The 144,179-nt window shown below is 35.5% G+C and overlaps 10 protein-coding genes across 11 annotated transcripts; 5 read left to right on the forward strand and 5 right to left on the reverse strand.

Annotated features, from left to right (window-relative positions):
• Positions 1 to 1,574: 1,574 nt before the first annotated feature.
• LOC136806989 (importin-9-like) lies at positions 1,575 to 31,665 on the reverse strand. 2 transcript variants are annotated; one of them, XM_067063566.1, is made up of 29 exons: positions 31,499 to 31,665; positions 25,510 to 25,571; positions 24,934 to 25,023; positions 24,046 to 24,117; positions 23,776 to 23,905; positions 23,537 to 23,625; positions 23,318 to 23,404; positions 23,029 to 23,148; positions 22,482 to 22,641; positions 22,067 to 22,218; positions 21,519 to 21,617; positions 21,010 to 21,113; positions 20,685 to 20,906; positions 20,270 to 20,350; positions 19,068 to 19,215; positions 18,725 to 18,809; positions 18,239 to 18,306; positions 17,977 to 18,057; positions 17,567 to 17,695; positions 6,818 to 6,876; positions 6,435 to 6,561; positions 6,015 to 6,104; positions 5,233 to 5,399; positions 4,895 to 4,995; positions 4,700 to 4,729; positions 4,249 to 4,364; positions 3,878 to 3,983; positions 3,166 to 3,239; positions 1,575 to 1,790 (listed from the first exon to the last, which is right to left on the reverse strand). In XM_067063566.1, the coding sequence occupies exons 1-29, from the start codon at positions 31,626 to 31,628 to the stop codon at positions 1,671 to 1,673; spliced, it is 3,099 nt and encodes a 1,032-aa protein (XP_066919667.1). In that variant the 5' UTR covers positions 31,629 to 31,665; the 3' UTR covers positions 1,575 to 1,670. The 2 variants fall into 2 exon arrangements, with proteins under 2 accessions (XP_066919667.1, XP_066919668.1); XM_067063567.1 differs by having other exon boundaries at positions 31,461 to 31,664.
• An 8,484-nt stretch (positions 31,666 to 40,149) lies between these two features.
• LOC136807015 (uncharacterized) lies at positions 40,150 to 50,910 on the forward strand. The gene is made up of 13 exons (XM_067063590.1): positions 40,150 to 40,419; positions 40,940 to 41,206; positions 41,544 to 41,807; positions 43,598 to 43,825; positions 43,996 to 44,226; positions 44,557 to 44,698; positions 44,846 to 45,274; positions 45,434 to 45,819; positions 48,090 to 48,356; positions 48,971 to 49,264; positions 49,991 to 50,221; positions 50,353 to 50,595; positions 50,824 to 50,910. The coding sequence occupies exons 1-13, from the start codon at positions 40,156 to 40,158 to the stop codon at positions 50,887 to 50,889; spliced, it is 3,312 nt and encodes a 1,103-aa protein (XP_066919691.1). The 5' UTR covers positions 40,150 to 40,155; the 3' UTR covers positions 50,890 to 50,910.
• Positions 50,911 to 50,930: 20 nt separating this feature from the next.
• Positions 50,931 to 56,691, forward strand: LOC136806991 (uncharacterized). Its single transcript, XM_067063568.1, has 4 exons — positions 50,931 to 51,044; positions 53,359 to 53,506; positions 53,743 to 54,129; positions 54,468 to 56,691. Exons 1-4 carry the CDS (start codon positions 50,931 to 50,933, stop codon positions 55,256 to 55,258), a joined length of 1,440 nt encoding a protein of 479 aa, XP_066919669.1. The 3' UTR covers positions 55,259 to 56,691.
• Positions 55,357 to 63,132, forward strand: LOC136807016 (TPR and ankyrin repeat-containing protein 1-like). Its single transcript, XM_067063591.1, has 5 exons — positions 55,357 to 57,030; positions 57,075 to 57,611; positions 58,158 to 58,811; positions 58,946 to 61,922; positions 62,202 to 63,132. The coding sequence occupies exons 1-5, from the start codon at positions 55,357 to 55,359 to the stop codon at positions 62,309 to 62,311; spliced, it is 5,952 nt and encodes a 1,983-aa protein (XP_066919692.1). The 3' UTR covers positions 62,312 to 63,132.
• An 8,172-nt stretch (positions 63,133 to 71,304) lies between these two features.
• LOC136806992 (solute carrier family 22 member 15-like) lies at positions 71,305 to 77,253 on the forward strand. The gene is made up of 7 exons (XM_067063569.1): positions 71,305 to 71,918; positions 72,441 to 72,868; positions 73,186 to 73,395; positions 74,653 to 74,787; positions 74,958 to 75,055; positions 75,460 to 75,559; positions 76,899 to 77,253. The coding sequence occupies exons 1-7, from the start codon at positions 71,463 to 71,465 to the stop codon at positions 77,104 to 77,106; spliced, it is 1,635 nt and encodes a 544-aa protein (XP_066919670.1). The 5' UTR covers positions 71,305 to 71,462; the 3' UTR covers positions 77,107 to 77,253.
• Positions 77,254 to 90,318: 13,065 nt separating this feature from the next.
• LOC136806993 (probable inactive 1-aminocyclopropane-1-carboxylate synthase-like protein 2) lies at positions 90,319 to 92,006 on the forward strand. The gene has a single exon (XM_067063570.1). It carries the CDS (start codon positions 90,352 to 90,354, stop codon positions 91,783 to 91,785), a length of 1,434 nt encoding a protein of 477 aa, XP_066919671.1. The 5' UTR covers positions 90,319 to 90,351; the 3' UTR covers positions 91,786 to 92,006.
• Positions 92,007 to 99,578: 7,572 nt separating this feature from the next.
• LOC136806994 (probable inactive 1-aminocyclopropane-1-carboxylate synthase-like protein 2) lies at positions 99,579 to 101,148 on the reverse strand. The gene has a single exon (XM_067063572.1). It carries the CDS (start codon positions 101,057 to 101,059, stop codon positions 99,644 to 99,646), a length of 1,416 nt encoding a protein of 471 aa, XP_066919673.1. The 5' UTR covers positions 101,060 to 101,148; the 3' UTR covers positions 99,579 to 99,643.
• A 6,463-nt stretch (positions 101,149 to 107,611) lies between these two features.
• LOC136806995 (uncharacterized) lies at positions 107,612 to 111,542 on the reverse strand. The gene is made up of 5 exons (XM_067063573.1): positions 111,313 to 111,542; positions 110,820 to 111,011; positions 110,217 to 110,356; positions 108,556 to 108,661; positions 107,612 to 108,133 (listed from the first exon to the last, which is right to left on the reverse strand). The coding sequence occupies exons 1-5, from the start codon at positions 111,401 to 111,403 to the stop codon at positions 107,859 to 107,861; spliced, it is 804 nt and encodes a 267-aa protein (XP_066919674.1). The 5' UTR covers positions 111,404 to 111,542; the 3' UTR covers positions 107,612 to 107,858.
• A 12,050-nt stretch (positions 111,543 to 123,592) lies between these two features.
• LOC136807017 (uncharacterized) lies at positions 123,593 to 129,598 on the reverse strand. The gene is made up of 5 exons (XM_067063592.1): positions 129,546 to 129,598; positions 129,053 to 129,103; positions 128,465 to 128,541; positions 126,209 to 127,835; positions 123,593 to 124,888 (listed from the first exon to the last, which is right to left on the reverse strand). The coding sequence occupies exons 1-5, from the start codon at positions 129,596 to 129,598 to the stop codon at positions 123,781 to 123,783; spliced, it is 2,916 nt and encodes a 971-aa protein (XP_066919693.1). The 3' UTR covers positions 123,593 to 123,780.
• A 3,322-nt stretch (positions 129,599 to 132,920) lies between these two features.
• Positions 132,921 to 134,021, reverse strand: LOC136807018 (calcium-dependent protein kinase 4-like). Its single transcript, XM_067063594.1, has one exon. It carries the CDS (start codon positions 134,019 to 134,021, stop codon positions 132,921 to 132,923), a length of 1,101 nt encoding a protein of 366 aa, XP_066919695.1.
• Between the last annotated feature and the right edge of the window lie 10,158 nt (positions 134,022 to 144,179).

The following is a 144,179-nucleotide window of genomic DNA, read 5'->3' on the forward strand; positions in this document are numbered from 1 at the left end:
AATAAAGACAATTTTTAGCAGGAATATGGTTAAATTTTGTTTTGCATCGGATATTGCTTAATATAAAGGCTTTTAAATAAATCTAAGTTACTAAGTTGGGGCTTTAGGATAATCTGTGGGGTTCGACTGCGACTACAATCTATGCTCTGAGCTATTGGAGGAAATATTTAACCACATCTTTGTGGCTCTTGTTTGGAAATCAAACGATGCTAAGTTTTGGGCATCATCATAAAGAACATTTTTCTGTAAAGAAACAATTAAATAAGTTGAAAAAATGTGACGGAAATGTGAAAAAACGACGATTTCCGGCACATTAACGGTTTTCGACACCTTTTCGGCAGTACTAATGTGCATCTATGTGCAAAAAATCGCAAAAAACTAATGATAAAATCTCGAGAAAATCTCAAAAAACTGCTTTTTTCGGGACATTTCCGGTTCTACCGGCCGGAAAATTTTTTTTTTCGAAAATCGGGCTCCGTCACATTCGAGGGTTTATAGTAATGCACCTTTGTGCAAAAAATCAGAAAAATTGAATGAGCCAATCTCGAGAAAAGTTGGTAACTAACGTACTAACGAACTAACTAACGAACACGGGTTAATTTATAGGACACTACCTTAAGGTAGGTCCAAAAATGTTATTTTCTCATTCTCAGCCTCGGTATGTTTCTTAGTTTTTAGGCATTCTATTTAGAAAGTCCATTTTCGAAGCTACTATTGACAAAAGCTGATTGTATCATCTGATAGAGCTCGGGTTGGTCTAGGAAAAAAGGTAGAAAATTTTTTCCTAGGTTTTATCAGGGATATGTTATAGCGGAGCTGGATGAAGGACGAGAATTCCTTAGCGGATTGCTCCTTTGTCTTTTCTATTGTAAACTGTTCATAATAGAAATCCATCTCTGTCCCCTTGAGTGTTCTGTTTTTATAAGAAAAATGAAGCAGACAAAGTATTCATGCAGTACGTTTGCATATATTTTGCTACGATGTTCCCGCTTTTCATCAAAATAATATTTGCAAAAGATACCCAAAAAGCTTCTTTGTAAATGAAATCTAATTTTATCAGCGTGTGTTATGAATTTGAGAAGCTTTCATGATTTCTATTTAAAAATTTCGGATGTAAATATTTTGACAAATATTGTTTCAATTGACTTGAAATTTTTTCCATAATCAGACATACCGACTTGCTATCTGAAAATATCAGTTAGAAAGTGAGGCACCCTGCGGTGTAGCGCGGTATTTCAAATGAAAAAGAGCTATTTATAATCTTATAGAAGAAATTTCTTATAACTTTACTAATGTTTTTAAATTGTCATTCACCAATGTTTTACAGACCCTCTTGAAAATTAAAAGTTTTTAATCGTGAACAATAAATGCAGCAGCAGAATCATTGGCTTAAAAGAAACCCAAATTTCACGAATTTGTAATTAAAAAAGTTAAATTTCATATCAAATTTTAATGTCAGGGACAGAGATAGAACAAGGCTTTTTCAAATGTGCGTCATCCAGCTCCGCTATAACATATCCCTGGTTTTATTAAGCGGGTTAAGGGTTAAGAAATGATTTAAAAAGACTTGACGATTGCAATAGATAGAAAATTGATTCATATAATAAAGAAGTTAATATACATCATAGAAATTAAATAAAAAATCTTTGTCTAAATAATTGAATTTTGTTTCATGAAACGACGACTTGAAGTTGAATTAGGCATTGGCGTTCATTCTCGTTCAAAGTTTGCACGAAATTCGAAAAACAAGGTTGTTGCGAGAAACTTCGAATGAACTCGTTCAACCAATCCTAAAACGAAAATCAAAGTTATCCTTACTTCACTTAACGTTTAAATATAATTTTAACAATTTGGAATAGCTTTAGGGTGTTTTCTCACTGGGTGCTTGAAAATTTGGGAACAAGGAAAGCACGGATTTTTCTATTATCTAAATTCTGCACGATCGCTTGAGTATTCCAAGCTAACATCAAGCGACAACAGTTTTATGGAAGAGAGTAATTAACTTCGCTTTTTAAACTTTTCTTTACGAGAACAATCAGTCATAAGGATAAAACTCGAAAACTGCAGGCTCGGCGGAACAACCATAAAAGTGGAAGAGCTAAAGGACCTAAATGAGATAGAATTCGCCACGAATTGGAAAAAAAAGTCTATTTTGCTCAAAAGTGGGTCTCCCCAGTCTCCCTGCTTCCACCGGGCCTGAACTGATTCTTATAATGCGATAGTCAAAGAAAATCAAGCTGTTGTTTTGATTTAAAGTTATCAACTATTGTACTAGCCTGGATATCCAGGCTGTAAACTATTTCACAGTCTAGTTTTTTATATTTTATGTTCTGGTTTACAGCCTGGTCTCCCTAGAGCGTTTTGCATTCTCATGCGAGAATGTAGTCTGCTATGTGACCTCGCATCCTATTGCTTTTGTTAAACACAAAAATAGCAAAGTTGATTTCGAGCAAATTTACAATCGAATGTTTTGATTACAAGATAGAAAACGTTCTATTTATTATAAACATAAAAACATTCGAAAGAGTATCAGTAAAAATCCCTTTGTTTAAGGAATGTTTTTTTTTTATTTAATGTATTTTAATTTTTTCAAAACCTTTTTCTAATCTTGTTGCACTTGATTTTACTATAACAGCATCATCAGACCTTTCAATCAAAACAAAACCTTTAAAAGCGCTTCAAACAAAGGCAATTAAGAAAAAGTAAAAATTTTCTTCTTTTTCATACTTTAATTATTTCATTGACAAAACATTTTTATGACAAAAAAAACGTCAAACGCACGAGCTTGGTTTTTCAGTGTGATTACACCCTTAGTTGCGTAGTTGCTACAAGGCTTCGATTTGAAAAAAATAACGTTAAGTGTCTTAAGTCTCAAAGAAAAGGGGATGCGATCGACTAGAAGCTACTTCCAACACCTTTTTTTCTTCACCTAAAATCGTAAGGAGAGACATACAGATTTCTGTATGTCTGACCCCTGCGGGATTGCATTTATTTTTCTTTCTGTTTATTACGTTTTTAGAAAAGCTCATTTATTTATATGTTCCAATGTTACTATGAAATATCATTTAGTCAAAAAAGTTGGATGGATTTTCAATCTGTATTTAAAAGGAGAAAATTAAGTGTAAGGGAGAAAATTAAGTGTAAGGGAGAAAATGTTTTGCATACTTTGAGTTTGACTTGATTGATTGGATCATCCAACGTATCTGGATCATCTTCATCTTCTTCGTCATCGCCAAAACCTGAAACCCAGGGCCAATGAAAGATGGTAGCCAGTTTATGTATTTGCACTTTTGAGGGTGGTAGAGTGACAAAAGCGATTTGGAATTACTCCGAAGTTTTGATCCGCAAAATAAGGATTTAAAAGTGGTGAATTACCTTAGTCCTCAGTTAATAAGGATCTAGCCAAATCAGAAGCTAACCGTCGAAAAACACGTGTACATAAACTTGCGTTTCGTTCACAAGTTACTCTAACGATTGCAAAAAAAACTCGAAGCAGTGCAGAGAAACTCCAACAATTTTAATGGTACTCTTTTAAAATGAAAAAAACTGAATAGTAACATCAACTGAACATCAGGTGGAAATGGGCTCTTCGTACACGGAGGGAGGAGGATATAAAGTCCGGGGGGTAGTGAAAAATCTAAAAAAATTTCCTCATGTCCAGAGGGTAAACTTGATCTATTCGAGGGTAATTTTGCTCTGTTTGAGGGCAATTTTGAATATCAATGGGGGTCAACTGATGCTTGTTCGGTAGTTAGAGCAGCTGTCCGGTGGGTCAAAGTCACAAAGTCCGGGTGATAAATTTCCAAAAAATGTTTAATACTCGACCCCCCACCCATATTCGATTTTTTCTGAAAAAGCCCAATTTAAGAGTGAGTACCTGCGAAATCACCGGCCGGCGAGAAGATGGCTTCGATAGCTTGTTGGATGGTCATATCTTTCGGTGGACGCCCATCCTCATCAACATCTTCCCAATCATCTCCATCCTAAGCATGTGATGGAAAAAACAACACAATGAGTCTACACAATGATGCTCTTATTTGTGTATGTTTATGGAAAAAGGATATCCACAATCGACCGGAAAGCTCTGATTAGCTTTGTATTACTACTAAGAAGTTTCAAAGGTAAACTTTGCACGCGCGTCGTGGATACAAATTGTTAAGAATAAAACTTTTTAATGACTTTCATTGATTGGTTCATTCAGCCAAATGACGTCATTTCAAACCAATAGAATTCTTTCATTTTACTGACCTCGTCTTCACTATCATCCGCATCATTTTCTACTTGTTCCATTTGAAGCATCATCTCATTCACAACAAGTTTGAATAATTTGATGCCCACTGGGATAAACGTCGTCTGTGTTTTCGCTGAAATGAAAATCAATCAAACTTTTTATCACGCCCTGGTTGTCAGTCAGTCAGTCAGTCAGTCAGTCAGTCAGTCAGTCAGTCAGTCAGTCAGTCAGTCAGTCAGTCAGTCAGTCAGTCAGTCAGTCAGTCAGTCAGTCAGTCAGTCAGTCAGTCAGTCAGTCAGTCAGTCAGTCAGTCAGTCAGTCAGTCAGTCAGTCAGTCAGTCAGTCAGTCAGTCAGTCAGTCAGTCAGTCAACAAGGTTCTAAAGAAATAATGTAGCGATAGTGAGTTATTCCAAATAGAAGTGTTATGTATTTTCTCAAGATCACAAAGAAATTGAATTCCCACAAACCTTGTTTGGCTTTTGATCGTGTCATGATTTCTAAACAGAAGCAAAACAAGATATTTCGTCAAGAAATGTATTGTACAGTAGAAAAAAACCTAACTACCTGAATAAAGTTCCATAGAATTTTCGCTCAGTTTTGTCTTCTAGAAAATCTGAACAGAATTAAAGAAAGAATGGATGGACAAAGATAAAGGTGCAAACCTTGCGTGTCGTTCATCTGTTGGTCAGGGACAACGATTTCTTCAAAACGACTATCACCAGTTGTTACAGCGTGTAAAAGCAGTTTGCATAAAGCATCATAGCTGAAAAAATCAAACATATACCAGCTCAATGGTCTGCTGGGGAGTCCACCGATTTTCTTCATTAGTTTTGAGGTTTTAAGTACTATAATGGTTCGTCTACATACAAACTTTGTGCCGACAGGTGCCGATCACTTAATAAAGCTGATGATACCTAACTTTAAACCCCAAGAATTGTCAAGAATGCGGAAAAAATGAGATAGTAGAAATAATGTCAGTATACTATAGTCGAGATCTAACCTGACTTTGGTTTCGTAATTTCCGAAGAAAGAATCTTGTTTGGAGCACCATTCTGTGAGAACATAATCCAACGCTGACTTTCCAGTTGGTCCTGGAACGGTACTCAAGAATTCCAAAGTGGCTTCGATTTGATAACGTATTAATTGAATAAAGACCATCAACAAAGACTGAAATGGAAAATTTAATATTTTTCTTATTGTGACTGTACCGGGATATCCTATCGAGATATGGAAATTTTGAAATTTTGTTTTGTTAAGTTACGTAATTTCAGCCATTATGGATTGGAAGCAAACGTTAGATTTGCGTGAGGGATCACCTCTACAGATTCGAACGTTTCTCTATGATGGAGTAAGTTACGTAACTTAACAGAAAATTAAAAGCCTCTATTGACATTTTGTAAAATTTCAGAACAAAAGCACAAGAAAAGCTTTATACATTATGGAAAATGGCTCTTTTATGGCTGTGAGTATAAAAGGGGAAAACGTGTGTGTAAAAACATGATATTCGAATTGGAGGTTTATCATGAGTTGGATCACAGATTTACGTTTGGCTACGTTTCGAGAGATTCTTCTCCCATCATCGGGCAATGTGGAGGATGTTTTCTTCATATCACTATTTGTACTAAGACCTGATTACCCATAATTATTAAGTGTAATTTCTTTACAAGGTGTGAATCCCCATGGTTATCAAAGGTGTAAGGTAAATTATCTCTTAAATTTATAAATTCAAACTTATTTAGATACTTACGAACTTGAGAAGTCTTTTTTTTGTTTCTTACTTACCTGTATAACAGAGAAAGTTTTTGCTTGTTGTAATTTACTCAACACTGATCGCAAAATGATTTCTAAGTTGTCTCCCAAAACATTGCCTCCCTGAAAGTAAAAGCAAAAAAATATAATAACAACGCTTATTGTAGAAGGAGATTCGCCAAAAAGATTGGTCAGACAGTTCCGAATTAAAATGAACTCTCAAAGGAATTTAATAATTGAAAATCGGCAGGAGGGGCAAAGTTTTTATAAGCAAGTAACTTTCTTTCGAGTCCCATTATGCTTATGTTATGCTTATTATGCAATGCATGTTTTTTGTAATTTGGGAGGTTATATGTTTTTGAAATTACATGAATTGAGGCTTTAGGATAACCTGGACAATCTAGTTTTCAAGCGTCATGCTTTAGATCAAATAATTTAGAAATTTTACCATACCTTGATTACCAACGTATTAATCAATTTTCCGATGAACATAGCACTGCTTTCGGATGCTTTTGGATCAAGCAGTTTACAGGTAACTTGAACGATGTAATACAACCCGTTATGTCCCGAACCATCCTGCCTTTAAAGAAAAGGATTTAAAGTTCTGATACATTGTTTTCTGATACAAGTTTTTCGATAAAAACATACATTTTTTTGAAGATTTCGGATGTTCTCATTTTCACCAATTTGAGTTGTTTTTTCCTTCAAGAAATTGAATGTTATAGAATCCACGAAGCCTAAAATAGTTCTTAACTTGTTCTTAACAACTTGGTAATCGAAGCCATGTTCTTAAATAGTATGTTCTTAAAATTAAGCTTAAGTACTTCTCTACTCACCATGAGAAAACTTCTTCAGCAGAGCAAGCGATGAAAGCTCGAATGCATTCTCCACAATTCTATAATAAGTGAACAAGTTTCAGAAAGTGAAGTGGCGCACGTTTTTTCTTGAATTTATTATATACGTTTAAGGCGATGTTGCGATAATTTTCCTATCGGAATCATTCGATATTTGACCTCTCTTTTTACCCGTAAATTGCCAAATATACTTTCACGAAACACAATGTTTTTGCCTGAGATGTGTATTACATGTTAAATGTTTTGGATCCTAACCGAGGAATACTGTTTAGAATATTTTAGCACGAGTTTTATCAAAAAGGTTAATAATTCAGGCAAATAATTCATGACCATGAAATGAAAAATACCATTCTTATAAAACAAGCGTTTATACCTACATCAAGGTAAAATGGTAAAAGTCATGTGTTTGTTTCAAACTGGGAAACTACCTTTCATGTAAGCAAAGAGAAATTTTATCATTCAGCTATTTATGTGTAATCGCTGCTGTGTTGTGATCAAATAACATAATTGATGACGTCACCGTTTATTGTGTCAACAAATCAAACTTTGCTGTTATCATCAGTTTTGATTTACATAAAATACAGACTTGTTTAAGAAACATGTTATAAGTAGGCGAGTAAAAATGATCATAGTCAGTTGTTTATGTTTGTGTCTGTTTGATTACATAGAAAGCATCGTATTTTAGCGAGGTTGTATGGCGAAATGAATGATGGGTATAAAAAACTATGCAAGGTTTCTCATAAAGTTATATTATATAAAATTTTTTCTAGGTTCCAAAGAAAATGATAAATCAAATTGTAGTAGAATTTGGAGATAATTTAACATCGACTTTTTATTGGCACGATGTGGAGGGTTCACTTCAGAAGCTGAAGAAGAACATCGAAAAACGATTCACCATTCACCCTGATCACCAGATTATTAGAAGCCGTCACGAAGTTTTGGATGAAGAATCTTTTCAAGAATTGTACGGAAGCCGATTTGCTGGATATAACATTCTGAGCGTCCAAATCATTGAAGAAGATCTTTACTCAGGAATCATCCGTAAACGCAGAGATGATATTTGTAAACATATACCAATAATCGAAGTTGAGATTCCAGCTCATCGGACACACAGACTTAGGAAAATGTTGAGTTTCAAGACGAAGCCCTACTTGTCGATAGCTGACTTAAAAACGAATATTAACAAGAAAAACAAACTAGGAGTTGACACTATGTTACTAGGAGTTAAGACCAACCAGAAATTGATTCTTGCTGACGATCAATTGATCAGTGACTTACTTCTCAGTTTGGATAAAGGTGAATCGCTTGGGTTAAATTTGACTATGCGACAAACAGAAGCAACAGAGCACACTTATAATCTTTTACGTCCTGTAAAGATTTTAATACCATTCATAGAAAGCGATTTAGAAGTAGATTACCCATTATTAGAGAACGGATATCTTGGCATTTCTGTCTTAAAGTCATGGGTTGAAGCAGCATTTGAAATACCTTATGCAGAACAGGAGGTCACTTATCGAGACAAAATCATCGAGCAAAATGAAATGTTCCCTAAACACGTGGCCGATCATGTGTTGGGCCCATTGAAAGTCAGAATAGCTGTGTATTCAACAAGTGACGAAGATCTAAACTCTCTTTATCGTAAGTTGGAGATAAAGACAATGTTTCCAGTTAATGTATCCAGCTTTGGAGCGTTTAACGTTTTACAATATCATTATCGAAGGGGAGATGAGAATCAATTGGATGTATTCATCGAGAACTCGTTACAAATTCCTAAAAATAAACAGCGACTTTTTGTGGATGGCCGTAGAATTTCGAGTAACGATATCGAAAATATCGTAAATAAGGGTAGGACGGCGAATCTGACAGGGACAGGGCAGATTCGAGACGAACAAAATCTGACTAACAATCAAACATCGCTTTCAATAAAGCTTGCAGTCCAGGTTGATGATACAGAAACAGAATTATTAGAAAGGGTGAAACAGTTAGGTCTCAGTCGAATGCGATCAATTATCATAAAGCACCCAGACCCAGATGACTCGACTATTTTCCATGAAATTCCATTGTCTCAGTTAAATGGCCAGGAATCAAATTTTCAAGTTTATAAAATATTGAAAAACCTCATGATTGAAAAATACAAAGGTATTTCCCTGCAATTCTTTGATCTTCTACATGATCAAAAACACATAAATTGGCTTGGAGGCAACATAAACGATTTTTTCGTAGAGGAGGACACTCTCCGCGAGAAGCTGGTCTTAACACTAATAATCAAAGCAAACCGTGATAAGAATATGCAAAAGTTTTGCGAACAACATCACTTGACCTTTTTAAAAGAGTTAAACATTAAGTTTTTGACCGGACAATTTTCATTCGATGTTTTGTCTGGCAAGGTGAACACTATTCGCGATATTAAGAATGAGATCTTCAAAACAAAAGGTATTGCGCCGCATTTACAACAGCTCTACCACGAAAGCATCGAACTGACAGAAGATGGCAACAAATCAACTTTCATGAACAGAGCAATGATGTCTCAAGAATCAGTCACTTTGAATCTTCTCATTAAACCAGCTCAAGAAGTCAAGCTTTATGTCAATGCGAATTTTCTAAAGGGGCGAATAGAGATCGAGATATTGGAAAGTGCTACCGTTTTAGACCTCAAAGAAGCCATCAGTGCTCAATCAGGGATTCCACCATCTTTGATAGCCGTTGGTGGTTTTATTGACCAGCCAGATTCTGAACCAATATGGAGATGTTCTTTCACAAACAATGTTGTTCAAGTCCATAAAAGAGTGGTTGTTTATGTTGACAATAACGGAGTTGTTTTGAGAAGGGATCACTTCATAAGAGATTTGGATACAGAGACTGTGGATACATTACATAAAGATATTGCAGACACTTATATTAGTTATGGCCAAAGAAATGTGATCATAAAAAATACTGGATTAAAATCGAAGACTTTGTTGAAAGATGTAGGAGAACAGGAAATAAGATTTGAGGTGAACACTTCCAAGGGATGTAGTGTTATGTGAAATCATAGAATTATTATCAGATAGAACGAATTCATGCTTTTTTGAAGCGTGTCTGTAAGGGGTCCCTTAGTTGCAATGAGAATTCAATTGCACGTGTGCAATGATAATGTCATTTCTTTGTTCTTATCGTATTTTAATTGCATATTTTCTCATGCTTGATTGGATTCTTTTGAATTCTCAAAAATCTGATTCTAAAGTTTCAACTGGAAATTTCGGGCACTTCGGTCCCCTCAATGCAAATAAGAATTACTTATTTGAAATCATCTCATTTTATAGATTCACCAGTGTTCAAAACTATTTGAAAACGCACTTCTAAGAAAAGAAATTTGGGTGTAAAGTTTTCACCTAAATTAGTTATTCTTTCCGTATTGACTAAATTTGATTTTTTAATTTTAGGAGTTAAAATCGACGGAATCACTAAATTTCAGCTCCTAAAATTCCAGATTGTAAGCTAAAATAGATTGGTAAATATCAATCGTTTTTCAAAACTAAAAATTTCGTAACTGAGAAAAAATACCATGCAAACATACCCTTATAAAGAGATTTCTATCCACGCATCAGATTTTGAGAAACTGTTTTTACGACCAATAATCACTTTTAACAGGGAATCTGAATATATGATGAAGTAGCCAAAGTGAGATATTATTCTATCTGATAACAGTTCACTGGTGATATTCTAGATAAATTTCTAGTTACTGTATTTGTAATGATATAGATCGTAATAAAAAACGTAAAAACACTAATCTTTTTTTCTCATTATAATCATTTTGCAGTACAGGGTGTCCCTAATTAAAGTACCACTATCAAATCTTTAAACAACAATGAAGAGAGAGAAAAAGATTTCAGCTCCGTCAGCTATTTATGATTTATGTGTTGTTATCAATAATATCCTGATGGTGTAATCTTTTGAAAGAGATAAGTATACTTAAAAGCTATTGGTTGATTTTTTATGCTTTGATAATCAATTCTAATTAATTTCATTTCTAATCGATTCCATTTTTAATTTTTTTTTTGAAAATAGACATCTCAAGAAAACATCATTATGATAGAAATATATCATTTAGTACAAATGACTAGTGTGAAAACACGAAACTCAGAGTAATTTACATTACTTAGTTTTTTTTAATGGAAGAAAACTTTTTAAAAATATTGATACATGGCTCTGGTTTTTTGAACTGATCGAGCGCTCTATGACATTAATTTGCCACATTTGTTTTAGAAATATATCAGGATAGACTATTGGTAGATTTTTTATGCTTTGATGATTTAGGAATTGGGGACTCGTTATAAAAGCTGCACATACGACTAGTTCGTAAAAATGGTAGTCTAAATCACTTTAGAACAAGCTTAATGAACTTGAATTTGTCGATGAAGATTTAAGCTTTAAAGGGGAGCTTTTTTAAAAGCAAATAGGCTTACTCGAATACCGTATCATAAACTTTATCTAATCTTTTCACTAGGTTGAAGGAGAAAAATGAAAAACAGAATTGTAGTGGAATTTGGAGATAATTTAATAACATCCATCTTTTATTGGCACGATGTGGAGGGTTCGCTTCAGAAGCTAAAGGAAAACATCGAAAAACGATTCACCATTCACCCTGATCACCAGATCATTAGAAGCCGTCACGAAGTTTTGAATGAAGAAACTTTGTATATGTATGGTGGATTTGTTGACTATTACAAATTGAATGTCGACATTACTGAGCCAAACTCATATCCCAATATCGTCAGCCAGCGGAGAGAGGGTATTTGTAAGCAGATAGAAATATTTCAAATTGAAATCCCTCAAATTGAAATCCTCCACAATGATGAACACAAACCGAAAAAAACGATGGAATTTAAAATGAAACCGGACTTGACGATGAAAGATTTGAAGAAAAAAATCGGCAAGAGCAATAAACTCGATGGTGACTTTATTGTGTTAAGCTCAAAGAAAAGTCCAGGCGTACTTCTGGATGATGAGCAGTTGTTAGCTGATTTACTCCTCGACTTAGATGAGGGTGAGTCACTCGAGTTGAATTTAAACATGATGGAACAAAAACCATTTCGTAACCCCCATTCTCATCATATGTTGCAACTTGTAAGGCTAGAGCTTCCTTATTCAGATTCAAATAGGTATTCTAAGGTAGATTACCCATATTTGGAAATCGGGCTTCTTGGTATTTCTGCTTTAAAGTCATGGGTCGAAGCAAATTACGAAATACCTTGCGCAGAGCAGTTACCGACCTTAAAAGACCTTTTAAAAAAATGTGAAATCATTGAAAGTGAGACGTTCCCTGAACATCTGTGCAATAAAATAAGACTGGGCTGTATACAAGTAAAGCTTTTTGTGTATTCAACCAGTGACAAAAATCTGACGTCTCTTTATCAGAAATTGGGAGTACAGACAATATTACCAGTCAATGTATCCGGCTTTGGGACGTCTAACATTTTGCAATATCATTATCGAAAGGGAAAAGAGAAACTGGATGTATTCATCGAGAACTCGTTACAAATTCCGAAGCTCAAACAGCGACTTTTTGTAGATGGTTGTAGAGTAACGGCTAACGATATTGAGAAATTCTTTTTGTCGGAAAGAGCCTCACGAAAGTTTGGAATAGTGCAAAATAATTCCATGATTGAGGGAGAGGGGAATCTGACTGAGAATGCGAAAGTATTGCCTGTCAAACTCGTAGTTCAGGTCGATGACCCAAAAACAGAGTTATCAGAAAGAGCTAAGCAAATAGGTCTCAGTTGTATTCGTTCGGTCGTTATAAAACACCCAGATCCTGAAAATCCAACCATTTTTTACGATTGTCCGTTATCTAAATTGGAAGGTTTGTTGGAAACGAATGAGAAAGAATTGAAACGGCTATTGGCTGAGCAACACCAAGATATTTCACCTGAAGACGTTTGTCTTTTACACAATCGTGATTCAATAACGTCCACGAAGAACATCGAGGGTCTTTTCATAGAGGGAGATAGTATCCAAGAAACTTTGGAATTAACGTTAGAAATCAAACCAAATGAAGACGAGGGGATGCAAAGATTTTGTCGAAAGTATGATTTATCTCCTTATAAACAGGTTATTATCAAATTTCTTACTGGAGAATTCTCTTTTGATATTTTGTCAGGGGCCAATACAACTATTGGTCAGATCAAAGACGAAATTTACAAAGCAAAAAGTATCCCAATACATCTGCAACAACTCTACCACGAAAATATTGAAGTGCCAAATGACGCCCAGAATTCGACCTTCATAGCCCAAATGATGATGATATCTGGAAAACCAATCACTTTAAACCTCATTGTGAAACCGGCTCAAACATTCAAAATTTATGTCAAAAAAGACTACTACTTAAACGAGCAATTGGAGATCGAGATTTTGGAGACTGCTACCATTTTAGATTTCAAGGAAGAAATAAGCGTTCGTTCGGGGGTTCCTTCGAAATTGATAAAGATTTTTCGTGATCGCTGCTTCGATGATGATTCCCAACCGTTATGGAATTGTTACTTTCATAAAACCAACTATAAAATTTGGGTTTACAAAATAGTGATCGTTCTCATCGACAACGAAGGAGTCGTCAAGAGAGAACATTATATCATTAAGAACAAAACAGAAACTCTGGGCAATTTACATGAAAAATATTCTCGACGTTTTTTTTGTAACGTCAGCTTAAAGAGCAAAGGATTAAAATCGAATACTTTGCTGAACGATTTAGGAGAAACTGAAATAACGTTTGTCGTTACGAACAGAAGATGTAGCATTATGTAAATAATATCTCATCTTCTTCATTATAACAATTCTTCGCCACGACATGACGTCAGAACTGGGGTACAACAGAACACTTACTAAAGATGTGTTTTCAGTAAACATAATCTTTTAGTGAGTTAAACCATAGTGTTTGTTTTATCCTCGAAATTATTAAATCTTATTGGTTGAAAAAGTCACATGACTTTCCGTGGCAAAGAATACAGTTTTATTAAAATTGTATATGTTTCCTATTGTTGTTACATGAGGTAATCTTCTATATAATTATTTGATCGACTAAAGGGAGGAAATTTTGATGGAAAGATATTTTGGAGAAATTAGCCAATTCCTTATTTGTTTTCAAAGTCTAAAAATGTTTTTAAAATGTCCTAATTTTCACCAATTTGAGTTGTTTTTTCCTAAGAAATATAATATTAAAGAATCCACAAAGCCTGAAATAGTTCTTAACTTGTTCTTAACAACTTGGTCATCGAAGCCATGTTCTTAAATAGTATGTTCTTAAAATTAAGCTTAAGTATTTCTCTACTCACCATGAGAAAACTTCTTCAGCAGAGCAAGCGATGAAAGCTCGAATGCATTCTCCACAATTCTATAAGAAGTGAACAAGTTTCAAAAAGTGAAGTGGGGGACGTTTTCTCTTGAATTTATTATATACGCGTAAGGCGATGTTGCAATAATTTTCCTATCGGAATCATTCGTCACTTGACCTTTTTTAAAGAGTTAAATATTAAGTTTTTGACCGTAAAATTTTCATTCGATGTTTTGTCTGGCAAGGTGAACACTCTTGGCGATATTAAAAATGAGATCTTCAAAACAAAAGTTATTGCGCCACATTTACAACAGCTCTACCACGAAAGCATTGAACTGACAGAAGATGGTGATGGTGACAAAGCGACTTTCATGAACAGAGCAATGATGTCTCAAGAATCAGTCACTTTGAATCTTCTCATTAAACCAGCTCAAAAAGTCAAGCTTTACGTCAATGCGAATTTTCTAAAGGGGCAAATAGAGATTGAGATATTGGAAAGTGCTACCGTTTTAGACCTCAAAGAAGTCATCAGTGCTCAATCAGGGATTCCACCATCTTAGATAGTCGTTGGTGGTTTTATTGACCAGCCGGATTCTGAACTAACATGGAGATGTTCTTTCACAAACAATGTTGTTCATGTCCATAAAAGAGTGGTTGTTTACGTTCACAATAAAGGAGCTGTTTTGAGAAGGGACCACTTCATAAGAGATTTGGATACAGAGACTGTGGATATATTACATAAAGATATTACAGACACTTATGTTAGATTTGGCCGTGGAAATGTGATCATAAAAAATACTGGATTAAAATCGAAGACTTTGTTGAAAGATGTAGGAGAACAGGAAATAAGATTCGAGGTGAACACTTCCAAGGGATGTGTTAGTGTTATGTGAAATTCTAGATAAATTTCTAGTTACTGTATTTGTAATGATATATTATGATGTAATAAAAAACGTAAAAACACTAATCTTTTTTTCTCATTATAATCATTTTGCAGTACAGGGTGTCCCTAATTAAAGTATCGAGTTTGAACATGCGATTGAGTAGAAAAGTTTGTGTGTGTTATCGCTAAAATATAAGAACGTTCTCCATCACACAGGCTCATTACAAAAGCTAGTTACAACGTATAAATTAATCGTAAAAAAAAGGGAGAGGGAGAGCTTAAAATACAATTTTGTGAACACGCACATAAAAATTTCGTAATGTCGTAGAGAGAGAACATTATATCATTAAGAACGAAACAGAAACTCCGGGCAATTTACATGAAGAATATTCTCGACGTTATTTTTGTAACGTCAGCTTAAAGAGCAAAGGATTAAAATCGAATACTTTGCTGAACGATTTGGGAGAAACTGAAATAACGTTTGTCGTTACGGACAGGATATGTAGCGTTATGTAAATACTATATCATCTTCTTTATTATTACAATATAGTTTTATTAAAATTATCTCTTTAGCTTTTTTCAAAGTTTTGTGTAGTTTAGTATAAAATTGTATATGTTTCCTATTGTTGTTACATGAGGTAATCTTCTACATAATTATTTGATCGACTAAAGGGAGGAAATTTTGACGGAAAGATATATTTTTGGAGAAATAAGCCAATTCCTTATTTGCTACATATTTTAGCTAAATCAAGACATTCTTATGTATATCGAGTTTATCGTCCAACATCTGCAATTTGAAAAAAACTCATTCGGCGTCAATCAACACTTCAATTATCAGCCAGATTGAGAGAGAGAGAGAGAGAGAGAGAGAGATATGAGTGAAAGTAAAGAGTATTTTTCTAACACCCTGCCGTGAAGTGCTTGGGGTTCGATTAAAGACCATTGCGGTACAAGTATGAGAGCAATAAACTCAGTATACATTCAATCACAATCTCGATAAGGCTATCACTGTGTCTCACTAATATTCTGTCGATTGGTAGTATGAAGGTTTCGATCAAAGACTTGCACCGCAATGAACTGTGTTCGAATCCAAAGCATTTCCAGGCAGGGTATCGCCATTTTGCATCAGTGTGCAAAATTTCATGAAAAAATATAAAGAAATATAATAAAAAATATAATAAAAATATATACATCTCAAGAAATTCAAGAAAAACTGTTTTTTCGACGATTCTCTGCTGTTTCGGCGAACTTTAGAAAGAAAAATCAGTTTTATTGACAATTGAATCATGCTTGACGGTGGGCAATGTTATCAATAAAACTTTTGTGTGAAAAAAAAAAACAAAAAAATATTTGGAAAAGGTCCAATGAAGATCTGCAAAAACGGCGATTTTCGGCATATTTGCCGTATTTTCAGCCGGAATAAAATTTTTCTTAAAATTCGGACTCGGTCATGCTTTAGGCATTGCTAAAGCCCATCTTTGTGCAAAAAGTCAGAAAAAACTAATGATAAAATCTCAAGAAAATGCCAAAGCACCTGTTTTTCCGGCATATTTCAGGCATTTTCGGCCGGAAAAAAATGTTTTTCGAAAATTAGGCTCTGTCACATTTTAGGTATTGTCATTTTGCATCAGTGTGCAAAATTTCATAAAAAAATATAAAGTATAGCTCGAGAAATTCAAGAAATACTGTCTTTCCGGCGAAAATAGGTTGTTCCGGCGATTTTTAAATAGTTCCGGCTTCAAAAATCAATTTTATTGAAAATTGAAACATGCTTGATGGTGGGCTTTGCTATTAATAATGTTTTTGAATGAAAAAACAACCAATTACAAGGAAAAAGTCCAATGAAAATCTAGAAAAACGGCGATTTCCGGCATATTTCCGGCATTTTCGGCCAGGAAAACATTTTTCTCACAAATCGGACTCGGCCATGTTTTGGGCATTGTTAATACTTCTTTGAGCAAAAATCAGAAAAGACTAATGATAAAATCTCGAGAAAAACTGGTAACAGACGAACGGACGGACGAACGAACGAACGGACAACGGTTAATTCATAGGACCTCCAGGTAGGTCCAATAATAATATAACTACAAGAGCATTGAACTATGCTTATTAGCGATTCTTATAGATAAAGATTCGTTTTTTGAGCCGAAAATTTTTGTTTGTGAAAATCTGCTTCAGCCACCTTTAACAATGATGTTACCCTACTTTCATGTAAAAACATCAGAAAAAATTAAAGATCCAATTTTTCACAAAGTCCTAAAATCCCTTTTTTTTGCTGAAATTTGCCCAAATTTTTTTTTACTCGAAAATCGGGCTCCGTCACATTTTGGCCACCACCATTTTGCACCTTTGTACCAAAAATCAAAAGATTCCTATGATTCAATCCTGAGAAAAGATGGTAACAGACGAACGGGCGGACGAACACTCACAACTTTACTCTACTGGGTAGGAGTTTTATGCTTTAAACGAAGGAAGATATGACGTAGCCTAGATATTCTAGCTTTGGTAACTTAAAATATTCCTAACTGAAACAAAAGAATACCTGAATGATTCCTTCATCATCACTTTGTAAAGCTTTCTTTGAGACCAAGGGGAAGGTGTTAAGGATGAAAGATTGTTGGATAGGTTTAGGTCCTTTTCTTATCAGTACCGTCAACACATCAATCGTTGGCTGTGAAAAGAGAAAAAAGGGGAAGATGCTTTTATCAAGAAAATTGAAGAAGTCCTTTCCATAGTTTAAGAAAGATTCCGTGGTTTTTTACGTTCTTATCACGTTCGATAAATCTTGATCGGAAAACACAATTTACCATATAGTGGCGTAAGTGATATCGTGGCTTGTTTTCATATCGGATACCTCCGTCCTATTCGATATGCTCGCTTGTTGCTCAGTAAAAAAACTCTTTCCAGTCAATGATAAGGCTCTTCTTAATGTTTTTATCAAATAATACTCACGGCGACCATAACAGGCGGGACTTTATCTTCTGGTGCTTCTAAGATACTCAACAATGTTGGTACGATCTTCTCCATAATGACCTTATGGAAGAAAAATCAATTGACCATGAAAATCTCGTCAAACTATCGTTTGATCGACTAATGAGCCAATCCCAAGTAACCTTGTAAGAGGCGGAAAGACAATCGACCGAACAAAAACTGCAAAAAATCGACCAGTTTAGGGTGGGGGTGAGTTTTTCGAGTTATTTCGAGAACTACTCACTGCATAACAAGTAGGAATTTCTGCCAAATCACCAAGCAAGTCTTCAATAATAGGTTCTAAGTGATGATCTAAAAACAAAAACAACATCACAATTCAGATGCGAGAAGGGGATTGTTTCTTTATTGTAATACAGAAAGCTTGATCAGTCTCCACACCAGTCAAATGCCTCGCTTCAAACACTAGAAGAGAAGGTTAAAGGTTTTGTTTTTACATAAGTGTTTCCGTTTCATATCAGACACATATTTCATATCAGGACAGTGTCTTGCTATTGTTATATTATGCTTATATAAGCCAAAAAATGTTTTTCTTTTCCTCTTTCTGACCAATCTTGCTTCACATCCGCGTCAATTCAATGTGAAAAAGCTTATAAATTAAAATTGACGAGTAAGCAAAATTTATCACTCTTATTTAAAAACAAAACCTTTAAATGCCAGGTATCCTAAAAATTATAAAAAATAATTCAAAGAGTTTAACAAGTCATTTTACCTGTAGCATATTTCAAGTACAAAGCATTGATTAGAGGTATTAATTGAGAGTTTTGCACTAATGTTGAGGTGAATTCTAAATTGACCTAAAAATTACAAACAATTATTTTATGAAATGGTCTTAAAGGATTACTAGTAATGATTTATATCGCAAGAGCCAATTCAAATTACTACTCAAGCTCAAGAATTACAAAGCATTTGAATATTCCCAATTTAATAATCTAATTTAGTTCAAAAAAAAAAAAAAAAATGACAAACAGCAAACGACGACCGGGCTTGCCAAGGAAAATTTTACCAGTTACATTTTAATAGTAAAAAAGCTAATAGAAAAAATAGTAGCTCACTTTAATAACAATCATAAGGGTTTCCAAGGTTAAAGCCAAAACACTTTCAGAAAATTGTGTTGCCATGGAAAGGATTCCTGCAGCGATTTGTTCCAGGAAGGGATGAAGAAGATTCGTTTTGTTTGAGTCTCTCAAATAATCACAGAACCTATAAAAATCCAAATTTCTTTGAGAGTCGCTGCTTTCCAAGGAGATACCCTATTATTAGAAATGGTAAATAACAGCAGGGCTGCAAATAAGTATCTTAAGTCACTCGATATTGAGTCCGACTAAAATCAAATCCAGTCGGTCAAACTCAAAATCCTCTCAGAAATTGGCTTTTTTTTCTAAAATTATCATAGTTTTTCTGGTTATGCATTTAACACATATATAATTGATATCTACGTGAGCGTGACCATTAAACAATATCATTCAGAACACAAATAGTGACGATCTATCAAAATTAGTCGTTTGTTTCTTATAAAAAAACGTTTAGAAACCAAAATTTCATGCTCTTGAAATATTCTTTCATATTCAAGACTTTGTGAGCAAAAAAAAACATCAATCTCATCAAAAAATTGAGAATTTTGGCTAAGAACATTGATGTATGCTTATTAATAGTGATTCTTATAAACATGCGTTTTTTGAGCCAACAAAATTTTTTTTGAAAAAATCTGCTTGAGCCATCTTTTACCTATGATGGCACCCTACTTTCACGCAAAAAATCAGAAAAAGTTAATGATCCAATTTTTCACAAAGACCAAAAAACCCGTTTTTTAACCGTTTTTTAACCGTTTTTTAACCGTTTTTTGGCCCAAATTTGCCCCAAAATTTTTTTTTCGAAAGTCGGGCTCCGTCACATTCGAGGGTTTAAAGTTACACATCTTTGTGCAAAAAATCAGAAAAAACTAATGAGCCAATCACGAGGAAAGCTAATAACGAACGAACGAACGAACGGACAAAGGTTAATTTTATAAGACCTACATCCCACCGGGGTAGGTCCAAAAAGAATGAGTAAGATGTAGGGATGTATAGAGGATTTGTTATTAAATCAAGCAATGGTTTTATTCATCTTTTCATTCGGACAAATGGCTTTTTCAGACGGACATTGACCGAAAACCGTCGACGCTTATTTGCAGCCCTGGTTAATAACATGTAATCATATTTGTACATAAACTTTGATGGACACAAAACTTTATAAGTACGAGTTATTCACCACTTACCCATACAGAGATTTCACAGCAAATACGCGTAAAACAGTGTTTTGTCCTTCCCCTAAGGCACCCACTGTTGCTTGCAGAAAACTGAAAGAGAAAGCGTTTAAAAAAAAAAAAGAATTAATAGACAAACAATGACAAAATAAACAAAAAAAACTTGTGCTCAAGCCCCAAAAATAAAAGTTTTTGAAACATGAAAAAACACCCCCAGATATTCACTAATGCAACAAGTGTACTAAATTTCAGCCAAAAATCTTCAGGCTGTTCCAAAGTTTTGGGACATACCACTGGACAGACAGACATTTTCAGATTAACCGAGGTCGAGAATAAATTACAATGTTTATAGTTGAAGAAATCCTTCTGTGAAAGAGAAATAATTAAGGAAAAGAGGAAGACTTTTTCCTGACTGTAAACTACTTACTGTGAGATAGATTGGTCGTCCAAGATGGCAGCTAATTTAGAGCTCGTCCAAAAAGATTGACCAACCAAGAAAGCAGATCCCGCTTCAGTAGAGCAAGCAGTTACAAGCATCTCTTTGACAGAATTCTTAAAGTCGTCTTTGAGTTCACCAGTTTCAACTTTCTCAAGTATGCTTTGTTGGACATAACCAAGACACAGAAGAATTACTTCATAATATTTCCACCTATAAGAACATTAGAAGAAAAAAACTCAATATAAATTGCCTCATGAAACAAATTACTAATCGGTGCTTCAAGAGAGAAAACTAGAAACAGTAAGTTACTAACCAATGCTCGTCTCCCTGAGTTCTCAGTTCGTCTCCTTTTAACTTTAGTCTTCCAACAGCATTGAAAAGCTTTTGTGGTGCTTCTTTGAACCTCTGACAAAGTGTCTGAAAAAAATGTGATGCAAAAACTGACCTTTATAAACCCTGGACTAAAGCTTTATCCGCTATCAGAGTTTTATTTTAAAAGTGGTACCACAGAAAGATATATATACATATCACAGTGTTAGAATTGACATTAAATAGTGCTACATCATCACAAATATTCAATGAAACGTAAATCTAGCGCTCTTGATGCATTTACACCACTAATGAGTAGTCCTACCATTAGGGTACCACTTTGAAAAAAAACTCTGATCAAAGATTTTGGTTGGTTGGTTGGTTGATACTCCCCTCAAAAATCCAGCCCCTTTGAAATTCAGTTTTTTCGTAGACCTACTGTAGATTATTAAAGCCCATGTCGAATTTTTTGTATTTACATTGAGGATATCCATTGATTTCATGGTTACTTACTAGTATAAGGAATTGAGCAGATATGCGAACAGAATAAGACAGAGTTTCCTCATCTTCATCTTCAACAAATTGATTTGGATCGTTCGACCATAGATCAACCTAAGAAATAAAATAAGCCATTTAAAGGTGCAGTTAAAAATGGAAATCTATCAAAGAACTCATTTTAGCCTTTCAACAAAGTACTAAATACCTCTTTTTTACGTGTTTTTTACACTTTTCGAAAAGTGAATTTTGACTTTAAAAGCTCATAATAAGTAGAGAAGAAGTCGGTCAAATTTAAAAAGTGATGGCTCAAATTTTAAGTTAGGATATCTACTTTCTAAATATCAAAACTCCAAGCACTTTGGGACATTTGTTCGGCCTCGAGACGTCGGGAAACGTCTGAACTTTTTCGTGGGTCACCCGGTATTTAAAACAAATATTCCATTTTTAGAGCTTGCTCAAGTAAAATTAAACCGTTCAATGGAACCAAATTGGTAACTATTGTTTCATTGGGATACGTAAGCATTCTATTATTCTCATTATTTAGTAAGAGAATGACAAGCTACCTGCTCATCAGTGATTTGCATGTAAACCATTGTGAAAAATAAAATCTCTTCCAAATATTGCTGAACAGTCTTCTTGAATTTTGATGATTCGACCAGAGCCACAATAAATTCGAAAGTACTGTATACAAGATTCTCAAAACTCAAAATCTCACCTGAAATTATAAAGTGACAATTACAAGTAAGTCTGCGACTGTAGTCAGAGGCAACTAGAGGGTTCCTCTTAACAAACTAACTAGTTAGGGGAGCTATTTTCTCTCTGGATTGCTCCACTCACCCTTGATCCTTCTCTCAATCGCTGAGCATGAAGCAGCAAGGCGTTAAATACCATTTTTGTATTAATTAAAAAGTGGTATGGCTGTGGTTAATTTCCTTAAAACTAGAGGCAATATACTGGATCAGAATTTATATAGCATACCGTCTTCATCTACGACATCATCAGTGGAATCAATGCAATTGATTGTTGTTTTGATGTAATGGTCAACGCTTTGTGTAAATATTGCCCACACTGGTGGTAATATACTTGTGATGTGTTGAAGCATATATTTTGGAAAGTGTTTGACAAGAACTTCCAATGCCTGAGAAAATCATAAAGATAAGTAAGTAAATCTGCGACAGCGGTCAAAGGCGACCTGAAGGCTCCTCTTTCGATAGCTGTCTACCCAAAGGTAGGGGAGGGCGTCAATCTTTCTCCCTGGATTACTCCACTTACCCTTGATCCTTCTCTTAATTGCTGAGCATCAAGCAGAGAAGCATCAAGTACCATTTTGGGAATCCTATGACCGGGCTGGGGGTTGAACCCACAACCTTGCACACCGGAGCCTGATCAGATGCACTACGGTCGCTCAAAGATATTACATAACGACATACAGTAAATAGCTAGCAAGTAATCAACCCAAAGATGCTAACCCTCGATTGATTTAAAGTTCTTATCAGACAACTATCAAAAACGTTTTGTTACTTACTTTCAGTATTTCCATTTTTATACCACAATCAGAGCTTGGACCATCTGGCAGAGCTAATTGTTGACTACATGTTGAGAGGAACTCAGGAAGGTACGGATATAAATGTTCTTTTTCAATACCCTGAAATGTGAGAATAATTTCAACAGTAATTATTTCAAAAAACATTAAACTCATTATTGAACATCAAAGTTATTTCACAATCTTAAAAAGATCAAACAGAAAAAAACTTCTGGGTAGTAGGAAGCAAAAGCTCATAAAAGATTGTACAAAAACTTCAAGTCAAACATACCTTATAGAAATCTCTCATTAAGCCAATCAAACCTGCTATTGTTGAAAAGATATTTACTGAGCGAGAGCTTGTCCTTACTCCATATACCTGTTAAATGAAAGAATAGTGACTTTAAAAGGGATAAAAAGAAAGTTTAATACTATTATATTACAGATAGTTTTTACTATAACCTTTCCTGAGCAACATAATATGAGTAATTAAAGAAATGACAAAACATACCTGAGTATTTTTGAATATTTTCAACATCTCCGGAAGTAATGTTGGGGCAATTTGAGGAACTTGCAGATCACTTATTTCACCAGCAAATTCTAAAAAATAATTTGGAAATGTATTGTAAAAAATTAAAAGATAAAAAGAAAGCCCTGTGAATTTTTTTTTTTTCTCTTTTACCATAAAATCTACAAATTTATAGAAAAAAAGAGTTTTACAAAAATTCAAACATAATAATGCATATTTACCTGTAAATACACGCATAGCTCCATGAATTATATTACCATCCATACTGTGTAAAGCTTGGATTAGAATGGTGAACAAATCAGGCCATGAATCTGGCCAATCAAATGAAGCTATCCTTGACATTGCATGTGCCTAGTAATACAATAAATGAGTCCTTTTTTAAACAATACATTAAAGGAAGAAATTTTCTTCCCGCCAAGATTTTTTCCTTTAATGTACTTATAAAAAAAAAGATTTTATTAAAATCAAATAAAACAAGTAATGCTACTTACAACACTGGAGCGGATTTTACTACTCTCATCACGCAAACCATTTGGAAGATTTTGTCTGATGATATTTTTGGCCTGAAAAGAATACCAAAATAGCAGATTAATTATTCAATCCTTTTGACGATTTTATCAGAAATTTATAGTCACAAACTAGTATTACTAGAGTACTGCTAAAGTAGTTTTCAGTTCTGATAAGATTTGTTTCTCTGGTGTACCTACTCAGATATTTTAAAACAAATAACAAAGTTGGAAGAACAGAGCTATGGTTGACAGTTTGCATAGTGTCGTAGTTTTTTTAGAAAATGAGAAGGGGGGGGCAAATCGATTTCAAAAATCTAGGGGGGGGGATAGCCCCAAAATGTCTAGGGGGGGGGGAGATCTAAGCTCCCTGTTTGAACTATTAGAAAAAGACACCAGCTAGTTTGTATTTTTCTGGTGTCATATTGCTTTGTAAACAAATTGATTAAGGTTATCTTTCACATTAACTGTTCATTTCTAGGGGGGAATTTCTTTTTCAAATCTCAAGAGGGGGGTTAATAGGATAGGGATTTTTTCCATTTTCAAGGGAGGGGGGCAACCTACTAGGACACTATGGTTAGCTGTGAATGGATGGTTATTGTATGTTCCAAGCCTAGGTCGTCTCAAACCTAGATATAAGGATGGAGTTGTTTTAAAGATGGATTAGAATGTTTCAAATTGGCAAAAAAGCTAATGACAGATTTAAATATAATTCACTGTGACAATTCCGAATGTAAATGATCCATGAGGGTTTTCTCTTTTATATACACCCAGTTGCTGTCAATCTTTTCTAATGTTGCTTGATGCTGATTGCAAAGATAAGATTATCTGTATTATCTGAAAATAGCACTCTTTACCAAAATGGAATTTTACCTGAACCCCAACTTCTGGTGGACGAAACTTTTCTTCTGATAAAGATGACCAATGTCCCTCAACATACTGCTTCAAAATGATTGAGGCAAGCTGAAATAACGAAAAAATGGACTTGGTATTTTCATTTTCAATCAGTTTCTATTCATTCCTCAATAGCAATGTTTCAAATGTCTCACTTACTGTAAGGATGTTTGAAAAAGTATTAACCATAATAAAGTAAAGTAATGTGAGCTCAATTAATATTATTTTCAAATAACCCTGTTCAAAAAGTCTAGATGAAGATTGAGCAGTTTTAAGGAAAGTTAAGTAGAAGGTTAAAGAGTTTTAAAATTCATTCATACAAACATGATCTATATATTTATGATAGGGAGTGAACAGAATAATTGACTGAGACTTATTTGACAAATGAATAAATTTGGTCAACAAAGCAAAGTTTGTTTTAATTAAGCGAATTTTAGCAAAAAAGCAAATAGGTTCCCATAACAAAGCAAATTTCGTTTTTTCATTTGATGCTTTCAGTTCACAAAATAATGTTGTCAAGAATAGTGTAATTCTTTGAAATAAAAAACTTTGTACCTGTCTTATCTCTAAAGAAATTGATCCATCCAATACAATATCTGTCAACACAACACCAAAATCTAAAACAAAAATATGCATGATATTTGAGAAAAAGTATAATCATATGGTTACTTGTACTTAAATGATTTGCTAGGGGAAACTGCGCAAACTTTTTCTATAATCTTAATTGGTTTAGCAGGGCTGCAAATAAATATTTTTAGTCAATCGGACATCCTGTCTGACTGAAGAAAGTTGCAAAGAAAGTAATTTGATAAAAGTCTAATCAATAAAAGTGATCTTAGAAACAACTCTTGAAAGTTACAGAGAAAACCCTGGAAAACCAGTCAATAAAAAGTTATAATAAAAACAACTGTTAATAAAATTACAAAGAACCTGAAAGAACGCAGTCAATTAAAGTAAACTTTAGAAACACTCTTGAAAGCTAAAAAGAATAGGCTAAATAAGGCGACAGGGGTTTAAGAGATTTATTTTCAACTCAAGTTAATGGTTTATTCCTCTTTTCATTTAAGCATCATGATTGATACAAATGGTTTTCAGTCGGTCAAAAGGCTTTTCAGTTGGACATGGACCAACGCTTATTTGCAGCCCTGGTTTAGTTAATGTGATTTTTGAATTCCTCACCCTTTTTCTGATAAACGAACAAAGTTTCAGTCTTCAACTATGTTTCAGCCTTCAACTATGTTTTCCTCAATTTCCCTAAACATTCATTCAACAACAGTCTTTTCGAAAAATGAAACATTTGGTTTGATGTCAACAAAATTTGTGTGACTTCTGGAGTTGCTAACAGTGTAGGCTAAACACAAATGAAAACTATTGCAGTATACCACAATCGAGGGGATTCCCTGACTGCTAAAGGTTTAAAGTAAAAATGAACCCATCGTCAGCTATTCATAAAACTAGGTTTGACATTTTGCAAATAATATGAGTTGAAATTTTCGACTGACCTATGACATGGTCTCCCTCTCATTATTATATCAAACCCCTTGAAAATTCTAGAAAATTTTTAAAACACAATTGAAAATCATGGCTCAGACTTCCCTGGGGAAACAAGGGAGGTCATGCAGTTACTCCTCATTTACTGGATGCTTCAAAGAAACATCCAGAGAAAAAAATTACCTTGAGTTAGGCTTTGAAAGCCTGGCAGACAGGCGGTTAATTAGAAAACTCGTATTTTTTATAAAAGAACTAGCTGGTACCCAGCGTCGCATGCCGGTTAAGCTTTAGCTGAACGCACTAAAAGTCCTTTGGATCTTGAAGCTGGCTTAAAAAAAGGATCAAATGAAAAAAAATATCTTCGGAGATCTTTTTCTTGCTTCGCTCGTATTAAATACGCCGTCCAGTTCTCGATAATTTGAAAAAAGTGTATGTCATGGTAGAGAGGAGTAAAATGTAGTAATGACAATTCTTCAGGGAAAAGTTGGGATGCCACAAAGAATAGTGCAACTCTTTGTTTTTATCAGATTTCAAAAAATAAATAAGTCAATTCTAAATTGCTTTTTTTTAAACCCTTGTCATAACTTTTCGAATTTAAACATGTAAAATGACGTACTACACAATTTTAACCAGTATCACTTGAATGTTATTATATGAAGAAAGAGGTGGACTAATTTTTTCTCCTGCTTTTTATCGCCATTTGTTTGAATGCTGTTGTTGTTCGACAAACTTTTTGATTTGTATGTTTTGATTTACATCAGAGGAATGTAAAGAGATGGAAAAACAGCTTCTTCAGAGCAATAGACGTCATATACCAGGTCCTTTGCCCTTATGGGAGTTTGTTTCGAGCTAATGGATTTCTTTTGTTGTTGCTTTAAAAAAGTTGTATAATTAGCGTGGTATGACGAAATTCTTTTGTTTCAGGTCAAATTATGCGTAAACTTTAGGGGCTTATATTTTGGCGAGACCTCTTTTATACCAAAAGATACCTATATTTTCTTGCTCAGAATTTTCTAGCAATTTTAATGATTTAACGGCAGCATGACCGCATAATTAGACTAAAAGCTATAAAGTGCACGAAAATAATGTGGGGTTGTTTTATGACGCGAACGGAAGATAATATTAATATACCCCTTATTAGATGCTGTTTTAGAGCTTTAGACCAGACGGTACTAATCGGCTTAGGCGCTGTGGTATAGCTGTCATTGACCTTGGTTGCTGCACAGGCGATTGAGGTTCGATTCCCACATTCCCACGATTCGCAGCAGTTCACTTGGCAAGTGAATGAACCTTTGCCCGGGTCAACCCATGCCATGTGAGGGGAATAGGGTAGTAAGTTCAAGGTGCTGACGGGCGCTAATTGAAAGCGTCTATAGTTGCGAAAATGGGCCTCTAAGCCTCCTGCGACTCAACCAAATAGAAATAGAAATAGAGTGACGTCAACGCTCCATTGTTTTGCCACTAATTTGGTCTTCTTCGTTCTGGACATTCACGTGTGTTCCACTACAGATTTTTTTCATATTTCGATTTAAAAGCCTACTCGGCGCGAAAGAGAAATTGCATATTTTTTAACGTTTAATACGCCGTTCATTAACTCAAATCAAATGACTTTGGAGGTTTGGTGAAATGGTGGCCGAATTGCCGTCCCATGTTTTGTCAGATAGTCCCAAGTTAGAGCAGTTGACGGTATTCAATATGATTAGGGTGGGGCGTCAAATGTCAAAGTCAGAAAATTCAAGATGTAGTGTTTTTTTAAGAAAATTTAACCTATTGTGAGGCATTCTGCGCAATTTTTAAGGTCAGAAGTCCAAAATTGGCCGAACCCCCCTGGGGGTACTGATTCGCACTACAGGCAAAAATTGGAAAAAATGGCATTTTCTGGCCTTTTCAGGCCTGTAAATATGTCAAAACTATTGCAAATCTTATTTTTTTCATTTGCTAATATGATCGAAGGTAATCGAAAAGTAATCAAAATGATTGACCAAATGCAGATGTGAGTCTGCTTCAAGAAGATCTAGACATTGTCTATGACTGGACATCCATCAACAATATGGAGCTCAATGGAAAAAAGTTTGAACACATTGCATACGGAAAAGATGAACAACTGAAAGTACACTCAGTCTACAAATCAGATGTACAGCAGCCAATCGAAATAAAAAGTGCAGTGAAAGACCTGGGTATCCTACTCTCAAACAACCTGTCATATGAAATGCACGTTCAAACGATCACTGACAGAGTCAAGGGTATAAGTGCCTGGATATACAGAACCTTCAAGTCTAGAGATAAATCAGTAATGATCACTCTTTGGAAGACATTGGTACTTCAGCATCTGGAATACTGCTCCCAGCTATGGTCTCCTACAAAGCGATCCCTGATGCAAGAACTGGAGTATCTGCAAAAATCCTTTATAAAAGGGATCCAACTTCCACCCAATTATTGGGATTAATTATATTATTGGGAGAAGCTCAAACACCTCAATATGTACAGTCTTGAGAGAAGTCGCGAAAGATACCAAATTATATATACATGGTGTATAATCGAACAACTGGTGCCAAGTTTTAACTATGGTGAAGGGGAAGGTGGTATTTATTCATATACAAACCAACGCCTGGGAAGAAAATGCCACCTCAAACCAAAAACTAAAATAAAAACAAACCTTTCGCTGTGACGCAATGAAGATACCAAAGTGTCAACTAAACTGAGAGATTTGATACACTGAACCAATTGAACCAAATAACAATAATTGCTTCTCATACAAAACATAATTTCTTATTACAAAATTGTTAACGTTTTAAACACGAATAACAGATTCAGAATAATTAGAGGTAATTATTTTTACAACTCACACTTTTTTGATCACATTAATTGACATCTTAGCATTATAGTAATGTTGTTAAGTGTTTTATTTCAAGAGCTCTTGCAATAGTTTATTGTTCAACTTGGAGAGCGAATGTTTGTAAACGTATAATTTTTTTTCATAGCAGTTATTTGGGGGGTCGGATTTAGGCAGGGCTGTCGGATTTAGGACCACTCACGGTACCGTAGGATCGTCTAATATCGACATGCGTCTTCTAATTTCGACATAGCTGTAGGCTGGTCTTCGAAATAAAAAATCAAACATAAACAAATACATATCAAAGTTATCAATCAATCACTAAATTGTACTCTCCCTATCACGTCACAGATTGTTAATATAATATGAGAAATGTGAAGTGTTATTACTTATATTTGAAAAGAAAACTTTAACGATTTAGCATGCTTTCAACGAAAAGATGCCCAAATCACAACAACATTTTGCACGCAAGGAATTTTTTAGTAGACCTTTTTACCGTGAACCGAAAATAATTAAGGGACCGGGTGTGCTAGGTGCGGCGCCTAGAAGTTTAACGCGGCCTCTTAGCGCCTAGGGGAGCCGTCCATATTCATTTGACAATGCAAAACGTCAAATTGACGTTATGAGGGGGTGGGGGGTTTTCAAAAGTTAGGTTTGACGTTATAAGAAATCAAAGGTATACCTTTTTGTGAAAATCGCGGAGATTTGTAACCACCAACCACACTATACTTTATAAGCTTTCGAAAACATATTCGTGTATGAAGTACATGAAAATTTGCTGCTCGCATAATCCCATTGGTTTGCGCTATGATATCATTACATCATATTTTCATTGTTTGCGCGATCGAGCAAACCACATCGCACAAGTGGGCAAAGAAGGTGGTACGCCTAAAGCACGTCACCGACCTAGCGCCAAGTGGAGCTTTTAATTTCTTTTTAAATAAAAGTCATTAATTAAAAGAACACATACACGCACGGGTACAACCAAGTACGGACTTTGCGACGGAACGGGGAAACTTTGGTGAAAAATGGCTACAACTTTTGGTATACATCAGTACATCGCTTGACATTATCTGTGGGGGGTGGGGGGGTTCAGAGGATAACGTCAATTTGACGTTTTGCGTTGTCAAATGAATATGGACGGGCCCCCCTAGACGACCCTGCCTATGCCCCGGACAGTCCGGGGCAAATGTCTGGGGTCTGAAAAAAATAACTTTTCCCCCGGACCTATGTCCGGGGCTCCAATATATGCGCCATAAATTTACCCCGGACGTATTTCAATGAATTAGAAAAAAGCCCGCGCGGTCAGCGATTCTATAAAAAGCGACCGCGCGGGCTGTCTGGGGCGTCCGGGGTAGTCTCTCAAAAACAAATAATACGGACCCCGGGCACGCATCAAAAAAACCCCGGACTGTCCGGGGCATAGGCAGGGTCGTCCCCCTAGAAGTTTAACGCGGCCTCTTAGCGCCTAGAGCGGGTGCTTGCAATAAACAATAAGGACGGGGAAACCAGGTCGACTAAGCGTGCAAATTATTTTTATCACGTGACTTGAAGCGTAATAAAGTTGTAAAATTTTAATGATGGACACGAGAAAGTTACGAGGAAGTTTGCATGTGTTTCGTGTGTTGTGTGAAACTGCTTATAATTTGGCTGTTTTTTTATTGAAAGGATTGCAATGTTTACTGAACTTCTAATTTGATGGATGAACTTGTTCGATAAGAATGATACCAAGAATTTCATTCAAGGTTTGTTTTGATTATTTCACAGATATCTCCGGTGTCGAAATTAGAAGACGCATGTCAATATTAGACGATCCTACGGTATAGACCTTTTTTCAAAGAGGCCACCCTGTTGAATAATTATGTAGTCCAGCAGAAAAGCAATGATAAAACCATGCATAATTATTACAATATGCATGATACAGTAATTATGCATGGCTCTATCTTTGTTTTTATGGCTGGACTACATAATTATTCAACAGGACGTTCTCTTTGAAAAAAGGTCTATTTACCAAGCTGTATGTAAGAATTTTATTGTTGGAATAGGTAAGTCTAGCCTAGCCTAATTATCAGCTGTCAGGGGACGTAAAAAGAATGTGAGAGCTACTTATTTGTATCAAAAAACAAAACACACATTATTTTCCCACAAGCTGCGCCTTGGCAAGGGGGAGTCTTCTCCTGACGTCTCGTGACTTCTATTCTTCCAAAAAAGATTTCTTACTTTCGGTAGTCTCTAAAATTTTGATTTTGTCCTCAGCATTCCTTCTTTCATCTTGGTTGATTGAGAGACCTGATTCAAAAGTTGATAAAATAGTTTGTTTCAGATCCACATGCTCCATGTCCGACGCCATATTGAATGTAAACTTTTTTTTGTATGATGGAATTACAGACTGATATTTCGCCAGATTCGATTTAAAAGCGTGAACTCCATTGGCTCAAATAGATTAAGAAGGGTCTGCGATTTTAACGTGTATGTGAATGCGCGGGAAATATACCAAGAATAGTTTTAGGGGGCTCATTAGCTATTTTTCTTTTGTTTTACAACATATAAAATATTTAATAATTTGACTGTAAATTTAAATAATTTCTCAGATTTAACATACAAATTTTGAAAATAGAGAATCCAATGATTGTTGTGATTATATCAACCAACAATAGTACGTAACTAAGAATTAATCAAACCCCCGTCTAAATGTTCCAATTCTCGGAAAAGCATGAAAATATTTTTCACAAACATGAACCCGTCTTGACCCAACCAGACAGGTACATGCAAGCCAGAGACCATCAACGATGCTTCTTCTGGTATTGGTGTGATGACTATTTTTCAATCCTTTCATGTTCACTATAGATCTGAATTTTGAAAAGGAAAGGAAACTTTCTAGGTACGTAAGATATTTTTATTCATTTCTCATGTACTGTAGCCAGCTTTAGTTAAAGTTTTATAGTCACACTTTACTTTCACAATAGTAGGACAATAGATTCAGTCAGGGAAAGGTACTAGCGTACTCTTGCCTAATTCCGGACGGTTTTCAATGTTTTCAATCAAATCTCAAGAATAAGTTATCAAACAGGCTATCTCTAAAGCTCTAAAACAGCATCTAATAACACATGAAAACCAGAATATGATTCTTCAATCAGTTAGTCGCACTATACCCCAGGCGTACCCAATCGATAACATCGATTGTCGATTTAATCGATGCCAATCGATAAAAGTCGTTCGTAATCGATGATCGATCGATTACTAATCGATGGCCAATCGATAGGAACGTAAAATTTTATTATCGATTGGTATCGATTTTCATCGATTAAATTCGATTATTATCGATTAGCCATCGATTGAATTCGATTGTTATCGATTAAGATCGATTGTGATCAATTTTGCTAATTTTCTGTATTTATGATCGCTACTCTTTTCGCGGGAAGAACTTTTCACGGAATTTAATTTCGCGGTTTTTCGGCAAATCGGGTGAATTGCCTTCGCACCAAATTTCTGAGCAATCCGAACAACAAAACCAACGGCGCAAGTTTTTTTGTCCTTGCGGTACCGTGGTTTTTCTAATTTAACGCGTAGTCTAATTTAACGCGTACCCTGCTTTTGGTGAAAAATCGTAATTAATCTTACCATAGGACGGGGTGAATCGGATAGAATTGGAAGGTTTTGGGCAAATTGCCTCTTCCCGACGAGACCTACCACCTAATTATACCGCAGAACTTGACGAGTGGGGTCTAATTCGCGAGTTTAGAAAATTTCATTTTCAAAAGTCAAAAGTTTCTTCTACGAGGAACAATCTTCAATCTAATACAAGAAAATCGAGTCACTCGTTTCGGGGTGAAGTGGATATAATTTGACGGGGCGCCATTCGGAACATAAACAAACACTCTCTATATTTTGTGGTGGAGCAATACCACTTTTCAAAAATTACGTTTTGCCGAAGTTATAATTTGAATTCGTGCAATTCTCACAAAGTAATTAGTCATTAGATGGAGCGTCATAAAAATGTAATACCTAAGGGAGATATATTTGGGTAGTACGTTTAGTATCATTGATAATAAAAATTTGAAAGGTCTGACTACATTAGCTAAATCCAAGTTTGTTTTTTTATCTAACGCTTGCGTTTCGTTCCAGAGAAAATGAAAAGGGAGAAGTAAATAAATGATTAAAAAAGAAGAGCATTAGAGAAAATTATATGGTCGTTATTTTCCGCGGTTACGATAGAAAGCATTGAATCTAAAAGCAGAAAATTATCACACCCAGCAGGTGCGTATTTCTTTTTTACCTAAGAAGAGTCTAGCACACCCACACCCACACCCCTGTTTCACAGGCCATGTTAGGTTAATAGAAATTGCGCTCGAAGAAAACCCAGTGTTCATATCCCGTTGTTTACGGACATTTTAAATGAACACTGTTTTGACGTTTAGCGTCCATTGAATACCCCTGTCTCAAGTATCATTCGACCGCTACAAATGCCCCGTAAAAAAGCTAACATTTTCTACTTTCGCAGTGATACTGGGTGTGATAGTTGAGTCGATAAAAAGAATAGAGAAATTAATCCGATCATCGTATATTTTTGTTTTCTCCTTATTTAAGGTACTGAACAATCTCAGATACTTCAGAGACGGGAGAAGATTATCAATAACGCTCTGGTTGGCTCTAAAATTTGTTGACAAAATGATAAGAGAAAACGTACGATACACCCCTGTTTCAGTGACCCGGTCAAGGATCCGCCCCGATGAAAAAAATACAAAAAGTTACCTAATACTGACACGTTCACTGCCAAGCCACTTTAAGAATTTTGACCTCATTGAATTTCATCGAAAGTTTGACTTTCAAAGGCTCCAGCCGCCTTGGTTCTGCTTTAAGTGCCTACAAATTGCCTACCGATCGACGCAGAATTTGAGGATGATTCCAGAAATGCAAAAACAAAGCAAAAAAAAGTATTTTCTTTAAAGGTTATGGCCCTTTAGAGTACTGTCGGTATTTCGACACCTATACTACAACTAGGTCAACCCAGTCAAAATTGAAAAAAAAAATTAATGAATTCTAGGAATAATGCTTAATAAAAGTGAATTTTCCCGTACTCCGGCGAGAATTAAGAGATTACAAATACAGACTCGGTGTGTGTGAAGTTTTACTTGTTTCATGAACTTCTTCGTTAGAGGTTCATGCTTGTTTCATGACTTCTCCGATGGTCGATTTCAAATTTTCACTGAGTTACTGAGACAGGGGTATTATGGTGGCACTTAAAGAATTCAGAACCAGCGTGGACTCGCCATGAACACAAAGACAGGAGACAGTAATAATTCTATATGGTATTCAATGCTCAGATACATAGTATACTCGTAGTTGGCAGCAAACTTTCTAAGCTCTTATTTGGAAAATATATACTTTTTAATTCTTTTCTTAGCGAAAGAAAATACTTTATAACATTGTCTCTCTCAGTGCCCGGTGAGAACTTTTATACCCTTTGGAAAAATGAAGGTTAAAAAAACAGTAAGGAATAAAGAAAATAAAAATTTCTCGGGTTCTTAAATATCTGGGGCATATTTTCTCACCGGGCCGATTATTTATTGCCAATTGTTCCACTAGGAAGGGGCTCCACCGTGTCATACTTTCTTGCCTCTTTTAGCTTACCAATTTCCGCTTGCAGAAATATTTGCACCCCTGTCTCAGAGATGATTTAAGCCAGGGGATGCGAGACCTCCGAGAGAATGAACAGTATATGAACGAACAGGAAATTATGTCTTGTCTCATACTGTACCCCGTCTCATTATCAAGCCTTTAGAAATATTCCCTTTCGTCAAAGACATTTCCTAGGAATTTTCTTCTGGAAAATAATACATAACATATAAACTCCTAAATTATCACTATACAAAATATACAAAGACATTGTATTCACATGAACAATGAGTGACTATTAACATTTGAACATTTATTCCTAGCTACTCTGAACACTAACAAGCCTCTTGGGATAGTGTGGCAGTAATTAAAAATGACATGATGACGGCATTTGATATTTTTTAATTATTCAATAATTAACTCCTTTCCATTTCTCGGTTCCGTATCACTTAACAACGCCTTCAACTTGGGGCGCAAAAGGGCGATTCGCGTTTTAACACGAACAATTTTCCGCCCTAACTTTAGAATGAAAATACGAAGAATAGACATTGTTTTTCGTTTAGTGAACCAAAGATTGTATACAACTGGCTTTCGTAGAACACAATGCCAAAGGAATCTCCAATCACGGTCGTTTCATTATTTCTTATTCGGCATTTCAAAAAAGGGTCTGAAAATCAGAAGGTTTTCTTCTTCAATTTCCGAAGAACATGTTCCAAATCTTCAAAGCCATATTTTTCCGATAGCTTGATCGATCAGTGAACGGGATCTGAAAACAGAATGGAAAAAGACATCGTCAGTGAAGTATGAGAGGCGATTAAACAAATTATCCGATTCACCCCGTCCTACGGTACTCTAATTATTAACGCGTAGCCAAAATTCTGCATAATTAATTTCACTCTAATTATTACGCGTGATCAAGCCTTGGACAAGAAAAATTAGACAGGAAAGTTTTATTTTTGATAAACTTCTTTCTTTCATAAACACAAATTAAAGGGATCTTCGTCATCCTCCTCTGGCTCCTCCAAATCAGCTAATGCTTGTTAATACATTATACGATCTATATGTAATATATATTACACAAGCCTTTAAGTAACGCGTACTTAAAACACTTGAATATATCGTAATTAATTGTTCTCTAGTTTTTCACGCGTAGCGTCGAAAATAATTATTTATTGCCACGCGTTAAATTAGAAAAACCACGGTAGGGTTGCGTTTTTAGCGAATATAAAGAAATCGATATTAATCGATAACAATCGAAAGCAATCAGCGATTAATCGATAGCAATCGATAACAATCGAATCCAATCGATAAGAACGTAAAGTCTTAGTATCGATTGGCTATCGATTGTTTATCGATTAGTTATCGATCACTATCGATTATTATCGATTAAAATCGATTAATATCGATTGATTTCCCGTATCGATTTCATCGATTGGGTACGCCTGGTATACCACATGCGTTTGATTTGGGAACGTGAAACATGAACGCGAACTACCCATGTCGAAACTTTTCAATATATCTCCAGAACTAACAGATTTTTTGAAATTCTGTAAAAAGGTCCAAGTTCCTGAATAGTTTTACTATGTTCTGTGAAAAAATCATAACCATCAGTCAAATACTCGTTCATCTATTTAAGATTAAAGACAAAAATTAGCGAAGAAAAATAAACCTTGAGCACAAAAAATGCTTTTTTAAACCCTTTTTTCCACCAAAAAACAAATAACTTTAATAGACTTACCTTCCCCAAACATTGAAGAAGCCTCTACTAATTAAAGTAAATGAGATAAGATAGGATAAAACCTTAGAATCAACCAGAATTTACAACCTTTCGTCCAAAGCAAAAGACGTGCTTTCTCGCCGCCATCTTGTTTTCAGTCAGGACCTCATCTCACTTTATCGATATTACGCAAACGGTAGTTTGCGCTAAATTATTTTGGTTTCACTTTCTATTTCAAGCAAAGGTCTTAGCAACAAGACGCGCGTACATAGCAACGGGGCTGGGTAGAAAAATCTAAACATAGAATTAAAAAAAAATATCATCGTATAGAGCACTGAAAACATCTTCAAATAACCTTTGCCCGCTATCAGCCCGCGCGGTAATCTTTGCCCGCTCCAATTCTTAGATAATGAATAAGAGAGATGCGCTTAGCTAAGCCGTGCTCGCGGGCGATAAATTTATGTTTACTTTTCTTGTATATTTTAGTGGTATTTATCCAATGAAAAGGATGTTGACATAATATGCACGACACTGACAAAATATGCACGGCATTGATTATGACATCATTAAATATGTCAATATCGATTCAACGCCCGTTAAAGAAAATAATTTGTAAATAGTTCTTTTTATCGTAAAATTTAGAAATACAAGCAAAAAAGAGTCAAATTTAATATTTGTTTCCTATCTAGATTATATTAGCGTTAGAATACGGTAAATTTTCACGAAAAATATTTCGCGATGGTGGTACGCCCAATCGCGCCCACGGGAAAGTTCCAATTTTTAATTATCGGGAAATCGGGGAAACCGGTTCACCACGTGGATAAAAAACGTACAGAATGAAAACCTGATAGCAGGTTTTCAACCAGATTTATTCAGATAAAGCTATAAGAGGTTCATTACTTGTGGATTTTAAAACCTACATAACCAAAAACGAAAGTTGTTGTGAAGGAAAGAGTAAACGCAAGACAGAAGGTTTGCTTGTGTTGATCAGGTATGTTTTTATTCTATCTGAACTAATGTTAAAAAAGACCAAAGAGGTCCTGACTGTGTTTGAGAATGAGAATTATTTTCGGTTCCAGTTCCCACGGTCTTTTTTTCATCCAATCAGATCGCGTGATTTCACTTTCGCTTTCTCTAGTCCAATAAGACTTCTGGAATTGAGTCATGTGACATCTTATTGAAAAACCCGCGCAGAATAAAATAGAAATACAGGGGGTCACACTACTGGCTACAGGAACTAAAAGCAAGCAATTAAAGCCAATATTTTTGGTTTTTCTGAAGGACAAAAGGTATAGGAAGCTTTACTGAAGGAGGGATAAGGCTGGGACTATCTATTTAAAAGATATGGACAAAAAAGGCACTTTTTTGGTGATAATTAAGATTTTACTTAGAAACTTTAATTCTCTTACCCCTGTCTCAGGCCCCCCTGATATGAGCAAGGGAACCATGTTGGCCACCCCTATTGAAAATTTCAGATCAAAACAAACAAGGAATTAATTTCTGTAAGGGGTCTTCGACAAAAAACTTTCCAATTTTTTATCGATATTGGGCCGATAAGCTTCAGACCCCCTCCCCCCTTGCTCTTATCGGCCAAAATTTTTCGAAACCAACTTTTACATCTTCGAAAACACAATTTTCTCCAATCATGTCTGCCATCGCGTTGATCTCGCCTTCCCACCCGTCATCGTTGAATTTTTGTCTCTTTTGCACCAACATTGAGTTTGTTAATACCCGCATTGATATTGTTAATCGAAACGAAAGTTAAAATAACGCGATAAAGTCGCAACATTTCGAAGGAAACGGTAACACGCTGGCCAATGAAAAAAGAGTTTTTTTATCAAAGCTAATTCAAAATTGTACTTTTAAAGTTGCGAATTTGTGGGCGAAGGTGAAAGCAAACTCCACTGAAAGCATACAATTTTGTTGACGAAATCAGAAAGAATTTGGATAAAAAGATTTTCGTCCCAATACTTGTTTTTTTATCAGTATGTAGTTGGACCCCCACCCCCTTATCAGCCCAATGCCGATAAAAAATTCGAAAGTTTTTTGTCAAGGATCCCTAACTCAAAGAAAATTGGAAAAAGCTGGTTTTTGACTGTTTCTGATCCTAAAGTGCTATTTTTTGGTAAAAGCTATGCAATTTATGTTTGGATTTCTAGAAAGCTTACCCATTCATTGTCAATATATTTTTTATTTGACAGTAATCTCTTCATGGAATAAAAAAATATAGTCAAAACTTGTAGGGTCATTTTTCAAAAAAATTTTGCCAAAATCGATTTTCGCATTTCGCCATTTTACCCTACGCAAACGCACGTGTAGCGTCCTGCTGAAATGCGTATCAAAGATTAATGCTGCAAAAGCGCTGTATTGTTTACTTGACGATATTATTATCAAGGACTTACCATGAGATCGGGTAACTTGCATCAGTGGAGGCTAACATGCATAGCCCTCAAATGAATGACCTGTCTGGTCATTAAAATACAACTACGCAGCTCCGCTCACAGCTCCAATCTACCATTTTTGTTTTGATTTAACTTTGTATTTTAATGACCAGCCAGGTCTTTCATTTGAGGGCTATGTATGTTAGCCTCCACTGATGCAAGTTACCCGAAATTATCTGTCACAGTTAGGTATACCATTTTCAGCGCAGGCCGAGGATTGAGCTGAGAACGCTTGTATAACGCCTGCGAGCTCCCGCACCGGTGAAAAACTTTAATCTGCCAATCATCTTCTCAAGCAAAGAGTATGCCAAGCAATTCTAGCTTTACGATAGTGCCGCGGATCATCAGTTGATAATATTCAATTATCATTATCCCTTAATTTTCATTCCTAGAACTTTTGCAAAAAAAGGAAAAATAGAAAAGTTGTATTTTTTACTGCTCTATTCACATACTGAATTTGAAAGATCTTCTATGTGACATTTTTTTGCAAACTTCAAAAAACTGATTTTTGTCTCGCTTTTGCAGGACTTTAGCTTAAGTGCTTGCGTGCAGCATAGGGTACAAAGTCCAAATATGCATTTCCTGTAATTTTCGTATGAAGAGTTAAGTCTTTAATGTCAAATGAAAAAGTTTTTGATAGAACAAAACTCAACCTTTCCCTTACCTTTCCAAACAAAAACTTCAAATATTCCATTTGCCGTTAAATAATTATAAACAAAAACATCAAGCTCCCAAACGTTCCTTATTACGGGAATTACATACCCTTAAAAACAAGGGTATCGCCTGGATTTGCCCCACCTCCACCCTATCATCTTTATTTTACTAGAATCACCCTTTTGACTTTCAAAACATATAGTATTAATTAACTAGAAACTTATAATACTTTCAAAGAAACAAAAAATTGGTGGGTTAATCAATGAAATTTTTGAAAAGATTCCTGGTTTTAGTTTCAATTTTCCACAGACAGTTTTCTAGTGCTTTATTAATTGCGCACAACTTTCCTGACCACTTGTAAGAATAATTCATACTGGAGGCTGTCAGAAGCTGTTTCACATAGAAGAACTTGATTCTGTAATTTCTTTCAGTCAGTCATGAATTTTGAAATGGAGCAAATGTTATTCCAATGCTTTCATGCTGCTGTTGCACATTATCAAAATGGTGAATATCATAAGGCCCTTCATGCATCCCACATTGCTGAGCCTTTGCGTCATCAGATAGTCCACCCTTTTCTTTTCCAAATGGATATTATATCAATGCTTACAAAATTGGAATTGAAAGAATCTCCATTGGAAAATGTTGTTACAATTGGACGATTCATGAAGGCATTTGGTGATCATTTTGTCAATTCTATTCAACAATTCTGTCAAGTAAGTGCTTATTCTCAATGTGTTTTTTAAGAGAACGATTGACAGTTACAGGCTTGAGCCCAAATTTAGGTGAATTGGAATAATCCTAAAATTGGTAAAAACATATAAAAATTTAGGGAAAATATATGCAAAAGCTATAAAGAAAGAAAGAAACCAACACCAAAGAAGGCAGTTCTTTTAAGCCATATTTCTTAGTACCAATTTGCTCTTCTAAATTTCAGGTTTTGAATTATGGTAGAAATACAGTAAATTCATTACAACTGGTTTAATGCATTGATGCAATTATCAGTTGGATTTTAAGGAAAGAATTTGCATTGATGCAATCTTCAGTTGGATTTTAAGAAAAAGATTGCATCAATACATGAAACCAGTGGTATTGGCATAGAAAAATAATGTTTCTTTTAATGAAGTTATTTGTTCTGCAGTAGTATCGAGCACTCTAATTGTGAAGATACAATTTACAAGCAGAAATACAGTATGTAATTGGAATACTTGAAAGACTTGCTTTTGCTTTTTACAGGATCTTTCAATACCATTTGTCAAATTGATCAATACTGCTGTTGAGTATGTGCTTAAAGATCACGCGAGAATTGTTGAGCAATTATTCAACCTCATCATTAATAACAACATTTTGTTGAATGATCATCAAATACAAAGTCGAGTCGTAGGACTGGTACATTTTTGGATGGAACTCATTGATGTTTATTTGAATAAGCAGCACATTGAAATGATGCATCAGCCACTTTTTATTGCCTTGATGATAAAAACAACGGCGACTGATCATAAGGTTACTTCATCAATATGCTCTCAATTTTTTTTACTCAGACTCTAGAAGTTTGCTACAAACTTTTTTGTCTAAATTTTTTATTTTTGTTGTTGTTGTTTTGTTTTTTTTTTGTAATAGAAGCAGTCTTCTATGTAAATAAGTAGGATGGAAATGGTCTAAATTTTTGTCTTAATGAATATTCAATTAAAATTAATTTTTCTATTCAAAAGCCTAGAAATAAAATTTTGTAATTTCCTGGTTTAATTTATCAGCCTTATAGCAATAGCATGAAAATGTGTGTAACAATATTGTAACAGGTGCTTATGTAATGAGTTATTTTATTCTACTTTTACCTTAGCATGCAAGAAATTGCTGGCTCCTTGTTGGAAAGGAAGACTTTTTTGATCAGAAATCACTTCATTTTGCACACAATGCTTTTTCAATTGTTCAGAACCTGGATTTCCATCTGGCTTATTCTGGCAATACAACCATTCAAATGTTAAGAAATGAATTGAAGATTTACTTGACAGCAACAAACTTCCATTTTTGTTATGAAGGAGACTTTACTTTGTGGGTATCTGATATTGGAAATAATCTTCAAAGTCTGCTTTTACCCCAAACTGTAAGTGTTTACTACTTACTAACAGTTTTGCAAAAATAAAAAAACAAACACTTAAGGTATATGTTCACCTTTCTTGACACATTCTCTTTAATTGATCATATCTTTAGAACAACAAATTTTTATATATCAAAAGTATATATTTTCTAAAAGCCAATAATATTCTCTTTCTAATGGTAAAAGTTTCAGCTGAATTTAAAAAACTGGGCAGGATATAATTAAAATCTTAAGAATTTTAAGCTCACCTACTTCAAAGAAGTTAAAGTCACCCATAGCTTTTGAATTTTGAAAAAATAATTTCGATACTATGTTCCCAATAGATTGAACTAAAAAAGTGTCTTGGGATTTTTCTTGGGATTGACTTTAACTCTTTAAATCCTAAATTCTGTAAAAATATCGATGAAAAAGTAAATTTAAATGTGATTTTTTCAGTTATCTGTAAATTGAGGAAAAACAACTCGGTTAGAAATAAAATCCTAAGACACTTTTTAATATAGATCTTTGGGGAATCTCACAAAAAAAGAATGAAGTCGATATCTAAATGCTATGGGTGACTTTAACTTCGTTAAAAGTAGTATGGTGTGGTAAAATTTCATTTTGTTCTACATCAATTCGAAATTTTTATCGAGATGATTGCTGTTTATTTGAGTAATCAGTGAAATGTGTCAAAAATATTACTATTCAATAGAGGTGAGAATAAACATCAGCTAAATTCTCTCTTTTGTCTTTGTTGTTTCCGAAAGAGACAATTTTTTGAGTAAATAATCCATCATAAGAACGAACTTTGTTTTGAAATTTAAATGGTTATAACTCTGGATCAAAGAAAGATTTTAAGATCGCGATTTTACCAAAATGAAATCCAGTAACTTTCCTTCCACTTTGACTGAAAAAAAATTTTTTGACAAAAAATCGGAAAAAAGGTGTACACATACCTTAAAGGGGAACTAAACATTTTTTGAGGTCATGCTTTTTTTGTTTCCAAGAACTACACAACACAGTATAAGTTCGAAAAAATATAATTTCCACTCTCAATGTCTTTCCTATTTTGTACAAAACCTTCTTTAAAAAACGTATAATTTGTTTAAAATGAACCCTCACTTTACACATGTTTGTGACGTCATATCGTTCATATTTTTTATGAATTTTGTGTATGTTCATCAACTTTAAAGTTTGATATTTCGTGAACAAGAAATAATAGGAAGATAGTAAAATCATTTTTGATTTCAGGAAGGATTCAGTTTTACGTGGACTAAATTTGGGGTTGTCAGCTTATTCCAATAAAAAGTTCAATTTTTTCAATCGACTCTAAAATCATTTTCAATCACTTGTTTTCGAAAGTTCAAACATAGTTTTACTCCACTCAAAAATGGCTTTTTAATGAATCCTGTCTCTTGGTTAAACCATTTGTGGATAAAAAGTTATGGCTACGCTAAAAAAGTTAAAGGTTCTCTATCAACTAGAAGTAAGAGCTTTTCCAATTACTTTCTGAACGTGTTTACGTCAAACAGATGGCTCGACCTATTCCCCTAACAAAATACGCATTGCTTTAAAAAGATTAGATTTTCTGTAAACATAAAGAGCTATATCTTTTGATAGAGAAGTTTTTAGAGAAAAATATTTTCAGAGATCATTCCTTGGAAGTATGTGATGTGATTTAGGTATTTTCAAAAAAATGTTTAGTTCCCTCTTTAAGAGACTCTATAGCACTTCATGTAATTGTGATAGTAGAGCTTTCCCATTTTTTGAGTTGTGTAAAATGTCAATGATTGAATAAATTCATTTCTTTTTTCCAGGCTGGTATTAGAAAGGTGTGGCACCAAAAGGCCATTTCAAAAAAGAGCGATATCTCTACAGCAAAGTTCTTGTTGAATAGTTGTATTTTACTTGCTGAGGCAGAATCTCGTGAAGATCTACTGGTCTTGTATCATACAGACTTGGCAGATATTGTATTTGATGATGATATCAATGAATCTTGGCTATATGCAAAGGCTTGTTTTTTGAAAGATACACATTTCAATGAAGTATGTGTAAATATTTTGAATCTGGTCTTAGAGCAAAATGCATTGATCATTTTCAAATCGTTTTTTTCTATTGAATCTTTCAAGCACTTCCCAGCATTTGATATACTTTTCTTTGGAACTGAACCAGAGTGTTTTTTATGAAAGGTCAATTCTAATTTTTATGATTTAAGGAAACAATAAAACAATGGAAAGATTTAGGAAAGAAATTTTATGGAAAATCAAAAACTCAAGAAGCGTTGCAGATTTACAGTCAAGCCAAAAGAGGGTGCAATAATCAACAAAGCCAGTTAAAAAGGGAGCTCTCTTCAAACATCTCACTAATGCATCTAACTCTTAATAATTATGGTGATGCAGTTAATGAAGCTAAGAGTTGTATTCGATTAGATTCTTCATGGTTCAAGGTACATGAATTATTCGTTATACAAGGGTATCTTTTATAAGAATACTGAAAATAATTTTTATTTCACTCTCACTAAAAAGAAAAAAGTATGATCCATTGCTTATTTCAATACAAGGTATGCCAGGAATAAGTTACCTCTTTGACGTAGAAAATCTTCTATTAATAATTTTTGAAGACTCAGAATTGTTGTATTGGAAATAAGAAAAAAACAACATTGTGTCGATAGGTCATCTGTCAAGTTTATTTCAAAAGTTTTTAAATGAAGAGAAAAATAATTTCTGAAATTCCTCCAGACAGTCAAAAATGTACTAATCAAACTTAATCATTTTAGGGCTACTACAGACTTGCCCAAGCACAATGTAAAATGAAGCGCTATGATGAAAGCAGCAGAAATTTGATTTTAGCATTAGATAAATCCAGTGATAAACCAACTGATCAGAGTGTACTTCTCTTCAAGAATCGTGCCAAAATAAGTAAGCATTTTTGGTCATGCGACTTTATATTTTCTTCCTTTTTTCTTGATTCGTGGGCTTAGAATGAAATGAAATCAATGACTTTTTTGTTTCTAAAGTTTTTTTAACTTTTTCTATGTCATTTCAATTTAAAAAACTTTGTTTTAGATTCGAATGACTACCCATCAAGGATAAATCAAAGATTGCTTCAAATGACATTGGAGAAACTTCACGAGGAAAGCACAGAAGAAGCCTGGTCTGCAATTGACAACATGTTTACAACAAAACCAAAGAAGTATGCTTTAAGCACCAAATCAACACCACTTGTCAAAGCCATTCAGAGAAAAATCAGTATTCCATTATTAGAAACCTTGATTAAATGTGGTGCAAATGTCAATGAGATCAAAACCTATAAAGCCAATGACAATTATCTGCAATACTGGCCTCTTAAAATGTCGATCGAAATGGAATTACATCATCATTCTGCTTGCTTGATTTTTTATGGAGCATTACCAAATCCAACAACAGAACAAACCGCAAAAAACAACAGAACAATCCCACCTATCATTGTTGCTACCCAACATGTTATTTGTAAAAGTAAGAGCTAAAAAATACTTTACTGCATAGAACTTGTAGTAGTTACATAGTGTAGTAGTTATCCAACATGGTAAACCTTTAGTCCAACTTAAGTAATGTCATAATCATTTTAAGTTTGAATATTAAAAAAAAAACACTTCATTTTCTTGTTCTTTCTAGATGGTTCTTTTGAAATGCTAGAAAAGCTGATCAAATTTTACAAAGTAGATGTCCACCTACAAGATCAGGATGGGAATACTGCTATACATATTGCATGTCAGGATCCATGCACACAAGCCAAATTATATGTTGTGAAAACTCTTTTACAAAACGGATTCAATCCCCATACACTCAATAAACATGGATTAAAAGCTTCTGCCAATGATCAAATGAGGGGACCCCTATTAAACCAAGCTTGTCAGTTATACAAACATAGTAAACAATCATCTTTTGGGAGAAGGGAACCAAGTGCAAGTTCTCATCAATCTCAGAATGCAGCAAAGATAACTGAGATCACAGGAAGACCAGCGAATGAAACAAAAATTGAAGAAAATACACAAGAAAATGTATTGTTATTAACTTCATATATTACTTACTGATGTTTTCAAATTCGAAACAATTAATTGAAATTCTTCTTGGTTTTTATCTTGGGGAGTGGTACTGGGTTTTTGGGCAAGTTACCAGGTATATTGGGGTTTAAATAGACCCTTAACCCTTTAAGTGCCGATGTCGTATATATACGACATGGGCTATATAGGAGGGCGAAGCCCTCCTGTAATGCCCAGTTTGATTTAGAAATCGTTATTTTTGGTCGAACTCGTAGGAATTAGATTGTCCTTTATGGTCAAGCAAAAAAAATTTCAAAAGTGAGTCTTTCCAGCGAGATTTTAAGCGAAAAAGTCAAAAAAATGCAAAAAATTGACAAAAATTCACTTTTTTGAGATTCTGACCGTTTTTTGACTATTTTTGGTCAACGAGTGATCCAAGAACCTCCAAATTTGGCCCTGTTTTACTTTATTCTGTCTTCTAGTGAGTCAATTTGAAGTTTTACCACTGGGCACCTTTCCTTCAGTTCAGTCAGGTCCGCGCAGCGGGCCTGACTGCTTTAATTCCCTAACCTACCCCCCCCCCTTGGCCGCCGCCCACCACGCCCTTCCTAAATCGGGCGGCGCCGAAGGCGCCCAAAAGAAAGAGGAGACTCTAAGCTATCCAACGAGCTATATACGAGCTTCTAATTCATTCTAGATCAGAAGATATAAGCTCTTAAAGTTTGAACTAGCAATTTTTAAAAAAAAACTTAGAAAAAAGGACCCTGGCACTCAAAGGGTTAAAGAAAAATTGCAAAAATTATTTTTTTTTCTTAAATTTCTCAATTTTTGGCCTAAAATCACTCAAAAATGCTGAAAAACACCAAAAAATCACATTTTCAAATTTTTTTTTCACTTTGTTTAACCCTTTAAGTGCCGATGTCGTATATATACGACATGGGCTATATAGGAGGGCGAAGCCCTCCTGTAATGCCCAGTTTGATTTAGAAATCGTTATTTTTGGTCGAACTCGTAGGAATTAGATTGTCCTTTATGGTCAAGCAAAAAAAATTTCAAAAGTGAGTCTTTCCAGCGAGATTTTAAGCGAAAAAGTCAAAAAATGCAAAAAATTGACAAAAATTCACTTTTTGAGATTCTGACCGTTTTTTGACTATTTTTGGTCAACGAGTGATCCAAGAACCTCCAAATTTGGCCCTGTTTTACTTTATTCTGTCTTCTAGTGAGTCAATTTGAAGTTTTACCACTGGGCACCTTTCCTTCAGTTCAGTCAGGTCCGCGCAGCGGGCCTGACTGCTTTAATTCCCTAACCTACCCCCCCCCTTGGCCGCCGCCCACCACGCCCTTCCTAAATCGGGCGGCGCCGAAGGCGCCCAAAAGAAAGAGGAGACTCTAAGCTATCCAACGAGCTATATACGAGCTTCTAATTCATTCTAGATCAGAAGATATAAGCCCTTAAAGTTTGAACTAGCAATTTTTAAAAAAAAACTTAGAAAAAAGGACCCTGGCACTCAAAGGGTTAAAGAAAAATTGCAAAAATTATTTTTTTTTCTTAAATTTCTCAATTTTTGGCCTAAAATCACTCAAAAATGCTGAAAAACACCAAAAAATCACATTTTCAAATTTTTTTTTCACTTTGTTTAACCCTTTAAGTGCCGATGTCGTATATATACGACATGGGCTATATAGGAGGGCGAAGCCCTCCTGTAATGCCCAGTTTGATTTAGAAATCGTTATTTTTGGTCGAACTCGTAGGAATTAGATTGTCCTTTATGGTCAAGCAAAAAAAATTTCAAAAGTGAGTCTTTCCAGCGAGATTTTAAGCGAAAAAGTCAAAAAAATGCAAAAAATTGACAAAAATTCACTTTTTTGAGATTCTGACCGTTTTTTGACTATTTTTGGTCAACGAGTGATCCAAGAACCTCCAAATTTGGCCCTGTTTTACTTTATTCTGTCTTCTAGTGAGTCAATTTGAAGTTTTACCACTGGGCACCTTTCCTTCAGTTCAGTCAGGTCCGCGCAGCGGGCCTGACTGCTTTAATTCCCTAACCTACCCCCCCCCTTGGCCGCCGCCCACCACGCCCTTCCTAAATCGGGCGGCGCCGAAGGCGCCCAAAAGAAAGAGGAGACTCTAAGCTATCCAACGAGCTATATACGAGCTTCTAATTCATTCTAGATCAGAAGATATAAGCTCTTAAAGTTTGAACTAGCAATTTTTAAAAAAAAACTTAGAAAAAAGGACCCTGGCACTCAAAGGGTTAAGGAAAATTTTTGTTTTTTTATGTTTACAGGAATTCGAATTGCTGATGAGTGAAACTGATGATGGTTTAAAAGCATTTAAAGAAAAAGATTGGAAAACTGCATCAACTGAGTTGTCCAGGAAATTGAAGAAAATGCGAAAGAAAGAAGGTCAAGAACAGCGTTATTGCGAATATTTTGTACTTGCTGCCTTGTCTTCAATCTACCTCAAAACTGATAAAGGTGTCCAAGTTTTCAATTGGCTGGAAAAATCTCTGAAAGCTAACAAGGAAGCTACACACAAGATCTTGCTATACTTTGTAAGAATTTTATTCATGTCGTACCTATTTTTTAATTTGCATTTCTGAAAGTAAGGTTCTGTCCTTTTTAAGGAATAAGTTGCTTTTAGAAGGGAGCCAACCCTTAGGATCTGCTTCTGGATGAAACCATAAGTGGTTATTTCAAGAGTAAATAGGATTTTCAGATTTTTTTGAGAGAGGATAGATTAGGCCTGACAAAACTTTTAACCTACAAAAAAGGGGAAAATTTCTCAAAATTGAATCCAATAGAACTGATTGATACCATCGTATGGAAGTGAAATTCTGAGCAAAAAGATATACCTACTACTGCAAGTGTTACACTTAAAAACACACAAAATTTTGAAATATTAAAATTTCTGTCCAACCTGCCAGAATTTTGAACTTCAAATGATCTTTTGGACATAAAAACTTTTCTCAGGCCTAACTCGCCAATCTCCTCGAAAAAAAATTCAAAAAAATCCTAACTATTTTTTAAACTAAAACATGCCGTTGCATTTCACAAAAGATTTTAAGGATAGCATATTAGTAAGGGTCTGCCAATTACTATCTTACTTTCTTTCTTGTTTGGCTTGTATGATGATATTGATAATAATTGTTTATTGAAATAATTCTAGTGTGGCTCTGAAAAGGACAAAATTTTGGTGAACTATATCATGGAGTGTTGTATCAAAACATATTCTGAACCAAAACTGGAAAGTGCTATTAAAGGAGTTGAAGTAGCACAAGCATTAGTCACAGGCAAGAAGTACCAACCTCAGCTTTCTACCATGGAATGCACCATATCAATATACTTGGTAATTAAAGAGCAAATTGAAAAACTGGAATCAAAGCAAATTGAAAAACTCGAATCAAAGCAAATTGAAAAACTCGAATCAAAGCTAACAATGAGCACTGGAAGTTTTAATAAGGTATATTTACAAAGAATGAGAATTTTTTCACTTCCAAATTCATGTCTAAGCTAAGTCTGCTCCATGTGTAACATTGAAAATAATGAAATTGACAATGTTTATTAAATCTTCAATTTATTGGCCCAGCTAGCTTTAGCGTACTGGGCCTTTCATTAGCATTCTGCCCGGTGTCAGTGTGTAACAATTTACTAGGCGATACGCGTTTTCAAGCACAGCACAGGCTAGTACATATTGTGAAGGATTTGATTGGCTGTTAGAACATGATTGACAGAATAAAAAACAATTGAAATCGTCTTTATTGGTTAAAAACATAAAAGGAGAAAATACAATTAACTATTAAAACTATAAGAATATAGATGTAGTACATTTTAAGAAAAACAATGTGATTTACACAGAAATAACCGTAACAAACCTTCGTCTCTTTAGGAAGATGTTCTTTTAAAAAAAAGTTGTTTTTACATTTCTCTATCATGTGAACAGTTCAGTTGTTCACGTGCTAGGAAAAAAACTAACATCTCTGTATATAAGATTAAATATCATGAATTATTTCTCATTGTTGTAAATAAGAGATAGTCGAATGGGCTAAGGCGTCTATGGCTTGTATTAGCGACTCCAGGTTTAAATCCCCTCTGCTACTCAAGTCTTGTTCAGTTCATATTTTTATTCGCTGGGCCTTCATGCCCTCTGGGCTTCTTGTTTGATCTCATGAAAGCCTTTTACCTTTAGGAACTTGGAGCAGCATGGTACTATTTAGCAAAGAGGAAGTTTCAGAAGAAAGAATGTGACCAAATGGCATTCATCCTGGCAAGTCGAATCGGCAAAATAACCTTGGATATAGAAGTTGAATCACTCAGCAATCTCCATTTGGCTATTCATGATTTTGCATTCAATAATGGACGAAACAAAGCAAGAACTTATTTCGAACAAGCTACCGTAAAAATGAAAGATTCACCAAAGGTATATGAATCCCATAGTCTGACACCTTACATTTATGAATTCCTAGAATGTCTTTTCAGTGCTGTGATATCAAACCAATACATGTAAATTTTCTATTTTTAGTATCTGACCGTATACTATTTTCAATTCAGGTCTTATGTAATGAATGGTTGGCAATCATTGAAGAAATCAATAACAAAGATATTCCAACGGCGTTCTTTTATATTCAAAACTGTTTACAGATTTTTCTCCAGCGTGGTTTAGAGACGCCAAAGTATGTCCATTTAATGAAGGATTTGGCTTTGTGTCTTGGTCATGAAAAGTTACCACCTGTTGAAGAGAGTGAACTTAAAACATTGATGAAAACTATTCAAGGGATTGATGTCAAAGAAAAGGTCAGATTCATCAGTTTTAATTCCCTTCCTGTCACATTTGAAACATGCTATAAATCTGAATTGAGTAAATAAACATTATCTTTAATTTTTCTTGGCACTCTTGGTTAGAGAAGTCGCTAATATTTCGATATTGTGATTCCAAGTGTGATATTCAATGAAATGGTATAGTAATAGCTCTAAAATGATATGCCCAATATCAATTTGAAATAACTTTACTTGATTTTACAGGAACTGGTTGACACATTCACTGAGACAGGTGAAAAGGTTCGCAAGACAAAACCACTATTGTGCTGAACAAGATAGCTTTGTTGGTTGTGCCGGATGATGACGTTGAAATGAAGGGCAAACTTTGTGACAACTTGACAACACATTGTTTTAACACAGAACAATTCCACGATTGTATCATTTATGCGAAACAAGCTATAGAAATTAAACCTGATTCCCTTGAGGTATGCATTGTCTCAATTATTGGCCCAGCGCTAGCGAGTGGGCCTTTAAAGAGAGTGGCACTATTTTTTTTCCGTGTTTCCTTCTGTGTGTCCGTTTTGGTAGAAACGGCGCTTTATACCAGTAACACACTTTTTGCCGTCTGGAGAGGGAAAAGCTTGCGAAAGTCGGGTACTGGCTAAAAAAGATATATTTTCTGATTTCGCGCTCCTTAAACAACAAACGTTTTCAAAACAAAACAGATACAAGATGGCGGTTGAAGCGAGGAGATTGATTTCATGTGTTGATTCTTACTTTCTTGAACATTTTCTTTGCTTTAGTGGTCAAGAGACTTTCAAACCAAAGAAACTTTGTAGTGATTTTTTTTTGTAAACTTTTTCAACATTCTGTCATATGTTATAGTTTTCATAAAGCTTTCTGAGTGAAAATTCTATACCTTAAATCAATTTCTGACTTTCACTTTTAGTTTCTTGTTTTCAAAAAGACTTGATTCTGGAATTTGCTGATGAACACTAAAATGGAGTTCATGTGTAAATTATAGCAAGATTGGAACTTTTTCAATCATACTACGTGTGAAAATGGTTATTTCTAGATCTGTCTCGTTTAACGAATTGGTGGCTTGATTTTTCAAACTCAACACGGAATTATTTCAAATACCGATATTAAATGGAATATGGCAATGGAGACTAAAATGCAGCTCATGTGTAAATTTGAACAAGATTGGAACTTTTTCCATGATGCTACGTGTGAAAATGGTTATATATTTCTAAGTCTGTCTCGTTTAACGAATTGGTGGCTTGATTTTTCAAACTCGACACGGAATTATTTCAAATACCGATTAAATGGAATATTGCAATGGAGACTAAGATGCAGCTCATGTGTAAATTTGAACAAGATTGGAACTTTTTCCATGATGCTACGTGTGAAAATGGTTATATATTTCTAGATCTGTCTCGTTCAACGAATTGGTGGCTTGATTTTTCAAACTCGACACAGAATTATTTCAATTACCAATTAAATGGAATATGGCAATGGAGACTAAACTGCAGCTCATGTGTAAATTTGAACAAGATAGGAACTTTTTCCATGATGCTACGTGTGAAAATGGTTATATATTTCTAGATCTGTCTCGTTCAACGAATTGGTGGCTTGATTTTTCAAACTCGACACAGAATTATTTCAAATACCGATTAAATGGAATATGGCAATGGAGACTAAACTGCAGCTCATGTGTAAATTTGAACAAGATTGGAACTTTTTTCATGATGCTACGTGTGAAAATGGTTATATATTTCTAGATCTGTCTCGTTCAACGAATTGGTGGCTTGATTTTTCAAACTCGACACAGAATTATTTCAAATACCGATTAAATGGAATATGGCAATGGAGACTAAACTGCAGCTCATGTGTAAATTTGAACAAGATTGGAACTTTTTTCATGATGCTACGTGTGAAAATGGTTATATATTTCTAGATCTGTCTCGTTCAACGAATTGGTGGCTTGATTTTTCAAACCCGACACAGAATTATTTCAAATACCGATTAAATGGAATATGGCAATGGAGACTAAACTGCAGCTCATGTGTAAATTTGAACAAGATTGGAACTTTTTCCATGATGCTACATGTGAATATGGTTGTTTCTGGATCTGTTGTGTTTTACGAATTGGCGGCTTGATTTTTCAAACTCGACACAGAATTATTATAAATACTAATTTTAAATGGAATATGGACATGGTAAATGTAGACTAAAATGCAGCTCATGTGTAAATTTGAACAAGATTAGAACTTTTGTCATGCAATGATGTTGTTTCTTATGGAAGTTGAATTTAATGATATTTTGAATTTGATTGTTTACCTTCGGGTAGAAAGTTTCGAGCTTTCAACATTCAATTTATTTTTGATTGACTACTGTACATTATGTTTCGTTTATTTTTTCACTTCCCTGTTCTAAGAAATGAAGAAAGGGAGAATTATCCTTGTCGACTTATTTTTCATTTTATTTTGCTCGACGCAGTAAAATTTTAAATCCTTTGGACATCCCTTTCCTGAAATCTTGTTAAACATTTTTTGGAATTTTTGGAAATCGCGTAAATTACGCTTTTGCTGGGCCTTCACGCCTAACGGGCTTCTTGTTTTTCTTTAAAATGAATTTGCTTTTACTGAAAATTTATAAGCGAAAATTTTTATTACCAAAAAAATGCAAGATGGCTTTATGCTTTTAACTAATGTGAAATCTCATGAAGAACATAATTCCTTGCTTTGTTTTTTATTACTTACTGTTTATTATTTACTGAATTTTTAATTTTTTTTATAGTGCTATATCAAATGGGCAGAGGCATTATATAAAATCAAACAAACAGAAGATGGCCACAGTGTGTTATTGAAAGCGCTAGAAAATTGTCAACAAAAAGAAGACAAAGTCAAGATTTGTATTCACATCTTTGACCTAAACAGTCGCTCAGGTTTGTACAATTTTAACACAAAGGCAATGAGAAGAAATTTTTAGAAAATTGACATAAACATCATAATGATGGTAACCCCAGAATCTTATTTTAATATCATTATTTTCACAATACTTCTTCTATAGCTCTTTTTCAACCACTTTTTCCCGCTCATTTAGATTCTTAATTTAGATTTAAATTTCATCAAAAATCTAAACAAAAGAAACGAAATTGTATTTATCTGTTATTACTTTTAGATCAATGTGACACTATCCATCTCACGATCGAGGTAGATCTATTTGAAGAAGTTGTCAACAAACTGCTCTCAGATGATGACTCGAAATCCTGGAAAATCCTCGACAACATCGCTAACTATTCTCCTATGTTTGAAGATCTTAACAAATCGATTGAGATTCCATTAGAAAGAGTGCTTTCTATGGACTCGAAGAGTTTCGAGTTAAAGGAGGAGTTTGTACTAAAGTTGTGTAAACGTCTGCATTGGAAGAAACTTGAAAGCAGCATACCTACACTAACCAAGAAGGGGTTTCTCGATACCATCGCTCAAATTTTCATCAAGCGAGGCAAGGACCGTAACGTTCTCGAAGCACCTATCCTAACTGCTACCAGATTTGTCATCAAAACTGGTAAGTTGTATGGTAAAGCAAATTTGAAGCAGACTGTAAGCAAAAATGAGTATGTATCCGTATCAACTAAGTTTACCTCTTGAACTTTTAAACGGATAATCAGATGGTTTGAAATATGTAGCCTCTAGTAACCTTCTATGGTCCTGAGTAAAACCTCAAAATATTTTTGCCTTACTATCTTCCTAAGTCGAGATATATTAGTTACAAGTTTTTTTGGAGGTTTTACTCAGAAGGTTACTACAGGCCAAATATCTCAAACCATCTAATTATCCCTTTAAGAATTCTTATCAAATAGCTGTTCATTCATTTTGATCGAATTTTTGTTTACTTTATTTCAGGTAAATTAATGTTGTTAAACAAGGTGATTGAACAACTAGGACAAAATGAACTGTTAGGAACAGCCAAAACTGCTGTCCAGGAGTGCTGTGCAGGTGGATTTACCGACAAAAAGCTGGATGCTCTAAATATTTTATTCATCCAAACTCAGGGATTGGAAAATCTGAAATTCAGCCATGATCTGCGTAAACATTTATCTAAGAATGATGGACGTTATGCATTGTTCATTCAATTTAAACACGGTGTCATTGATGAAGGTGACCAACAGAATGTACAGTCCAAACCAGATGATGGGGAAAATACAGGTCCTGATGTGATTCGGTTAGACTCACACCTCAATGTTGACAAAGAACTTGGTGAATTCATCTCAGCTCTGGATGTGCATTTGAGGAAGATGTCACAAGAACAACGTAAAAGAAGCCTTGCTAGAGCAAGTTCTTTGGAAGAAGCCAAAATGAGAAAACGGATTATGGAAGAAGTTGCAATTGTTGACAGACATGAAGTTGAAATTGTAGAAAGTGAAATGGTTTCGGTTGAGGAAGACTTGGAAGACAAAACCTTTCAAGAAGAAGATTTTGAAGAAGAAGATAATGATGACGAAGATAATGATGACGATGAAGAATTCGATTTAGAGAAAATTTCACTTGGAGACACGTGGGAAGTCGAATGCACACAAGAAGTATATCGAGTGCTCAGAAACAAGAAAGTCCCTCTCAAAATGAAGAAGAAATCCTCAAAAAGATCAGACAACTTGCCACTGGTTATTGGCCAAGAGAACTTCACAAGAGGTTAGAAGGAGTGAAGAATGGAATATTGTTGTATGAAGCAAAGATCAATAAAGCAAGTCGCATCATTTGGGAAGTGTCTGTTTCTTTCTCTGAGAGGCGATCAATGTCAATGGAGCAAGAATTTTGTTCGATCTTGGATCATGATGAAAGTGGTGCCATTTACGAGGATAAGATCCGCATCTGGAATATTGCACTTCAGCATGACGATGTTCCAAAGATGATTGAGAAAATTCAGCATTCGCATGACCGTGGGGAGCACTGTATCTTGAGAAAAAATCTTGAAGTATTTCGTCAAAAGCAAAGTCTAACAGAGTATGACAACCAGAAGCATCCTAACGTTTACATGAGTGAGAATGTCAGGGATCTTGTCAACAAAGCTGTAGCTAATCAATCACAGCTTGCTTTGGAACGAAAGAATTTCTTGTTTGTGCCAGCTGCCAGTCCCAACAGAAATGAATTCAACATCTTGAAGTTCTACTCATTCACTTCACAGGTTGCAAGCAGAATCCTGAATGTCTCCAATGCTAATTACGACTTCCCTTTCCAAGTCAGTCCTTTGGAGTATGCTGTCATTCGATTGGAACCAAAACACAGATGTTGTATCCTGTTACTTGGTCGCAGTGGTACTGGGAAGACAACATGTTGTTTGTATCGCCTCTGGTCACAGTTTCTTCACTACTGGAGAACAGCTTCTTTGTCAGGGCCACAGTTGCCAAAATTCAAAACATTGGTGTCGGTAGAAGAACAGGATGAAGTAAATAGAGAGGAGACTGGTGTAGAGCTTACTGAGCATGTGGGTGATGTTCTGCATGATGAAAAACCTTCCACAACATATAGAAGCCCTGCCAATGCCTCCAATCAGATGTGTTGTCATGACGAGATAAAAGACGAGAAACCTCCAGAAGAAGCAACAGAAGGAGAAGATGAGTTAGAAGATGAAATGGTGGAGGATTGTGAGCATTTAAGACAAGTTCTAGTCACCAAAAATGAAGTGCTTTGTAATGAGATTCGAAAGAACTTCAAAGAGCTTTCCATTGGTTCACCTGTGACGACTTATGAAGAAATTGAACAGATTGAGAGTATGAAGATCGAAGACATCAAACCAGAGAATTATCCACTGTTCGTAACCGCTAAAGATTTGTTAATGTTAATTGATAACTCGTTGCCAGGGGAACCTTTCTTTGAACGAGATGAAGATGGGAATGTGAAGCATGAGATTCCAGGATGGGGCAAGAATAAAATTCACTTGTCCTTTCTTCCAAACATTGAAGACGACGACAGTGAAGATGAAGATGAAGAACAAAGAGATGAAAATAATCCCCAAGATGGTAGCCTAGCTACTGATTTGAACAAGAAGAAAAAAGCTGCTTCTAAAGTGGTCAAGAAACATGAAGTCACTTACGAAGTCTTTGCTAATGAAATCTGGCCTAAATTAATCAAAAAAAGAAACAAAGAAGAGAAGAGCTGTCATCCTTCGTTGGTTTGGATGGAAATCAAATCTTTCATTAAAGGAAGTGCTGAAGCATTTGTGAGCAAGGATAAAGAGGGTTGTTTGACTGGTTATTTGACCAAAGAAGAGTATGAAAACATTGGACGCAAACGTGCACCCAATTTCGAAGGGAATCGTGATGACATCTATGATATCTTTTTACGTTACATGAAGTTCAAAAGATATTCCCCATACTTTGACGAAATGGACCTTCATTTCAATTTGTACAAACGTTTAAAGGAAACACTTGTACCTGAATGGGCTTTCCATCAAGTTTACGTGGATGAAGTACAAGATTTCACACAGTCTGAGCTTCTTCTGCTCATTCGAAGTTCAGCCAACCCCAATGCTATGTTTTTCACTGGAGATACTGCACAGAGTATTATGAGTGGAGTGGCATTCAGATTTGTGATCTAAGCTCCTTATACAAAGCTGCAAAAGATGAGTTCAAGTCCTTGAAACTTCAATCTCCCATCACTGTACCGTCCAAAGTCCACCAACTGACACATAACTATCGCTCCCATGCTGGCATTCTGAAACTCTCATCCACAGTCATCAAGTTACTGGAAAAGCTGTTCCCAACATCGATCGAAGTCAATGCCAAACCAGACATCGGTCTTTTCCCTGGTCCAAGTCCTGTTATTCTTGAAACAGATGATTTCTCAGAGTTGGCCATCCTTCTACAAGGCTCACGTCGCCAAACGTCGGCTATTGAATTCGGTGCACATCAAGTTGTTTTGGTTCAGAATGAGAAAAGTAAAGAAAGTCTTCCAGCGGAATTGAGTTATGGTTTGGTGTTGAGCATTTATGAAGCGAAAGGATTGGAATTTGATGACGTCCTGCTCTACAACTTCTTCAAAGATTCTCCAGTAAGCATCTTTTTATCCATCTAGGTCTACTTCCGGGGGGGGGGCAGTCAGGCAAATTGACCGACGGGTATGTGCGGCGGTTAAGGGTATATTTGAAAAAAATGCACTGTAAGGGTATGAATTTCACCGATTTTTTCCTGCACTGTATGGGTGTGATTCTAAAAGCCATTTTTTTCGCCGCATATACCGTCAGTTGGTAAACCCACTGCCCCCAGGTCTACCTTCTTCCAAAACTTTTGACGCCACTGAGATTACGAGATAATTTACTTCCACCCAGCTGGCTCACAACGTTGTTTCAACGTTAATCTAACGTTATATGGACGTTGTGAACGCTAGATAAACGTTGACGTTGCGTGCCAGCTGGGCACCTTTTGAAAGATTTTGAGGCCTTGGTACTAGTAGTTTTCGCATGTTACAATGTTACACAATATTATAATTCGTGAAGTATTAAATACTTGCGACAAACCTAGTGCGGTTTGCACGTTCAACTATTTTTAAATTTGAACGAAAGCTTATTAAATGTGAATTGTTCTTCATTTTTCGTAGGCTTTCGATGAATGGAGGGTGATCGCATCCAAATCCAACGAAATCGAAGTAGATGTCACTGAAAGTGATTCAAGTTTACAAGTCATTCCGAACGATGTTGATTACTCATCACGTCCACTGGAATTTGACTACAACAAACACAAGCTATTGAATTCCGAGCTCAAGAAGTTATACACTGCTGTCACCAGAGCTCGTGTTAATGTTTGGATCTTTGACGAAGATAAAAAGAAAAGAGCACCTATGTTTGATTTCCTAGTTAAGAAAAAGTTGGTGGATGTTGCCAAACTTGAAGATGGAGCTGTTCGTGATCACCATTTCGCTGAGCAGTCTTCTGAGGAACAATGGGATAAACAAGGCAAATATTTCTTCACCAAAGGCCTCTGGAAACTTGCCATGAAGTGTGCTATAAAAGCTGATAATGACCAATTGAGAGAGAAGTGTCAAGCCAAATTGAAATTCGAATTAGCTTACCGTAAGGCTAAAGATGGTTGGGATTCGAAGAAAGGGAAAATCGCCAAAACAACCATCTTGAACGGTTTCAAAATCTGTGCTTTGTCATTCTTGAAATGTGGTCTGGTGGGAGATGCCGTGACGTCATTACAAAATGCACATGCTAACGATTTTCTCGCTTTGCTCTACGAAAAACAATCCAAGGTATTTTTTCTAGGTTTATGCTTTTGTTTCCCTACGATTTCAACTAGATTTTATCTTATTAACTGCTGCTGTTTAGTACTAAGTTATACAGCGAGTCTTTAATATTGTAGTATACTATCGTACTTTTTTTCCAGTTCGGAGATGCAGCTAGACTGTACAAGAAAGCAGGGAAGAAAGAAGATGCCATCCGATGTTACAAAGCAGACAACAACCATCGTTCAGTCATGTCTCTCCTCAAGTCTGAAAACAAATTCATCGAAGCGTTGGAATACCAACAACAACACTCCTTGAACGAAGTTGACAGTTCTGAATTGATGGCAAAAGCATTGAGGTTCTACGAAGATTCCAACAATATTCAAACCATTCGTCAAATCTTGAAGTTTGGAACACTGAATTTCCAAATCTCGTATCTCCGATCCAGAGATGATATGTTAGATGATTTGGTGCAGCTTTACCAAGAGCACAAGATGATGCAGCAATTAGCCAGATTGTACAAAGATCAACACAACTATGTTGAAGCTGCCAAAATTGCTGTTAACATTGATGAGAAGTTAAGTTATCTTATCTTAGCTTTCAAAGAGTACACTTTGAAACCGTTGGATGTTGCAAAGGAAGAATTGATCGAACTCTTTGCATCAGTTTTTAGCCTGATCAATGATGTCACGAGTCTCTCACTCAAAGCTGAAGCTTATTACTGCTACGCCTTTCTAACCAAAGAAGCCAAATACCTTTTTGATGCGATCAAAGGGTTTGAGAAAGACCCCGTCGGGCAGTTAGTGGTTTTCAAATTGCTGATTACCTTCGATAAAGTCAACAGGAATGGTGTCTTCAAGAACATGTATGAATCTTATAAAAAGTTCTATGGTTTGGTTCAATCCATCTTTGATTTGGTCGCCAATCTAGCTAATGCTTGCACAGACAAGACTTTTGTCAACGAAACCTTGGAAAAGATCGGATTTGGTAGGAGTGGTCGAGATTATCTGGTGTTCGAACAGTCTTCCTTGAAGTATTACTACAAGCTTGGCAGTATGCCTTCATCCTTACCATCTGGAAAAATCACCAAGGTGAAAGCAATGGAAATTGCAGCAAAGATTCTTCTGTCTATCTTCAAAGCAGTTATTTTCAACTTTCGCCAACTTGTCACCCAAGAAGTTAACACCAATATGATATGTCAAGTGCCCAACCACTGTTCCGATCGACATTGCCGCAGTCTCCATGAACCTCCTACATCAGACTCATTCGTTCGTGCACTGAGAGCTTTACTGGGAAGCCTCTCTGTCAGTGGAGTTTGCTCTACCACTTATCGGCAATTGTCTTCAGAAATGACTGCGCCTCACTCTAAATGGATGCAACCGAAACGTCCAGAAGAACTCTGGATGCTTTACAGACTACTTCAATGTTACAAACCGTTTTATCACATTATCAAGACGCAAATCAGCCTGCAAATGGCTACCATTCCACACGTAGCAAAGAAAAGCTTGGAGGGGATCATGCGTCACGAATGGAGTGAAAGGCTCAATGACCGAAAAGTTGATATCAACCTCTACATCGGATTAAACCACATCTCCTACCTCATGGACCCCAACAACCCCCTGATCGATGAGTTACGTCTCGACCGACGGATGGACCGGCTGCCCATTCAAGAGGTGTTCAAAGTCCACAACCAAGGCCTTGAAACCTTGTATTATGATTCTCATGTCAAGAATTTCTTTTACTCGACTCTTAAAGTTTTGAGGAAAAGCAATGCTAATGTGGATACCTTCTGTGATATGCTGGAAGTTCCAATCATTCTACTTTTCGCCAGTTTTTCTGCTACTCAACCACCTGGTCGCCCATTTTCTTTTTGTGTTCCACGCTCATACGCTGTGCAAATGGAAGAATGGGATTTCATTTACAACCACAAAGCCTCCTTAGCTGTGGCAAACCTACGAAAGAAAAAAGAAGAATGGGACAAAATTGTATCTTTTATCAAGCAATTTTGTGAGATGCTGACTAATCCTGATGGCATATTCAAAACTTTGCTCTCTCTATTCGAAGACAGGCAAAGCAATGAAAGTATGTTGAAGATCTCACGTTTGTTATGCTTATATCTTGTCGTGCTGGCCAACCTACAACAAGGAATTGATGGTTTCGGTAAAGATATCGTTTACTTGTTTCGAAAGTTTCTTAATGTCAAGCAGCAGACAACTCAATCCAAGATTTTCAAGCAAATTGGTGGCGTGCTCCATTTTCAACAAGCGAAAAATCTACTCTTAGAATTGTTGAAGGATCGAAATGACATGCTGCAAATGTGTTGGTGGGATAGTACAAAACTGAGGTTGATCATGCCTGGTGCACTTCTTGCACCGTCAGCCAATCAGAAGCAACCTGCCCAACAAACAACTTTTCGCATTATGAAGAGAGGTGAAGAAGTTAAATCAACAGAACCATCCAAACAGGCTGACCCAGAGAAAATTGAAGAATTACCTCTTCAAGGAAACGAAGAAGAAGTCTTTGACCCAGAAGACGATTATTTCAAAACAGGAGACGCCAGCGATGAAGAAACAGAAGACAACACTCAGCAAGTCTCATTACGAGTACGTCAGAAAGAAGAAGAAGCCAGACAGCGAATGATCAGTCGTGATATCTGTGACAAATGGCGAGCATTTGTTCAAAAGAGAAGAGAAAAACGAAAGTCAGCTTTGCAGAAGATGACCAAGTATTGGGCTGGCCTCATGATTCACCATTGGTTTCTAAAGTGGCATCACAAACGACTCATGCTGAAGATGAGACGAGAAGAAGTAGCTGTCGAGGCTTTCATTGAGGAACACTTTGATCGTAATGACACCTGTATCGTTTGTAATGTCCAAGGTGGTAAAACACGAGAACACATCTCCAGTAGAGAACATCAAATCCAAGCTTGTTTATACGAAAAACATGAACAGATGAAGAGTGATTTTGAAAACGCCAAAGAAACTTATATTCAGCTTGATATAAGTGGTGGTGATCATGAAATGGAAACGCTTCTGTTTAGATATAGCATCCAGTGCAAGATGGCCAAACCTGGCATTTTGCATTCTGATGATTTGAGACAGCTTGTTGATGATATAGTTCGAAGATGCAAATACTTAGGTGAGTGAGAACTAAATTTCAATGTCAGTGCTTCCTGGTTTTGTTTCACCGTTGTTTTAAAATTCTAACGAGAGCTCGCTTTATCTATATCCTCTACTCTAAGACCGAATTTATCGCTTATAACCAGAGTCTGCAAAATGTTGACTTTTTAAAGTCATGCCTTCTTTTGACGTCAATAATTGCTTCTTTAATCCTTAAGTAGAAATTTTTAATTTACCGTCGTCCTGTCATACCGGCCGTCTAAAAAAATGTTAATTTTGATGACCGTCCTTATTTCAGAAATGGAAGAAGAGCGAAAATTACACGAAGAAGAAAACGAGTTCACCAACATTGAAAGTCGTAAGAAGAAGAATTTGAAAGCCTCCAAATCTCAAAACAAACGACGTTGAACTTGGTGTATGGTATGATAAACAGTTATTTTGCATATTTGGTGGAGAAATTACTGTGCTAATCCTTGGTTTTCCCCGATTACTGTACCGTTTTAAACGATCATTAAGCATGGATGGTCAAATTTTTTCTTGTTTTTTTTTAATTGGAACGATATGGTGATTCTCATCTCATTCACATTTGATTGTTTTTGATGCTTTGGGTGATTCTTTGAGAATCTGTAGATTTTGGCGATGAAACCAAATTTCCCCATTGGTTTTTTAATCATATTCAGATGGTGTTGATTTGCAGCAGTTTTTTAATTTTACTTTTCATGTTTTTTAGCTTTTTAAGATCTTTTTTCGTCTTTATTTTAATATGTTTTTAAAGATTTTTTTGTCGATTTTTTGTCCATTTTGGTCACACCACATCACACTTTTTGATTTCGTTCTTTTTAGTCATTCACGGTTTTTGTTTTGATTTTGATCATAAGTTTTGTGTTCTTTGAGTTGTAATCGGTTACCGCATTGTATAGACTCAAAAAGATTTGGTATTTAAGAAAAGATATTTCTATATGAGAACATTGTATGATTCTGATATTTTAAGGATTGCTTGATTATATATTATATGTATATTGTGAATGTTTTTATGTAAATAATGATTAGATGTTTAGATCGTTTTAACACTACAAAGGCTTTATTGGAGAGTATTACTTCAAGTTTTTGTTGTGATCAAAGTATTTTTGGTGATAAGTAATTTGTGTAGGATTTTTATGCATTTTTATTCTTTTGTTGATTTGTTTTAAGAATCATTTTAGAAAAAAAATAAGCACAAGCACAGAAAAGCTTGGTTCTATCTTGTTTTTGTAATTTATTTGTAATATCAATATATTGGTTGGTATTAACAACGCGTTCACTGGCAAGCCCTTTTCAGAAATCGAAATTTTTTAACCTTTTTGAATTTCGAGGCTTGCGTGACCTCATTCTATCTTTAAATGCCTTCAAATTTTATACCAATCAACGCAGAATTTCATGTAGATTTCAAAAATGCAATATCAAAAGTAATGGCCCTTTGAAGTACTGCCGGTATCTTGACACTTCTATGATAGTCTGATTCGCAGACCTCTATAGATATGATTCCTATAAGAAACACTTTTAGCTAGAGTATGAGCAGAAGCCTACTTCTACGATTTTGATCGTAGTGAACGTGTTAACAACGTTCATATATGGACATACGGGACATATATGTGTATATCCATTGTTTTTTATCTCGAAATCGTTTATTATTCTTTAGAAACATTTTCCATGCTTGGTATTCGTTGAGAGTCTTTATTAAATTTAATCTGTTTCAGGATCATAATTATAACCTTCCGCTACTAATATGCTCATTTTCATATTTTTCAGAGTCAATAAAATAGTATACAAATTTTTAAACACTGGTTTACAAAACTTTAAAACATGAAATAACAAAGAAGAATGATGATTGTTGGTGAATATGTTCATACGAATTTATCATCGCCTTCATCATCTTCACTGCTGCTACAACAAGTGTCACTGTATGAAAGAAAATTAGGCACAACATCTCGTGCCCTCCTATCAAAGCTCACAACATCTCGCGCCCTCCTATCAAAGCTTACAACATCTTGTGTCCTGCTCTCGAAGCTTGTCAGACCATTGGATATTTGATCATGCCAACCAAAAGGTTTGTGATTTTTTATTTCGTTTGTTTCTAAGGGTGGAGGAGAGTATTCTCGGTCCCAAGCCCCTTGTTCATCCTCCTCGTAAAATTCTCCTTCGTATTCTATATTTTGATATAAATGTTCTTCGATTTTCTGAAAATGCTTATTCTCGTAAACAGATTCTTTTCGAACTCTTTTTAATTGTTGCTGAGAAACGCTCCTCAATGGCGACAAAAACACGTCATCGTCGTCCAGGTTACCAAGGTGATTATTTTCCATGATGGGAGAGAAGTAGTGATCATCATATTGCTGATGATAAACATCCTCATGCTGTCGAATGTTTCCGTTCGAATCGAACATTTCTGAAGAATTTGCTGAAAACACAAAACTTTTCAAAGAATCGATGACGCTGGTTTTTCTCTGCTTCTCTGGAGAGTTTGGATACTGGTTACTGTTTGATAGACTCCAATTAAACACTTTTGACATATGAGTGTTATCCCAACGCTCTGGTAAGCTCATCTTCTTACGAGACCTGTCTTGAACCACTTTGTGATTTTGTAGATCACCATCATCTTTCTCCTGATCTTGCAGTTGATCGAATATTTTCCTGTATTGACTGTTCTCCTCAGCGTTTCCTTGTCTTTTCAATTCATTGAGAGATATAAGGCGATGTTGCGAAAGAGTGTTGGTTGTTGACAGGTCGTTGTTGTATGGCGTCGTGTATTTTGTTGAGAGGTCCTCCCTTCAACAATATTTTCATCTTTCGTAACATTTTGTTGAACTGGTATTGATTGTTGTTTCTTTTGGTGAACTTCTTTTAATCGCTCTTTATCTCGTTCTGAACGAATATCCAACAAATTATGTAAAGGATTCAACGTGTTATTGTTATTGTTGCAAGTTTTTCTCTTACGGTATCTTTCAATAACTATTCGTGGCATATACTGATCAACAAATTTGTCGAGAACACTTTTTTCTGTGTTTTGTACTGTATTCCATCTCGACTGTAAAGGTTGTTGTGAGGTGTGACTTTCAGAGATCCCAGAATCGAAACTTTCTTTATTGATCGAACAAGCTTCTTTGTATTCTTTTATCCTTGCCAACCGTCTTTTTTCCTCCTCCTTCAAAAATTTATCCTGTTCACGGAGCATCCGTCGTTGTCGACGTTGTACGCCGCGGCCAACATAACAAGCTATGCAGACAGGTATTCCAATAATGGCAGCCAACACTACTATAGGAGCGACTGTTTTCAACCATTTCAGCTGGAGATGAGAATCTTTTGGTTTGCTCTCTTTACAATCACCATAAAGTGTCATATTGACGTATGTAACATCCATCAAAATTGATAACTCTGTTTTGAATCTTTGAGAAACTACCGACTCATCAAAAAGTCGATTGCGTAACTTTTCGATCGCGTCACGATTGCATTTTTTTCCATTGTCGATATTTAGGAACGAAAACTTCAAACATTTCTTTGCGAACTCTTTGATTCTGACATTTTCGATTTTCGTTTCCATTAGCCTATCAGCCAAAATTTTTACTAAAGCATATCGAGTATCCAGTCTATTCATGAATTTTTAGCAGACAAAGTTCGTGTACATACTTTGATTTCGTGTAAATCGTTCACGAAAGGTGACGTCACGAAAATTTTTAGCTCTCTGTAGCTTCGATAATTATTGGATAAGACTCGAATGAAATAGGTGGAAACTCCTTCGTTTCCTTGCAGAGGAAAACCATAAATTTCATTGCTAGCCCATTTATATTTCAACCAAGTGTTTGAGAAAATGGGCTGTTTATCTTCCGTCAGAAGTTCGTAGTAAATATTCCCAGCGTGATCTCTGAGAAATTCTAAGGAGTGGATTTTCTTGTAGAATGCTACACCCACTGTGACGTGAAATTCTTCCACCTGGCAATGAACTTCATTTAAAACGACCACCAATACTAGATATACACCCCAACACTTCATTCTCGAATGCTTTGGTGTGTTTTAAAGTCCTAATGAAGAGTTTCGTAGATTATACTAGTTTTGGATATTTAAGGAGACCTTTGGTTGATTAATTTTCATCTTTTCTATTATCCTTTCATTCTGTATTTCATTTGTTTTGATTTTGCCGATTCATTTCTTTTTAAGCCGTGATTAGATGATAATCAGTATTTTATATGTTTTTCGTTTGAATTTTATTTTGAGGGTTGTAATGAAACTATTAAGCCCTTTGTACATATCAAAACTGATTTTTAGGCTTTCCTAACTGTTGCACTGTGACATTTGAGGTTGAGGGTCCCAGAGTACCAGACACTTTGTATTCCATTTCTCTCCCCTGGTACTGTTTGGACACCCTTTGGACACAGTAGGCCTTTTTTAAATGAAAATTAAGCTTTTTTTGGAAGTAGATGTGAGGTTTTAAAATACTTCTACTCGAAATTTCTTTTTACAAGTGAATAATCCATCATTGTAAAACCCTTGAAATTCAGGTACTAGGTTAAGATATAATCATGTTAAAAATACATTTTCAATGTATTGAAAATAAAGATAAATTTCCCCTATCTATACTAAAACTAGGAGAAAGTGTCCTATTTGTTGTCTAAGTTTTTGACACACTGTGGTACTATTAAGGATTCATCCCATTTAAGTCAACTACATATCTTAGAAATTGTTGAGTCTCTTCTTTTTTCGGGAAAAGTCTTCGACGTTACTGAGTCTAATAGCTCTTGTTTGTTCATGCATGTCACAAGGAGTTACTTCAGACAAATACCTCTCCCTAAATTCAATAAACGCCCCCCCCCCAAAAAAAAAAAAATCCTTCGTAGGAGTTTATTTAATAACAGCCCTTTCTTTTCGCCCCCTTCGAATAAACGCCCCTCTTAAAATAAAAATATTAGGTGTTTATTCGAAGTAATAGATTACTCATTCTCTCGATTTGCTGACTGAAAAGAAAAGAACGGCAAGTTTTTTCAAAATATGAAAAACGCCCATGGGCGTGGTGGTACAGGCAAGATTCGCTCTTACTCTGACAGTATTTGCTACCCAACTTTTGTTTGCGTGACTGTTCGGATTGATTTGGACTTCTTCCGATAGTTAATATACGTCATTCGGATATTAATCCAATTTTCAAAAAACTTGAATTTTGTAGAGGGTTTCGACCTAAGTAGAATTTCCCATGGCTTTAAGAAAAAACGCAATAGTTTCTATTTCGATCGCTTTTGATATTTTAGTTATCAGATTTTCCGGAGTGTATTTTTGATAGAAAGAAGAGAATATATCTTATGGAAGTGGGTTTGAGCTTGTAAGATGCTTTTTTCGATTCGCGAATCTAGATCTAACCTTGTAGCTTTTCAAACACGGATATATTCACAGACACAGCCTCGTATCTGATGAGACAGGAATCGAAAGCAGTTTCTGTTGATAAATTGTTCTACTTAACAGACATATTGATAGATTGATGGGTGTGTGAAGGTGCTACTACAGAAACTATAGACGACATTTGATAGAATTATTAATCATACTTGATCCTATCCCCTCTATATTACTTTCCTCACAAACTTCAAGGATTAGGTTTTCCTTTTCTTTTAAGATGGAGTAAAAGAAAAGAGTTGATATTTTTCCCACAAAAACTCACTTTCTTTCTTTGCAAAATTGTAATGACATATCAATTATTGATTGGTCCTCCTTTTTCAAAACTCTCAGTTCTTCATTTTTCAGTCAAAAGGAACCATTTTTATACTGTGTCATTTTTCATTCGATTGATGTTAAACAATCATGCTCTTTTCGATTCTGACAATCTGCATCTTATATTGTATCGCTCAATCCTATCTATCAGAAGGACGTGATAATGTCCCCAAATTATCTCAACGTCGACATAAACGACAAATCAGAGATTGGAATTATACAAGAATATTGACACCGAACAAAGAAGTGAGAGTCGGTCGTCTGACGTACATTTCAATACCGTTAGAAGTCTACGAAGGAAAGACTTATTTTTCGGACGATTTAACATTTGAACTTCGGACAGAAGATGATCGTCCGCTGAAGCAAACTTCATGGATTGAATTTAACCAAGAATTAGGTCGAATAGAAGCTTTCCCGATGAGAGGTAATGAAGGCCTATTCCGTTTTCTCTTGATACCGTTGATGCATGGTCAAGCATATAATCACCGATATTTCATTAAAGTCAATGTGACCAAGGATGAAACTGAGTTCATGCATCGTGTTATTTTCCACTTAGGACTTTCATCATTCAGGATGTTTCGTGAAAGGAAATTACGAATACAATTCGTCCAGATCCTGATCACTTACTTCCGCTCTTTGGGAATGTTGGTCAAACGAAACCATATCCAAATTATGGAGTCCGATTCTGTGTCCGGCAATCTTGTCTGGCAACTAACCAGTGCTAAAACCTCGTCATGTGGTAAAACAATTACTCGCGATCTACCAAAATTTCTCCTTCATGACCAGGGTCAAAAACCAAGGCCGAATCTGGTTGCAGCATTTTCGGGGATTAATTTCCATATCGATAAAGTGAGAATCGATCTTACACCTCCTTGTTATATAGTCCAGCGACCGACAATTGAGGAAGAGAGTATCAATAGTTACTTAAAACCATTAATTATCGTATTAGTGACTATTTTACTGGTCAGTCCCATCGTTGTTGCCATTTTTCTAAGAAAGAAAATGCAACGAAACCGCACTAAATATCAAAATCCGACTCCAGTGACAACTAATCAAATGGTGGTCACAAATCACATGACTAATTACCAAGGACAGCTTGAGCCGAAATTTTCATTTTCGTGTTGGATGTTTCGTAGAAAAGGGAAGTCGTATAAATTCAACCAACGTATACGTCAACAAAACAAACTCATCCCTGACAATATTTTCGATGCGAAATATCTACAGCGCGAGCGCCTACAGTACGCTTCGAATAACCAGTTAAAACAACCTGCAGTTATGTCTGGTCCAAATCGATCACGCGGATACCAAGAACAATTTACTATCGGCTATCAAGAGAACTCGAGAAAATCCCTCTCAATCGCTAGTTCCAATCCCTCATACTCAACTAGCCAAGATACCCCGCACTCTTCTTTCTCTCTTCGCACCTCACCCATCCACAATTTACAATCAATCAAAGATCCACGCTTTCGCCACCTGAATGCGAGCACAGATTCTAAAAATAGTTCCCGTTGTCTGGAGACTGTGCAGAATTGCGTGAGCAAGAATTATGTGGTGCACCACGAGAGAAGGCCCTCTGTACACCTCATAAATATCAAACCTAAAACAGTCAACATCCATACAACCCACCCAAAACATCACAGAAAGCACCAAAATGTGAAAACATCATCTTCCCTACACATCGATAAATATGCTCGCTTCTCTCGAAGACACTCCGATGATTCGGCGCGCCGTGTTCATCGCCATGACAACAATAAAACGCCTCTTCGGATGGGCGGAAGTCGAAGCGCCACTTGTACGCCCACTAAACAAAGCAATGGTAAACTGGGCGGAAGTACAAGTGGGTTATTTTCACGAAGCATGGAACACGGCTACGGAACACCGTATGCAACACCCCCGCAAAGTTTCGATCGCTCGCTCATTGATATCCGCCCTTTATCACGCCCTGATATTCAAGTTTACGTTCAAAACGCCCCTCCATCTTCTGGGGCAGAAAGGAAATCATCTTTAGTAAAACGTCAAGAGTGGATGGCATCAAGACATAAAAAAGCGTTCGAGATTTCATCTTATGAAGAGATACAATCGCTGCGTCAAATCCCTCAATCGGATTATGATGAAGATACTGTATGATAAGAAACCTTTGAGAAACCTCCTTTTTATGGATTGAATGTATTGACTAGCGTCAGGACTGTGTTATCTTTATCATGTGATTTTTATTGGGTCCAGGAATTCGGACTTATTCAGACTGTTTTTAATTAGAATTTTCAACTATTTAATTATATTTTTTTTAAACAAACTGAGAATTCCTTTATCTATAAGTAGAATGTTATGGTCATATCTTTTACCTTTTTTTACTTCGTGTCAAAAACGTCTAAAAATTATCAACTTGATAGAAACAAGCGTGCATAAGCGTTACTATGCACCAGCAACTTGATGTGTTGCGAGCACGAGTTGGCAGAGTCAAGTGAGCGCATTGATTTCCCTATCCTAGGATTGTGAATGCAGTCCTAGATAGGGCCTGTTCATCGGAAGGTTCATCTATTCTTGTAAAATTTGCATAGTTGGAAAATAATTTGAAATTAAGGATTCATCAAATTTAGGAAAGGCGGTCACCACGGAAAATGAGAAAATTTCAATTTTGTTTTCAGTATTGTGGTTGATGCTAACGAAAAAAATATTTGGTCGAAAGCTCAGTAAGGCGTCAACTCTTTTTCTTTTCAGTTTTCTCTATTCTGCTTCCCATTGTGGTTTAGATTGTGTTCATGATTTTGACAAACCTAAACCCCGTTGTCTTTATCCCTTTGTCGCTTTTTTTCAATCCAAAATATACCGTGATTATCTCAGTTTGGCTTTCTCTGAAATTCAACCTGTGATGACATTACTATTCATAGAATCAAAGATGTCCTCATATTAAACAATAAACATTTCTATTTTTTAATCATTCCTCCGGAAACTTTGACTGACTCTCAAATCTACTTTTCTACGTTTGCAACTTCTAACTGATTCGACTTTCATCAAGATCTGGGATGATTGCTATGGCTACCTGGTAACTTTTGTTCTAGTTAAACACGCCCTGAATAGAATCCCGATTGTGAATTCAAGCGGCCTATCTTTTTTCTACAGAAAACGTCACACTCCTTCCATCCTGCCATCCTGTTCTTAATATGTTTTCAATTGAGAAAGTGAGAAACCTCTCCTGAAAATTTTTTTTTATCTCGGGATCCTACCTTGTTTCTTTGGTAGGGCCTACTGCCAATTTCTTCCCGATTGAAAAGTTGAAAAAAGGTTTTATGGTAATATTTTGTCTGAAAGAAAAAGACTCTAATATTCGATCAGCAACTAGTGGGTACTCGAAAAGACGAAAAGACATTGGCCCAAAATAAAACACAACAATTCAAGCAATATTCATTTAGACTCTCTAACACTTCTGCCCTACTGGGGTCCTTGTGTATCAGTGGACATTTTTTGACTGATTCACTACTCCCTATTGTTGATTTGTTGTTTATATAAAAAATACAGCGGGATTCAAAAGATTTGAGAAATGTATAAACTTTTTGAGATACTGGCTGATTTACTGATTATTTTAACAGAAGAGTAATAGTTGCTATGGCAACAAGAAAATCTTTTCTGTATAATTTCCGTCAATTATTCTGAATGAGAGTAAAACTTCGCACATTGCCTAGATTCTTTTGGGATAAAGTTGTTTTCAAAGGGTTTTTGGAATCAATTATCAGAAGAAAATTGCATAACTTTAGCCCCGGCCATCTAAAAGCGTCAGCGATTGTGTTGCGATGTTGTATCGTAGTTTTGTGGATTGGTTTTTCAATTTTTGAAGATGAATACCTCTACTGAACATGAAGAACTAAAGACTGGGAGCGAGTCTGCTTTAGACCAACAACAACATGTTTCACCGGAAAACACCCCAATTGAAAAAGAGATATTACAACATGAACAAGACAATACGCATGAAAATGAAAAAGACGAACACGGCACAAATTTGTCCGAAAATCAGATAGCGTCCGATAGTAAAGAGATAGAAATAATTGATATAGATGAATTTTTAATACGAACTAAAGAATGTGGTCTTTCACAATTCGCAATAGTGTTGGGAATGATGTTAGTGACGTTCACGTTAGCATATACACCCTTCATCTTCTATTTCATTGGTTTTGACCCACATTGGATCGACACGGAGAATGGAACAGCTCATTATAGGGAAGATAATTCCAGATGTTTTCTTAATGAGTCTCAATGGCGGTACGATCATGAGAAAACCACAGTTGTCACAGAGGTAAACAAATTGTTTAGTTTCATTTGATTGCCTTTACAATATCCATACATCATGATTAACTAAAATAGGGAGGACAAAAGACAGATCAGACAGAATCTCATTTTTTTGAAAAAAGTAGCCACGAGAAGTTTTTTCGCGTTGGTGCAATGCAACATGCTCTATCCCACCAACACAAGAAAAAAAGTGCGTGTCTCATGGTTTCTTTTTTGTTTCATGGGACAAAAAGTGAGGGAAATACCCAAAAGACACGCTGATTTTGTCCCTTGGACAAAAGTGAGAGAAGCATTTATGTTATCAAAAGAAAAATGGGGTTGAGACACGAGAAAGCGTTTCAGGTTGGTGGGATGGAGCATGTTGCATTGCACCAACGCGAAAAAAAATTCTGGTATCCCATAGCCTTTACTGTCAAGAATTATTGTGAAAAAATCCCTTGGTAGAAAATTAAAATCCTCCCTGGTGATACGTTTACTTTATCTAAGAACTCAAACAATAACACCTACCACTTTTCTTATTCTTTTATAGTATGGTTTGATTTGCGATAAATCCTGGATGTTATCAATGTTGGGATCCATTGTGTTTGTTGGATGGGCTTTGGGAAGCTTCGTCTTTGGATTTTTTTCGGATAAATATGGTAGAAAATTAGTCATGATACCCTGTTTATTTTTTGATCTCTTCTGTTTATTTCTTCACGGATTCATTTCTTCAATATGGGTTCTAATGGCTGTTCGGTTCATTATGGGATTCTTTCACGCTGCTCCTGCCATCAATTCTTATATATTGATCGTGGAACTCATTGGTCCAAATTATCGAGTGCTTGCAGCGAACGTAGCTGGCGTTGTATGGGGTATCGCCACAGCTGTATTAGCACTGAAAGCATTTCTTATAGATGATTGGCGTAACCTATGTATTGCAGCTTCTGCTCCTTACTTTGTCTTGGTGGTATTGGGAATGTAAGTTAATCTTATCTAACTCTATGAATTACTTTTTTAGCTATTTTTTTTTCTTTAAAGATACCATAACGAGAAAATAACGAGTCTTATGGGAGTAGTTTTGATTGAAGGGGAGCTTTGACAAAATATCAATTTTGTCTCCAAATAGCAGATGCTATTTGACAATAACTCATAATATCTGTCGAGCTCATTCTTAGGATTCGGATGATTTCCACCTTGACATTCAAGTCTCATACTATAGAGATTCTTGGTTGGACATCTTCCTCTAAAGACGTTTCTAGAAACTTCCTTATTCAAAATAATGCAATGTTTTCCAGGTTTCTCCCTGAATCAGTACGCTGGTTGAATGCCAACGGAAGATCAGAGGACGCAGAAAAGATTTTACACAAAGTGGCAAAATATAACAAACGAACAATTGAGAATGTTTGTTTGAAACAAGAAGTTGAAGATCAAAGTGGATATTCATATCTTGATCTTTTCAATACAAGAAAAGTTCTGAAAATCACATTATCACAGGCCTACATTTGGTACGTGTTTTGTCTTTTTACAATATCTTTTCGCCATACATGTTTTATATAAGCAAGTAATATCAGGCTCGCATTATTCTTAAAATTCTATTGAGAGCCATTATTTTGGTAGCAAAAACTGAGCACGCATATGCTTATAAACGTTTCATTCTTTAGGACTCGGGACACTTGGGCAATTTCAGGGGGAATTTTTTTCATTCTAAAGAAGAATTTTTTCAAAAACTGTTTTGAGAGTGGGTAATCAAATAATGTCCAAAAAATTTGTTATGGGCTAAAACAGACGTCACAAGCGAAAATCCTTGGGACCCGAAATTTGACGAAAATTCAAAAGTCGCTAAATTCTAAAACCACTTATACCATTAGGATATTCTCGAAAAAACAATACCATAGAGGAATTTTAAGCGGATATGGTCGAATTTTCAACGTAACTCGAGAGAAACGGCGTCAAAGTGACGTTTTCTAAATGTTTGGCGTTAACCTTATACTACCAAGTTATACTTCTTGAAATTACCCCTTCATTCGAATTGATTTGTGCATGTCCAAATTATATACTTATACCATTGGAAAGCTCTCGAAAAACGATATGGAGGACTTTTAAAGCGAATATATGGTCGATATCTCAACGTAACTCGAGAAAATGAACGCCAACATTTAGAAAACGTAACTTTGACGCCGCTTCTCTCGAGTTACTCCGGAAATTGTCGTCCCGGGTCCTAAAGAATTATATTTGTGAAATGTTTCAATTTGTACTAGTAATCGTATGGTTTGGAGTGCAATTAACGATTAATCACGAGTAACAAAGGAGAAAATAGTAATTTGCACGAGTCCGAAGGACGAGTGCAAATTACGGTATTTTCTCCTTTGTTACGAGTGATTAATCGTTAATTGCACGACAAACCATACGATTCCGAGGTAATCGTCAGTAAATAATCATTAGTAAATCATAGTTTCTTTAGAAAAAGGGAAAATTTTTGACATTCGAATTGCAATGCAACTTATGTACACAAAGCGAATTTCTTTGTTCTTTTTTATATTGGAGAAAAAAAATGTCTTTGTTTTTTATTATATAGTAAAAAAAAGTCTCTGACACAGGACTTGGGACAAAAAAGAATAAGGGGACAAAAGTGTCCCCCCGCCGAAGAGTGCAAAAAGTGGTAATAGTGCAATTAACGATTAATTGCACTCCTCTAAACCAATCAGATTCGAGTAATTTTGCACGGCTGACGATTACTATAATAACTTCTACATTTGTTTCAGGGGGTGTCTTGGAATGGTATATTATACATTGTCATGGGCGTTTGCAGATCTGGGAGGTGACATGTATCTGAATTTCATTTTGGCATCGATTGTGGAATTACCGATGCACGCTGCTTGCGTTATTTGTCTACAAAGGTATACTTCAATTTGCATTTTTGATGATTTGGCTCTAGATTAGATACTTATTTCTCGACCGTTTGGCTAGGGCTAGTCCTTCTTAAGCTTCGAAGATAACGTTAAAAAAGGGTCACCCTTTAAAAGGTGATAAGCCTATTCCTAACAGAATCTTTCTTTTTTGTTTTTAGTTTCGGACGCAAACGTACAGTTGTGGTATCGCTCTTCCTCACTGTAGTATTCACGTTGGTTATCATGATTCTCATTTACTTGCAAACAAAACATGAAGGTAGGACCTATATACAACCGTATATTTTGTGCCAAATCCTATACACCTATACCCTTAGCGGCGCGGTCGGCTTTTTCTAGGGACTTGTTATGAAGTTACAAGGACGATTTGTTCTCGACACACGGTATTTCGCTGAGGGTAGATAGGTGTATACAAACTTTATTCAAATTTTAAAAACGTTTTTTTATTTCAACTATCGAAAACAATAAACCAAAATATGCGGAATTTGTAATTAAAATTTTAACGTGGATTTTAAAAAGATCTTACTCATAGATGGTAGCGGGCCGGTTATATAATAATTTTAACTTCTACTACAGTGCTCAAATATTTTTCTACCTAAGATAGGGATTAACTGGGGCAGGAAAATTTAGTATATATTTGTTAACTTTTCCCCCTTTTTTCAGAAATCAAATTGGTGTTTGGTTTGTTGAGTAAATCATGCATTTCGTTAGCTTTCATGTCTTCGTACATGTGGTCCGCTGAAATCTTCCCAACCGTCGTTAGGTAAAAGTCCTTCTTTCAAATGCACGTTATTTTATAAGAACATAAACTTTTGAAGCCTCGCGATGTTCTTAACTTTTTCAGTTTTAAGCCTAATAATGTTCTTAACATGTTCTTATATTCCTAAGTTTTTTAGTAAATTTTCCCTTTTTCGTAAGAAATCGCGGGTATTCGGGAGTCCGCAAAGCCTTGAATTGTAATTAACTTTTTACTAATATTTTGGCAATTGAAGCCTTATGTTCTTATATAATTTATTTGTAAAAAAACGTGTAGGAATATTTGTTTGACTGCAGTTAGCCCCTGGTTCTCCCATTTTCACGCCTTCTTCGATTTTTACGGAAAACACCTCGCAGCAAACTTTTTTTAGTAATTGTAAAGTTTGAGGGTGCAAGAATTTTAAAGAGGAGTCCAGTTATCTTTTTAAAACTGTTTTCATTGTTATTGTTACGGGTTATGGCTATACCTTCATAACATAAATGAATTAGTTATATAATCGACCAAAGTCTCGTGAAAATGACAACAGTTAACATGATTTAAGTATTGTTATTAAATTTTCTGTTCTAACAGCTTATGTAGATCATTTTGACACTAAGCCATCTCCTTTCAGATTTGATTTATTCCAGACAACTCCCGTGTTTTTTCCACTGTTTTTCTAATTATGCCCGGCTCTATGAGACGATCTATTTCTTAGTATATAAGTGAGTCTGTGACCGCAGTCGGAGGCGACGCAAAGGCTCCTCTTTCGATAGCTATTACCCGAAGGTAGGGAAGGGGGCCACTCTCTCTCTCCCTGGATTTCTCCACTTACCCTCGATCCCAACCTCGTTCCCTGCGCATTATCAGCTTTTTGATGATTACTGATAGCGCGTCAATCAGTAACGTAAATAAAGCCTGGGATACACGGGACGAGGTTGCCTCGATCCTTCTCCTAATTGCTGAGCATCAAGCAGAGAGGCATCATGTTCCATTTTGAGGATCTTTGGCATGACCCGACTGGGGTTTGATCCCACAACTTTGCGAACCGTAGCCGGATGCTCTACCACCGCACCACGGTTCGCTTTTCGCATATTTCTTAGTAAACGTCTGAGTTGGAAATAATTTTATTATGAACTGTTGACACCCCTTCGTCCATTAAATTTCCTGGTCCTCTAATTTTAAAATTTCTTAGTCTGTCGGGAACTTTTTGCTTCTTTTTTTGTCATTCCCCTTGGGTTAGAATCTGACAGTTTATGTGTGTCTCTCTTTGGGCTGCCTGGAAACTTGAAAAATGGTACACTTTGTTTCCTTGGTGGTTTAGTTTTCTCGTAATCTAGAATTCTAATTTTCTTCTAATCTCTTATAGGACGCAAGGGTTAAGCTTCAACATCGTGACGAGTCGACTTGGAGCTGCTGTGTCACCTTTTACAAACAACCTGGACTTGATCCATCCTATTTTACCATTCTTCGTAATCTGTGTATCAACAATAGTTGCGCTTTTCATGTGTCTCTTCCTTCCCGAAACGCTGGGAAAACCAACGAGGGAGAAATTCGAGGATATCTATGACGATTGAGAAACTTGATATCTGCGAAAAAAAAGAAGAATGGAAAATTTATTTCGTTTGATATTTCTCTGCATTGTCGATCTTGTAATAGGTTTCAGGGTTGAAAAAGTTCAAGAGCTGTAAAAAACTGAAGATCTTATTTTTTTGGCATTAACCCCTTATATTCGAAGAGGTTGGCCAAATAATTAATTGGAAAGAGTGTTATAAAGATTGGTATTTTAAGTACTAAAATCAAAATATTTTTCTAGAAATTATTTAGTGTGAGGACGCTCACTAGGTAGGCTCGGGGGTACGTATGGTGGGGGGTGGTCAGTATTTCCATTTTTTTAACACACAATTCATACTTTTTTAATTACCCCCTATTTTGTAAATTCCATTTTGTACAGTTTTTAGTTTGTAAATTCACTTTTTTTTACCAATGAAAAAAGAATTGATTTTCCATGAAAATGACGTGTCATCTTTTTGTGTCTTGTTAAGAAAATTTTGTTTCGAAAATAGATGTGCAAAAATGCCTTTAATTCCATGCATTCTTTTCGAGACAAATATGACACACTTTTTTTACCACTCTAAGAAATTCATGTTCATTAAAATTTATATATGTTTTACATTATTAGATTAGATTAAAACTTGGGACAAGGAAATGCATGGAATTCTATCAAGGTGTATGTGGAAACCAGGGAAGGGTATTACGCTAATTTTCCTTGAGCCTGGTTTTTATCTCCTAGATAGTGCTTTTATACCATGGAATTTCGAATGCTGATGTTGGCTTTTTTCTTCCATCTAAAAAAATGCTTCTCAGAATAATAGCAGTAATTGATGTAAGAAAATTCCCTAGATTTCCATTAGCGATAAGAATATTTTCCAAATTTAGAATTGGACTAACATTACATACATATCTCCTGTTGCTGCAACTTTCTCTTCTGTTAGATCAAGATAAGGGGTTAGCCAATCCTGTAAGATGACATGGAATCTTGTCCGAAATTAGGACAAACCAATTTCATTGTCATTCATTATAAATGAACAATCTAAGCCAAAGTGTACTTTTTTGTTATATTACTGTATATAAGACGTTTTACCTTCATGGATAAGATTACTTTAAGATTTCACAGATTTCGATGTCATCTGAAAAATTAAGTCCATGTGGATAGTTCAAAGTTATCCTGGATATCCAAGCTCAACATTTTAGAAAAAACAAAATTTACCTCAACATACAAAGTTCTAAGAGCTTGGTCTCCCTAGAGAATGAAAGTGCAAACCCATGTTTCCAAAACTTTCCTAGCCAACCCAGGGCAGCAAAACAGAACTTGATAAAAGCAGCCTTACAAGATCTAAAACCATTAAAAACATCCAAAGATTACAGCAGAGTCCATGAACAAGTTTGCATGCATTATCATGACCAATCATCAGACCATGTTTTCTTCTTTTTCATGTTTTCATGTAACAGAAAGCTCTATCTTCACTAGCAAGTGGAGGACTATCCTATTTTTGCTTCAGAATTGCTCCGCGACGTGTAAATTGGTCCTTACGACTTTAGCGAAGTGAGCGCAACCAAGCAGACTGCATTCTCATATGGAGTATGCAAATCGCTCTAGGGAGACCAGGCTGTAAACCAGAACATAAAATATCAAAAACTAGACTGTGAAATAGTTTACAGCCTGGATATCCAGGCTAGTTCAAAGTTTAAGAGCGCTGACCGTAGTGAATTCTTAATATTTCCCTCTTACAAATATAAAGTTCTACTTGATGTAGCCCACAAAACTATGGTATGTTATACATAATCTGTTAGGCCAATTATCCGTGAGTCTGAAAATTTAAGAATCGTAATGAAAAAGTTTGATGAGGAAGAAAATGAAGACTTTTGCGTCTTGCGAGGAAGAGTATTTCAACTTTGAAGTGATAATTTTCGGCGAAGAAAAAACATTTTGAAAATTTTTTTGCGGTAGATGGTGTATCTTTGACCGAACTAAAATAAGTTTTTCGGAAAATTTGCCTCAAAATCTTTAAAATAATGCTTTTTGACCAATTTTCCATCCCAATTTTCCATAGAAAAACAGCCATAACTTTTGATGCATTGATTTAGAAAATTTTTCTGAAAAATTTAAAACAGTTCAATTCTTTGCGGACTAAAAAGGTTCATTACCCATTAACACTTTTTATAAAAGAAGGTGATGCGACATATTATTAACGTCTTTTTAAAGTGCATAACGTCATTTTTGCAATTAGATTCTTAATTACTCTGAAGGGATTTGATTAAAAAGCAATTTATAAAGGCTATTCTTTGTTAAAAGTGTTAAAGAACCTAACACATAACTTTTATGTTCAAATACTAAAATCAATTTTCCGACTATGGTCAGAGCCCTTAAAGGGTTAAAAAAGGCCTTTGTCGCTAAATATTTGTCCCCTCCCTCACCTTTCAAGCATATTTAGTGGGTCAAATTCGTAATTTGCTCCCGTAGGCGAATAAATCCAATATAGTGTGCCAACATATAATCTGGCATTTCACGGAACGAGGTTCACCCCGGGAGTAGCGTCACTGACATTCTGAATTATATCTTTGTTTTTGGGTTTTTATAGTTTTGCTGGCACATTCGAAAACTATTGCTCAAATTTGGATCCAATCATCCCAGATCGTTCGTTATTGAAAAGTATTTCTACAAACACCACCCGGAAAGGTAGGTAAATGTATTCCTTAGAATTTTCAAGTTTCATCGTCTGAGGAAATCCCCTCGGTAATAATTGGGGGTAAATTGAAACCGAAATTTGCTGACTTCATACGAGTTTCAAAATCATTAATTCACCTAATTCATTGTGCTAGAAAAAAGGGGAAAATGCCAAAATAACATCTTCATCTCGCCTCGATGTGGCAAATTTCTAAGAAGTGAACAGCCTTAAAATAACGGGCAAAGTTTTTTTCCTACCACAAACAAAACCATTGAAAATGTCCATAACGTTTTTTTTATTACAATACCTAAAATTTGGCTGAGGCGGATGTGCTTATTTTTTTAGCAATTTTCAGCCTAAAATGTTCTTAAATGCATTCTTAATTTTTCAGACTACTCTAAATCGAAAATATCATGCAAAAAAAAGAGCACTTAAAATTGGTAAAATTTGGACAATATTTGACTCTCGATTTAAAAAAAATGCTTGAAAAGAGGAAAAAATTGTAGTTTCTCGTCATTTTTTTACCAAACTGAGGCTGGGCATGTTTTTACGATGTTCTTAATTTTTCAACGGATTTCAGCCTCAATGTTCTTATAAACTGGGTTCTAATAAAAAAAACGTGTAACAGGCCGGCATCTTTTGTTAGTAAAAATTATGAAAAGTCAGGGAATTAAGTTGGTTTTATTTGCCGATCTATGGACCTCCCTTTTTAAAAATACCATCCAAGATTGTTACAACAAATAATAGAACTAAAATCTGTGTCAAAAGGTGTGCAGTGTTTTTATTTTTGGCCACAACTTTCCAAACAGTTGTATAATAAAAAAATTGGTATCATTGGGAAGATAATATTTGAATGTGTTTACATTTTCCACCAATTATTTTTTTTTTAATTCGTGCATGAAAGTGAAGCTGAATACGTTACATATATTTGTTAAAATTGAAACCCTGAGTGAAACAAAAGTTGACATTTTAAGCGAATGGACTTCGGTTTCTAACATCTGGTCAATATGTGCAATAGCTGGTAATATCATTTAAGTCAATTTGATCATGTTCAAAATATTCAAACAGTGCAGGGGCTGTTGCGAAATCAATGAGTCAATAAATCATTGTCAAACTATAAAAAACTCAAACTGTTACATTTTACACTAATCGAACAAGCATTCCCCCACTGCGTCATAAGGATACACATTACAGTATACCCATCAATCAGTGCGTCTGTTCAAAGAATTTTGGGATATCAACCCACTTTTTTTTCGAACGAAACTCAGACTCCTTCCAATCTTCCCTTTCCTGAATTCAATGTTAAATTTTTTTTCTTCTAATAATGTCCATTTTCTTTCCTTGGAGAGTAGTCTTACCTAAAGAGAGCTGAAGAGACACGAATCTCAAATTGGGAGAAAGGCGGAGAACGGAGATCTATGCTAGTTACACTTTAATAAGATCGAGAATATTTTGAAATCCGCCGCTTTTACAATAATAGTACTCATAGTTAGAATCTTATTGTAATTCAGCCCTTTCTCAAGAATGAATAATAATAAGCCCCCCAGCAGACCTTCAATTCACGCAATCACACAAATTTTCGTATCCAGGAGGTTTGAAGGAAATCTTGAATTGGTTGATAAATGTCCTGAACAGGTGTTTTGAGTGAAGGTACTGAGAATCCGGAGCTCATTAATTGTCTTTGTTTAAAACTTAACTTGTGCACTCGGAAATCGTTAAAAGAAGTTTTCCTTCGCCATTTTTTATACAACTCCTACACCAGCTAACTTTTCATCAATAATTTTCCGGCAAATAAAGTCAAACCCACATTTACAGTATACAAGTCAAGGAAAATTACAACATACTAATTGATCCTTTCTTAAACTACCTATTCAGCAATATTTTCTGGTATTTAGTATATTTTATGTTGAAATTCGAAACAGCTGAATAATCCCACAACAAATACGTAAAACATACTACTTTATACCCACTTAAACCCCGAAACCAAATTGTCATTAAACTGCTCAGCTCAGACCTTTGAATCTTACTTATTACGTTATTACATGATAATTTTTATCATTGTTGTCTTATAAAGATTATCTCTGAGGGTATTTAAAACCGGTTTTGAAAGTTTAAATATTACGTCATGTCATGTGAGTGAGAAAGAAAAGTGTTCCTCTGAAAGTTATGGAGTTGTCAGCTTTAAAAATAGTTGTCAATGTGAAGTAATTTTTCTCCAACGCATGCAATCTTAGAGCCTCTCTTCCATCCGAACGCTTTACCTTGCTCATTTTCTAGAATTTATTTATCCGTTTGTCCTTTCTCACATCAGGAATTTCTAGGTAGTTATGTCCCAAAAATCGATTCTAAAAAGCACGCTTGCGCATGTTTATCTTACCCAAGCTTCTGCGCTCAGCTTTCCACTATTCACAGCTGGGTAGTATCTATTTTCTTGTTTCAGAGAGTCAAGATTGATAAACGGGCTCATTAAAATTACAGTGTTTATTTAGCATCATCATAAATCACAACTCGAACATTCAACCATTAAAATTACGTTCAGATTTTCCGACTTTTTGTAAATGCAACTTACTATGAACTTCCTTCCTTTCAATCTTATTGTTGCGTTTACTAACCATTCAATTTTTCTGGTTGTTTTCTGGCTAAATCCCATAACGCTGTTCAAATGCTCCAAGTCGTCAAAACAGAAACTAGGGGTTCCCAGTTTAAATTCTCACTATAGACCTTTCCCTATCAAGTGATCAATTTTGTGACGTCATCTCAAAAATCATGTTTACATGAAAATGAGGCGGGGTATGGGAAATGATCGGAAGTTTACAAAATAAGAGGAATTTTGTAGAAAACGAAAGTGAAATATCTTTTGATCAAATGGAACAAAATTTTCAGGTATTTCTCATTAGACCAAAACAAACTGAACTGTGATATATAAGATTAATCAAAATTTACATTTTACAGAAGTGGGTTTCGGGAAAGGTCTATTCCATCTGTATGCTTGCCCTCAGCCGAGGGTAGTTCACGGTCATATTTAGGACGTTGAAGAGACATAGTTTTGACGTTCTTTAAATGATCTGATATTGTGGTGGCGTACTGGCGACGACCCACGTTCAAAGCTCTAAAAAGGTGGCAACGGAAGAGAGTTTTTCTTTGATGTGCGAAAAGACTTTCTGCGAAACTTTTTAGGATATAAGGCAAAAAAACACTTTTAACTCCATATCTTTCAGAATGTGCGTCAGAAGAAAGTTCTATATTAAGTTCCAGGTACCTCTCCACGTAGTGTAGCAGGCTAGACGACTAATTAGTAGAAATAAAGCAAAAAGTAAAGGCTTGGGGACACGAGAAGTTTTTTTCGCGTTGATGCAATGCAACATGCTTTATCCCATCAACACAAGAAAAAAAGTGCGTGTGAAAAAAAGTCTCATGGTTTCTTTTTTGGTTTCATGGGACAAAAAGTGAGGGAAATACCCAAAAGACACGCTGATTTTGTCCCAGGGACAAAAGTGAGACAAGCACAAATGTTATCAATTAAGAAAAATGGAGTGGAGACACGAGAAAGCGTTTCAGGTTGGTGGGATGGAGCATGTTGTATTGCACCAACGCGAAAAAAACTTCTCGTGTCCCCAAGCTTTAATGGAGGGAAAATTTTTAAAACGACTCCAGTCTATTCGCCACGTGATTAGATTGTTACTATTTCCTTCTGGGTGGTATTTGCTTTTTCGTTCAAGAGAAATTGATAAATGACTGTGATGTTTATTTTAGCATCATTAAAAATCAACAATTCTTGCAACAATTAACCTTATTTAAATTACGCTTAAATTTTCCGGTTTTCGTAAACACAACGCTTGTGTTTTTTCCTACCACAATTTCATTTTTCCTGTAAATTCGTAAAGAAAGAAAAAAATTCGCGTTGGATATCCTTTCCATTTCACCATAGAATGGGCTCTTGTTTCTTTTCTGAGGATGTTTTCGTTTATATTGAATCGAAAAGATTTTTAGAAATATTGGAACGGGGTTTAAGAACGCATTGTCAGGATATGAAAAGAAACGATTATGAATTTTAACGGACAATTTCTTTTTAATTTTTCTTTGATGACTTTAATGTTCCTGTTGTTTTGCTCTCGATGAATAACGATGTCATCAATATAGTTATGTAAAACGAACGATTTTTAATCACCCATTAAATATTTGATTTGTTTACTTGCGTTACTATTGAACGCTGCGTCCGTCTTGTGCGCCCTGGCCTTTTTCCACCATGGAATTCCTACCATTGAGTTTCAAGCCCTAAGGGCTAGAGGTGAAACTTTAACCCTTCTCATGCAAGAGAAATTGAAGCCACTTATTTCCCATCCAAAACGCACATAGAACACGCCGTAATCATGACGACGGATTGCATCTAGCGGTTTCTTTGTTTTGATAGATTTAAGTTTCAATCTGGCGCGCGGGCGTTCTGGATGGGAAATAAGTGGTTTCATTTCCCGTCCAGGAGTTTCGCCTCTAGCCCTTCGAGCTTGAAACTCAATGATTCCTACCTTTCTTTCACAACTCTTAACTTTGGCTTGCTTTTCACCATAAACTTTTGACCAGGATGATCTTTTCATAATCTATTTCCATACGAAACATATAGTCTTTGCAAAGTATGCACGTACACACGGCCCCCATTTTCATCTTAGGGATATAGTCCGTGCCAAGTCTGGTTAAGGTCAAAAGGGATTGAAGAGACCTTCAAAGTCTTACCTTTCATAATTACTTTCATAAAATTATAATCTTTGCAAATTATGCACGCACACGGCCCCGCTATACAAAGCTCCTTTTTTTCATCCTAGTGAAAATGGTCCGTGTCAAGTCTGGTCAAGGTCAAAAGGTTTTGAAGAATTATTACTCTTCAAAATACTTTCAAAAAAAGTATTATCTATTCAATTACACTTACTCGCTAACCTTGCTAGGCAAAGGTCTTACTTTCATCCTAGGAAAAAAGCTCATGCCAAGGTTAAAAGGAAGTGTAGAATTCATTTTTCATAAAGATATTATATTTGCAAAAGATACAAGACTTTGATATACAAAGCTCCTACTTTCATCCTAGGGAAATAGTCCATGCCAAGGTCAAAAGGGAGTTCGGTATTTGTCAACGTCTTATTTATTATACACTTATACAAGGCCTCGCCATACAACGCCCCTACTTTCATCCTAGGGAAATAGGCCTTGCCAAGGTCAAAGGGAGTGCAGGATTTGTTTTACGTACACAACGTTGTTATTGGATATCCGTTGGTATGAATTCTATCCGATTCATTGCGTGGTCATATCTTTTCTTTCATTTAATTCACATCTAATTTCATTAATTAATTATCACGCATTCTTTGAATACGGTGGTTTAGGGTCGTTCGCCAAACAAAATTTTCTGTTTCCACATTTTATGAACTACACTAAAATACAAACAAAAGACTTAAATTTAATTTGCAGTTCTCGAATTTTGGACCGATAAGAATCACATTGACGTCAAAGCGACTTATGATAAAATTTGTTTGTTCATATGCCAGTCATTCTTTTTTACTTAAGCTCCGCAGAATTTAATTCGTTCTGCGCAAATTCATCAACTATTTTGATTTATGGTGCGTGTTTTGTAGTCCGCGTTTCTGTTCCTTAATTTTTCGCATACTTTTAGTCTGGCTCATCAAAACATTGCAAGTTTTTCTTGGCATTGGAATTTTCGTTCTTTTCCATTAGAATGTTAATAACCAACAGAAAACCTCAATTCTAACTTAAAGTAATATCGTGCAATACCGAAATCAGTCGATCGGACGATTCCACAAATATAACTTTCATAGCATAAATTTCTCACACACTTTCTAAAGATTGCATCATTAATCTTCCAAATTTTTATACATCATAACATCATTGAGTCACAAATATTTGCAGATATGAGCCATTCTTTTCCTGTCCATCCCAGGAATATTGACGTATTTTTGGGCCAACCCTTTTACATGGTTTTCAAACACATCATCTCTAAATCCCAACCCCAGGAATATTGACGTATTTTTGGGCCAACCCTTTTACATGGTTTTTCAAACACATCATCTCTAAATCCCAACCCCTTCCACTATCCGGAACCAACCCTTCGAGCATCCATGATAAACCATTAAGTATCCGGTACAAAGTCAATTAGAGAGAGTAATCACAGATTTATTATTGATTTGATGCCAATTAACATCCTTGTTTTTGAGAGATTATTATTCAAATACACTGATTTTTTACATTGGTAGGGTACAATAAATAACAAGCTAAAATTCTTCACGAAGATGTCTTTCCTAAATCTGTAACATTTGGTTAATTTTTACTGATTTACACTTGTTTTGCAGCTTTTAGACAACCCTGCATCAATACCCCTCCTGTTTCCTGGTGCTCACTATTTCCTTCCCCTTCCTTTTCGACGTAACGAAACGAAAAAGATGATCAACATTCCAATATAGTGAAAGAATTGTCATTATCAACTGTAGTATAAGATCAACGAGCGGAGGCGGTAGAAAGAAGAACATATTTCTGAAAGCGCTCGTAAAAACTACTAGTCTATAGATACTTTTTCGTTAGAGGATCAGCAGAAGCCTAAAAAACTACTTGTATCTGGAACCGATTATAAAACCTAACCACGGATATTTCAAAGAAAGTGTAAATAGACACAATATTGCAACTCACCAATCGCGATATTGAAATGAACGATTATCTTTCTACTAATGGGTTCACTCATTAATGTAATGTGATTAGCTGAAATAGCCACGCCTCTCGTTCAAATGTTTTTTACGTTCAATATTGGCTTCAATCGAAAGATGCCACCAACACACTGCACTCTGATCTCTTTTTTATTGGAGCATCAAGAAAACCACAGATAAAGTTTCTTCTATCATATTATTCATCATTAGATCTCTCTTAGATTTTCTGAAATCTCGATATCAATATTACTTCGAACGTCAATTCATGTTTAATCCCGCACACATATAGTCGAACTACGACACGAACGACAATACACCTTTTCGATCGTAGTTGCACGGGCTTTTTTTTGTCCGCTTTATCCCACTAAAACCGTCCCAATCCTTTTTTGACGCATTTTTCCATTGTCTATATGTGCGAAAAAAGGACTGGGACGGTTTTAGTGGGAAAAGCGGACAAAAAAATGCCCGTGCAGCATTGGTGGCTACAGTCTAAAAGGTGTATTTTCAGACTAGAAAATTAATACCTGAGAAATGAGATCTTCGTGTTTATGGTCCGTTTATGAACGATTAGGATTTTATCATGAGTTATCTATGGAGAGAAAGTCAGAATTTTCAAAATAAAGGATGGTCTCTCTGACCAGACATTGACCCTGTGCTCGCAACACAACAAAGCCAGCAAAAATATCTAACCTGACTTTTGCGCTTTGAAGTTTCATTCTTTTGTCTCCTCTCCAATGACCTATCCCTAGATGTTAGAGAAATATTGTAGTTCTGAAAGCTTGATTTATTTATATGCCTAAAATGCACTTTAAATTCGTTGTTAATATTTCTGGCGCTACAACAAGTAGTATAAGAAACCGTTGACCATTTCCTAGATATTTTCCCACAAAAAGTAAGTAAATTTAGGAAAATGTCATGTTGATGTTTTTGGGCATCATCACCAGGTAAAAACCGGTTAGAAAACCAGTTTAGCAAGATTTTCAGTCGAAATTTGCTGCGTTAGATACTCGTCTTACTAATACGTCAAGACGGTGTCGATGAAAAAGACAACAATTATCTCTTTCTTTGGTTTTGAATACGTAACTAGATTCAGATAAAAGATTAAGTTACGCGGATTAATGTTTTAATCCCGAAAAAGTTTTTGGAAAACTTAGTATTATCGTCTTAAAGAAGTCTTGTTGACCTACTTCCATTCACTCAAAGATTTGACTACTTTTTTACAAGGGGTCCTCTTGAAGCCTAACCCAGGAAGGAATTCTTTTTCGAGTTTGTTGAGTTAATTAAATGCATGCATGTTTATACTTTTGATGGCCTCCATTCGAAGTGCCAGTGTATCAAAAAAGACGTTTTTCCAAAAGGATTTTCGAAGAATTTTTTCGATTTATGCTGCATGTGTACAATTCGTCATCAAAAAGATGGAATAGCTTAAAGGTCGAATTTAAAATTTCGAATTAAGTATTCTTGCCGTCGAAGCCGAAACAAAGATCAATTTAAAGTACGCCCAAAAAGTTAGCAAAAAGGCCACAAAAATTTTTTTAATGGATGTTTGTTTGGGCGGGAATGTCTTTCTATCCCAGGACACAAATTAAAAGAACATAACCATTTTTATACTCGAGCTTTAACATACCTCCAACTGTCTCTACCCTCACTTTTCTCAGTCACTGATATGAAAAACTCCAGGCCACCACCTGATTCACTTAAAATCAATCTACGGAAAATCCTAAGACTTTTCTATTAACAGTTAGTGCATTTTAAGTTTTGCATATTTTTCAAACGCCTCCTACGGATAAACAATCAGATATTATGCAGTGGTTCTAACTCAACCACACCTCAAAAAATGTTTTCGAACAAAGTTTTGTTTTCTTGTATTGTTTCCAAGGCCGCATTCTTGAAGAGTGTTTTTATGGAGCAGTTAAATTGTCATTAATACAAACTGCCTACGACCAAATCAAAATCGGGGATAAAATCTCACTTAGCAACTGAGAATGGAAAATTAAAAACGGTATGTAATAAAGAGCATGAATGAGATGACCTCATTTTTTAACCATCTACTTTATTTTTTACTTATTTCATCATATTTTTTATTCTATTAACCGTTATATGGTTTTTAATACAATGTATCGATTTAACATTTCTATGAATATTAACAGTGTTTTATAAAACGTAAAGCTGAAACGCGCTTAAATTTTGATGACATCATTTTTTACTTATAATACTTTGACAAAGAAAAAAATCAGGACAAAAATACGTCATGAAGTTTAGCCGCAAGATGATCTTTATCACTCGTTTGTTCCGTCAGATCATAGATTGCTCCAGAAAATACACCCTATAGCACCGTGTGCAGACAATGCTGCCCCGTTCAAATTTTCAACCAGACACATACACAGCAACACAATTTTTTTAAGACCATGATGGTTAAATTTTAGCTCACATAATGAGGAAAGAATAGAAAGCTCAGGTTAGATTTACTGGTTCTTATAAATACAAGTGTATAGACCATTTTCCTCAAGTTTTGTGACTTCATAGATTCGGATCCAGTCTTTTGATTACGATTTTAACGGTATAGATGTATTCGCTGGCATTCAAAAATGTAAAGACACATTTTTTCATCATTGTCAATCAGAAATTAATGCAAAGTTTGCGAAAATTCCGAAAATGTTACCATCTTTTACCTCCACTTTAAAATTATTGGCTATCAAAGTTCGTCAAAAGTCACGTTTTGTCTGGTGACATCACATAATACTCCTTGTGTATTTTTGCACACTTTTCATCCTTGGACATCAACCAGGAACTAAACAGAATTAAATCCTATGTAAATTTGGATTATCAAAAAATTAATCTTTAAAAGTTGAGAAACAAATCATTAAGTCTAAATTTAGGGATTTATGGAAACAAAAACGTTATTTTTGTAAAATTTTAGTCTCTCAAAGTAAAATTTGGTCCAACTATTTTATTTTTAGTACAAGTCACTTTTCAAATAGATCAAGCCCCCACTCTCTTTGGAAATTTGGTTGTAAACATGAATTTACGTCAATAAGGGATCAACTATTCAAATTCTAGTTTTTTGATACGTCAAGGTTTAGAACAGAGGGTACTGTTTGCATATGAAAATGGTCCAATGAAAGGATCGACACCCTATTTTATTATCTGCCTCATACTAACCCCCTTCTTGGTACAATAGCAAGTTTATGTATCTACCCTTTTGAGGACGGATGGATGACTGAAACGACTTCTGACTCGCATAGCTATGACGGTAAAAGTGCTGATTTACCGTCGTCCTCAATCAATCAGGATCCAGAAAAATCAAAAGCTAACCCTCTCCGTCGCAAAAAAAGCATGCATAAACTTGCTAATCGGTCTAATGTAAAATTGTGCACCCCCACCCACACATTCCTCTTTTTGAGCTCGTTATGTCGCAAAATTTCTTCATATTCTACAAATTAATTATTGATTAAAGGCCGGGGAGCCCATTTGAAAAATCTGTAATCAATGTACAATTAATTATCAAAAGTTGCATCAATTCTTGACAACCCACCCCCACTCCCTCCAAAAATTAGGAAACGCCGCCCAAGCAACTTAAGTTTTAAGCAGCAAAAAGGAGTAATATACTGTAGATTTCGAAGAGACTTTCAAATAAGGAAGTACATGCTGTAAATCTAAATGAAAACAAAAGCAAGTTGTTCTTTTTTTTTCTTTGCGTGGTCTCATTATTTAATATGATTTGTCAACATTAAACAATTAAGATCAGGATGATTATCTTGGTATAATTTATTCACCAATTGATAAGAATTTCTCTCTCTCTACTTAATCTCTTTTCTATTCATCTTAATCTCCTAATGTTGTTCAGAAACCGTATAAAAGGAACTTTAGCGTGGAGTGAGAAATCAATTCAAAGCAAATGCTCATACAGTCAACACCTCACGGAGAAAAACAACGTGTAGTGACAGATATACAATTTACAGACAAGATGCCTTCGTTATCGCGTCGAGCTTGCACCAAAAGTAAAGGACAACCCAACCTTCTTCACACAGCTTGGTATCGCCATCATCAAAACCCTTACCATCCTCAACAAAACCCTGATGGAATCATCAATCTTGGTACTGCTGAAAACAGACTTCTCTTCGACCTCATTCAAGAGAAATTAGCTGACATCAAACTTGATCAAATGCACGAAAGTTATACACATTACTGCAAACTGTCCGGTACAGATGCTTTCCGACAAAAACTGTCGGCATTTTTCAACCGATTCATGCACCCACAAGAGAAGATAGTGGAACAAGATGTTTATGTGATGAATGGATGTGGAACAGTGATCGAAACTATTGGTCGTTCCATCTGCAATGAAGGTGATGGTGTTCTTATACCAGCTCCTTACTACACTGGGTTCAAAAGTGACCTGGAACAACGCATTGCTGTCAAAACCATCCCTGTTCATCTCGATTGCCAAGGAAAACAAGCTTTTCAAATCACTCTTCAAAAACTGGAAGAAGCTTTAGAAGGTGCTGAAGACAGTGGCATTCCAGTCAAAGCTTTGCTCTTATCCAACCCAAACAATCCTTTAGGTACTGTCTACACTGAAGAAGAATTAGAAATGATGGCTGAATTCTGCTACAACAACGACCTTCATTTGGTTTGTGATGAAATCTACTTGCTTTCGGTTTACGATCAAAATGCATCTTTCAAAAGTCTTCTTTCTATCAAGAACTTCCACAAATATCGCGATCACATTCACGTCGTATGGGGCTTCAGCAAAGATTTCAGTTTATCTGGATTTCGAGTTGGAGTTGCTATCACCAAAAATGAAGAGTTACAACACGACTTGGGATCTCAAGGATATTACACCAGTGTTTCCACAGTCACACAATATATTTTGGAAGAAATGATCACCGATTCTCAATGGCTCGATAAATTGGTTCAAATCAATCACCAAAGATTACAACAAAACCGAAATTTGGTTGCTAAGAAACTCTCACAAACAAACATCCCTTTCGTTTACCCACAAAGTGGAGTATTTGTTTGGATGAATCTCTCCAAATGCATGAAAGATCAAAGTTTACAAAGTGAAACAGAACTCTTTGAAAAGCTGATGAAGAATGGTTTATACCTGGTACCAGGACAAGCTTTTGAAACCAAAGAAAACGGATGGTTTCGAATGATCATTTCAAATGAATATCAAACAGTAGAACTTGCTTTACAACGTCTTTTAAACATTGTCCGAAAACCAGAACGTATCGAATGCGGTGTCCGACATTCTTCTTCGGATTCCGTGCAAAGCTTGGAAATTTTCGCAAGACGACACGTTCATCCTAAAACCATGAAAAAGAACAATTAAACGTCCATTAAAAGTATTTAAAGTTTTTTATAGTATTTTATTATATACCAAGTTGTTAGGAATCTTTTTTAAAATGAGAAATTTTAGTATTCATATATTGTACATAATACTGTTAATATTATACGTAACAAATAATTTATAAACATTATCATATTATCAGAATATTGTTATATCTAATCTAGACAGGGAAATATCAAATCTTGCCATCTTATGAAAAATAATTTATGCTTATTCATTTCATTGTCTTTGAGGATTCTTTTCACGACTGACTTCTTACCCAATGACCTGATAATTGGTCAAAGTTGTGGTTGCTCAAAATGAGCTGTGAAATCTTACAGTGAAAGTCTGTGTCTCTCAAATCGTATATTGCAAGTTTCGTCAGGACCTTATAATTAATTGATAGTATCATAGTAAGAATTTATTTAATAAAACATTAAGGGAACTTTACTAATCTACTTTCGATAGAAACTTAATCCTAATAAACACATATAAACATGCAATGACTATTGAATAACCTCTCAGACAGGATAATTCATCCAGGGCTGAGAAGTGTGAAAAATTCACTGCTCATTATTTCGCCTACCAGCATCTGCTCATTGCTCAGGAAACTAGAACTGTAACGGTTGGTCTGTGATGCCATTTCCACACAAAACAACAAGAGGTCGGCAATGCCTCTATTTGAACGACATTGGTCACTTGATCATTATGTTGTTTTTTCTTTCCAAAATAAGTTGTCCAAGTTAAAAAGGGTTTTATAAGCCTCTGTTCGATGATGATGACAATGAAGGTTTCAAAGATCTCCTTAACCTTAGTAATTTTTGACAGTCAGTGGATTAAGGTATGAAGATGTTTGTTATCTTCGGATAGGGTTCCCTGAAAAGTATTGCATCCCCCTCATGTTAGGGAAGTCATTAGCTCGTCCGGAGGAGCCCCTAAAAAAGCAAAATCCAGAAGGGCCAACAAAATTTCATGATGAAATTGGCCAAAAAAAATTAAGAATATGCTAAGAATGACTTGAATGAATGAATTTTGCAACTGAACCTAAGAATGTTGATTTGTAGAACATTTTTACCTGTAAAATGCCAGTTATCCTCCAGCACCGCTAACTTTCACAAAAAATGCCAAATCTTTGCTTGAGAAATGTATTATACGCTTGATTTAGGCTTGATTGGATCCTAACCTAAGAATATACCGTAATAATATTGTAGAATGATTTTCCCAAAAAAAGTTAAGAATATCCATGATAGTATGGAAAAACACCATTCTTATAAAAAAACGTATACCTTAAAATCTGCTGAAAAAACAGGTGGTACTGAAGTTTTGGGGAAATATGGAGATCTCAACCTTATCAAACAGTCTCCTTGACATGATGGGTAATATGTTTTTCTGGAATAGATCGATCCATTCATTCTTGTCAAATCACAAAGAGGAAAACTTGATCTCCTCTTTCTTGGCTTAAAATCAATTCTTTTTTTGGATTAGGTGATTTAAGGCAAGTCAAATATTTGAGATTTTAAAATCATGACTATTTGCATTGTAAGCAAGTTTCGAATGAAAAGGGAAACTTTTAAGATAGCAGGGGAAAGCTTTGATTCAGTTGAGCCAGTTTACACAGTTTGAACATACGGGGTATGGAATTGAAATTTGTGGCTCAAATGCTGGCATAGAACATGCTAATTTCTATGAAAGTACACTATTCAACACCGTTGCCGCATCACAAGTTTGATGAAACCCCGATGAAACCACCCCTGTTTACCTAATTATTGTTTTCGTTGGGAAAATTGAATTGAATCCCGATCGGGAAAATGATTGAATCCAACCAGGAAACTCCCACTTCTAGTTGAATTAAAATTAATTAAAATTTGTAAAATTTAACGACTATTATTGTCTGAGAAGGCTTCAAAAGAAACACTGATACAGGACTGTTTTATGTAAGAAAACCCTATGCCCGTTCTACCTTTCTCTCAAGGACTCTCCAAAGTGACCAGAGATATCGTACGGGTTATGTAGAAATTTGAACTAAAGAAATTTGAAATGGGGGGTTGGAATTCGACTGCAATAAACTTCTAATGTAGAAATGTGACTTTGATAGGTCACAGCGCTATTAAAACGAGCAAAAATGTTGCGTGTTCTAAACACTACTGAGTGAGGCTTACTTAACCTGTGTAACTTAAGTGTATATTGAACTTTCTCTTTAATGGATATCGCATGTGACGTCTGACCTCATAGATAAGCAAGTCTTCAAAAACTCACCGATTTTCCATTCAACATTTAAAACGAGAAACGTTTTGGCATTTATCCAATACTTATTCTAATAGCCTTGGAATGACCATGGAAAACTTTAACGGGGGAGTAAACGAACTCCATTTTGTGTTCAGTAATTTATGTAAGTTATAAATTTCGCGAAAAAGATATTGAAAACAAGAAGCAGAGGAATTTACGTAGGAAACAGCTAAATTGCTTCTTTCTGAGGCATAATTGATGGTGAAAATTATGCATGGGGAAAAACATTCTTTTTAAGGCTTCAGAATGGTTAGCAAAAGTAGGAAACCTAATGAAAAGCACATTTTACGTGGGCTGTGATCATCAACATGCTGACATTGAGCTTTCTATTTGATCCTTTTCAAACTCGATTGATAATCCTCTACAATGAAGCCAGTTCATAAAAACTTTTTTTTAGCAATTTAATCACAAGATTCGCAAAAAAAACTCATAGTTATAATTCATTCATTCTTTTTCGGTTTGGTGGACTTTGAAATTTTATTTTTTCTTTCGTGTTTCGGTAAACCCCATTTTTCTCATTTCTGACCGTGAAGTCACTTTTTATCATCGCAATGAGTCGAGTAGAAACTGCTGAGAGATCAGTGCATGCAGGAAATCAAAAATAATCAACCATTCATTTTCTCATGTCGACATCATGCCAATTCGGCAAACTATTCATTCAGTATGTTATAACTTTCTTTCCAAAATCAAGCATGATATATTAAAGATTGTGCAATACATAAAACCTTTGAGGTATCATTATCTCAATTTTGTGGAAAAAGAGATTTATTTAAAAGCTGTAGTAATGACCTTTTCTTTCAAACGTGACCTTTTTGTGGCAATCAAATATATTTGTAGGTTTAATCAACCTCCCAGGATTAAATTTTCAAATATCATGATTGATGATTTTGATCACTAAGAAAAAGTGCGCCACTGTGGAAGCTCAAATTACTCCAATGGGTGTTTCCTCTACAAATTGAATCGAAATAAACTTTTTGAATGTGAGAGTAAATGTGTTTTACAGAGATGATTTTCTTGGTCAATTAAGTAATTTTTTGATCAAAGAATGTCTTTGTTGAAAGGAAAGTAACTTGTCAAAGTGTTACTATTGCCTTTTGATTTATTGTTATATTTCTGTCAAATTCCTAATTCGATTACAAAAATAAACTTAACAATCACAGCGATCAATCACGTGACCTTGAAGCCTCAAAAAGGCTAGATGAAACTACTTTTAGATTAGAAATGAAACCACCTCCCACCTCCCATACCGAAAACGTGTGACCCGCATGATTTTCATACAAACGCCGGATTAAATACTGTATATCGCCAAACTTCTATAGCAAGTATGCTATATGAGAACAAAGAAAGACCCCTTTGCGGTGCTTGGTAAATCTAGAAGATTCCACTCTAGCCCTTCAGATTTTAAACTCAATGGTTAAAACTATATATCTATCCGCAGACACGTGTTTCGAGTAGTCAAAACACCGAGTGCTGAGCTTTGCATAATCCCTTGTGGATAACGGAGAAGAAAAATTAAATTTGTATGGGCATACTGATTTACTTGCTTTTTTCAGTTCCCACCTAGTGTATGGAAATATTAAAGTTCTAGATTTTTGCTGGATAATACCAATTTCCTTGCTTTCCAGCTAGATAATTTTTTTGCAGGTTAAAGTAAGTACCAAATCTCGCCTAAAAGCCAGAAGGGAATTAGCATATCAAGCTTGAATTACTAATAAGTTTATGTATATCTTGCAAATGATTTTTGACTCGATATTGCAGTAGGATTTCCTTTGACGTTTTAGAAAAAGTTTTAGAAATCGGCAAACTATATTGATAATCTCTAGTGCATGGAATCAATGGTTATTCATTGTGCTCATATTGCAGATGGGAAGAAGGATTGCTAGTATTGTGAAATACATATTGCTCAATAGTTTATCCTCGAAAAGGATATGTTCACTTACAAGAGACTTTGTATAGACATTCTATATCTGAACATCCGATGTTATAGTATCCCCTTAAAAAGTCGGCTTTTGTTCTTCGAATTTTTTTATTACTTTCAGCCTCATTTGGTGCAAAGTTTGCATGAAACCACTTCCTGTGGAGGTAACAACCGAGTCTCCTGCAGAAAAATTTTGGTTTAATGATGCGAAATAATCTTTGATACAGGAAACACTTTGCAGACTGCTCCTCATTAGCTCACAAAAGTTGTTAATTAAATACTTCCATAAAATTTTCACACCGCTGAAAATACTTCTCATTATCTATTGTTGTTTTTTGTACATTTGTCTGTATGTCTGAGGCTGGATTTGAATTTCCGTTTTTGTTTGTTTTTACTTGGTATCTTTGAGGTATTTCCTTTGATGTAATTTGGTCTAATTTTGGGTTACTTTTGGTAAAAGGATGTAATTAGGTGGTCATTTAAGAGGCGACAAAGGGAATTGTTTGTCAATCTAAAAGCAAAGCATGCAATTACTACTATATTACAGACTAGTTTTTAACCCAGAGAGCATAATTTTTTTTAGCACAGATGCCCTTAGGATTTACCAATCAAAAATCATCCAGCTCTATTAGAACCAGTTTTGTCTTTTTGTTTTTCTTTTGATTCATACTGATTCCAGGTAGACAAAATCCTGTATCATTGGATCCCCTTTTGAACTTGTGGTGGGTTTTTCTCAAAGAATTTCTATGACAAAAAAAGTCCCTCGACTTGTTTTCTTTTACTTTTAGTTGTAATTGACCATTTATCTGAATTGATGTATGTTATTTCCTAGGCTTTTCGAAGAGCACGCTTGACAATGAGGTTGCAAGTTTGATATGCGAGATATGCTTCCTAGGTTTCTTTTTATGTTAGTGCCAAAATATATAACAGAACCAGTGACATTCTTTGCAACTCTTTGATTTGGTAGTAGAATTACGTCATTGTCAAATCAAACGAATCAATGGAGAGACTTGTTAAATATTCGAGATTTTTCATGTTTTGGCTATCCTCAATTCTAATCCTAGAAACTTGACACTCCCGAATTTTCTACTTTTTTTTGCTACTTCTGCCAACAGTTACAGGTTTTTTGCAATCAGTACTAATTACTGATAGATGTAATTTGGTAATAATGCAATTATGATTATACAGGACGAGTCAAGTCAGGTCGTCAAAAGTCGTCACTATGTCGAAAACACATTCTCGTCAAAACGCCGACAAATAATTATACTGACGAACGTATAAATCCTTATCTAACTGCTATTCACGTTGAAAGTTAATCCTCTTTTTTTACAAAACACGTGCTATTTGCTCGTTATCTGGGATGAGAATTCGCGCTTCCTTGATTGAAAATTAAACGCTCAAAGTATTGAGTTAAGTGCCAAAAACGAAAAAAGTAGCATCTAAAATCTGTTTGTTGTTTAGCATTTCTTCTGACGTCAATGCAGATGATTTTGGAAAGTACTTAATCACCTTTTAATGGTTAGTGAAGGGTAATTAAATATCAATAAATAGATCTTAATACTTGTATGTTGTGTTTATGAAAAATGATTGGTTTTTTTCTTTTGTTTCATCCGTGTGATTTCCGTTTTTAAATGTTTATTTTCTTCCCCGTGCAGAGCTTACACGGCTACAGTAGCTTGTAAATCTGAGCTCTAAAATTTAGAAAAAAACTTATATTTAATTTTGACTACCGCCATGATCGGCTGTGAACTCTGCTCATGATTATTTTCCCGTCTTGAATCACCGGCTTGCATTTCCTGGTATTATTGGCTTTTAACTAAATTTTTTGAATTTGCCTTCAAACTATTGATCAATGATCGAATGGCAACGGCTCAATCGCGTGAATGTGAAAGCCCGCCAATTTGTTGTATGGTATCCCAGCTGATTTCACCGCTGAAAATTTCCCCAATTTTATCCAAGTCACACTATGTGAATGTCATGAAGATAGTGCTGATTAGAATCGAGAATATCTTGCGATATTTTTGAATTAATATAAACGTTATAAGATATCGAAAGGGTGGTGGTTTAAAGTTAGGCACGCACGGTAGAATTTAAAGGGGATGCTTATTTTTGTATTTTTCTCTATGTCTGATTACTAGACTCGAATTCGAAGAAGATAATTGTTGATCATATTATGGTAACTTAAGTATGTGAAATCTGCCAGTAGACTATACAACATTTTGTCTAGTTTAAATTTGCCACTACTGGCTTAAACCGGGGTATTTCCGTAGAAAACATTACGTCATAAATATCATGAATATGACCTCTGTTGGCTTTAGTGAATCTGCTTTCATAGTTGATAATGGTGAATCTGCAACAGTACCTGGTAATTGGTTGTTAATGTGCATCAGGCCTTGACAAAAGATAGAAGGGCTTATTAAATGTGGCAATCTCCAACAGGTCTTAGTGAGGATACGGTGAATCTGTAACAATACCTGTTAGTGGATATGTGTTGAAAATCCGTCATCTTCCTGATTCTCTAGCCGTGGTGTACCATGCAATATGCCTTCTTGAAAAATTCAAAAAAAATTGTAAAATACTACGTTCATTTGTTTTAGACGTATTCATAAGGTTACCTTAGAAAATAAATTGGTGGAGCGGCCGAAAAATATTTTTTTTGAAATTATTTGACGGACGTAAAATATTTTTGAAAATTTATAACAGCCTGAATTTTAGGAATGCAGAAAATTTAATTTGGAGGGAACTTAATTTAATGTTTTTTGGATAAATCTGCCGAAATTTCTTTCTGCCAAAATTTCGTCCTTTAAGATAGCTAGAAATGAAAAATATTTGGCTTTTCTTTCAAATTTTCCCTCTTATTCTTCAGTTTGGTATGCACCTGAGAATGGCACAGTAAAAATGCTCTAGACCGTCGGCTGTTGTGTTATAAAGAAGTCTGTGGAGCGTAGGTAAGTTTATTATTTCTGAATCAATGTATCCTAATCTACATACATTATTGTCACCAACTCATATCCTTCGTTTCAGTTCTGAGCATTTCTTAGCAGTCAATCTGATTGCGGAGGACTAAAAGCTATCTAATTATTATTTGATAATGAATATTAAAGTAATCACGTGGACAGTTAATCCGTACTGAGTTGAAAGACAATACCGAAAGACTTTTCTGTTGCTGCTGATAGATATACTTGAGTACCTCGTGGTCAAATGAACATCCTATTAAAAGTACTTAAGATTATATTTTATGACCAATTAGCGAACATTTTCATGAGTAGTTCGCATTAATTTGCGGTAGATATGGTAATTAAGATGTGTGTTTCTCATGTTAATTAAGTGCATTTTCGCCAATCCTCTGAAATGTTCTCTTTTTCAAAATCGCTGGAAATTGCAAAGCAATTTGCTTGAAAGTAAAAATACCGGATTGAAAGGAGGAAAAATGAACTTCCGGCTACCATTTGGAGGACTATCAAACATGTGAATTCCGGAAATGTTTCGGTACTCAAGGCTAATCACTGGGTCTTTATATCTTTGGACTTTAAGAACAATAAAGAAATGCATTTGATTTATAACATAATTTGAATTTCTTCTAAATATTAAGGTATTTACATATATACAATTAAATTGAATTTTCATTTATGTACAAAAATATTTACAATTAACTGTCTATTCAATTAAGAATTGGCTCATTTCTTTTTGTTTTTTGTTACGTAATTTTCGGATGGATGTTTCCAGGGCAACAACGGTTTCAGTTGAACCACGTCGATGTCCGATTTCTTCGAAGGTGATTGATTTTCGGACAATGCTTTGTACAAAATCTGAAGAAAAATTTCGGACAGTTTTTAAAAGACGTTTTAAAGCAAGTTCTACTGTTTGATATTCATTTGAAATGATCATTCGAAACCATCCGTTTTCTTTGGTTTCAAAAGCTTGTCCTGGTACCAGGTATAAACCATTGTTCATCAGCTGTTCAAAGAGTTCTGTTTCATTTTGTAAACTTTGATCTTCCATGCATTTGGAGAGATTTATCCAAACAAATAATCCACTTTTTGGGTAAACGAAAGGGATGTTTGTTTGTGAGAGTTTCTTAGCAACCAAGTTTCGGTTTTGTTGTAATCTTTGGTGATTGATTTGAACCAATTTATCAAGCCATTGGGAATCTGTGATCATTTCTTCCAAGATGTATTGTGTGACTGTGGAAACACTGGTGTAATATCCTTGAGATCCCAAGTCGTGTTGTAACTCTTCATTTTTGGTGATAGCAACTCCAACTCGAAATCCAGATAGACTGAAATCTTTGCTGAAGCCCCATACGACGTGAATGTGATCGCGATATTTGTGGAAGTTCTTGATAGAAAGAAGACTTTTGAAAGATGCATTTTGATCGTAAACTGAAAGCAAGTAGATTTCATCACAAACCAAATGAAGGTCGTTGTTGTAGCAGAATTCAGCCATCATTTCTAATTCTTCTTCAGTGTAGACAGTACCTAAAGGATTGTTTGGGTTGGATAAGAGCAAAGCTTTGACTGGAATGCCACTGTCTTCAGCACCTTCTAAAGCTTCTTCCAGTTTTTGAAGAGTGATTTGAAAAGCTTGTTTTCCTTGGCAATCGAGATGAACAGGAATGGTTTTGACAGCAATGCGTTGTTCCAGGTCACTTTTGAACCCAGTGTAGTAAGGAGCTGGTATAAGAACACCATCACCTTCATTGCAGATGGAACGACCAATAGTTTCGATCACTGTTCCACATCCATTCATCACATAAACATCTTGTTCCACTATCTTCTCTTGTGGATGCATGAATCGGTTGAAGAATGCCGACAGTTTTTGTCGGAAAGCATCTGTACCGGACAGTTTACAGTAATGTGTATAATCTTCGTGCATTTGATCAAGTTTGATATCAGCTAATTTCTCTTGAATGAGGTCGAAGAGAAGTCTGTTTTCAGCAGTACCAAGATTGATGATTCCATCAGGGTTTTGTTGAGGATGGTAAGGGTTTTGATGATGGCGATACCAAGCTGTGTGAAGAAGGTTGGGTTGTCCTTTACTTTTGGTGCAAGCTCGACGCGATAATGAAGGCATCTTGAGTCACAATGTGATGTAATATTGCTTCTTTTCAATTTTGCAGTAGCGCTGTTGAATTGCTTTGTTTGCAACTAGAAAAGAGCAGTGAACTGAATTCTGCAATCGAGATGGATCTCCTTTTATACCCACAACCGGATTTATTTCATCAATTGTTTTTTAATGACTTCCCTTCATAATTATCTCTCTTTATTTTAATTTCTTTTAAACCTATACAAAATGTCTCGATCAAAGTGCTTTTATATGTCACTTCAGTGTAAATTTATTCTATTCAATCAGAAGCAGTGTTTCCTTCACTACCAGTGGGTGTCGACCGTATTAAAAGATTAACCCAACGTTTCTGGTGATTTCTTCATATATCTTTTCAAATATAGAAGAATTGAACTGAAGTTGTGAAAGAGGAAAGATGACTTTAAATTCTATTTTCAGGGGATGACTTCATTTTGACGCCAGTGGGAAATCAGAGAATACACCCTCCCCTTTTTCGTTGTCTTTGACATAATTTGGATAATTGGTTTGATGATGGTTTAGAAGATTGTTGATGCTTCTGATAAAACACATACTCATAAAGAGACATCTCATTTTCCCCAGGATTAAGATCTCGTTATCTACAAATGCAAGGACTTATTTTTCCCAACTTCAATTTTTTGCTGAATCTCTCTTAGTCTGATGACTTGACACACAGTTATATTAGCACAAGGTCTATTTAGAACAATATCGAATAAGAATATTGAATTCTTGAGACTCACAAAAATTATTATTTGCTTCTAAAAACGGGTTATTATTCAAACGAAAGAATTATTCTTGATTGATCTATCTTTGCCTCGACGCGTCCATGATAGCGAGTTTATGTGTTTGCCTTTTGAGGATGGCCGACTGACTGGTTCGGAGTAACCCACAGTTCTGACCTGCGAAATCGAGGACGCTAAAAAGTGCTGATTTACCGTCGTCCCCAGTCAATCAGAAGATATCCATCTCCGTCGCAGAAAAGCAAACATACATAAACTCGCTAATCAATAGCGTAAGGGGAGTCAGGTAGGCCTGTGTTGGAGGTTGGATATCTTTTTTCTCGACACAGGAAATTTAAAATTGGCTTTGGGTGGGGTGTGCATCCTCAATTTATAAAGGTGGGCGCTGCGTGTTAATTTCATCCAGTATTACAACAATTTCGCATCATTTTGCACAGTCATTTAATCAATTCAACTTTTATTGTAATTTCCCTGATTGACATTAATAGCCTGCTGAATTGCTTAAATTTACCACAGAGGCTTAAAATTTTGCGGGGGTAGACTAACTGTTCATTATTGCCCTTTGAGTGGTGCTATTTATTATCCAAAATGTCATCTAACGGTCTTCATTGCGGCTTTACTTGCAATAAATGAGTCACAGACCTATAAAGTTTTAAATGGAAGCATTACAACATTTTCTATATTAAACCCCTTGTTACTCATTCTCTCCTTACAAGAAGACAACGTTGACAACTCAATGTGAAAATCCCTCTTTTTGCCGTTTGTAAGAAGTTTTCATTATTGACCTCTTCCACAGCTACATGCAAATCAAATCCAATGATCCGCTATCTAATTGTAACAATTTACGATTTTCAAAAGACCGTTACTTTGAGTTTCCTTTGCTCTCTCTATTGTCATACATTCTTCACTGCAGAATTACTTTCGATGTATCCATGAAAGGTAACACTCGCAATATGAAAGTGAAACTGGGTATTGGATGGAGACCAAGGATTTTCGTCATCTATTTTAAATCCTGCTGTATCCGCCATTAATGTTTGATTTGTTTTGTTTCTTTTTCCATGGGAACTGTATCTTCTGCAAACCTGATGTTTTTATCTTTCTTAATGGCTAATCAAAAAATTATCTGATCTGATATCAATATTTTACGTTATCAATAGTAGAAGAGCACATTAAATGATGTAATTCATTTAGGTTTTTATCCCCCATTGTAAGCTAAACACCTCAGGCGTCTCAAGGGTTTCTTGTCTAATTTTCTAGTCTCATTCATAGTGATTTTTCCAGGACTTTGGATGGATGGATGCAAGGTTTGTTTCCTCATCAAGGCCTGTGAGCGGTTGTCCTTCGCATTTTTAGTTGCTCGTTCGTTAGTGTTCTTTGTGTGCATTGTCTGTTGATATCTCTATCCAGAAAGTGTGGTTTAATTAGAAGAGAGGAATGGCTTCGTACATATTGGTCGATGCAGTTATTTTGAATTTTGTTGAGTTACCAGAACTGGACAAACCCAGTTGACACACAACGTTCTTTCAACGTTCATCTAACGTTATATATGAACGTTATGAACATTAGATAAACGTTGAAACAACGTTGTGTGCCCGCTGGGAATGATAAAGGTTGTTGTTTTCTTTTCTCCATGGAAACATTGTTTCTGCATACATTTTATCAGAGAAAGACCTGCTCATGCTACCATTAGTGTGTAATAGAGAAATAGTTATCAGATATAAACAATCTGGTACTTGATCACTTGATAACCTTATCGTATGGCAAACGTGGCATGATGTAATTCATTTAGCTTCTTTCTTTCTCATGACAAAGTTATTTCCCTTAAATTTATGGGGACTAAGGAGATTCAGAGAAAACGCATTTTGATGAGTAATATAATAATTGTGGTCCATGCTTAAGATTTCAATTACATTGATAGTTAAACTGCTTCCAATCCAAACTATAGTCACTGGTTTAAAAAACATTTTTATTTTATAGCAATATATTTCACAGGTCTATTGACCTCTATGAAACAGAACTTTTGATTTTACATTTAAATTCTCATGAAATTATCATGCCTATCATGACCTCACTGATTCCAAATCATTCAGTACAAAGACAAAAAAACAAAACCAATGAAAGGTGGATTCATTTTGGCTTCACCGTGCATCACTCAGAGTTATGTATAAACACTGATAGCAATATGTAAATGACAACACTCGACAATCATGTGTTTTTTTTAAGTTTAGTTTTCTAACGGGTGCGCCACAAAAAAGTTTCTCCCTTTAAACTGATTTTCTAGAAATCTAAAAATTTTAAAAGAGCCATTCCTATTTCATTGGAAAGAAGAAAGATTAACTTAAATTTTGATGGATTATATTTATTAAATTCGATTCATTAGATCAAAAGTTATGCTCAATTAAATAAAAGTGCTCACCCGGTATATTAGACACGTTCCCGGTTTTCTTGGAAAGTAAAAACATAAATTTCGTTTTTGGTTAGGTACTCGCTAGCCCGGATGAACATTTAATCAAAGTGACTGAAAGTCAGGGAATGTCGCTGAATTCTGTTTCGAACTGTATCAAGACTTATCTTGGAGGGACTTGAAATAAGATTTTGCGATCATCTTGAAAAATGAGGACCTAATAGGTGACCTCAATATGGATGAAGAAATCATTTCCAAATTTTCCCTTGTCTAATGAGGTACTTGTAACTTGTTGAGCTAATGAAAATGCACCTCGAAGTACGATACACCTTGGAATAATTCTTTTGGTTATTAGCCAGCAATTTTTCAATTAGTTCACTAGAGATTTTCTTCCTTTTTGCTGATGATAAATGAACCCGGGGGAGGGGCACTGACCTTGACGGCCGACGTGCCGCTTGAGTTTGGAAAGTGGACCCTGTCAGATAAGAATTTTCGGAAAATTGAGACCTTGTCAGAACGAAAAGTCGAAATTTTTCTTATTTTCACCCTGCAAAGTGGCAAAAATCACTGAAAAATGACTGCAAGTAGACGAAAAATTGAAATATTTTATAATTTCCAACCTGAAAATTGTATAAAATAACCAGAAGTCGACCCTGTCAGATTCACATCTTGAAAATTAGTAGATTTGGGACCCTGTCAGATATCTTCAGAGACTAAAAAGTGACCCTGACCAGCGGCACGTCTCCGTACCTGATTTTGCCTAGGTGCCCCCCCCCCCCGGGTAAATGAACAAGAAGCCAATATTCTACAAATCAGAACTATATTTGCTCTGGTTCATCTAACTAATCAATTTACTCGAACTAAATATCAAAGAAGAAAATGAGACCACAATATTTGAAAAGGAAATCATTGTTGCCAAAATTTTTGATGACGGAAATCTGCTCATTTTTTTGTTTTTGAAAAGTTTGCTTCTGCTCGAAGGATGCAATGAGGTTATGCATCATGACTTCCAGATGGCTTCTTCGTCTCTTTCTTTCGTTCTTTCCAACATTCCATTCGGCTGTGATTTTCTTCGAAAAGGAAGACGATCAAATGTGTCAATGAAATTGCAATGCCTTCCTTCTTCTCACTTCAAAGCTTATTTTGATTTCTTTTAAACCACCTGCCAAATTTCATTACCTCTTAACATATTATGAGTATTAAATAATTATCTTATTTCTTATTTCTTCCATGAGACAATTAGAACCAAGTCCACCTTATTAATTCCATATATCAGTCTCATCCAGTTTTGCTTTCATTTTTCTTTGGTGATGATAATGGCCTCTCTTTACTAAACAAAGGATGCCAAGTTCATTATTGAAGTTGTCTCGTAAGAACCGATACGCTGTAGTTTATACTACATAGTCTTTGGACTAAGTGTGTTATTCTTCCAGCTTAAACCATTAGTTAACGAGGCTAGCACACTCATGGTCATTGATTGCAAAGCCCCGAAGGGGCTAGATCCGAAACTCCTGGATGTGCATCGAAAACGCCTAACCCCGTGGTTTTTACACAAATGCCAGATTAAATTTATCGCCATATTTTGAAAATATGTCGCCCAAAAACAAGACTAGATTCAATCCATCATTTTAAATGCGGCGCAAATCTTAAGGCTTCATTTTTTGCTTAAGAAAGGTTGAATATTCCTCTTTAGTCCCTTCGGGGCTTTAAACCCTTTAAACTCAATGCTCATGATCTCATTTCATCCATGGTCTATTGTGGAATTGATTTCTAACACATTCAGGGTATACAATCTGTGGTTCGTAGCAAAATATCTCATCCCAATATTTTGTTCAGTGGCCATCATATTTGATGGTAAAATTCCATGTCTAACCACAATCACCCTCGAAATATATTGAGATTTTAGTGTATTTTAACGTTTTTCAGAATTTAAAGTTCGGGCGAGAATTGCTATTTTAGCACTTCCACTTTCTTCCATTGAATACTTCGATTTTAGAGGGGTTTGGTGGCTTCTAGGCTATATTCCAAGCCTCATTCGAGCAAATTTGAGCTTTTAAGTCCTGAGATCCTAAGGTCTTAAGTCTCAAGTTAAAACTCAGAGTTAAAAGTCTACCTTCCAACTGTAGTTTAAGGCACTTAAAAATCAATTGTGGTGTTCAAAATTACACCGAGAACTCCCCTTTGTCTCAAATATTTAGTGGATGATTGCAGTTTTGAAAGAGGTCATTGGGTTTCTTATCAGTAGCGTGACTAGGCTAAAATCATCAGGACTTACTGGAGAGGCACACCAATGTTCAATAGGATTTAAAATTTGCGGCAAGCAAGTATCATTTAAACTGGACAAAAAGAATTGTTGACTATTTGGGTGCGACTTTCACCTTTGCAAATGAGTCAGCCTTGTGTAAGATTTGAAAGAAGGAATTTCATCATCTTAATTTAAAGAGATCATCAAGAAGACATATTGTCTATCAAACTGAATGAAATTTTAATCGAATGATTTAATGATTAAGTGGGATGGTACAACATAAATTCATTGTGTGTGCCAAACAGGAAGGAAAGATGGCGGAGTAAACAGTGAGTGCGGAGAGCAACCTTATCATCCTTTTTTAATCAATTTGAATACACATCAATTACAAGCAAACAATAAAAAAATAAGTTTAAAGGAAGATGAGCTTATACTCTTATCTCTCCAACACTGCAACGTCATTCCACTATTATGAAAAGATCATCCCACATAGCAACAGTTGTCAAAACGAGAAATTGTAACCAGATCAATTCCGCCAACCATGACTCTATTCTGAAGGAATTTTGAAGTCCTTTTTATCGAAGGTTTAAGGAGATCAGTATCATAAACTCAAAGGTCGAAATGAATAAGAGGCTTAGAGATGACCATATTAGGGAAATAGTGAGAGCTTGTTTCCATGTAAACCTATGACGTCATAATACCGGCTTATTTGAAGGAGCGAGACTCATTGAGAGAGCCCTGCGGGATGGAAATGTACGAATGGTTTGACACGAGCCATTGGTATAATAGATGTCTGTGGTATTTTGTCCTTTTAATCTTTCTTGTAAAGTAATACCCTTGGCTTTAGTAGTTTTGCATGGATGTGAAAAGGTTGAGTTATCGCATTACTTTGATTGATGAGTAGCACTACATTTGTTTGAATTCGAAAATTGTAGTAAAAAATGATGATGAGGTCATCTTAGAGCCATTTGACACCCATGGCTAATCTCCTTCATCTAGGAAGGCCTTTGCTCTTACTCATTGGTAAATAATTTCAAATTTCTCGATTCATACAAGGTGTAAATATGTTCGAGATTTGCATCATGCAGAGAGTTCAATAAAGAGAGAGATAACTCACCACCTCCACTTCAAAAATTCAAAAAATGTTGTGGAAATTTAGACTTTATAAATCTTTAATCTTTGTCTTTCGTTTCCTCCTACCCGAAATACAATACAACCTCTTCCTTGGGTAAAAAGTTACTCCAAAATATTTGTATACTTCCATTTATAACATTCCCAGAAAACTTCATACAATGGTGTTATCATTCCACTCACGCTTATTATAAATTTACTTCCCACAATGCAATGTCTCATCGTAAAGTTGGGCAAATATTACATTTCATTTTTGTCCTAAAAACATGTTCATTTTTTCTGCAAAGGGTTGAATTTTTGTGGACCTTTTTTGCCAGCCACTTTAATGTTGGTTTTATCGCTTTCATATTGCTTGTTATGATAACTCGTCACAGTTTTCATCACGTTGGCGCCCCGCCCTCCACGTGGTGTTGATCGAAATAAATTGATACGACCTCCTTTTTTACGGTAGACGACAGCAATGATTACGCTGATTATGATAATTATACAAAGTATTCCAATAATTATTCCAACTTTGCTGCCAGTGCTGTAACTTGACCAAGCACCTATAATAGAAAAATTATTCTTGATTTCCAAGGAGCTCTTAATTTATGTTGCTATCACCTTTTTACTTATATCCTATCCCAGTTAATGAGAGTCCGTTCCTTTGACATTAACTCTTGAGTCGAATAATGTTTGGCTCATTCGAAAGCAGAATATGTATTTGGCGACGGGTTTGCGGGTTGGCCATAAGTTACAGGCAAAACTATAAGTGGAAAGAATGATTGACACCATTTGATAGAGCATGAAGTAGAGATACAGAGTGTTTGAGTATCTGCTTAATATCAAATGTCTTTCGTCCCAGCTAGCTAAAAACATTACAATTTTCCCTGGCCCAATTATCACTTTTATTTTTCTGAATTTTTTCAACCAGTATAAATGAACACCTTTTAATGGAATTCAATTTTTAAGGATAAGTTTCACCTACCTGAGGATTGGGAGCATTTAGCATCAAATGGTAGATTCTGCTCAAAAAGGTGTACTTCCTTTGAAAATAATTGTCCCAACACTGTTACGTTTGCTCTTAGGCTGACCTGTGGAAGACAGGTAATTTTTAAACTTCACCCATAATTAAACATATTATTTAATGACTAGTCCATCATTTTTCTTGGGTTGGGGTCCTTTGTATAAAACATCAAATAAGTACACTGGAGTAAGAAACAGCTTATCAATTCAAAATCTTAGGGGAGGAAACTGAAGATAGGCTCATTGAAGTTAAAGCCTCAGAGGAGCTAGAAATGAAACTCTTGGATTAATTTGATTTAATTCACACTTAATAAGCCCCCTCCCCAGCGTACCCAAAATTTTTTTCGATTTCACGCCATCACGCCAATTTTTTTCGATTTCACGCCATTACCGCTAGAAAATTTAGTTTTCACGCCCATATTCTCTGCATAAATTCAGTTTTAGACCACGCTTAGACCCATTGGTATGGAAAAAATGCTGTTATATAAACTGAATTTTTGCCCACAAATAGATGTGTGTTTGGTCGTCAATAAGTTTTTCAGCATTCTCATACGCGTAAGGTAAGATTATATCATTTTTCCTATCGGAAACACCCGAAAAATCTGGAAGGAAGTTGACCTCTTTCTATTTTTAGTAATACAAATTCTAGTTTTTTTCGGGTGTTTCCGATAGGAAAAATGACGTAATCTTGACTTATGCATATCAAAAATTGTATGATAACTGGTGGGTCACATCAAGGGACCCCGGTTTATTGTGAATTAGCGTGAATAGTTTTCAAAAGGGGAACGAGGTTTGCGCCGACGGGAGAAATTTTCAATTTAGTATGGCTAAAATCGCCCGCCCTTATTTACTTTTTTTTTTTTATCTATATATATGTAACACAAACAAATAGTATAAAACTTATTTACTCTCTTTTTTCCAAATTATTGTTTAAACATCACAGGATTCCTTTGATCAATGCCAATCTGCTCAAAATTACAACTCATAATAAACCTGTTGCTTTTTTCTGTTTAAGACTTTGCTACAAATATATATTTTCCTGAAATAAAGAACCTGATGTCTTTGATGCATCTAAGAATAGGCATCTAAGAAAAAGAGGAAAATGTTAGTTACGGAGGAAGCGCAATCATGGTTTGCGCCAACGGGAGAAATTTTCGATTTTCGACCCTCTCATAGCATTCGACTTTATTTTATAGACTAGCTAGCAACTGCTAAAGACAATTGGAAGTTACAAGGATAAATGGCAGATGAATAAAACTGTTTGCACCGTTTCTTTTATGTTTTAAAATGAGATCTATAGGAGACCCCGCCATAGTTGGGGCCGACCAAACCATCACGCCGTTTTTTCAAAATTTCACACCATCACACCACGAAAAACCCTCCATCACGCCATCGCGCCATCCGCTGGGGAGGGGCTCCTTAATTTCCTATTCATCCGCGTCTTTTTAATATAAACGACAGATCGAAAGTAAAATTTCGATATTTCGATATGCCGCGAGAAAGGTTGAAGATTCTTTCTCTTCCTGTTCTATCCCTGACTCCTGTTCTTCAGACTTTAAATGGATGGGATCAAATCTATTGTCTAATTAAATTAAATAACGCGAAAAGTGTAAAAATGAAGACCTTCAACAGAAGCTGGTTGTCATGGGGTTTGATGATTGTTTTTGCATTGACCGTCGTTTTGGCAACTCCAAGAAATTGGTAATTGAATCCAGGGATGGGGATATCTTGTTCTGATGAAAGCACTTCTTTCCAATCAACGTCTAGAAAAAAGAAAATGCTGGAGTTGTAAGATAACTCGATCAGAAAGTCTTGATTACGGGAGTAAGAGAGGAGTCCAGTAGTGTAGTTGCAGGGGGCAGTGCCCCTCCAGCGGCTGATTTTTTTTGGGGGGTACCGAAATACAAAGGGTGCAAAAAGACGCCTCTGATTACTAATTTCGGCACCCTTTTGCTTTTTTTCAACTTAGTTATGGTAGTTTATGGCCAAAAAGAGAGAAAATGACCCTTCATAGGGCGCGCCAGAATTGAAATCTTTGAAAATTGCCTCCCCAGTTATTTGCCCAAATTTTAGTCGACCCACCACGCTACTTGAGAGGACGGACGAGAATTTTTTAAATAAAATCTGATTATGTTGGATGGACAACTTACTTAAAATATTTAACCTACCCACTTATGGCACTTTTTTTTGAAAAGATATGAAAAAAGAATGATAAGAATAGCTTACCTAGAGCTCCAACAATGATCTGAAAAGTGAGCGTCACTGGGTGCTGACATTTATTAACTGTCATTTTGATTCCTGCTTCTTGTGCAAAGATATTGATATTTGTGCAATCGATGACCAAATTCTTTTCGTCAACTGTACAGTAGTCATCGATGGCTCGTCGTTGTCGAAGTTGATAGTCATGACTATGATATCCTAGAGATGATGAATCATATCTTTACGAGAGTTTTTGAAAATTGTATTGTCTACATTCAAACAACACTATTTTTTGTTTTCAAAAGATGTGTATCATTGACCTGATACTCCTGATGACCCCATTGCTTACAGAAAAAAAAATCAAGGATAGAATATACTTCTCACTTGAGAATTGTTTCGCAGAACCGTTGGAAAAGGTAGCAGGGTTCACTTTCTTTATTACATTACGACTCTCTACGAAAAATTCCCAATCTTCATAATAAATCATCTCAAACTAGCCTTTATATTTCAGACACCTTACCTTCATCAAGGTGTTCTCCAACAATATAAACGTGGACTTTTTCCAAAGTCGTCAACAGGACAAAATAGAGTAAAATAGGCTTGGAAAACATTATTTCCTTATAAATTTCAAGCTTAAAAGATGGTTAAAGTTGTTGTTGATGTTATTTTTCAACTATAACATATACGTTATAACATGTAATTTTGTGTTTACTTTTGTCATGTACCAATTTGACATATTACAAAATATTGCTGTCATATAATGCTGATATTTGAGTAAGGTAATATAGCAAGGTATGATATCTGATCTTGTTGTATTGGCATCTCCTCCTCCGTAAAGATAAGCTTCCCAAAAGTATATTAAAAGCAAAAGGAAAGTTCTGATTTAACTCTTTGAGCATCTTCCTATTTTTTTACTAGGGAAAGCATATTGAGGGGGGGGGGGTTCCTGCCAAGATTTGTTACCAAAGGATGATTTGTCAAATGAAAGAGACTTGTAACAGAAAAAATTCGGTATTTGGTCCTTAAAATACACATTGACCACCTGTCGGAATTACTAGAGCTTTTGACTTGAAACTTTCACCAGTTTTTTTTTTTTTTTTTTTTTTATCTATATATATGTAACACGAACAAATAGTACAAAACTAAAGGTTCCTAGCCTCCCGCAAAAGGACCACCAGATCATACCGCCAGGAGGTAGGAACCCAAACTAAGCTAACAATAAACTATTAAATGAACTAATAAATGGAAGAAAAAAACAAACTACAGAGGATAAATACTAACAGAAATTTTTTTTTTTTTTTTGTTTTTTTAACATCTCTTTCATCACCAAAGATTTGGTATATGTAAAATATGGCATACCGGATAAGTGGGATGGGGGAACCTGGGAACCTAAAGTGGGAACCTAAATGAACACCGGAAAAGTGGGATGGGGGAACCTAAAGTGGGAACCTAAATGAACACCGGAAAAGTGGGATGGGGGAACCTAAAGTGGGAACCTAAATGAACACCGGAAAAGTGGGATGGGGGAACCTAAAGTGGGAACCTAAATGAACACCGGAAAAGTGGGATGGGGGAACCTAAAGTGGGAACCTAAATGAACACCGGAAAAGTGGGATGGGGGAACCTAAAGTGGGAACCTAAATGAACACCGGAAAAGTGGGATGGGGAACCTAAAGTGGGAACCTAAATGAACACCGGAAAAGTGGGATGGGGGAACCTAAAGTGGGAACCTAAATGAACACCGGAAAAGTGGGATGGGGGAACCTAAAGTGGGAACCTAAATGAACACCGGAAAAGTGGGATGGGGGAACCTAAAGTGGGAACCTAAATGAACACCGGAAAAGTGGGATGGGGGAACCTAAAGTGGGAACCTAAATGACTACCGGAAAAGTGGGATGGGGGAACCTAAGTGGGAACCTAAATAAACACCGGAAAAGTGGGATGGGGGAACCTAAGTGGGAACCTAAATGAAAAATAAAAGGTATAGTTTCGTAACTCCAAAAATGTTCATTCTGTATGCAATGAAAGAAAGACTTTCACAATAGATTACCAGTTTTCTTCGTACATTAAGGTCCGCAAAAACTATATTATTTCGCTAGTGTGTTTACCTTTTAACAAAGGGTTCTATTATACAATGTAAATTAACAAAAAAAGACGATAACACTCGTGGAAGAAAAAATTGACGAAAAACTTTTGATTCTTTTGAAACTTAGGTTCGAAGAGCGTAGTTGTTTTTTTAAAGCTGTTTTTTCGTATGAGAGAGAGATTTTTATTGTTTTTTTGGTGGAAACTTGTTACGTCCTACGTAAGAGTACGCGATGTTACCCTCGTTATCAAGGAAGAAAAAACCATCTATCTTTAATGAATCCCTGGAAAAGTTCCATTACAATGAGCTGGATGTATTAGGTGAAGTTGGTAAGCATTGTATTTTTTTTATTTTTTCATGCGACAAAGCTTAGAAGTTAAAACTATCATCAGTAAAAGATCGAAAAAATTCACTGTGACTTAAGGCTTGGGGACACGAGAATTTTTTTTCGCGTTGGTGCAATGCAACATGCTGTCCCCGCACCCCAAGACTTTATTGTGCTTATTGGGTGAATTATAATGATAATATACAAACCGTGATTGAAAAGGGGCGCGGGTCGGAAAATGGAAAGAAATACATAAAAATGGGGAAAACTCAAAAAGTTAAGAATATCCGAAGGCTTCAAAAATTTTGGATGTTCTTTTAAAAAAAGGCTAATTATTTTCTTAATCTAATTGTTATTCTTATTATCACAAAAAACGGAAGAAAACTTTTTGGCTCGAAGCAATTTTCCAATTGAAAACTTTAATTACATCTAGCAATGAAAGGTGCGTTTATAAAATCATTAAGAAATTCAACCTCTCTCGTGCTTTTTATTTTATAATAATACACTTTATAAGAATGTCCATGATGAAAATGGCCAAACAATTAAGAACAAGAATCGCAAAAATGTGACTAAATATTTCGTTAAAAATGAGGGTCATTATTGACATATACTAGCTATCGAAATATCCCTAAGTAAGTAAAATTACGCATGTGTAGATTTTAAATTCGTTTTATCGATAAAATTTAAGTTTTAGGAAGAAAGCTTGGTTTCAGCTTTACTTTTGAGATGACAGGGGATAGACGGTCGCTCACATCTCAAAAAGAGAAGTTATCGCTCACATGTTATCACAGTGAAAACGCCAAAAATTCTGAAATTTATGTGATTCTTATAAAGTAGACTCATCCTTTTGGCCATACTTTGTTTACTTTCTAATAACTAATTAACGAAAGATATATTGCCTTCAATCAAGAGTTATTGATTTGATTCTTATAAAGAAAATGCTCATCTTTTTCGCCATCCTTTGTTTACTTTCTAATAACTAATTACCGAAAGATATATTGCCTTCAATCAAGAGTTATTGATTTGATTCTTATAAAGTAGATGCTTATAATAAAAATAAATATGCTCATCTTTTTCGCCATCCTTTGTTTACTTTGTAAGGACTAATTACCAAAAGGCATATTGCCTTCAATCAAGAGTTATTGATTTGATTCTTATAAAGTAGATGCTTATAATAAAAATAAATATGCTCATCTTTTTCGCCATCCTTTGTTTACTTTGAAAGGACTAATTACCGAAAGGCATATTGCCTTCAATCCCCGGGGGGGCACTGGGTTTGCGAACTGACGGTATGTGCGGGCCAAAAATTGGCTTTTAAAATTGCACCCTTACAGTGCAGCAAAAATCAGTGAAAATCATACCCTTAGAGTGCATTTTCTCCCAAATTTTCGATCCCTTTCGTGCAAAAAATGGTCAAAATTCTAGCATTTTTGGTCAAAATATCTAGATTTTTCAAGAATTTTCTGAAATTTCTACCCTTACAGTGCATCTCTAGTTTTTCCGACCCTTACAGTGCATTTTAAACATATTGGAAAAGGTACCCTTAGGACCCGCACATACCCGTCGGTCCTTTTGCCCAGCTGCCCCCCCCGGGCTTCAATCAAGAGTTATTGATTTGATTCTTATAAAGTAGATGCTTATAGTAAAAATAAATATGCTCATCTTTTTCGCCATCCTTTGTTTACTTTGTAAGGACTAATTACCGAAAGGCATATTGCCTTCAATCAAGAGTTATTGATTTGATTCTTATAAAGTAGATGCTTATAATAAAAATAAATATGCTCATCTTTTTCGCCATCCTTTGTTTACTTTGTAAGAACTAATTACCGAAAGGCATATTGCCTTCAATCAAGATATATTGATTTGATTCTTATAAAGTATACTTTCTTTAGGTGCTAAAACGGGCGTCAGTCAGGGCGTACGGAAGGCGTTTTGACACTGAAAATTATTATTATTATGGAGAAAGCCCATTTTAACAAATATTTCCCTTTTGGAAAACGGGAAATATTTAATAATGCTAACAATATCACTATCATGGAATTTTGCTACTCAAGCTAAGAATGCTATTTTTAGAGCATTTTCAATTATAAATTATAAATTGCCAATTACCCCCAAGTAAGGCTCACTCCTTTCACAAAAATGCCATTTTATGCTTGAGACGTATGTACTAAATGTTAAATCTAGTCTGAATTAGGATCCTAACCTAAGAATGCTGTAAGAATATTTTAGGATGATTTTCCCAAAAAAGTTAAGAATATCCATGATGAAATGGATATTCACCATTCTTATAAAAAAAAAAGCGTGTACCACTGTTACCACCGTCTGGGAATTTCCTCAAAATCACAAGTGAATTTCTAGACAAACGCCCGGGGGGGGGTACTTAGGCAAAATGGGTGCCGGGTATGTGCGAGCCATAAGGGTACCTTTTCTCATTCCTCAAAAGTCTCTCAAAGGGGTACAAATTCAAAAGTTAGTCTCTGAAAGGGTCCCAAAATCACGAAAATCAAAAATTTCTCTCTCAAAGGGTCACGATTTCTAAAAATTTTGACCAAAATTTGGTGAAAATCAAACCAAAATTTGGAAAAAATGGACCAAAATTTAGAAAAAGTCTCTCAAAGGGTCCCAAAATCACCAAAATTTTGTCTCTCAAAGGGTCGATTTTCGATTTTCGGCTCGGACATACCCGTCACCTCGCAAACCTAGTACCCCCCCCCCCGGGGACAAACGTGAAACCATGTGCAGTTTCAAGACGCAACAAAACATTAAGTACGGGTAATTATTTTCCAGGTAATTTAAAGTCTGTCTCAAAAGTATATGCAGACACTTTAGTTTTCTGAGCGTTTTCTTAGCATCCATTTATGCTATATGTACTAGTAATAACATGGTTTAGAGGGTGATTTGGGATTAAAAGCCCCGAGGTTCATTGAAAACATTTCAAAATATTTTGAAGTGTTTTCAATGAAACGAGTGGTTATTAATCCAAAATTACCCGAGAATACCATGTTATTCCGCGTTAATTATATGGTCAAAAAAAGAATTGAAGAACACTCAATCGCTATAAAAACATTCGAAACTATAAAAAAACATTCGAAACTGTAAAAAAACATTCGACTGACACTCTTATTTTGATTGGCTTAAAAATTTCGTACGATATTTTGTTAACCAATCAAAATATCGTACGATACTTTTCTTTCAACCAATAGAAATTTTTGTTTACATCAGGGCGAGGGCTATTACGGATTTATCGCCCCGCTCGTCCTTTACAAATCTAAGCTAAATGTAATCAACCATATAATTAAGAGTTATACACCGTTGGAAAGATATTTCCAAAGAGAATAATCTAAAGGATAAAAAATCTATGAAAAATTGAAAAATGAAGAAGAAAAATTAAGATGAAAAAAAATGCACTGTGAAGTTGGTCATTTTTGTTGTTTTTGGTCATTTTTGGCCGTTTTAGGCTCTACTTCAAAGAGCTGTAACTTTTTATCCAAGAAAGATACGCAAGATCTGAACAAAGATTTGAACTCAACAAAGTTCAAATATTCTAAAAAAATTCATGTCACGATTTTTTGAACCAGTAAAAAAAACTTAATTTTTCAACTTTTCAAAAATCGTTAACAGCTAAAAAGCTAAGAACGTCTCGAGACTTTTAAGATTTTTTATATTCTTATAAAAAAGCCTAAAAACTCTGATAACTTTATTACGATGGCCCCTAAGGCTCACCATGCACTTCCAGTTCTTATAAAATTTGTGAACTAGAACTGTCTAGGGTCATGGCCCAGAAGGCTCACAAGACACTGCGCACTTCCGAGTTTTTTTGTGACAACACTTTACGCACTTCTAAAAATATTTTAGAGACGCAAAAGTCCCCTCGAAAGATAGCCGTTCTGGTCAGCAAAATAGATACCGAGTTGTTATAAATGAGTTAATGATAATAGCAAAGAGGCTCGGAAATCCCGAGTTATTTTTCTCGAGTTAAAAAAAACGAGTTACGAAAAAACCGAGTTATAAAATAACGACATTTTTCGGAAATTTTGATGTCATTTTGTACCTTCTATATGATGTCATTCTCAATTTTTTAGGTCGTTTTTTCCCGTGACTCGAGTTATCTCTGATGGTATCTTAACTCATTTAAATTTTCAAATCATTTCTCGTTTTTTAACTCGGTTTCGTTTCTTTTAAATTTTCGAGTTATTTTTCTTCCTGTAGATTCTCAGATTCTCGAATTATTTTGGCGTTCACAGCAGAGGACTCAAAATACACCCACACACTTTCTAGTTTTCATGCACTAGGGTGGTCCAATGGCGGAAAATGCTAGCGGGGCGTGGAGGCAAAAAAACAAAGTTGATATTTGTTCACTTTTTAGCTTCCCCGATTTTTGCCACTGGGGGGGGGACTTTGCTGACTAGCACTTAACTAAATTTTAACCTGTAACTCTTGATATGAACAACTCGAAAATGTTAACTCATTTTGCGTAACTCGACATTCATTTTATAGACCAAAAAAAATTTCATCGCGCGGGCCGCTAGGTTGGAAATTTTCCGCCCTGAAAAAAAGTCAGAAGTGCGCAGTGTCACTTGAGCCTTCTGGGCCATTGACCCTAGGCAGTTCTAGTTCACAAATTTTATAAGAACTGGAAGTGCGTAAAAACTAGAAGTGCGTGTTTTGACCCTTCTGGGCCATCGTACTTTATAAAGCTTGGTACTCAATGGTGCAAAAAATCGCGTTTAAGTGCGCCTAACACTTTTTTTCTTTCTAGGGAGTACATTCGCTAAACGCACTTAAGCGCACTTAGACGCACATAAACGCCTTGATTTTTCTAGGCGCACTTAAACGTGAATAAAAAAAAGTTTTGATATTTCAACGCGATCATCAAAGACACCGCGTGTAAACACTATTTAATTCTTTTGAAATTTGAAGAGAGAGGGGGATTTTCTATCGCGTTTAAGTGCGCCTAACTCCTTTTTCCCTCTCTTTCAAATCACTTTGTAGTGAGTACATAAATGGCGCGTTTCCCTCTCATTCAAATCACTTTGTAGTGAGTACATAAATGGCGTTTAAGTGCGCCTAACTGATAAGCGCACTTAAGCGCACTTAAACGCACTCAGGCGCATTTTTTTGCACAAGTAACTGATAAATGCACTTAGGCACATATTTTTGCACAAGTGAGTACCAAGCTTAACCATTCTAATTCTATCAAACTTAGAAAGTCTGGTGGTGAGTTTGAGGTCTGGACCGAGCTATGTTTTGGCGCTAGAATTTTCTATCACCGGATAGTCAATCGGAAAATAAATTATTTTTTTTGAAAATTTAGAGGGGTGATAAAACCGGTTTTTTGACATTTTCTCAAATTTTCATTCTTAGTTTTTTCTGATTTTTTTGCAGAAAGATGCGTATTCGCAACGCTCAAAACATGGCCGAGTTCGATTTTTGAGAAAAATTTTTTCCGTTTGAAAATGCCGGAAATCGCCATGTTTGCAGGATTTTTTCCTTGTATTTCTATGTTTTTTACACAAAAACATTATTTATTGACAACAATGCTCACCATCAAGCATGATTCAATTGTCAATAAAACTGATTTTTGCGACCAGAACTTTTTATTTATTTTTTCCCTACAACCCTTCCCTCTCCCCCCCTCCATCAACAATCAATGATGAATTTATTGCGTTATGCATTTTCGCTAAACGCTGTATTTTCTGACTGATTTTTTTCATTTTTCTCCTCGCATTGCTATCTAACTTTCATCGTCAGGTAGGTCCATTCAGCATCTAGCTTGTTTCTACTACATTGCTTTCATTAAGTTTTTATTATTCGTTTTATAAACAGGTAGATCCTTAAAAGTATCGCTTGTTATTAAAGGTTTTGATTTTAAATAAGAGTGATATCGTTTGTTTACTCATCAATTTTAATTTTCAAGCTTCTTGCATTGAATTGACACAGATGTGGAGGGCATACCGGAGAAGTGGGATGGGGGAACCTGGGAACCTAAAGTGGGAACCTAAATGAACACCGGAAAAGTGGGATGGGGGAACCTAAGTGGGAACCTAAATGAACACCGGAAAAGTGGGATGGGGGAACCTAAGTGGGAACCTAAATGAACACCGGAAAAGTGGGATGGGGGAACCTAAGTGGGAACCTAAATGAACACCGGAAAAGTGGGATGGGGGAACCTAAGTGGAACCTAAATGAACACCGGAAAAGTGGGATGGGGGAACCTAAGTGGGAACCTAAATGAACACCGGAAAGTGGGATGGGGAACCTAAGTGGAAACCTAAATGAACACCGGAAAAGTGGGATGGGGGAACCTAAAGTGGGAACCTAAATGAACACCTGAAAAGTGGGATGGGGGAACCTAAGTGGGAACCTAAATGAACACCGGAAAAGTGGGATGGGGGAACCTAAGTGGGAACCTAAGTTGTTTAATTATTAATAGAATTGAAATATTTTTCTTTAAAAACAAATACATAAAGATAAGAAAGATATTATATGCAAGGAAAGAAAAAACCTTTTATCATAATAAGAACACCAGTTATTTACTTTTTACATTACGGTTCGCAAACAATAATGTTGAAAATAAAACAAAGGGAATTTATTTATTCAATTAGCTCAAAAAAGCATGTTTATTTATCAGCAGTTTTATAGTGCATCTTTTTGAAAGGTTCTTTTTAGTAAATTGACTTAATTGACTTTAAACTTTAAACCGTCATATCTTCAAATCTAGAAGGAATTAGAAGTTCGTTCATAGCTCGATGGATAGCTTAGAGCCTCTTCTTTCTTTTGAACGGATCTAATTTGCTTAAATATAGAATCTAGTAAAACATTATTTACGATCTCTTTTTTGTTCACTCTTGATGCAATACACATTGTTTTTTATAAGCAGCTCCAATTTTCGGGTCAGGGTTGGGGTTTGCTTCGCATTCTTCGGATTCTAGCTCGTTTTTCTTTCTGGACCAACCAAACAGTACAGCGTGTGAATACACTTCATTAATTAAAAATTTTTGATAGTAAAATAGAACATATTGCACGGCTAGCCACGTTCCAATACACATAAGCCTAGATCAATGGGGGGGGGGCACTCAAGGTAAACGACCTACCGTAAGTGCGGCCCTTTTTCCAAGCTTCCCGAAGTGCACTGTAAGGGTGGAAATGTGCAAAAATGAGAATAAGTGCACTCTAAGGGTGTACAATTTGGAAAATCTGACCATACACGTTTTTTTTTATAAGAACGTCAAAAATTTTCGAAGCCTTCGGATGTTCTTAGTTTTTTGGATTTGAAGCCTAAAAATGTTCTTAAAATGTTCTTATTTTCAGCATTTTTTAAGCATTTTGATGTAAGTCATGTAATTTCTTAAGAAAATGCATGTTTTTAAGTCTCCAAAGCCTTAGAATGTTCTTAAATTTTTGGGCCTCGAAGCCTTATGCTCTTATATAGTTTGTTCTTATACCTACCGTGAGTGTCTCGGTTGGGCTTTCTGTGAAATACAAACTGTGAAAGCAAACTGGAGAATTCCATTCAGGCAGACTGTCAGCAATAACAAACAGTGTTAAATGTTATTATCTTAAACAACTTTCAAAAACATCTAAGATGGAGAACGTTCATTTCCATTTGACCAGAAGACAATTTGCATTAAAGCTAATGGGAGTAGTGAAAGCTTTTACATTTTTAAAAATCACAATACAAATACAAACATCGCATCTTGCAAGTTCTTTTATTGTTCAAAAAGGATCATTTTCTATTGCAAAAAATAAAATTCTTTTCAACCTTTGATGATTACATGGTGGCCACAGAATTATTTTTTTCAAATTCCAGGACTTTCAAGGACTTTCAAGGACAAATTTCGACTTTTTCCAGGACTTTAGATCATCAAATTCCAGGATATTTCAGGACAAAATAGCATTAAACAGAAAAAATCAAGGATTTTCCAGGATAAAAAAATAAAATATTACTATCTCAGCAAGGAAAATATCAAATGAATGCAACTACGTAATAAAGAGGTTTTCCTAAAATAACTAACAACATAAAATACCACATTATAACATATGATTTTTATCAAAACGCATTGACACGTTAAGAGCTAGGCTAGCCTTTTACCACACAGGTTTTTTCAAATCCTTTAGATAGAAAAATAGCAACGCAAAACTAATGCTATTTTTAGAAAAATACTCTATAGAATACAAAAAAAGGTAAATGCTGTCGACTTCATGACGAAAATATAAAAAAATAACGAAAGAAAATATACAAAATATCAAAAGAAATATCAAATCAAAAATACTTTTCGAACATAGTAAGTTTGGATCAACTTTAAAAAACTTAGATTATCAACTCAAACAATTGAATCCCTACGAAGGATTAGGGTTTCTTCCATTTTAGTAAACTCGTTAATTTCTGCTTTCTTCAATGCGGCTGCTTTTCTGAGATCGTTTGACCTTTCCAGAGTTTTGAAACATTTATTATCCTGAGCTTGTAGGGCCATACCGTCGGCATCTTTCAACAACTCGTCAATACTGGACTGCAAATGTCTCTTTTTTTTCGCGATCTGATTAATTTCTTCGGTTACCATTCGTGTTTATCACTTATTGCCAATGTATTTGGATTTAAGCAACCAGAGGATCGGACAATCATGTACTTTAAGGGACATTTCTCGATAAAGTGGTGTGCGAGATTTGACAAAAACAAAATTGCTCCTTTATAAAATGTGTGAACTAGACCACTTTTGTGGTTACGCGTTTTCTTGTATGCCTGAACAAGTAGCTTTGCACCAGTACCAACCTCAACCATCTCAGGAGGTTTTTGGATGTCTTTATCCAATGGAAAAAGTCGATTGAAAAAAAAATATATTCAAAGAATTTAGAATATCCAGGACATTCCAGGACATTTTGAAAAATTACAAGAAATCCCAGGAGTTTCAAGGACTTTCCAGGAGAAAACATTAATTCCAGGATATTCCAGGAATTTCCAGGAGCGTGGCCACCATGGCATTAAAAGGAAAGTAATTTCAAATTCAATTATCAAGTGCCTTACGATAATTGCTGAGTTTCTCTCTCGTGATGAATGAAAGCTTGAGAAAAATTCACGAGAACAAAACAAATTTTTTGTGCTACTTGATCCCCTTGATTCCACTACGGGAATTCAAACATATCTACTTTGCTTAGTCCAGCTTCCTGGACTAGCTGCCATGGTTACCTTTGTTTTCATTTGAATATAACTGCGATTTGCTTTCACAGTGAGTAATACGAACTGTGATCATCACGGCAAATTTAGGCCAAAAATGGTCAAATTTTTCAAGAAAATGCACTGCATAAGTGTCGATTTTTTGTCCAAATTTTTCTCAAATTCGGCTAAATTATCTCTGCACTGAAGGGTCCGATTTCACGATTTTGGGCCGCACGACCGGTCGTTTTTGGATCGAGTGCTCCTGCCCCCGGGATCATAGAGCATGGGCTATGCCTTAACGCTTTTAAATCTTGAGTATACACAAGGATGGCGAAGGGCCAGACACTTTCTTGTAAAACGTGGTTTTACTAAACAATTAAAACGGTGTGAGGGGTAAACCACACAAATAAATCTCTCGCAAACTTTTTCCAAGGCTTAAAGTGGAGAGGTCCTAAATCAGTTCAAGGTCATTCATTTTTCGAAAGAAATTAAAGTGATTGTCCTAAAAAGGTCCGACCCCTGTCTACAGGTCAATTCCGGAATCTATAATCACTTTAATAGGAATAAATAAAAAGTAGGACTAACGTTTCACAATCATGTAATGTTTTTTTGTTTTAAGAAAATAAATGTAATAAAACAAAATGATAAAATTACATCGAATAGTATCAGAAACTAAAGATTGGTCAGGCAACAGAAGAAAAAACTTTTCACCAAATAAAAATAATAAAGCAAAATAAAATAGCCTAGTAGAATAGAAATCAGAAGACACAAAGAATTAGAACAGGGTGGATGCGATGACAAATTGAACATGGATTTTGTTGACGCACTGAACATTAATTTCTGACAACTAAGAAGTGTAAGGTTCCGGTCGGGCCTGTCACACATTATTACTTCAATATAAGGGCAGAGAGGATGTCATACATGTTGTTTTGTTATTAGAACACCAAAATTTTGGCTGAGGCTGGGTGTGCTTATTTTCTTGGTAATTTCCAGCTCAAAATTTTCTTAACATGTTCTTAATTTTGGTAATACTCAAAATAATAGTCAAAAATCCTTACGTCAAATTTAGAAATTCTAAAAGCTGGGAAAATCAAGCCTGTTCTTGGCAGGACCCTTGCTAATTTTAGGAAATGTTGTTCTAGAATCCGTTTTAAATTGAATCTTGCTGTTTTTAGTCATTTTTTTATGAGATGCAGCTGGCCATGTTCTTATGACGTTCTTAAAATTTCGTCAATTTTCTTATACTTTTGGTTCTAATAAAAAAAAACGTGTATACAAAGTGAAATTTCCCTATAGCTTAACCTCAACCTCGGTTTTTCTGTAAAATCAAACTTGGACTAACAAAAAATAAAAAATAAATATAACATAGTGATATTTCTGAATTTATTCCCCTAAATATCTATTTTTCGTTAGTGGCATTTTATTAATTCAGTAAACCAAGTTTTCCGAGATAAATGAGTTGTTGTTCATTTACATACGGTCTCAATACAAGAGGAAATCTAATCATGGTAGGATCGAAATTATTGTTCCTTTTTAACAAGCAGGCTCTTTGAAAATGATAATACACTCGGCTGTAAGTTGACGATACTACCATTCGTCCTTCTTGACTGCTCCAATACTCTCGTTGAGTTTTAGAGACTATGACCATCTGGTTAATCTCTTGCGTTCTAAGGGGATTTGGGCATCCGTAACATGATCTCGTATTAGGATGGCAAAATCGGATAAGACCTATCACGTATGTCCCGGGTGCTGGGTCTGGGGATAAAGGACCGTGGTCTTCAGCATTATTTTGCATCACTATTCCATGAGGTATTGGATTGATAGCTTGATGAAATGTCATATTGCTCTGTGATGGGTGTTGGACATGTTGGAAGGGGATATTGGGATTAATGGGTGTTGTTAGGTTGAACGAAATCGGATCAAATTGATGTAGCGGTTCATTTAACGGTTGTGGTTGTAGTTGTTGGCTAGGTAAAGGCTGTAAGGGAATTTGATCATTCGCAGCTTCCGGGACTTCTACAAGCTCCACTATCTTTTGTCGCTTAATATTTGGAGGACCCTTCCTTTTTTGTGTGTTTTTTACCTTCTTCTTTCCAGCGCATTTATCCTTTTGCCCAAATACAACATTCGACACCATTTCGTTGCACGACTTTTTGTTTACCAGCTTAATATAACTGTCAAATTGTTCTGCTTTCACAGCAGCGGCTATGGTGTGGTGGCAGACTTTGTAAATCTTGTACGTTATGCACAGTTTTTCATCACACACAAACTTGTTTCCATTCAGCATTTTAACAGCGATGGGAAGACTCTCCTTCGACTGATTGAAACACAGCCAAATCGAGCTTCCCTGCGGCCCTTTTGCTACCCAGTTTTCGTTTGATAAATATCGAGTCGCTTCTTGTGTCATTTTTGAAGAGACAGATAGTGGCAAGCTGACGATTGTAAAAGACGGCACGGTAACTTTTACGCCAACCTCCGAACCAGCTTCGTTCGTCACCGGGGTAAACTTTTTGGTAAGATTTTCTAACATTCTAAAGTTAAAAAGAAGAAATATGTGGAATTTTTTCTACAATAAGCATCTTCCATATTTCCATACAAACATCATATCTGGACCTACCAGTCCTTTTTAGGCCAGACGAGTGTAAAGTAAGTTTCTATATTCTACTTTTTTTCAGTTAAATCATCAAACAATAAATCACTTAATGTCTAGCTGTCAGGGTGCTGAAAATGCAAAATTAGATTGCAGTCTTTGTAGAATTATTATTCGTCATATTTCAGAATTCTTCATTAAAAATGACAGAAGGGAGTTTCCCCAAATACAATAATCTGATTTTTACGGCCAAAAGAAATTTTCCAGGAAAAACGGTTTGAGTCACTCTCTGTCTGTATGCAAAAAAATCAGAAAAACAAAATGAAGGAATTTCACACAAGTCCGAAAAAAACCCTTTTTTAGGGGATTCATCCAAAAAATTATTTTTTTTGAAAATCTGCTTATCAGATTGCAAACATTACCATTTTACAGTATTGTGCAAAAAAATCATACAAGGTACCAAGCTAATCACGAGAAATGCTTATCTTCCCTAAATGTAGCTTCCCCAAATACGAAAGTCTGATTTTTACGGCCAAAAAGAAATCTGTAAAACAGCTTTAGCCACTTCTTAGAGAAACTTGTCCTCTATCTTTATGAAAAAATCGAGAAAAGAATTAATGAAGCAATTTCACACAAAGTCCAAAAATTTTTTTCCCCCGAATACACACTTCTTGAGATAAATCGACAGCATTACAGGCAGGCCTCGTTTTCAAATGAAATTATTACTTTGAACTAGATTTACACATTATTTACTATGTTTACCAAAAGACCATTTTCAATTTCGATACAAAACCGCAAACGCTTGCAAACATTAATTATGTCTGACTACGTTGCCGTCCCCAGTATCTTGGTAACAATAATTGAGAACGAGGTTGCATTTTGAGAAGAGCGTATTTGCCCAAAAACTTTTTTTCGAAAATCGGGCTCCGTTACATTTTGGGTATTGCAATTTTGTACGGACAGATGGACATGAGTTAATTTAGAACCTCCGAGGTAAACGATGCCATCAACCGTTAGAGGAATAGTGAACACAGGAAAAATATATATGCACATACATATACAGCCACCACGGTGGTTTACGGGAAAAGAAAACACCTCCGCCACTGCCTACTCCTCTCTGGCCTACCTCCGCTTTCAAATTTATCCCGCCTCCTAAACTATGCCCTTTATATTGAGTGATCTTTTGTAGACGATAGGATTGTCTATCTCTGAGGTGGATTCCAGAAACTGTGTATGTGCTACTATGAATTTCGACACGTACCTTTTCTTTTCTACATTTTTCATACGCGAATATTTGACGTCCGATATTGCAAGATGTGCGTATTCAGGGGCCAAAGTCCAATCTCCTTTTCCCACTAAAGCATCCTTCATCCTTTCTTCTTGTAATTCAACCTCGTCCTTGACAAGTTGTATGGTCTGATTGATTGTGAGCAGTCCTTTTATTTTCGAATTTTTCAACATTGAATTAGTTGATTCGTTGCAATTTTGGTCATAACTATCAAATCCAAGACCACATCTACGGCGAGTCGATAAACACATTTTTGTTTTAATTTCATCTTTCTTATAGGAGATTATGTATTTCGTAAAGTCTTTTCCGTTTCTTCGTTTACTCCACTGTTCAGTTAGATAAAGGAACTTTTCCTCGAATTCGATATCATTCTCCGAATCTACCAACCCTTTTATCTTAACGTCCCCAACTTGGTGACCAAAGATCTCTTCAATGAATCGATCAGGTTGCTCAACATTTAGTTCTGAAAGCTTCTTGAATACGTTATCTTTCACGTGAATAGAGCAAAGTAAGTGATCGGCATCTTTAAAACATGTTTGAAGAGCACGATATACATTAATTTCCTCGTCTGTTCCGAAGGCTTTAATATTTGCAAGCCCAGGACAAAGTCTCACCATGGTGCTAGGTAATGTAAAGTATGAAGAGAATGTTTTAGCTGAATGAATCAAAATCGGTCCAAGGATAGTTGGATGAACCTTGCTTTTCTTTACAATTAGCATTGGGTGTCTATATGTGCTGACAGTAGTGTTGAACGGTAACAAGTCGAATGTTGGATCAACACCCAAAACAGACGAGTTCGAATCTGCACAGAATTTTAAAATGTCCTTCAGCTGTCGGTTATTTCCAAGAACTGCGCTGAACTCAGGTGCACTTCTCACATCTCTTAAGAAGGCATCTTCTCTGTCCATTTCTGTATTGCAACGACCAATCAATTCAATAATATCATCAGCTTTTGAGGACTTCGATGATCGAGAAATATCGTATATTTTCGCAAGAGATGGAGGAATCTCAGGCAAAATTCTAGCATCATCGAAAGAAGACTTTTTGGAGATTTTCTTCAAAATAGATTTCCCTGAATGACCATTTGATGAAAGTTCTCGAATTTCCTCGCGCATCGAAAATGTGATGGTGTTTGATTTTTTCTTACCAAAGTCAATTTCGTGCTCTCCTTTGTCAAAATAATATTGAACATAACCCAGATCCTCAGGTCGATCTTTTCCTTTAAAGTTGATCGTGATGATAACTTTGTGAAAATCCGGATGTATTTTACTGATATATGTATATCTATTAATAAAAATATCAGAGTCATCCTCACTATCACCGAAGTTCTCACGAATAGAATCATAATACAAAGTTCTGGTTCTTGTTCTTCTCATACCACACATGTCAAGTTGAATATCTCGCCAGTGTCGGAGCTGTGAAATGTTGACCAAAAATTCAACATTCTTATCGACGTATATCGGAACGTGTTTGCATATCCTTTCGTTTTTCATTGACAAGTTCTTCATTAGAAAATTTTCAAAAACTTCTTTTGACTTTCTTGGCTTGGTTTTCCCACGGCGAAATATCGGTTGGTTTTCGTCATCGTTGAAATATTTGACTAAAAATAGAAGGTTAATTAATAAATTTTACGTTTATCCATCGTGATCCATGTAATTCAAACCTTTTCAAGAAAGTGTAACTAACCTTTTTTTTTTCTTAAGTAGGGTATGGATTGAAAGGAAGTGTGTGACGAATCGTTAGTGCACTCCTAGCCGGCACAAAAAGCTTTTTCAACATCCATATATATAGCGTTAGATGGATATTAAAACAACTCTTCGTACAAGCTGAGCTTGTCATTTAGAATATAATTCTTAAACAACAAAGGCGGGAAAGGAATGTCGCGGGTATAAAAATCGCACTTTGCTAAAGAAGTGATAACTCAACTTCGATCAAATTAAAGTCTGAGAATGACTGTCTACTTCAAACAAAATTGACATTTTTGAGTAAATTTGGCACAATTGACTTTTTTAATTTACAGTTGAATTCTGTTAACTATCTAATCAGTTTGTTCTTGTTTTTCTTGGATAAAAAAGCTTTTGCTTGCAAAATGAGACAGAGAATTTTTCTTTAAAAAAAATGACAGCCTTCTAGACTAAAAATTTTGCAATGCAATGCAAAAATGAACACAAAAAAGATTACAGCATTTCCATGGGACTAAATATGAGAAAAATACCACAGAAGACCCACCTGGAAAAGTTGGCTTTTTTAGAAATAAGTCGAATTCAGATTCACATGAAGACGATGTATTGTTTCCTTCTTGATCACTAAAAGTGAAAATAGAAAATTTCATATAAAAAAGCGACACGCCTTTCTCAGGACTCAATTAATCCTAATTTTCGCAGTTTTACGATGACGTATCATTCTTTTAACCTTCATTCTATTATGTAGTTGCATAAAAAAACGTTCTCTGACCCCTGCCTCAACTTAAGGTTAGTAGCAACCCACTGGTCAGTGCCCCGCTGGAGCATTTTCTTTCAGTCGGGATGAGATTCTATCAAAATCCAAATGAGGGTAAAAACATCTATTGATTCCAGCTCAAAAAAGTTCAATGGGGATAGTTTTGAAGTAAAACTTTTTCATTCAAACTTCTATGGGCACTTTCACGGCGGGTTGAAGTTTTAGGGTATTTTGAGGCCAATTTTTCCATCGTGGCACGGGGTTATCTATAATAATTTCTTTCTTGAACGAGTCAGAACGAGTTCGGGACATCCCGAGTTTGCGTTCTTTTGTTGAGTGTAGTTTAGGCATTAAGTGTGTCACTGATGCTAATCTTACCTTTCCGAAATATCAATCGTGACTTTGAAATCAGAGGATTCAATTTGTTGTCTATAAAAAAGAAAGCTCAATTATATATATTACTCTTAGGTTCCAAATAAACGGGCCCCTCCCCCCGCTTGTTAATTTTTCGAAAATTTTCCACCCCCCCGGACCTTATTAGGACCCCCCCCCCGTTTATTAATCTCTAAGAATATTTTCAGCTGTCAAAGAAAAGGCCCCTTATTTTGCTCTAAATAGCCTGATTTTAGCCTAATTTTACCTTATTTTTTGGTTTCAGAAGTACAATTTCCAACCCCCCCGGCAATTAGGTTCCCCCTTATTAAAATCTAGATAATTTTCCACCCCCCCCGTTTATTTGGAACCTAAGAGTACTCATTTGAGCAGAAACACTTAATGAGGAAGTCAAAGGCGTGCAAATAAAAATATTGGAAAGGCAGATAAAGCCTAGGCTACTACATATCTTCCTTCGTTTCCAGCGTAAAACTCCTACTCTTCGGGATATGCGCACTGCCCTTTTTTGAATATCGATTTTTCCGGATACATCGCATGCGCACTGAGGTTTTAATGAAACAATAGAGATTTTCGAAACCTAAGCCAATCAGCTGTGTTTTAAACATTCTTTTACTTGAAATTTCTATTGATAAACTTATTTTGTTAAAAGATTTTATTATGTTTAATCCTATTAAAAAGCAAATTCCTGGTGGGGCCAACTAAAGCAGTGCCTATACCTTTTTAGTACTAATTTTCACGCATCTAGAAAAGTTTTTTTTTTCGCGTTTTATTAATTTTCGCGCACCAGCCGATTGTCTTCAAATGGCACAAAGGCCTCCTATATATTTTTTTCTTGGCATCCAAATAAAAATGAAGAACTTTTTATAGATAATTACCACTTTTTTCCAAAAACAAAAAACAGTATTTAAAATATGGTATTAATTTTCACGCATTCCCTGACTGCGCATTATTTCGGTATTAAATTTCGCGCATTTTTGGGCCTCTGCGCGAAATTGCCGAAAATTAGTACCAATAAGGAGAGCAAGGCCTAAAAGCCTGGAGCTGTATATTATGTAGACTAGATAAAGCTTCGTCTATTTTAGTCCAATACCATCACTTGTAGGTAATGTTTTTGATACGTTTATTAGATTAATTTTCGTGTGGACTTTCAGATTTCGCAAATCGAGAATCTGAAATTTTTGCGTGTATAAAAAAGCTCACAAGTTTAAAATAGGCTCTTGCTGCTGCACCGTCACCGTATCTTTAAGCTCTGGAGCTAGAGTACCGTCAACGGATCTTGAGACTTGTGAGCTAGAGTACCGTCATGACGAATCTTTAGATTTGAGAGGTGGTCATTAAGATTTTCCGTAATAAAATGACGGATCTTTAGGTTTGTGGGCAAAGGAAAGATCCGTCATTTTATAAAAGCTAATCTTAGTGACGAATCTCTAGCTCTTAAACATAAAGAACCGTCATTTTATTACCTAGCGACGGTTCTCTAGTCCACAAACCTATAGATCCGTCATTTTACGGCAAATCTCTAACCTCTAAAGATCCGTTATATTTTCATGACGGTACTCTAGCTCACAAGTCTAAAGATCCGTTGACTGTTCTTTAGCTCCAGAGCTTTAAGATACGGTGACGGCCCTCTAGACACTCCGTTTAAAAATAATTATGGGAACAAAAGAAAATGAAACGACCGAAAGATCTTAAAATTACCTTTCTGAACTAGATGATGTTGAAGGAACTGTTTCATTTCGTAGTTGTTCGTTAGACTTGGTGTTGTGATGTGTCCTGGAGAGAAAGCCAGAAAAGCATGAAAGAAAACTATGAAAGTGAAAGAACTCTCCAGTTTAAAAATTACAAGTTTTGGGACCAAAAAAGGGGATAACCGAAAGATCTTAAAATTACCTTTCTGAACTAGATGATGTTGAAGGAACTGTTTCATTTCGCAGTTGTTCGTTGGACTTGGTGCTGTGATATGTCCTGGAGAGAAAGCCAGAAAAGCATGAAAGAAAACTATGAAAGTGAAAGAACTCTCCAGTTTAAAAATTACAAGTTTTGGGACCAAAAAAGGGGATAACCGAAAGATCTTAAAATTACCTTTCTGAACTAGATGATGTTGAAGGAACTGTTTCATTTCGCAGTTGTTCGTTGGACTTGGTGCTGTGATATGTCCTGGAGAGAAAGCCAGAAAAGCATGAAAGAAAACTATGAAAGTGAAAGAACTCTCCAGTTTAAAAATTACAAGTTTTGGGACCAAAAAAGGGGAACCACCGAAAGATCTCAAAATTACCTTTCTGAACTAGATGATGGTGAAGGAACTGTTTCATTTCGCAGTTGTTCGTTAGACTTGGTACTGTGATGTGTCCTGGAGAGAAAGCCAGAAAAGCATGAAAGAAAACTATGAAAGTGAAAGAACTCTCCATTTTAAAAATTACAAGTTTTGGGACCAAAAAAGGGGATAACCGAAAGGTCTTAAAATTACCTTTCTGAACTAGATGATGGTGAAGGAACTGTTTCATTTCGCAGTTGTTCGTTAGACTTGGTACTGTGATGTGTCCTGAAGAGATTTTTAGAGAAAAAATTTATTAAAATTTTTAATTTAAAAAAGGGAAGTTGAGTCCATCTTCCATTCATAAACACAGGTAACCACACTTGGATTGGATTTGATTTTTTTAAACGTACCTTGAAATCCATAAACACAATAACAACCAAACGAACATAAAATCTATAATGGTATACTTACATTTTGGATGTAGTTTCATTCCTAACATCATCAATTTTCTCCACGAAGATGAATGAAGGTACGTAGAAACTTGGAACTCCTGAAGTATACATTCTCTTGGCACACCATTGCCAAATTGCGGTGGGAAATTTTGAATCCACCAGAATGCCATTCCCATTTCCCTGGTCTTTCTCTTCGATTGGATGAGTATCCATAAGAACGATGGTATTGCACGGAAAGATTGCCAATGAAAAGACAATTTTATTGATATGCATTGCCATTACTTGCGTTTCTTGTGTATGACTGGCTAGCAGTTGAACAGTTTTCATAGTATTAACTATCTTCTCTTTACACGCAATTGAGTAAAGAGTTAAGTTGATCGGATCGTCATTTATGAGTTTTTCTTCAAATCCGTACTGATTAGCTAAGAGGTTATGCGAATCGAGCATTTTGTAAGCTTCGGGCACCTCCAATAACATTTCGATTTTGCGAAACTCGTTAATCTTCTTCGGAAATTCCAGAATAACAGAACTCAAGTGAGTTACGGCATGTCCAAAGTAAAAGTGAAGCAGTTCCACTCACTTTCAAAATGTCAAACATAGCTGGAAAGAAGCGCCTTATGATGTAGATCAACGCGATTGCTGTATGAAAAATTTAACTTAAGGCTATAAGAAGTTATATCCCAAAAACCTGTATTATGACGTCATAAACATTATGTAACATTACGTCATTAAACTAAAAATTTGAATATCTCGTGAACTAAAAGTCATTTACACGTCAAATTTTGACCATAAATAGATATTGATGTAAGAAAAATTTTGAATTGAAAATTTTTTGAAAGAAAGGATGACGTCATTTTTTAGAGCCAAAAATCGAAAATAGCTTAAAAACGCTGACGTCATCATTTTTCAAGAGATTTGGAAATTTTCAAATCTAGAGAATTACGATATATTTGTTCTGTCAAAATTTCATATTGATATCATAAACAGCTTTTGAGTTATTCAAATTTTTAGTTTAATGACGTAATGTTACGTAATGTTTATGACGTCATAATAGAGGTTTTTGGGCTATAACTTCTTATAGCTTCAAGTTAAATTTTTCATACAGCTATTGCGTTAATCTACATCATAAGGCGCTTCTTTCCAGCTATAATTGACATTTTGAAAGTGAGTGGAACTGCTTCACTTTTACTTTGGACATGCCGTAACTCACTTGAGAAGAGACAATACTTCTAATTTTTTCAATATCGAAACGAGCCTCGGTTTTTGACGAGACTAGTTCATCAATGATACGCAACGACAGGAATGTACAGGAATTCGTTCCATCGTTTTCATAACTAACTTGCGCGTTGTTGAAAAGCTTTTCATTTTGTATGGATGGATTTGCTTGGAGAGATTGGGCTAGCATATGTGCTACAATCATGTCATTCTGTTCAAGGACACTCGCTTGTGAAACTTCAAGTTGGTGAAAATTGATTTTATCTAACGAATTATCTTCCAGCATCTTCTGTAATGCCGCTGCGGTCATTCTCTCATCCGGATCATACTTTATTCCATGCAGAATTATACTTCTCAACTGCTCGTGGTAGCAAGTCTGTTCAATCTCATATTCTGGAGAAGAGGTCGGGATCGATCTTTTTATCAAAAGTCCTTCTACAATCTTCTCGGGCCTGGTGGTTAGGTATTTCCCCTTTGGAACATTCTTTGTAACTTCCTTGACATCTCTCTGAAAAGGATACCTCTGATCAGGATTGATAACAGTGAACAATGTCATGATAAGTGCCCACATGTCGGCCTTCTTCAAATCGTCTAGTGTTGCTTCAGTGATCAAGAATTCTTCGACATGCAGCTCCGGTGCTTGGAAAAACGTCGTGCCACGGTTTACAAATTTTGTTTTGGTGGCCAAGTGACTCATTTCCGTTTGGGCACACACTGATCTTGCCTCTCCAAGGTCGGCAAGTTTGCATATAATTGGACTTGAATTAAATGCTTTTACTGCTTCGCTTCCACTTAGTGCTGAGTAGTGCTGATTACTGACACAGATATTTTTAGGCTTAATATCCCTGTGCACAATATTATTTGAGTGCAGATATCCAACAGCTGAAGCAACGTCTCGTGCAATTTTTCGCTGAATGCCTTGAAGAGAGGTTGTGAACCCGTTTGAATGAAGAGTTCCCAGAAATGAATTGAGACAGTTAGCCTTCAGATCGGTTCCAAATGGTTTAAATGAAAATTCAAAATAAGGCATCATTATAGATTTTGGCTGATCGCACACAGCCAATACTTCAACAATATTTTGATTTGTTATTTGGCTGAGGACCAATGCTTCTTTAGCAAAAACTTTACTAGTTTCTTCCGAGAATTGATCTTTAAGCTTTTTAGTTACAACAAGCTTGTCTTTATATTTCACCAGCTCTACTACAGCAAAAGATCCATCTCCTAAATGAAAAAAGAAATCAGATACAGGGTCAGCGGTTGTCAAAATTTCTATTAATTCTGGAGGGAGCCATAAGAAAATGATAATTTTTGTTTTTTGGCCTACCGGTACAGGACCGAAAATTTGGGCGATCGCTGATGTATCGAAGCGTTGTGTGGGAAAAGTTTTTCGGGGTGGCCAACCAGAAAGTTGTGTCATTTTAGGTTTATTGCTTTTTGGCGCTTCATCTTTATTAGTTTTAATTAACTTAAAGGTTTATTTTTACATAAGTGCTCCCGTTTCATATCAAACACATATTTCATATCAGAACAGTGTCTGCCTATTGTTATATTGTGCTGATATAAACAAAAATTATTTTTCTTTTCCTCTTTCTGACTAATCTTGCTCCACATCGGTCAAAAAAGAGGTTTCAAAAAATTGATTGAGCATTGAAAATAGAATTTCTCTATTATTTGAATGTAACTTTGAAGATTTGATTAATTTCGTTCTGAATAATTAAAATCTTCTTGCGATAGATTTTGATCTTATGACTCGAGTCAAGACTTTTTTGGCTTATCACTGGACTTTCAAATTTCAATAACACCAAAGCTCTTTCACAAACTCATTAAAACACCTCTGTGTCACAGACCCGTGGGGAATTTCCCGACCTTGCAATTTTGCCTGGAAACGCAAAAAATTGCCAATTACTCGTTACTTGCACGATAATATCATGGAAACTTTTTGATTTTGGAATCTACATATACTAATTCGTGAGAATAAGCACAGAACATCGAATTTGAAATGTTCGCTGCTCAGGGAATCCTCGGCAAATTTTGTCAATTTTTACATATTTAGTAATGCCAATCTTTCAACTATATTCTATCAAAATTTTGAAGCAGCTGCTATTTTAGATCTAAAGATATTCATTAGCAAAGAACCTTCCACAAACAACAAAGAATTCGCAAAATTTGAAGAAGTTTACTTCTCGAAAGTTTCCCGATAAAATAAAAACTTCTTTTAAAACTATAAAGACAGGGCCGGCGAATCAATTTTGAAAGTGGAGGGGCCAAATAGTAAGTGTCTAAGGAGGCGCCACCATGGTTGGTTGGCTTAGCAAAAAAGTGGGGGGGGGGGCATGCCCCCCCCCTCGAAAAAAAATACGAGGTTTCGTTGGACAGAATAACTTTACTTTAGTTCTAATAATCTATATCATGACTGATTTTTGCTATCAAGGATTGGTAATCAAAGGAGGCCGATTTGAAAGAAATTTCTAAAGAGTTTTATGGCTTCTGTGGCTATTACAGAAAAGTTGTTACTCCCTCTAACTTTTATTACCTCTATGCCGGAACAAGCACAAAATCCTATATGTTTAAGGGTCCTCTCTCATAAAATCATCGGTAGATTTTAAAAAAATCTATATTACGATTAGGTAACCCACTTTGTCAAAATTTCTGCAATTTTCCAAGAAAATGTGGAATTTTTCCTCCAAAATTGACCAATTTTGTGCCAATTTTACCAAAAAATTGGCCTTTTATCACAATTTCCTACCCTTACAGTAAAGTTCAGTGCAGTTTTGTAATTTCCTACCCTTACAGTGCACTAGCTTAACTATGAAAAACCTACCCTTAAGGGCCGAACGTCTGGTAGGTCATTTACCTTGAGTGCCCCCCCCCCCCCCCGGGTAGTAAATCAAACAAAGAAAACCGATTCGAATGAAAATATAAAAGAATCATGCTCATAATAAACCTGTTCCTTCTTTCTGTTTAAGACTTTACTACAAATATATATTTTCCTGAAATAAAGGACCTGATGTCTTTGATGCATCTCATCTAAGAATAAGCATCTAAAAAAGAGAGGAAAATATTAGTTACGGAGGAAGCGCAACCAATGGATACAATGGATATGGAGAAGTATCATGCATAATAATATCTCTTTCCGTTAAGCATTTTTCAATGGTATAGACTGCTCAGGTAAATAACTGTTGTAAAATTAATCCAAATTTGACCTTCTTTTCATGTTAACCTGCTAATGGAAATTTATACAATGTTGACAAATTCAAAACTATATTCCGTGAAGTGCACGAATATCGATATAAAGAAATATCATATCAGTCATCCGTTGTTTTTTACCTGGTAACTGGTGTCGTTTAATTTTTCAGAGAAATTCATTAATGTTCCAAAAAACTGTGGATTCAAACCAAGTTAGATTTCATAGATCTATTTGATACAACACAAAACTAAACTCAAAAATGTCATCAAGCATCAACGCTTTTTGAAAAAGAGTCAGCGATAGAGAATCATAACATTAAGACCTGTCTATTATTTCGTCCATTGAAGTAACATTTCCATAAATCAATAGCTTAGTAGCTTAGTAATTACTATTGTACATTTGCTCAGGTAAGTTATGGCATGTCTCAAAAACCTGAAAATTACCATAATTTTTGAAGGCCATTAGCCGGCAGAAAATGAGGAAACCAATGATTTGCTACGAAGGATACAATGATGAAGTTTCTCTGTAGGGGTGTTACCTAATTGTTTACGCCCTTATTTTCGCGAAAAACCGCAAAAACTAAAAAAAAAAACGCCAGCAAAACTTGTTTTTTAAATAACTCTAGTTTGGCTAAAGATAGAAACATGAAATTTGGACTGAAGTTGCACATCATTAAAAGGATTATTTTGCATAAAATCTTTTTTGAAATTTTGCTGACATCAGCACTTTTTTGCAAAATTTCGTATTTTGCTGATAGCTGCTGACGACAGCAAAATTTCGAAAAGTTTTTTTTTGAAAAATGATCCTTCTAATTAGGCACTTTAGGCCGATTTTCAAACTTTCAAACCCCCCTATCAAACTGGGTTTTTTGAAAAGCTCTATCTTTCTCGTTTTAACGAGGGGTCGTTGACCTATGTAGCATTTATAGAAAAGAAGTTATTGGATTTTTTGTGAACCTGATTGGAGCAAAAATTAGCCAACTTTTACTGCAGAGGGCCTTCCAAAAAGTGGACCAAAAAAGGGCATTTTTTAATAGAAAAAAACTCTATTTTGGGCATGTGTCGGCTATAATTCAAATTTGGGTTTAAAACTTTCTGATTTTTTTTCTTCTAGGTGATCTTTGATCATTATGCTATAGGTTTAAAAAATTTTTTTGAAAAAACTCAATTTATCCCAGAATTAGCACCTTTTCTATAGAGAAACCTAACGAAAAAATGAAGAAATCCGGGGGTAAAAGGTACTAAAAATCACGATTAAAAGTAGGGATTTTATTTTTTCATGCTCGTTTTGATTAATTTCTGTGCTAAAAATGGTAACTCGTAGTATCAAAAAAGAATTTTTCAAAAATTTCAAATTTTCGGCCCAAAATTAAGAAATTTTGATTTTGAGTCACTTGATGACGTCATAAAACCGTTTTTCGCAATAACTTTCGATGTACTTTGATTATGAAGCTGAAATTTTGCACACTGAAAGATATTAAGACAAAGAAAATTTTCAAAAAAAAATTTGGAAAAAAATGATGACGTCAGCATTTTATTGCAAAAATTCGAATTTGGCTTATTTTTACTGACGTCAGCAGAAAAAATTAAAAATTTTGGTCTCACTGTGTTACAAATGCTCCACTAAATTCATGTTCAAAATTTTATGATCAAAGATGGCTCCAGTTGGAAGATATTTAAGTTTCTTGATTTAATGACGTCACAGTGAGCTGCTGAGACGTCATAAAATTGTTTTTTTGCCATAACTTGTGATATACTTGGATTCAAGAACTAAAATTTTGCACATTGATAGATATCAATATATAAAGATAATTTTCAAAAAAAATTTTAAGGAATAAAATGATGACGTCAGCATTTTATTGCAAAAATTAGATTTTTTCTTATCTTTAACCCTATTAGCCCCAGGGGGGGGTAGAATCTACCACGCTGGAGTTCTTTTGTGAATATCTCTGAGAAAAATTTTTCAAACGACTTGAAACTTTCTGACTTTTAACAAAATCTTATTAAGAGTACTTGTGCAAAATTTTAGGGTCGTAGGTTGTTCAGATCAGGTTTTATGACTTTATTGTGAAACATGACATAAAACACAGCTAAAATCGCTTAAAACTCAAAATTTAAAAGTGCTGATAACTTCTGAACTATTTATTCAATCATTTTCAAATTTTGACACATGATAGGCATTGACAATATAAATTTGAAAAATATAAAAAAAAAATTTGAAAATGATGACGTCATCATTTATAATGTCATTAAATTTTGAAAATTTTGCTCATCTTCAGCATAGATTTTAAGATAAAGTCTTTATGGAAAATTCAAAACCGGCAATTATGTTAAAGGGCAACCTTTTATCTTTCCGAATCTTCAAACAGAATCTAATTATCTTTATTATTTCGATTGTAATAGACATTTTTGTAAACCATATATTTTGGATTTTTACCGACAGGTGGAAATTTTGTGGTGACGTCATTGGTTTTTGATTGACGTCATCAATTTTTTTTTTCTTCCTGGAAATTTGTTTCATGATGGAGAACATTTGTACCAAATTTCATGACCATAGCTCTTCTAGATCAAAAATAATCGAGGGTGGTAGATTCTACCCCCCCCTGGGGATACCAAAGTCAAAAAAGCTTGGGGCCAATAGGGTTAACGACATCAGCAAAAAAAAATAAGAAAAAGATTTAATTGTTTTACAAATGCTCCATTGATTTCATGTGCAAAATTTTGTCACCAAAAGTGGTCCCAGTCAAAAGATATTATGATGTCACATAATCATTTTACCATCCCCTATTCTGTCAAGTCGAATTTCCACTCCCGGCCATCCGCCGGAATAAATCATTGCATTCCAAAATTTCTTCCTCTATGGTATTATATTAAACTAGCCGGTACCCGGCGTCGCACGCCGGTTAAGCTGTAGCTGAACGCACTGAAAGTCCTTTGGATGTTGAAGCTGGCTTAAAAAAGCGATCAAATAACCTAACCTTCCCCGGGTGTCTTATCTTTTAACCATATTTGGATCGTGTACATAATTTTTTGTTTAAGTCAATGTTTAAGTTATCAGAAAAAGCATCGTTTACTGTACCAGTGTCGTTTGAAACGACTCTGCAGGTAGTTGTTTTTCTCGCTTACGCTCGCGTTAAATATGCCGTCCAGTTTAACTGACAATTTTTCAGGAAAAAGTGGGAAGGTCACAAAGAATAGTGCAACTCTTTGTTTTTATCAGATTGAAATAAAATAAGACAATTCTAAGTTGCTTTTTTAAACCCTTGTCGTAACTTTTCGAATTTAAGCATAAAAAATGACGTACATGCTTTTTAACAGTAACGACGACTTGAATATTTTTATAAGAAGAAAGAACCAGTGAACTAATTTTTTCTTATGCTTTATATCGCCCTTTGAATGCTGTTGTTGTCCACAAACTTTTTGATTTTTACTCTTGTCTCCCGAATAGACGTCCCCCCGCTTATTGTTAAGAGAACAAAAATCCGCCCCCCCCCCGCTAATTAAACTCGAATAATTCAATATTTTATTACAGTATATAGATAAACCTTAAACTTGTTAAAATTTTCCTTTTTGTTAGTATTGGTTTTTATTTTACGTGTTTATTTGTTAAAGTTTCTTTTTTGTTGTTAAAATTGATATCAGTTTTAAAAAATTATGTCTTCAAATTACCCCCCTCTTATTAGAATTTAGAAAATTTTCCTACCCCCCTGCTTATTCGGACCCCCCCCCGTCTATTCGGGGGACAAGAGTATGTTTTGATTTACTTTTGAAATATTCCTTTCTATGAAATGAAATTGTTTTGTTTTGAAAAGAATTCGAATGTCATTAATAAATACGATCGTCAAATACATTCGAAAACATTTAAAACAAAAGAAGAGAGAAAAAGGCATGTCTGGGCAGAAATTAAAATTACTAAATGTAGATGGACCTTAAATTTCAAAACAAAGTCTAAACCAAGCTGTATCCGATCTTTTGCAAATGGCGCGAATCCAATAGAACAAATTTGTGGAGCAAGAGACTAAAAGTCATAATTTTAAAACACAAACAAAGCGAAAACGAAAGTGGTGACACACAGACACACAAAGCACCGCTATTAATATATAGATTTAGCATTAAATATTTTATATGGATTCTGAAACTGCTAAGTTTTACGCACTGAAGAATAAAGAACAATTTTTGTTTTCTTCAGCAGGAAATTTTGAATAATAGATGAAAATAGATGAAATCACTGTATATCAGGATTTTATATCAGACATTTCGGCTGACAACCAGCCAAAATTTAAATGTTTGTCAATTTAATTTCATATAAACAACAATACAATTTTTGGTAGATTCGCTGGATTGTAGGATTGGGATTCAAGGATTCGGATTCGGATTCAGGATTCGTAAAAAGCTTTGTAAAAAAAAATTGAAAAAAGATATTAACTTCAAACCAAAAGATCTTAAAAGATTACATAACATAGAGCAGTTCTTGACAAAAATTGATGTAAAAATGGGCGTGGCCTTGACGCTAATTAGGGAAATTCCCCTTTTTAGGATTCAAATTTCCAGCCCATTGCATACTTTGGCTAGTTCTCAGTCCCTTCGTTGTATTTGGATCAATTTCTAAACACCTGATCTTATGACCGGAAATGTCAATGATTAATCGTGGACAAAATTTATTGACAACAAGGGCGTGGCCTCGATGCTAATTAGGGAAATTCCCCTATTTAGGATTCAAAACACGAAAATTGCAAAGTTTGGCTAGTTCTCAGTTCCCTCGTTGAATTTGGATCAATTTCTAAACACCTGATCTTATGACCGGACATGTCAATGATTAATTGTGGACAAAATTTATTGATAAAAAGGGCGTGGCCTCGATGCTAATTAGGGAAAATCCCCTATTTTGGACTCAAAATACGAAAAATGCAAAGTTTGGCAAAGTTTGGCTAGTTCTCAGTCCCTTCGCTGTATTTGGATCAATTTCTAAACACCTGATCTTATGACCGGAAATGTCAATGATTAATCGTGGACAAAATTTATTGACAACAAGGGCGTGGCCTCGATGCTAATTAGGGAAATTCCCCTATTTAGGATTCAAAACACGAAAATTGCAAAGTTTGGCTAGTTCTCAGTTCCCTCGTTGAATTTGGATCAATTTCTAAACACCTGATCTTATGACCGGACATGTCAATGATTAATTGTGGACAAAATTTATTGATAAAAAGGGCGTGGCCTCGATGCTAATTAGGGAAATTCCCTTATTTTTGACTCAAACACGAAAATTGCAAAGTTTGGCAAAGTTTGGCTAGTTCTCAGTCCCTTCGTTGTATTTGGATCAATTTCTAAACACCTGATCTTATGACCGGAAATGTCAATGATTAATCGTGGACAAAATTTATTGACAACAAGGGCGTGGCCTCGATGCTAATTAGGGAAATTCCCTTATTTTGGACTCAAAACACGAAAAATGCAAAGTTTGGCTAGTTCTCAGTTCCCTCGTTGAATTTGGATCAATTTCTAAACACCTGATCTTATGACCGGACATGTCAATGATTAATTGTGGACAAAATTTATTGATAAAAAGGGCGTGGCCTCGATGCTAATTAGGGAAATTCCCTTATTTTGGACTCAAAACACGAAAATTGCAAAGTTTGGCAAAGTTTGGCTAGTTCTCAGTCCCTTCGCTGTATTTGGATCAATTTCTAAACACCTGATCTTATGACCGGAAATGCCAATGATTAATCGTGGACAAAATTTATTGACAACAAGGGCGTGGCCTCGATGCTAATTAGGGAAATTCCCCTATTTAGGATTCAAAACACGAAAATTGCAAAGTTTGGCTAGTTCTCAGTTCCCTCGTTGAATTTGGATCAATTTCTAAACACCTGATCTTATGACCGGAAATGTCAATGATTAATCGTGGACAAAATTTATTGACAACAAGGGCGTGGCCTCGATGCTAATTAGGGAAATTCCCCTATTTAGGATTCAAAACACGAAATTGCAAAGTTTGGCTAGTTCTCAGTTCCCTCGTTGAATTTGGATCAATTTCTAAACACCTGATCTTATGACCGGACATGTCAATGATTAATTGTGGACAAAATTTATTGATAAAAAGGGCGTGGCCTCGATGCTAATTAGGGAAATTCCCTTTTTTGGACTCAAAACACGAAAATTGCAAGTTTGGCAAAGTTTGGCTAGTTCTCAGTCCCTTCGCTGTATTTGGATCAATTTCTAAACACCTGATCTTATGACCGGAAATGTCAATGATTAATCGTGGACAAAATTTATTGACAACAAGGGCGTGGCCTCGATGCTAATTAGGGAAATTCCCCTATTTAGGATTCAAAACACGAAAATTGCAAAGTTGGCTAGTTCTCAGTTCCCTCGTTGAATTTGGATCAATTTCTAAACACCTGATCTTATGACCGGAAATGTCAATGATTAATCGTGGACAAAATTTATTGACAACAAGGGCGTGGCCCTCGATGCTAATTAGGGAAATTCCCTTATTTTGGACTCAAAACACGAAATTGCAAGTTTGGCAAGTTTGGCTAGTTCTCAGTCCCTTCGCTGTATTTGGATCAATTTCTAAACACCTGATCTTATGACCGGAAATGTCAATGATTAATCGTGGACAAAATTTATTGACAACAAGGGCGTGGCCTCGATGCTAATTAGGGAAATTCCCTTATTTTTGACTCAAAACACGAAAATTGCAAAGTTTGGCAAAGTTTGGCTAGTTCTCAGTCCCTTCGTTGTATTTGGATCAATTTCTAAACACCTGATCTTATGACCGGAAATGGGCAGGCACAAATTTCCAATCATGGTCTGGAAACTTTGCTATCTCGAGCTATGAAGTACTTTCGTTTTCAAAACTTAGAAAACGTAAGTACTTCGTATCTCTTGATAACGAAATTTTCAGACCATGGTTTTGACCTTTTTCTTAATCAGCATAAAATTTGTGATCGATTGGTATATATTATGTCTAACAGAAACTTGGAATCATCATAACTTTCGATTGAGTTATCGAAACTGGACGGAATTTTCGACGCAGCTTCCTCAATATAAAATGCCCCTACTCATTCACATTATACTAGGGGCCTACTTGGTTCAGTTGGTTCAACACGTCATTTAAATCAATTTGACAAATGTGACGAAAGCTGCAGTGAACAGTGAACATCTAAAGCGACCGCCTCGGATATACTTTCTCAAAGAATAACGAACAGGTTTAAGACATTCCAGACATTCTAACGAACAGATTTAGGTGAAATTTCCCAGGGGGTCTACTTAGGCAAAATGGATGCGAACCATAAATAATAATGGTTAAGGGTACCTTTTTTCAGGCCTCAAAAGTCTCTCAGAGGGGTACAAATTCATAAGTTAGTCTCTAAAAGGGTCCCAAAATCACGAAAATCGAAAATTTTTCTCTAAAAAGGACACGATTTCCAGAAATGTTGACCAAAATTTGGTGAAAATCAAACCAAAATTTGGAAAAAATCTACCAAAATTTTAGGAAAGTCTCTCAAAGGGTCCCAAAATCATCAAAATTTTGTCTCTCAAAGGGTCGAATTTCGGCTCGGACACCCGTCACCTCGTAAACCTAGTAACCCCCCCAGGTGAAATTCCAACATCTATCCTATGTCCACTTTGGACAAATCCAACTTTGTGTTAAACTTTTTTTTGTCTGAAGTTCAATCAAAATGAGCTTTTCAACCTCTTTGGCTTTAACATCGAATTAGGTTTCTTGATTGTACTTCCTTCTAATCGTTTTAAGCTTATTGGGCTGACCTTCCAGCGCAGCTGGTTTATTTTATATTTGATTAGCTACCATTTATATCTTCTCGTTATAGTTCCAGACCTTTTTTGCAGATATCGTGTGAGCAAGTTCACCCTCTTCTTTCTTAGACTAGGGACATGTTCAGACTTTTATATAAATTCTTGTGTCTTATTTCTTGTCCTAATTCCATCTATGTCTGCGAGAAAGATTAAACAGCTTATTGATGAATAATTTACAGTT

Source organism: Clytia hemisphaerica, unplaced genomic scaffold, assembly GCF_902728285.1.
Source record: "Clytia hemisphaerica strain Z4C2 unplaced genomic scaffold, Clytia hemisphaerica genome assembly, whole genome shotgun sequence".
Taxonomy (NCBI): Eukaryota; Metazoa; Cnidaria; class Hydrozoa; order Leptothecata; family Clytiidae; genus Clytia; species Clytia hemisphaerica.

Excerpts from the sequence above, each read along its gene's own strand:
- LOC136806991 (XM_067063568.1), top strand. The coding sequence starts at position 50,931 with ATGAAGGGCAAACTTTGTGACAACTTGACAACACATTGTTTTAACACA. Across the intron at positions 53,507-53,742 it reads TGACCTAAACAGTCGCTCAG|ATCAATGTGACACTATCCAT; the intron begins GTTTGTACAATT and ends TATTACTTTTAG. Across the intron at positions 54,130-54,467 it reads CAGATTTGTCATCAAAACTG|GTAAATTAATGTTGTTAAAC; the intron begins GTAAGTTGTATG and ends ACTTTATTTCAG.
- LOC136807015 (XM_067063590.1), top strand. The coding sequence starts at position 40,156 with ATGGAGCAAATGTTATTCCAATGCTTTCATGCTGCTGTTGCACATTAT. Across the intron at positions 44,227-44,556 it reads TAGATTCTTCATGGTTCAAG|GGCTACTACAGACTTGCCCA; the intron begins GTACATGAATTA and ends TAATCATTTTAG. Across the intron at positions 45,820-48,089 it reads AAGAAAATACACAAGAAAAT|GAATTCGAATTGCTGATGAG; the intron begins GTATTGTTATTA and ends TTATGTTTACAG.
- LOC136806994 (XM_067063572.1), bottom strand. The coding sequence starts at position 101,059 with ATGCCTTCATTATCGCGTCGAGCTTGCACCAAAAGTAAAGGACAACCC.
- LOC136806995 (XM_067063573.1), bottom strand. The coding sequence starts at position 111,403 with ATGTTTTCCAAGCCTATTTTACTCTATTTTGTCCTGTTGACGACTTTG. Across the intron at positions 108,662-110,216 it reads ACAACCAGCTTCTGTTGAAG|GTCAGCCTAAGAGCAAACGT; the intron begins GTCTTCATTTTT and ends TGTCTTCCACAG. Across the intron at positions 108,134-108,555 it reads TAAATGCTCCCAATCCTCAG|GTGCTTGGTCAAGTTACAGC; the intron begins GTAGGTGAAACT and ends TTTCTATTATAG.
- LOC136807018 (XM_067063594.1), bottom strand. The coding sequence starts at position 134,021 with ATGCCTTATTTTGAATTTTCATTTAAACCATTTGGAACCGATCTGAAG.
- LOC136807016 (XM_067063591.1), top strand. The coding sequence starts at position 55,357 with ATGTCAATGGAGCAAGAATTTTGTTCGATCTTGGATCATGATGAAAGT. Across the intron at positions 57,031-57,074 it reads ATCAAGTTTACGTGGATGAA|TTCAGCCAACCCCAATGCTA; the intron begins GTACAAGATTTC and ends GCTCATTCGAAG. Across the intron at positions 61,923-62,201 it reads TCGAAGATGCAAATACTTAG|AAATGGAAGAAGAGCGAAAA; the intron begins GTGAGTGAGAAC and ends TCCTTATTTCAG.
- LOC136806993 (XM_067063570.1), top strand. The coding sequence starts at position 90,352 with ATGCTCATACAGTCAACACCTCACGGAGAAAAACAACGTGTAGTGACA.
- LOC136806992 (XM_067063569.1), top strand. The coding sequence starts at position 71,463 with ATGAATACCTCTACTGAACATGAAGAACTAAAGACTGGGAGCGAGTCT. Across the intron at positions 74,788-74,957 it reads TGCGTTATTTGTCTACAAAG|TTTCGGACGCAAACGTACAG; the intron begins GTATACTTCAAT and ends TTTTGTTTTTAG. Across the intron at positions 75,056-75,459 it reads CTTGCAAACAAAACATGAAG|AAATCAAATTGGTGTTTGGT; the intron begins GTAGGACCTATA and ends CCCTTTTTTCAG.
- LOC136806989 (XM_067063566.1), bottom strand. The coding sequence starts at position 31,628 with ATGGCGTCGGACATGGAGCATGTGGATCTGAAACAAACTATTTTATCA. Across the intron at positions 22,642-23,028 it reads TAAAAATGGAAATACTGAAA|GCATTGGAAGTTCTTGTCAA; the intron begins GTAAGTAACAAA and ends TGATTTTCTCAG. Across the intron at positions 21,618-22,066 it reads TGCAAATCACTGATGAGCAG|GTTGATCTATGGTCGAACGA; the intron begins GTAGCTTGTCAT and ends TTTATTTCTTAG.
- LOC136807017 (XM_067063592.1), bottom strand. The coding sequence starts at position 129,598 with ATGTATCCGGAAAAATCGATATTCAAAAAAGGGCAGTGCGCATATCCC. Across the intron at positions 129,104-129,545 it reads CAGTGCGCATATCCCGAAGA|ACAACAAATTGAATCCTCTG; the intron begins GTAGGAGTTTTA and ends TCTTTTTTATAG. Across the intron at positions 124,889-126,208 it reads AAAAATGTAGAAAAGAAAAG|AATGTTAGAAAATCTTACCA; the intron begins GTACGTGTCGAA and ends TTTTAACTTTAG.